The sequence below is a fragment of the Neolamprologus multifasciatus genome, chromosome 18, assembly GCF_963576455.1.
Source record: "Neolamprologus multifasciatus chromosome 18, fNeoMul1.2, whole genome shotgun sequence".
Classification (NCBI taxonomy): Eukaryota; Metazoa; Chordata; class Actinopteri; order Cichliformes; family Cichlidae; genus Neolamprologus; species Neolamprologus multifasciatus.
This window is the reverse complement of record NC_140456.1, coordinates 28,604,687-28,730,075: the sequence shown is the minus strand read 5'-3', so window position 1 is coordinate 28,730,075 and position 125,389 is coordinate 28,604,687. Positions and strand designations below refer to the sequence as shown.

The 125,389-nt window shown below is 40.8% G+C and overlaps 10 protein-coding genes and 1 pseudogene across 18 annotated transcripts in view; 7 read left to right on the top strand and 4 right to left on the bottom strand.

Moving 5' to 3' along the window:
• The window catches only part of eif2b5 (eukaryotic translation initiation factor 2B, subunit 5 epsilon), a 5,724-nt gene extending 2,971 nt beyond the window's left edge, over window positions 1-2,753 (top strand). Inside the window, exons 9-16 of the mRNA XM_085141692.1 lie at window positions 1-25; window positions 101-202; window positions 291-392; window positions 523-613; window positions 712-835; window positions 957-1,082; window positions 1,209-1,319; window positions 2,495-2,753. The exon at window positions 1-25 is cut by the window's left edge and continues 117 nt beyond it. Of these exons, the coding sequence (XP_084997818.1) occupies window positions 1-25; window positions 101-202; window positions 291-392; window positions 523-613; window positions 712-835; window positions 957-1,082; window positions 1,209-1,319; window positions 2,495-2,557 (744 nt within the window). The 3' untranslated portion in view covers window positions 2,558-2,753. The remainder of the gene's footprint in view (window positions 26-100; window positions 203-290; window positions 393-522; window positions 614-711; window positions 836-956; window positions 1,083-1,208; window positions 1,320-2,494) is intronic.
• A 212-nt stretch (window positions 2,754-2,965) lies between these two features.
• On the bottom strand, window positions 2,966-5,418 carry mul3 (mitochondrial E3 ubiquitin protein ligase 3). Of its 2 annotated transcripts, none has more exons than XM_085141693.1 (5): window positions 5,299-5,418; window positions 4,753-4,877; window positions 4,590-4,677; window positions 4,382-4,502; window positions 2,966-4,304 (listed from the first exon to the last, which is right to left on the bottom strand). In XM_085141693.1, the coding sequence occupies exons 2-5, from the start codon at window positions 4,867-4,869 to the stop codon at window positions 3,812-3,814; spliced, it is 819 nt and encodes a 272-aa protein (XP_084997819.1). In that variant the 5' UTR covers window positions 4,870-4,877; window positions 5,299-5,418; the 3' UTR covers window positions 2,966-3,811. The 2 variants fall into 2 exon arrangements, with proteins under 2 accessions (XP_084997819.1, XP_084997820.1); XM_085141694.1 differs by lacking the exon at window positions 5,299-5,418 and adding an exon at window positions 5,048-5,273.
• A 14,072-nt stretch (window positions 5,419-19,490) lies between these two features.
• On the top strand, window positions 19,491-41,226 carry LOC146498298 (vasoactive intestinal polypeptide receptor-like). The gene is made up of 13 exons (XM_085141906.1): window positions 19,491-19,723; window positions 21,014-21,107; window positions 22,041-22,154; window positions 31,058-31,164; window positions 31,240-31,337; window positions 32,433-32,559; window positions 37,645-37,798; window positions 38,917-38,977; window positions 39,432-39,498; window positions 39,580-39,671; window positions 39,893-40,022; window positions 40,573-40,614; window positions 40,731-41,226. The coding sequence occupies exons 1-13, from the start codon at window positions 19,664-19,666 to the stop codon at window positions 40,920-40,922; spliced, it is 1,338 nt and encodes a 445-aa protein (XP_084998032.1). The 5' UTR covers window positions 19,491-19,663; the 3' UTR covers window positions 40,923-41,226.
• Window positions 41,227-43,156: 1,930 nt separating this feature from the next.
• Window positions 43,157-48,240, bottom strand: LOC146498297 (kelch-like protein 40a). The gene is made up of 6 exons (XM_085141895.1): window positions 46,949-48,240; window positions 46,641-46,801; window positions 46,257-46,364; window positions 45,647-45,832; window positions 45,245-45,394; window positions 43,157-43,607 (listed from the first exon to the last, which is right to left on the bottom strand). Exons 1-6 carry the CDS (start codon window positions 48,068-48,070, stop codon window positions 43,496-43,498), a joined length of 1,839 nt encoding a protein of 612 aa, XP_084998021.1. The 5' UTR covers window positions 48,071-48,240; the 3' UTR covers window positions 43,157-43,495.
• Window positions 48,241-49,718: 1,478 nt separating this feature from the next.
• On the bottom strand, window positions 49,719-60,520 carry hhatla (hedgehog acyltransferase like, a). 2 transcript variants are annotated; one of them, XM_085141899.1, is made up of 13 exons: window positions 60,072-60,520; window positions 58,964-59,091; window positions 57,567-57,634; window positions 57,355-57,468; window positions 56,904-56,924; window positions 56,469-56,663; window positions 55,417-55,626; window positions 54,824-54,995; window positions 54,372-54,516; window positions 54,235-54,270; window positions 53,942-54,143; window positions 52,929-53,070; window positions 49,719-52,659 (listed from the first exon to the last, which is right to left on the bottom strand). In XM_085141899.1, the coding sequence occupies exons 2-13, from the start codon at window positions 59,067-59,069 to the stop codon at window positions 52,517-52,519; spliced, it is 1,554 nt and encodes a 517-aa protein (XP_084998025.1). In that variant the 5' UTR covers window positions 59,070-59,091; window positions 60,072-60,520; the 3' UTR covers window positions 49,719-52,516. The 2 variants fall into 2 exon arrangements, with proteins under 2 accessions (XP_084998025.1, XP_084998026.1); XM_085141900.1 differs by lacking the exon at window positions 56,904-56,924 and having other exon boundaries at window positions 60,072-60,514.
• A 437-nt stretch (window positions 60,521-60,957) lies between these two features.
• On the top strand, window positions 60,958-73,415 carry ctdsplb (CTD (carboxy-terminal domain, RNA polymerase II, polypeptide A) small phosphatase-like b). Of its 4 annotated transcripts, XM_085141911.1 has the most exons (9): window positions 60,958-61,882; window positions 67,727-67,884; window positions 68,097-68,129; window positions 69,793-69,894; window positions 70,529-70,585; window positions 71,043-71,135; window positions 71,639-71,824; window positions 73,069-73,190; window positions 73,274-73,415. In XM_085141911.1, the coding sequence occupies exons 1-9, from the start codon at window positions 61,807-61,809 to the stop codon at window positions 73,302-73,304; spliced, it is 858 nt and encodes a 285-aa protein (XP_084998037.1). In that variant the 5' UTR covers window positions 60,958-61,806; the 3' UTR covers window positions 73,305-73,415. The 4 variants fall into 4 exon arrangements, with proteins under 4 accessions (XP_084998037.1, XP_084998039.1, XP_084998038.1 ...); XM_085141913.1 differs by lacking the exon at window positions 68,097-68,129 and having other exon boundaries at window positions 60,960-61,882; XM_085141912.1 differs by having other exon boundaries at window positions 60,962-61,882; window positions 73,069-73,415.
• Window positions 73,416-74,169: 754 nt separating this feature from the next.
• LOC146498294 (1-phosphatidylinositol 4,5-bisphosphate phosphodiesterase delta-1-like) lies at window positions 74,170-88,391 on the bottom strand. 3 transcript variants are annotated; one of them, XM_085141894.1, is made up of 15 exons: window positions 88,284-88,391; window positions 84,167-84,325; window positions 83,393-83,621; window positions 82,671-82,800; window positions 82,180-82,408; window positions 80,580-80,781; window positions 79,584-79,728; window positions 79,326-79,478; window positions 79,074-79,217; window positions 78,840-78,993; window positions 78,642-78,758; window positions 78,372-78,550; window positions 78,155-78,287; window positions 77,925-78,074; window positions 74,170-77,696 (listed from the first exon to the last, which is right to left on the bottom strand). In XM_085141894.1, the coding sequence occupies exons 1-15, from the start codon at window positions 88,315-88,317 to the stop codon at window positions 77,605-77,607; spliced, it is 2,250 nt and encodes a 749-aa protein (XP_084998020.1). In that variant the 5' UTR covers window positions 88,318-88,391; the 3' UTR covers window positions 74,170-77,604. The 3 variants fall into 3 exon arrangements, with proteins under 3 accessions (XP_084998020.1, XP_084998019.1, XP_084998017.1); XM_085141893.1 differs by lacking the exon at window positions 88,284-88,391 and adding an exon at window positions 85,989-86,128; XM_085141891.1 differs by lacking the exon at window positions 88,284-88,391 and adding an exon at window positions 84,540-84,671.
• Window positions 88,392-90,453: 2,062 nt separating this feature from the next.
• oxsr1a (oxidative stress responsive kinase 1a) lies at window positions 90,454-98,678 on the top strand. Its single transcript, XM_085141898.1, has 17 exons — window positions 90,454-90,682; window positions 91,573-91,685; window positions 92,663-92,771; window positions 93,637-93,778; window positions 94,512-94,567; window positions 94,670-94,779; window positions 94,903-95,004; window positions 95,194-95,327; window positions 95,462-95,510; window positions 95,615-95,680; window positions 95,866-95,988; window positions 96,493-96,528; window positions 96,679-96,822; window positions 97,255-97,357; window positions 97,454-97,522; window positions 98,201-98,265; window positions 98,432-98,678. Exons 1-17 carry the CDS (start codon window positions 90,613-90,615, stop codon window positions 98,504-98,506), a joined length of 1,566 nt encoding a protein of 521 aa, XP_084998024.1. The 5' UTR covers window positions 90,454-90,612; the 3' UTR covers window positions 98,507-98,678.
• A 3,537-nt stretch (window positions 98,679-102,215) lies between these two features.
• On the top strand, window positions 102,216-116,318 carry slc22a13a (solute carrier family 22 member 13a). Of its 2 annotated transcripts, XM_085141897.1 has the most exons (10): window positions 102,216-104,588; window positions 104,670-104,773; window positions 104,920-105,074; window positions 108,789-108,957; window positions 109,042-109,162; window positions 109,484-109,578; window positions 109,676-109,890; window positions 111,098-111,206; window positions 111,304-111,510; window positions 111,592-116,318. In XM_085141897.1, exons 1-10 carry the CDS (start codon window positions 104,214-104,216, stop codon window positions 111,659-111,661), a joined length of 1,620 nt encoding a protein of 539 aa, XP_084998023.1. In that variant the 5' UTR covers window positions 102,216-104,213; the 3' UTR covers window positions 111,662-116,318. The 2 variants fall into 2 exon arrangements, with proteins under 2 accessions (XP_084998023.1, XP_084998022.1); XM_085141896.1 differs by having other exon boundaries at window positions 108,789-109,162.
• LOC146498292 (uncharacterized) lies at window positions 113,881-116,318 on the top strand (annotated as a pseudogene).
• A 4,009-nt stretch (window positions 116,319-120,327) lies between these two features.
• On the top strand, window positions 120,328-121,068 carry LOC146498290 (solute carrier family 22 member 14-like). Its single transcript, XM_085140503.1, has 3 exons — window positions 120,328-120,351; window positions 120,460-120,855; window positions 120,961-121,068. Exons 1-3 carry the CDS (start codon window positions 120,328-120,330, stop codon window positions 121,066-121,068), a joined length of 528 nt encoding a protein of 175 aa, XP_084996629.1.
• Window positions 121,069-125,389: the final 4,321 nt, after the last annotated feature.

Sequence of the window (125,389 nt, the reverse complement as noted above, 5' to 3'; positions counted from 1 at the left end):
AGATCGGACAAAACCAAACAGAAAGGTGTGTATTAAGTCTGTATTAGATCCGTTTATATGTCATCAAGCTGCTTGATGTGAATGTTCTCCTGTCTCCCAGTTTTCAATCCTGCAGAAGTTGGAGCAGAAGGAAAAGGCTACATCTGGAAGGCCAGCAGTCTGGATGACACAGAGGAAGAGGAGCTGTCGCAGTGCCTCTGGGGTAGAGCACCAGTTCATCGTCATGGAACTGGCATTTCCCATGATGCTTCAGCTGAAGTCCCAGCATGCTTGTTTTCGTGTGTTCCCAGGCTTGGTGTTGAACCCAGACCCTGAGAGTGACAGTGAAGACAGCGACACTGATGACCCCGATGACCCGGTGATTCCTTCCCCTGAGATGGACGATGTCAAAGGTGAGAGGGCATGTCTCATTTAGCTAGCCTGCATGTGGAACTATAATACTGCCCCCTACTGGCCCGAAAATGACAACACAAACTGCAAAACGAATAATAATACTAATACATGTTCTTTTTCCTTATGTAGTCTTCCACATGGAGGTGCTCGGGACCCTGCAGAGAGGTTTGGAGGAGAACATCAGCTGTGACAACCTCGTACTTGAGATCAACTCTCTAAAGTAAGGGGGAACTGACTCACACCTGTGTTGCTCATCTTTGCAGTGATTGTTGCTTAGTTTGACATTTCCCACTCCCCCTTCAACCCCCCCTTTTCCAGGTATGCCTACAATATCAGTCTGAAAGAGGTGATGCAGATTTTAACCCGAGTGGTACTGGAGTACCCTTTCCAGCAGCAGGGCCCACATCTCACCCCTTCACAATACGTTACTCTGCTTCTGCCGGTGAATAAGATACAAATCTATTACTTTTAATATGACAAAACAGAAGCTCAGAAAACCCCCAAAAAACTCTTAATTATTTTCCATTTCTTTTTTTCTTCTTTTTTCTTTGTGCTGCTGTCAGCTATTGAAGAAATGGGCGCCAGTGTTTAAGAATTATGTGAAGAGAGCACAGGACCATCTAGACTGCCTGTCTGCCTTTGAGGAACACTTCCTGGAGCAGGAGAGCCACTGGGCTGCTATGGTCAAGGTCAGGAGCAATGAGCACTGATACGTGCAAAACTGCATTGTTAAAATTAATGGTTTGAATTGTTTGCTGTGTCTTTATCCAGCCTGTTAGGATGAGGATGAATATGCTGCTTTGTTTGTAACTCAGGTCCTCATGAATATGTACGAGCTGGAAATCTTGGAGGAGGAAATGATACTGCGCTGGTTCTCTCAGGGAGCCACCAGTGACAAAAGCAGACAGCTCCGCAAAAACCAAGGGGTAAGTACAGTGTGAACTACAGGAGACAGCGCAGAGCAGCAACAAAGTTTAAGCTCAGTATTCACGTTATGAACAAGTTTAGTGTAAATGTATGTATATGTAAAGAAAGGAATTACAGTACTGTGCAAATGTACAGTCGAGCTACCCCCCAATTTTTTATATTGTCTTTCCAAGAGGCCCAGACATTCCTGTAATATTTTAATTCTCCAGGCTTTCTGAAACTCTTTCAGTTTTTCTTCAGACATTGGCTGCTTTTTCACTCACTTGTAGTCCAGTCCTTGTAACTGATCTTTTTCAGAGGAATCCGTTTTGTCTGTTAAGCCACTTAACACCAACCTATGACCTGTGAAGGCATCTAACTATAAACCAGTGCTGTTTAAACATAGCAGACCAAAGAACCAATTTTAAATTTATATATATATATCCTGCAAAGATGTGACTGAGAGAACCTTTAGTTGATCCATCTACTGTTCATGAAGCCTCATAAGAAACTGTCAGTAGAAAAGTGGCTGTCAAGAAGCCACTCTTAAGGAAGTGAAACAGGGAGACAAGGCTGAGGTTTGCCAAATTACACAAGAAGTGCTCTGAAAATTATTGGTGACAGATCTTATAGACTGATGAATGCAAATTTGAAACTTTCTGGTTCACGTTGTTGACAGTATGTATGGAGGTCAAGAGAGAGGTACAACAGTGTCTGCAGCCATCTGTATTACAGTGTGGAGGCTCATTCGTGGTTTGGAGATGCATTGCTCCCAGTGGTGTTGGGGATCTTGTCAAAATTGGTACTCTCAGATTTTGATTTCTAATACAGTAGCATCTGATTGGCAACAACTTAATCTTTCACCATGATAATGATCTCAAATACACTACCAAAGCATTAAAAACACAACTGCGACAATTGTGTATCCACACCTGGATACAAAAACATGTAGTGAAACACTATCATTATGATGGACTGGCCTCCCCAGAGCCCAGATCTAACATTATTGAAGCAGTGTGGGATCATCTTGATAGAAAACAGAACAAAGGGTGCTGTATGTATGTTTGAGAAAACAGCCTATAAACTGATATATATATTCCTTCCTCATTTACTCACACCTGAGCCTGAGTATAGTTTTACATTCACGGACTCTGCAGCAGTTTCATGGTTTCTAACAACAATTTATCTCCAACAGCTGCAGAAATTCATCAAGTGGTTGGAAGAGGCTGAGGAGTCTTCAGATGAGGATGGAGAGTAATGACGAGCAGTTTAACCCTGGAGAACCCATGGGGTCAAATTTGACCCTTGTTTTACCCTTCTCCATCTAGTTACCATCTGGACCTGCTCTATGCAGCTGAAGTGGACATATTTTAATCACATTATGCCACGGCGTCTAAAGGCTGGTGTGAATGTCAATATCCAAATAAAGGACCTGTGGTCTGCTTGGAATAAAAGTTTTAACAGACAACTGTGTCATTTTTTATTTATTTAATGAAACTGATTGTTCACTTTAAAAACAGAACAGAAGGAAAGTATCCAAGAGGTAGGAGATTGTAGTATAATAAGATTTCAAGCCTCCCTGTCTCACCTGTCAACATTTGACAAAAATGAAACATTTCATTAATTCTCTGGGCAGATTCAGAGAACGCTTTTCTTTATGCGAACATGCTTCCTTCCATCTTGGCTACTCTATGCAAGGATGTAGGAGGTGCATGGAAGGATACACCTCTTTACTTTTGACCATAAGCTGTATTAAAGATACTTGAAGCCTCTTTATGGTGGAGGTGGAATGATTTCATGGTCAGCAGAGGACAGAGTTTGCATAAGGAATGCACCAACAGTAAAAGTAAAGCATAAACTGCAATCATTACAAATAACAGCTTGAATGTACAGTGTGTGTGTTAACAACCCAAGAGTAAAATTACACTTCATGAAATGTCACAAAAAACAAAACAAAAAGCAAAAAATAAAAAAAAATAAAAAAATCACAGTAGCGCACAGGTTTCAGCCTGCCTGTAACAAACCAAACCAGTCGAACTCCTCTTTAAGCATGTTTACATGCTTCTGAACTGAATCTTTATCTAATTAACTTAGAGAACACTTATTACAATTTTCATTTAGCAGATCTGAAGTATTCAGCTCAGTACGGTGGCTGAGAGGGACAAAATACTTCAAAATGCATTTTAAAATGCAGAACTATTATGAATTTGGCTTCTTTTGTTTTACTGATGTTACATTTACAGTTTTGTTTATGTGTATTAAGAAAAGTTTAATTCGCACCAGTGTTTCTAATTTTTCACCCCGATGGTCATGATTGGAAATCCCTAAGCTTGCCTTGGAACATGACAGGAAACTGCCCGTGAGCGTTGTAACTACTCAAAATATGCAAGAGAATTATGTCAGCACTGATAGTTTGTTAAAGAATCTATGAAAGAACACCAAAGGCATTGAAAAGGCTGTGACACAACTTTAGCAACCGGTAAAACCCGCACCAAACCCATCATCTTCTGCCCTAATTTGATCGTTCGTCTCGCTTATCCATCAAGCTACGAATGACACAGGCCAGAACTACAGTTCCAGTTATCCCAGTAAAGGCAGACAGCACCTTCCACATGGTGGCTGACGACCTGTGGCTGTCCAAAAAGCTATTGTGGTCAGTGGGCACTAGGATGTATTTGCGGCCACCCCTCGGGGCCTGTAGCCTCATCACCTGGCCTCGCTCCAGCACCACCTCGCCGAACCCCGTCATGGTGGTCCCCACGTGCAGCATTTCCTCCGTCTCCTCCTTCGACACCGGTTTCTCCCCACCCACGGTTTGCAGCAATGCGTTCACAAGGTCCTCCTCAGCATTTCTCATTTTGTAATAAACCCTTTTCAGAAAGCAGCCGGAGGCCTCTAAAGGGTTGTGCACCTTCACACTTGCATCAGAGATGTAGGCGTCTTGGCTGATCAGACTGAAGGGCACAGAGTTGTTGCTCTCTTTTTTAGACCCTATCCGGGAGTTCCTGTAAGAGAATGCGTTCTCAGTAGAGCAGAAGATTAATAAACAGACATTTGTGGTGTATTATTTAGTGGTATTCACCATTTCGCAGCACTGGGGTCCCAGTATTTCCAATGCTCCACTGTAACAATCTTCTGAATTACACCGTAGCATCGTGGGATGAACTGGCTGGTCAGAGGCTCCCCATCTGCCTGGACCTGACCTTAAACCAGATATGTAGGAAATCATTAGTCTTCGTGAAACTATCTCTCCAGGACTGAGCTCATTCAGTGTGTTGACATATTTCTACCTTCAACAGCAACATACTGGAGCCGTCTGTGGGGAGCGGCATTCAGCACCCTGACCAAATCTTCATCTGGTCTGAAAACAGGGATTTCCTAAAAATGGAGAAGATTGACTTGAATGATAAAGGCCAGACTGTATGTAAGGTTTACAGCAGACATGTCGCTTGCCTTTAGCGCTTTCAACTCTCTCTCCTTCTCTTTGCACAGGTGATAAAACAGGCCGGAGAAGGCAAAGCTGGACCCGATACCAATCAGAACCAGAGGGTTCACGGGAAGGTCGCTCATATCTGTAGCTGTGAGGAGAAATCACACACAGCTGAGTGGAAAGTTAACAGGATCCAGTGAACCAGTGACGAGCAGTGTCACTGTTGCACCTGGCAACCCCGACCTTAACGAAACGGGTCCAGGAAGTTATTTCCGGGTTGTAAAGTTCGTTAACACAGAAAAAATAAACAGCACGTACAGAACCACCTGTCAAAACCTCTGAAAATGTTCGGTGACTTTGGTTTTAAAACCCCTTTAAAGCCCCACTGCGAGATATCATTTTATCAGCATCTTTACTGCTACAGGATTACTCCATAGAGTTCAGTTTAGTGCTGGTTGACTGTCATGTCTCTCTCTTATGACGTCTCTGCCTTTGCAGTGTACCTATAAACATCTTGTAATGCTGCACTGTCATTACATAAAATTGCGAAAAAGTAACACAAAGCTTACCTGTTAAAACTACCAAGTAAAAGAGCCACACTTTAAAAGAAAACAGAAAACAAAAGCCGTCAGTTACTTCGTCTACACTTCCGTTTTTACCGGGTTACGTCACGTTTAATTAACCAATAGAATGTGAGCGGATTTTTTTGCAATCATGCCGTTTGACCGCTTCGTGGCAGCACGACATATGTGGTTAGTTTATTAGGCTAAAAAAAAAAAAAAACCCAAAAAACTTTAAATATAGAAAATCAAAGGATTGGTATGCTTGGTATAAACTTACCAATCAGGTAAATTTCATTTGACCAGATTCCATTAAATTTAACGTTTTTCAAACCTTCGTGGAAAATGTACATGTAATCATATTAGTTAAACTCAGCATTGCTCTTTCTGGGGTCAAAAAACCTTGCAGTGTTATAGCTGTACACAGATACATGTAACAGCTTCACCTCTGACTGAAAGGTTTATTATATAGTTTTTATTTACTTATTACTTATGCACTTTTTGAGAATTTGTACTGTTGCTTGTATGATTTATATTTTGTTCTATGTCGTTATTGTTGAGAGCTTTGAAAAAAAGAAAATCAGATGCACCTATCAAAGCTCTCCTGTGTCATTAAAACTACATTTTGCTATTCACAGTTGTACAAGTGCTCATTAACATCAGCCAAACACATAGCAGCAACCCAATGGATTTAGGTGTGCAGACATGGTTAAGATCACCTGCTGAAGTTGATACCAAGCATCAGAGTGGGGAGGAAAGGTGTTTTAAGTACTGGAAAAAGACCCTCAGTGGAGAATGGCCAGACTGCTTTGAGTTGAGAAGAAGGAAATAGTAACTCAAATAACCACTTGTAACCAACCAAGGAACAGAGGTGGGACGTAATGAATTACAAATACTTACCGGTCTTAAGTGCAGTTTTCAGGTATCTGTACTTGGGTAGTGTTTTTTCTGATTACTTGTTTCAAGTGTAATTTCAAATGTTATAATTCTATGTGCAACATAGAAATCAACAAACATCAGAAAACACATAAACTGTGTGTGGTTTGTCTCAGTGTGTTGCTAGCTGTATTTCGCAGGGAGAGAAAAGACAGAAAACTAACTTCACTCAGAGATGGAGAAAGATAAGAAAAGGGGGCAGGAGAGGAAGAGGAGAGGTTAGATTTAAAGATAAGGACTGATCAGTGGTGTTTGATTAACTGGAAAATTTAAGCTAAGCTTACATAAGTAAGGCACTAAATAAGCTCTAAGTCCTCATGTTTATAAATCAAGATTGGGTCTGTTTTTTATGTTGTGAAACCTGCTGCAAAACAAACTAAGGTAGACTGATGTGTTATCTAAAGGCTGCATGAAAATCCTCAGGAGGTTAGTGCAGTATAAACAGGTTAGTTTGCTGTACTGTGATGGGTTTAAAGTAAAGAACAGAGTTAAGTTACATGAACTGTAGCAGAGATTCATATAGATTTTAGCTGATGACGCTTAGATTCTGTCTTCATACCAACTTTATATGTTCTAAAAAAAACCAACATAAACGGTGTACTGTCACTGTAGAAGATGGAAATCAGCCAGGACAACACATGAAGCATCTGCTCACATCTGGCTGAATTAAGTTGTGTACATGCACAGAGAGCGGTAGGTCAGCTCATCAGAGCCTGTAAACTAAGAAAATCTACTGGAGCTCTCAGTAAAAATTATTGTGACATATGATTCTTTTCCCACACTGAGCCATAACAACCGATTTTAAGGTTCCCCACCTGACCTTTATTAGTCCCACACGTGGGAAATTTGTTTTGTCACAGCAGGAAGTGGACAGTGCAAAAGTTATGAAGCAAAAATTAGAATACAATAAAAATAAATACAGTACACAACTGTACAGAATAGAATAAAATAAAATACTATATACAGTAGAATAAAATAGAATAAAATATACAATAAGATAAAAATAGAATACAAATGCTATATACAACTGAGTAAAAATACAACGATGCCAGAAAAGATTATTGCACATTAGTGTTATTGCACATTTGTGGATGTGTGTGTTTGATCAGTTGGAGTCTTTGTTGTACAGTCTGACAGCAGTGGGGAGGAAAGACCTGCGAAATCTCTCCGTCCCACACTGTGGGTGCTGCAGTCTCCCACTGAAGGAGCTGTTCAGTCAGAGTCTCCTGCATGGGGTGGGAGATGTTGTCCAACAGGGATAACAGTTTAGCCGCCATTCTCCTGTCACTCACCACCTCCACTGGGTCCAGAGGGCATCCTAGAACAGAGCTGATAAAGCCCTCTTTAACCCCTGACTGTACACACTTTTCTGTTTATAGGCAAAGTCACCCTCTAAAATGATCCATCCATCTTCTTCCGCTTTATCCGGGGGCGGGTCGTGGGGGCAGCAGCCTAAGCAGAGAAGCCCAGACCTCCCTCTCCCCAGCCACCTCCTCCAGCTTATCCGGGGGAACACAAGGCGTTCCCAGGCCAGCCGAGAGATATAATCTCTCCAGCGTGTCCTGGGTCCGCCCCGTCCCGGTGGGACATGAAGACAGAATGTCTGTACTTTTACCAAGTATGAGGTATGAAGAAAAGCATCTCTGAACACACTTGTTGAACCATGAAGCCGATGAGGTACAGCAGCAGAAGACCACATCGGGCACCACTCAGGAAACGGAGGCTGCAGTTCACATGGGATTGGAAAAATGTTGCCTGATGACATTTGGATGGTAGGGTCAGAATTTCATGGGGGTGAAAAGTAAACAACACGAAAAGGCAGATCCATCCTGCTTTGAATCAGTGGTTTAGGCTGCTGGTCGTGGTGCAATGGTGTGAGAGATATTTTCTTGGCACACTTTGGGCCCCTAATTACCAAGAGAGCACACAGCCTACCTGAGTATTGTTGCTGGTCATGTTCATCTCTTTCTTACCACAGTGTTCCCATCTTCTGATAGGTAAGATAAATAGGATAACACACCATATCACATGATCTCAAGCTGGTTTCTTGAACATGACAGCGGCTCCACAGTCACTAGATCTCAATCCAATCGAGCATCTTTGGGATGTGGTGGAACAGGAGATTCAGATTATACACAGCTGATAAATCTGCAGGAATTGTGTGATTGATTCTGTCATGTAAATATGGACCAGATGTGTAATCAAGGAAAAGGAGAAAGAAGAGGGAGGTCCTTTTCCATCGGGCTGATAGAAGTTTAGAAAAAATCAAAGGGCGGTGGTAGGCAATGAGTCAAGACTAGCAAATAACATCATTTATTTACAATAAGACAATCCCAGGGGATTTTAAAAAACTAAAAACTAAACCCAGGCTACAAGTCCCACTTATATATCACATGCACAGGTGCAGGTGCAGCAGTCTTGAAAAAGATGCCCTAGCACCAACCATCACAGAAATCACTTTTTTCATCGGTTATAGCTTGCTGGGAAAGGCCTTACTGGGTCCAACTCCCTTGCCATGCAGAATACACACACAGAATAAAACATTAAAACTACCCCCCACCCCAACAAATGAGAAGAAGAAGAAGAATCCTTGTATTGTCATTATGTTTTTATGTTTGAAGCTTGTTCAATCTTTTTTCTATTAAGAATTAAGGCAGTTCTGAAGGCAAAATGCAGTTCAATCTAGTGCTAGTAAGGTGTACCTAATAAAGTGTCCAATTAGTACTGATAATAATTCTACTATATAGTGACATTAACTCAAATCTGTTGATGGATAATGAAATGCCCATAATTAGTCATGTAAAGTCAGGTTTATTTATATGACCAAATACTGATGGACACAGAGTCTGTCAGTGGGTTTTACAGACTTGCAGCAGGACTAGGAGAGGTCAAGATTATCAACAGACACGAAATAAGACAATTTTGACTTTGTGGATAACAGCTTGGACCTACTTGTTTTGGGTTCAAATCAAACATAAAGACAAAAATCCCCTTTAACTGCAAATTCAAAATGTACAACTTGTTCGCGTGCATCCCACTACTTTTACTGGATTTTTATCAGTTACATTTGCTGTAAAAGCCCTGCTGTGTTTTTTTCATGCCTTGTTCTCTGAGAAGACAGCTTGTCCTTCACACAACTTCAAATGTTTACTACTGCTTGTTGTGGTGGTGTTATACTGATTAATGCTGCCAATCTCAATGATACAGTCATGCCTGGTGATTTACAGACATGAGCCATGATGGATTTGGGAAGCTGAAACACTGTACCTCTTCTCATTACTGGTTGCATATTCATAAACGTCGTAGAAAAATGAATAAAGTTTGTGTTTGGTCACTATGTCTGTGTAAGTTCTCAGTCATCCAGAGCATGCTTATATAAGCAGGTTGGAAAGAAAAGCAACCTGACTTTTTTAAGTTTCTTGGAGACGTTTGACCTCTCATCTCAGAAGCTTCTTCAGTTCTAGGACAAAAGTCCCAGATTTTAACCCTGGTGGAAGTTGTCCCTTAATAGGGTCGTTGCCCCACTGATGATCACGTGCCTCATCACATGAGCCAAGGTGTGAAAGAGGGTGTGGGTCATTATCAGCAGAGGTTTGGGGTGAAACCTTTGTGAGACCTTGCCTCACCCTACCATGTGATCCATTGAGATCAACTGATGTAAGATATGAGTGGGCATTAAGGCGCCTGGGAAGGGATCTCAAACCTGGATTGTAAGTGGCAGAGAGTTGGTGTCGTAAGCCACTCCGTCTATTCAAAGATGGTCGTTCACAGTGAACATAGATGGCTTCTTTCTGTGTTTGTGTTGGTTAATCTGGTAGAAACAGCCCGCCCAAGCTGATCCAACCACTGTTCAGCATGGTTAAGGTCATTAACATCCTCCCCACTCCCAAATTCTGGAAGTAGTCTCTGATAAACCCCAGTCTGTGGGGGCGAGCATTTTCATCTTGAAGGATAGAGTTCAGACACAGACAGTGGAGATGTGGGATTGCTGCTAGTTGCAGAATCTCGTTTTCGATAATTCTCTGGATTTAGATTGCCTCCAATGATGACAAGCTTTGTTTGTGACAAGTCTGCACTTTATCATTGTATCCATCAGAAAAGCATTCTCCACGTCTTCTCCACACTTTCACCCTACGGTTCTAACACCATAGGCAGAATCTGGCCCATCAGGTTCCAGTGCTCATGTTGTCGACACCTGATGGGCCTATGAGACCGGAGATTGTCTGGATAGAGAGCCATATCATCCTGCAAACCTTGACTGCAAATCTATAGACAGCTGCCTAAAATTCCCAAGGGCTGACAGGGTGAGGAAACTTCTTGTGGTGACTTTTTCTTGGGATGCCCACTTTGCAGCCTGTATCTGTCACCCCCTGTTGGCCTTCAGTTTAAAGAAGGCTCTAGGCCAGGTTTCCAATTTCTGTCCTCGAGAGCTACTGTCTGGCAGCTTTCAGATGCATCCTTGTTCCAACAAACCTGTATCAAATGAATGGCTTCTTACCAGGCCTTTACCAAACTTGATGGCACACTGAAGAGATAATTCAGCCATTTGATTCAGCTGTGTTCGAGTTGGGCTGTTGCTAAAAGCTGCAGCGCAGTAGCTCTCAAGGACTGGAGTTGGAGACCCCTGCTCTAGGCTCTATCCAGATCAGTTAAATGTGGCACCCACTGTCCACTATAGCAGGGTCCATTTTCACAGATGCTGCTAATCAGCAGTGTTGGGAAGGTTACTTTTAAAATGTATTCCATTACAGAATACAGAATACATGCCCCAAAATGTATTCTGTAACGTATTCCGTTAAGTTACTCAATGAGAGTAACGTATTCTGAATACTTTGGATTACTTAATATATTATCATGCTGTTTACAACTACATGAATGTACTATTGCTGTGATTTATTACTGTTACTGAAGGTCCGCGGCTCCGAACCGTAGTAAAGGGACCTCTGACTAATACGTTGGGTTCTGTGTCGGGCTCGTAGCCGAAAACTAGCTTTACTTTGTTGTCTGGGTCAACTTTGCTAGCGAGAGACAGAGAGAGGCGTTGAAAGGCTGCTCCAACGGAACTTATTGTTTTTGGAGGAAAACACGAACACGGTGTACAGTCGAGTCTTAATAGCTTACTTACAACTGGGCTCGTCAGGCACTCTTCTTGGCTGCAGTGGTTATTATTATATTTACATGCTTCCAGCTCCCATTTTTGCTCGATGACAGCTCGTACTTTTCCTTTTTCTCCCTCCCTTGCTCACAGACACATAACGGGTATGCCAGTCCATTCTCCCTGCAGCACGGACTACACTGCCTATGATGCTACATTCTTTAGAGCTATACCTGTAGCATTCTGCCTGTTAACTTAGCACAACAAAAACAAAAAGGCTTCTCTCACCCAGGAAACACAGAGAGAGAGCATCACCACGTAACCATGGCAACCGTAACGCTGCCACCTGGAACAACAGAACGTAGCTGTCAAACAAAAACCCAAACAGGCCTGACCCGCGACAACATGAAACACGGAAGTACCGCCGTGTAATCCATTTATTTAAACAAAGTAACTGTATTCTAAATACCACCTTTTTAAACGGTAACTGTAACGGACTACAGTTGCTCATATTTTGTATTTTAAATACGTAACGGCGGTACATGTATTCCGTTACTCCCCAACACTGCTAATCAGACACCTGAAGGTCAGCACCTGGGGTACCAGAACCAGAAGTGAGACAGTAGAATAAGCTGTTTGGCATTAGCACTGAAAATATGTCAAGTTTTTCATGGGCACAAACCATATATTCAACTCTGCTGCTCAACTCAAATGCATTTTCCTTACAAATCTGCAACAATTTAAGAGGAAATAAACAGGCTTTGCAGTGGTATAAGATTTATTGCCAAGAAGCGTTGTTACAACAAAGAAAGAATCAACCAAACAAACACAAGTTTCCTTACTGCTGTGCTAAGTTTATTAACTGTCTATTCTGTGTTCTGGGTGGGAAAAGTCACTCTTGTTCTCTCTTGGTCATGTTCTTTTCTAACCTGTCAATGATCTCAGATTTATCTTGTGTTTCCTGGAGAGGGCCAGGTCACCTGTCTGCAGCAGATAAGCCTCTGACTGTGCTTCATTCACACTCCGATCCACAAATGAATTATCAGCCAAAGAGCCAGCTTCCTTTTTCTCCACTTTTGCATAATGCTAATTACAACACTACATCCTCTTTTGGTAAACAACATTTGTCTCTGAATACACACCTGTTTTAAATGCACACTCATACTTTCTCATGCCATTTGTTTCTCACATTCCTGCATTGTGACCAGACTATTTGTCGGTTAATGAAAAGAGAACTGAAAATGTGTCTCGTCGAGACAGAAGTATTTTCTCTGCATTCAGTTTCACAGACATAGAGAGAGGGAGAGAGCAGTGCAGAAAAAGCTAGAGGAAAGAGAGCAAGGAGAGGCGAGAGATGACATACAGCAGAAGAATTTCTTCATTTAAAGCTTCTTTTGTATCTTTATTTGTGTACTTAATACTCATCCTGATTCAGGTGTTGCTTCCTCTTCAGTATTTCTGTCCTTGACTGCCCACTGAAAGCAGAAAAATGGTATTCGTCTCGCAGTAGTGACGTCAATTTTCACATTGTTGGAACACCAATCAAACAGATGTAGTGGCACCGCCGCACCGCTCTCATGGCAGCAGTGGGCACAGATAACTGATTAAGTTACGAAACTGGATGAAAACTGTGAGCCTGAACTGCTTTGGCTCTGTGGGAATGAAGACGTTTAAAAAAAGGAATGGTGCAGTCCAGTCAAAATAAAAAGTCAGACATAATCTCGCCTTTGGCTAATGATTAGTTGCAGTTCTTATTTAAAGAGCAGAAAGTATTCCAGAATTCTGCTATCTTACTTTCATATCACTAAATCCTCTAATATTTGTTTTAAAGTTGCACACACCCTTTGGCTTTTCCTTTCACTGGAAAGTGAGAACTGGTAGAAGACACACTGTTTCATGGCAGCCGGTGTGGTTGTTTATTTCCTGCTGTTACTATTTATAATATTTCTGCTTAAAATAACCAGAAATTATGTGATATCAGTTTTGTAGTGATAAAAATTCCCAGTCATGCAAGAGCTCTGCAAAGCTGTTGTATGTCTTGGTGATGCTTTCAGTTGCATGCTGATGTCAGTGTTGCTCACAATGCCCTTGTTAGGCCTTCAGCTGGATTTTTGATGGATGTAGCTTTGAAACTTTCAGAATTCATTAGTCAAAACAAGATTATTACAGACTTCTCAATGAGCACAGTGGCCTCTATCATCTGTTAATGGAGGAAGTTAGGAGTCACCAGGTCTCTTCCTAGAGCTGGCCGTCGAGCCAATCTGAGTGATTGGAGAGAAGGACCTTCGTCAGGGAAGTGACCAAGAACTTGATGGTCTCTCTGACAGAGCTTCAGCATTGTTCTCTGGACAGAGGAACACCTTCCAGAAGGTCGACCAAGGACGACCATGGTACAGTGGCCAGACAGAAGTCACCGCTCAGTAAAAGGCACATAACAGTCTACCTGAGGTTGTCAAAAGGCACCTGAAGGACTCTCAAACCATGAGAAACAAAATAACCGGTCTAATAAAACAAAGATCAAACTCTTTGACCTTAATGAAAACAAATCTGAAGCAATGTGTAAAAAACTGTCCTTCGTTTTTTACACATTGCTTCAGTGGCTTGTACAGACACTTTTAGCAGAAATAACATGACTCTCACATCATGATGAAGGAAATTTGGCCCACTTCTCGGCTTCAGTTTGCAGAATTTTACAGGATTTGATTTATACACAGCTCTCCAAGCATTTTAGTCAGATTGAGGTCTGGTCTTTGACTATAGCCATTGCAACACCTTGATTGTTTTCTCTTTCAGCCAGTCTCTTGTAGACTTGCTGCTGTGCTTGAGATCTTTGTCATGTTTCATGATCCAATTTCAGCCAAGCTTTAGCTCTTGTGCAGATGTCCTCACATTTGACTCTAGAATACTTGAGTTGATGAGTTGATGGTCAGCTCAAGAACTGCAAGGTTCCCTCAAGGTCAATCATCACCTTTCCACCACTGTGCTATCTTTTTAGAGAGATGAGACTTTGTCCTGGCAACCATCCCAAACAAGCCACACTCTTTCAGTCTTTTTGTAATTGTGCTGTCATGAAATTTAACATTTAAGCTGCTAACTGAGGCCTAGAGTGTGGGGCGATCGTGGCTTGGATTGGGATTGGGAGTTCGCCTTGTAATCGGAAGGTTGCCGGTTTGAGCCTCGGCTTGGACAGTCTCAGTCGTTGTGTCCTTGGGCAAGACACTTTCACACACCAGTGTGTGAATGGGGGATGACTGAATGTGTAAAGCGCTTTGAGGTCCTTAGGGACTAGTAAAACACTATACAAATACAGGACATTTACCATTTAGAGAGTCTGAGATGGAGCTCTTGGGTTTTTTGACATTTTTCTGACTTTGGTGTGAATTTGCTGTGAGGTTCTTGGGTAGATTAACAGCTGTCTGTTTTCACATGTGAATACTCTGTTCACTGTAGAATTAGAGACTTTAGATTGTTTGGAAGTGGCTTTATAATCCTTCCGAGGTTGCTTCTCTGGGATTATTGCTAACGTTTTTCTTCCTTGGCACTGTGTTAACATACACCTGAATGCTCCCGATCAACTAATTGCCAAAACTTCTTTCATAGAGGTGCTCACACTTTCTGATGATTAATTAATAAAGTTCCTTCATACTGCACTCATAAACAGATTTACATTGCTTTTAGTTTCCCTGCTGCCAATCATAATTTCAACCTAATGACTCTGGTGTATCTTTATAATTACCATCACTGACTGTGTTAAAAATTCAAGGCGTTAACTGACAGCTTAAGTCTGTATTAAATGAACCTCACAGGCTGCTTGTGAGGAGTTATGTTTCAGCTTGTGTGTTAAAGCCAGCAGTTTACATAGCAATTATCTGCAGTAAGCAACTCCCATTTTAATTTGGAGCAGTTGTTGCTTTCATGGCAGCAAATGAGGATTCTGATTGTCATCATATTTCACCCTGACATCACGTTTAGGTTTTGCACAAGATGCTGTTGGACTGCTTGATAGCACAAACCTGTACGATGTCTCTTATTTTACTGTGAGCCAACAAAAAGAAACAGAGAATCGGGGCTTATGACAAAAGGTGCTTTTAATTTGCAAGACAATAGCAACGAAAGACGACTGCTGTCAGCATGTTTAGGAAAGTGGCAAAATGACTGCTCTAATGAAACCACTTGTCACTACGATGAGAGAGGTATTAATAATTCATCACATTTCTGACAAATGAGCTATCTGAAAAGCTTTCTGTTTAGCAACATGACTGTACACGTAGCCCAAACCTGATAAACACCAAAGGTTCAAAATCAAAAAAGCTTTCTATCGTCTCTAAAATTCCACAGGCCTTACCTATCAGAACTCAAAAGCCCCAAAATGTTGCTTTTCTTCCAGAGGAAGGTTATTCTGGCATCAATCAAAGCTTTCATAAGCCTTTGTGAGTCACCTCCTGATAGTAAAACCAGACAAGTAAAGGACACACTAAAAAACACAGTAAAGCATGTGGTGCCACTGGAAGAGTCTGCACATTTAAAGTAAGGCCTTGGTCTGGGTTTTAATACCAGCAGTGAGTATTCTTCGTGTTTTCAGTCTGCACCGTTTATCTGCAATCCTTTGAGGACATTCAATACAACATGCTGTAATCACATTCACATGCATATGAGCTCTATTCTTTGACTGTTTACTGAATCTTATATAGGAACAGTGTGCCGGCTATGACAGGCTTCATTTCCAGGAACTAACAAAATAATTTTTATGTGTGTAAATAAAGAGGTCATGTGAATTTCTTTATGCTCTTCTGTTTGTTTTTTTAAGAAAACATGCATGGATGGTTCTAAAATGACCTATGATAAAGCGGTGACAGTGCAGAATTGCCCCTTCCACTCACCCCATGGGACAAGCTTCAGATGTGACGTCCTAATGCAGTGAAACTAGTGACCCATTCTATGACTGTGTCACAGTGTTGTTAGTCACCTTAATGACAATAATTTTACTATTCATTTTTGATGGACTATCAGTTACTATCCTTTACTTTCTCAAAACTACCACAACCAAACTCAATCGAGTTAATGGAAGATGCTGGTCGTGGTTGGAAACCTGCTTTCAAACATGACAACAAAGTATGGAGGCTAATTTTTGTCTTCATGCTGGGAATAATTAATGGTCATTAATAATTAATTAAGTTACTGCAACCATGCAACATGGGTAATTGCATGCAGCTCTCTTACTTTACTAAAGTCAGAGGAAACACTTTGAAAGCTACAAGCATGCAATGCTATTTTAATTGGTGTTAAGTTTGGTCAGAGTTAGATTACAGGCTGGTGAGTCTTGTTTATTGGTCCTTACAGATCCTTTTGTGGAAATGGACTTGTTCTTATATAGCGCTTTTCTACTCTGGCTTTTCTACTCTGTCTGAGCACTCAAAGCGCTTTATAGAACTAATTCATTCACCCAATCACACCCATTCACACAAGCACTTTTTTCTGACCTAAGTGCTAAGTAGTCTACCATACACATTCACACTCCGATGGATGCATCGGAGAGCAACGCGTATCTTGCCCAAGGATATTTGGCATGCAGACTGGAGCAGCCTGGGATCGAACCGACCTTCTGGTTAGTGGCTGACCTGCTCTGCCACCTGAGCTACAGCCACCCCAGCTCTGTCACTGTGCAGCTCTGTCACTGTGACTTGTGCAATGTGGAAAATGTATATGAGTTTCAAATTGCCTGGATTCACCTGCTACAGTAGTTCTACCAGTTCTTTGCCATCCCTCCAGCTGGCGATGCCCTAAAGGTCAGGTTAGTTAGTTTATGCAAAAAAAAAAAAAAAAATCATGAGAGCAGAAGGAAAACATTCTACGGAAGCGTAGAGCTGCCACCCAGGCAAAAGAAAAATACAAGTGTATCACGTTATAACGTGAAAAGTTTATTGTTCTAACAAGATACTTTTCCTGTTTGTACAATATACTATCATGTTTGTACAATATACTTTTCACGTTTGAACAACATAATATCACGTTATTACAATATAATATTTATATTGTACGAACGTGATAATTATATTGTACGAACGTGATAATTATGTATATTGTAATAACGTGATATTATGTTGTTCAAACGTGAAAGGTATATTGTACAAACATGATAGTATATTGTACAAACAGGAAAAGTATCTTGTTAGAACAATAAACTTTTCACGTTATAACGTGATACACTTGTATTTTTCTTTAGCCTGGGTGGCAGCTCTACGCTTCCGTAACATTCAGTACTATGCAAGCTGCTGTATTTTAACTTCTCCATGGATGCAGTTTCTATGCAGTAGCGGTTTTAGATACGGGCGACACGGGCAGTTGCCCGGGGCGGCATCGTGGTGGGGGGCGGCATTATGGGCATCGGTAAAAAAAAAATAAATGCTTGTACTCATGCTGCCCCGACATCATGCGAGCCCATATTGGGAATGGCACAGGCACCGATCGATTTTCTATCGCCCATGGGAGTAAGGGCGCCCTCCGTTTGCGAGGTGCGCCTGCTGCTTGCGGCACAGGGAGGAGAGGGCGGGGCGGCGGGGGATTCTCTGGCTGGCTGGAGCAGCATCTAATAACCAGCTCGCAAAATAAAACTAAATAAAAACAAACTAACAAACACGAAAACACCAGACATCATGATACAGACTTATAATTTGCACCGATGTTTTTTCGAAATTCTGTATGCAAGTGAGCGAGAGAGCCCTCGGTGCGCCTGCTTGCTGCTGAAGTCAAAGTAAACTTTATTGTCATCTCCGCTACATACAGTCCAGTATATAGAGAGACGAGACGACGAGGCTCCAGTTACAGCAGTGCAAGTAAACAAACAATAAATATTTAAGAGTAAAAAAAAAAAAAAAATACACTTTAGGACTCGGGGTAAAGGGATCAATAACAATTGAAAATGTATATTTTATATTTTGTTTATTTAAAGTCTCACACACAACCCGTTTTTAAAGTTTAAAAAAAGAGAAAAGAAGAGGAGGAGTGTAGCGACTTCCACAGTCGCTAGAGGCCGGGGACTGAGCCTGCCTATTTGCCTGTCAACTTTACGCAGTAATGCCAGAGGTGGAATTGCTTGCTTGTTTATTAAAGTGCTTGAAAAGTTTACAGAGCAATGTGATCGGCTCGCGATTCAAACTCTTAAAACATCACAGGCTCTAATGCAACAAGGGGAAACTCGTTGTGCTGCGGTCAACAAAAACTACGGCTACCCAGCCCTCCTCTCTGTCAAAAGCAAACCAGTGAATGACAGACTGACAACGCCCTCTTAATGTCACCGCTAGCACCCACGTGACTCCTGTTACACATTACCATAGCAACCAAACAAATAAAAACCCAGTGATCCTTAAAATTCAATACATTTAATTATGGCTCCTACAAGGAGGAACGAGCAAAAGATACAGGTAAGCAGATGTGTCATTGGATAATGGCAGGTCATGTATCCTAAAACATTAAGAATCAGAATACTTTCTTAATCCCTAAGGAAATTATGTGGGTTACAGTTCCTCCAAGAAGAAATGGTAAAAATAGTAACAGTAACAGACTAAACTCCAACCAATATATACAATAATATAATATTAATTAGTCAGTGTCAATTGTTGATTTGTCCTGTTCTCATTGTATGACAAAGTATGATGTCTGTTTAGTAGCCGTTTGCATACAACGTTTGCATACTATGCATACTCTCTCCCTCTTCATATATCTGTGTGTATGTGTGTATGTGTGTGTGTGTGTGTGGGGGGGGGGGGGGGGGCGCCAGAGGGGGTCTTCGCCCAGGGCGCCTAACAGGCTAGGACCGCCACTGTTTCTATGGGATCCCCACCTCTGACAAAATCTTCCTGCTAAATAATGACAGCCCCTGACTGCCCCCAATCTGTATGACGTAGTCTAAAAGACAAAACAAAAATATAAATACAAATAAATAAAGTACAAGTCTCTCTTTCTGTCATACCCCGTTTTTACGGTAGCATTGAGAGTTCAGCCACAGTTTAAAAGTACTTTTATTGTTTTCTTCATTTGAATCGACAAATACAGTAAATTTAATCTTTTTTCTTTGTAGGCGTCAACGCCCTCGCGCACTGACGTTCACAGGTGACGTTTCATTGGTTACTCGTTGGCTGTTCAAGGTAAATCCTGTGTGGGAGGGGGTGGGGGAGCAGGAGGAGGGAGACTTCAGGAGCGGAGCAGTTCACGCAGCTCAGAGCGCAAGACCGCGCAAAGTCAGCCGGTGCACTCTTGCAGTCCTGGGACGGATTATCATTGTACTGTCACCAATTTTTTTTCTTCCTAAAACTATTTTTTAATGGTTTATATATTTCACTGGATATGTTGGTGGGATTTTCAAATGGCATTTTCCTCCTGTTCTCCTGCGTGTTGCTGGAACCCGTGAGTACACTCCGCTTAAAAACTTGACTTTTTCTCATGACCTGATCTTGGGCTCGCTGTCAACAGTGCCACAGCTGCTTGCCTGATTTAGCAGCGTAAGCTTGACCACGCAGGTCACTGCGATAAGCCAGCAAACGGGTTCAGGGCTGATACGCATGCGGTCCTCCAGAGGTGTGGATGCAGGGCGCACCGCTGTGCCCCAGTGTGCAACTTAATTCCGTTTAGCATGTGTGGATGACGGGACTAATTTGGGTGTTTTTTTTAAGGGTTTATTTTCTTTCTTTCTTTTTAAACCTAAATTTATGGAACGAAGTTCAATTTCAGATAGTTCTTCGCTCCAGGTTTCTGTTTTTAGCAGCAAACAAAACGGTGGTCCTTGACTGGGATTGTTATTCAGCGACATTCATTGTCCTTTTATGACCAAGGTTAAGATGCATTACCAGGCGAAACAATGAACTTGGTTTTCCTTCAGGACACCATGGTAACGGCCCCATTTGTCTGCCTCTGCAGCCTCTCTGGTCCTCACCATGATTCTCTTCAAACTGTCTAATGTAGAGAAGCATGAATCATACTGGAATTTAGATAAAAACCCCTACAATAGAACACCTGCACATCATCATCTGTGCAAACTCACAGACTGTTGGGCTCTTTAGCACATGAGTTTGATAATAAGAACGATGATTAGGCTGATGAAAGTTTCCCCCTCTCCAACTTGCTTAAGGCTGCACTGATTGGTTAATGACAACCTGTTGTCTGGCCATCATCATGGGTGAAGTGATGCTGCAGAGCCTGCAGGTGCAAGATAAATCATAATCTAAATGAGGAAGTCATCTTCTGTATGGGAGAAAACTGGAGAAACTGGAGTCCTATGGGCTCATTTCATGGCTAACGATAGCCACAGAATACCGACTGATTAATGCGATAGAGAGGAGACTCATATATCCAAGTAAGAGCAGTAAATCTTCTGCTCCTGCAGATGGTCTGTATACGTCCCAATGGTAAATCCTCATATTTCACACCGAGTCACTTCATAATTCCCAGTACATCATGAGGAATGAGGAATATAACGGAACGGGTCATCTCACGCGTCAAAGTTAAAGATTCACTTTTTGAAGTTCATGAAAAAAATCTTTGCAACAACATTTGCTTTAAAGATTAACAATTTGTCAAATGGTGCCAAAGTTTTTTTTTGCATGCACCTGCACCCTTTCAGTGCTGCTAACACTTTTTAAAAGGCGACCACTGGCCAAAGAGAAGTACGTAAAATACATGCAAATACTCTCTTCACAGGTGTTTGCAGTGGCCACACAGATGTGCGACATGATGAATGAAATCGATAAGGAGAGGATCATATGCGAGTCTCAGATTGAAAACAGAACAACAGGTATGTCAGATGCTTCGTATGTGCTTACCACGAGCTACTTATTCTGTCTCATCTTAACTCACTAATGATACAAGTGAGCTCTGATTGAAGTGACACAGTGAACTCCAAAGACAACAAAAGCTGTCCAACCTCGTCTGGCTTTAGATTACACCTTGCATGATTGAACACTGTTTTCCACCTAATGTCAGCCCCTTGTCACATATGCAGATTCAGTTACAGAGAAAACTGATCCCGTTTTTCATTTATAAGAAATGCTATTAACAGCATTATTATTGCTATATTATTGCTATTATTGCAGCACATTATACACTGTGTACATGAAGATAATTGTGTTTCATAGAGCCTCTGTGAGTCACTGAGACACTGTTGGAGGCATTATGGGACTCTGTTTGTTTCCACGCAATGCAAAAGTAATTAAACTCTCATTATGTTCTTAATTTAAATTTGCAATAGGTTTAAATGTTGTCAGATCCTCAGGGTAATCATGCAAATGTACACTGGTAAGGAGATTTTTCATTGTGACAAACTGTTGAGCAGGTGCGCTGTGAAAGTGGCGTGAGCCGATTGTGCATCCCGGGAGGATACACACTGTGGACAGACACGGAGATCTGTTGAATTCAAATAACAGCGTGTAACGAAGGGCACAGAGCTTTTTTATTAGTCATCGTGACAGCATGTTAACTCAGGTCATCTGCTGTTATGGGCCCAGCATGGCTGTAATGCCAGCTGACCTAAACTCACACGTTTTGGCTGCCATGGGAACGCCCGTGCTCCGCCTTCACCTTAAACAGGCTGCTGTTTCCCACTTGAGGGGATTCATGTGTGAAACACTGAGCAAAATGTGAGCAAAATTAAGTTTCTCTCTATCTTTGGGCATGTGAGTTTAGGTAACATACTTGTTTTTGGTCCCTCTCCTTCTTTGTCTCTCTCTAGGTTGCAGTAGGATTTGGGACAAAATCACCTGCTGGCCCAGTGCTGATGTGGGAGAGGTGGTAACCATCCTTTGCCCCAAATTTCTCTTCTTTCACTCCGAGGATGATCGTGAACGTAAGAATCAAGCTTGCAATATACGTTGCATATAGGTGTGTGTTTTAAAGAGAGTTAGAAGAGAAAAAGCATATTAGTTAATTTTACTCTTAGAAGGTTACAGTAATAAGTTAGTATTTAGTTATTTGACTAGAAAAAGTGAAAGCACAGGGTAGAATCCATACATTTGTGGTGGAAAGTCACTGACACCTATTGGTAAATACATAGAGAAATTATAGAAGATCTTAAAATGCCCATTTTTGCAAAGGTATCAGCATCAGCACTAAATTAAAGGGCAGTTTCTTTATACTTGCTTCACCTCTCCATCAAGCTTCATGAATGAGTAATCTTGCAGACAGACAGACAACACTGAATATGCACCTCAGTGATTTCTTAAATATATGTGTGACTTAAAAAATATTTACAAGCAGAGTTAAAGCTGCTCTAAGTCATCTTTTGATATAAACAACAAATCTAATATCAAGTCATAAAAGTAAAAAATGTTACCTGTAGCAAATGAATGCACAGATTTATCATCCATTCAGTCCCCACTAGCAGAACGTAGAAACAGTCTGAGGAAATTTCCCCCAGAATTGCAGGTGACCAAAATCAAGCTCAGAGGACAGAAAATATTGGTTTTACTTTCGTCATGCAGACGGAAACAGAACTCAGTATCTGCAGAATGCAGTGGTTTGCTAACATTCGCTAACTTTGTGTATAACGTAGTAATATGACAATGATCTTTATTGCAGTGGTTGATGTTACAGGGCCACAAACCAGTTGACCATTTTTGAATTTCAAAGCCTTATGTTTTGTATTTCTGGCTGTTGTCAGGGTAGCCTCAGGCTAAAGAATAATTTGCCTTCATCTCATCCAGTTTACTCTTAATGTTCTTGATTGTAATTTAGAATCTCCAACTAAACTACCATGTTTTGGGGCTGTGGGAGGAAGCCAGAAAGTATCCTTGCAGGAACACACAGAAAGGCCCCAAGAGGCTAGTGGCTTTGAACTTTTGACCTCCTTTCTGTGAGAGAACAGTGCTTTCCACCCCACCACCGTGGCACTATTGTTGTAACCAAGGTGTGCATATGAGAATCTCAGAACACACAAATTGCCGCTCTGGAAAGCAGATGGGCTAAAGCAGGAGAAGACCCGGTGCCACTTCTGTCAGCTAAGAACAGGAAACTGAGACTACACTTTGCACAGGCTTGAAAAAAATTGGACAACAGAAGATTGGAAAAATGTTGCCTGGTCTGATAAAGCTTCGATTTTTGCTGCAGCATTCAGATGGCAGGGTCAGAAATTGGTGTAGACAACATGCAAGTCAACAGTTCAGGCTGGTGATGGTACCGTGGGATGGAGGACATTTTCTTGGCTCGTCACAAAGCTCAGCTCATTTCAAAATGGTTTCTTGAACATGACAGTGAATTCAGGAATGTTTCCAGCATCTTGTTCAGCTTGTGCCACTGACAATTAAAGCAGTTCTGAAGGGAAAAGGGGGTCCAGCCTGGTACTAGCAAGGTGTATCTAATAAAGTGGCCTGTGAATAGTCACTTAGTTGCTAAGATGCCTTAAAGTCTCTAAAAAATAACGAATCTATCTGAGAATTTTAATGTAGTTCGGCAAAAATGCCACATACAACATAATAAAAACAATTTCAGTCTTAAACAGCCTATAAATAGTACATCACATGATTACTAAGCCTCGTAATGCCATTTTTCTTTTTTATGTCTGTATCCCTGAGTCTGAGATTAACCTGAAATTAAATGCGTATTCATGGAAACATGAGTTAAGCATGGGATATTAAAATGAATCAGAGAGATGCTGGCGTGCTGCTCATCTCGATCCCTCCTTAACTTCCATTTTGTTGTTATTGTTCCAAATATCCCTGCTATTGAGCCTGTGCCAGTATCATCACGCTCCATATCTGAGACCAGAAATAGAAATTATGGAGTGTCCTAGTGGCTCATACCCATGATGCTATTTTGGCCCTACATCTTATCTTTTCTACCACCACATCTTGAATATCATAAATAATACAATAAATTCAAAACAGTAGCAGGAAACAAGATAACAACTTCCAATGTAGACGCCATACACTCATTAAAGAGCCACACTGGTTATTTGTTCTTTATTTGGTGAAAGCCTAACAGGGAAGTTGTGCTAATTATCTGTAAAGGAAAACACTTTCCTGGGAATTTTCTGGCTGAATTGCACCATGTCTGTACAGTAGTTCCTGGGAATGTACCCCTTTGAGTTTCCTCAACATCTCCATTTGTCAATAATTGCCACGTAGCGTCTCCTCAGTTAATCATGAAGTAAGAGTTGATGGAGATGTTTATTTGTAGTTGACTGGCAAAGGGGCTTTAATTTAAAATTGGAGCCTTGAGAAATGTAACAGGAACAAACAGCCATAGCTGTAAAATCCCAGGTGTGGCTCTTTATAAAGCTATGCTAATCATAAAAAAAGAAGAAGTTTGTAGTGGCTAAATTTACCACGCTTTGTGTAATATTTATTGGTGGTGACAACAAAGCTGCATGTTTGAGCTGTTTGTTTTCAAAAATAATATTTTCTTGATTTATTTGTGTTTGTAAAGTTGCGGTTGGTCCGTTAGCTCAGCTCCTGCTGCTGATAAGACAGTGAAAACACATGAATAAACCTCTCTCTTCTATATTTTGAACATAGTGGCCAAGTTGTAGCACTAAAGGAGACGCTATACACCGATCAGACATAACATTATGACCACCTGTCTAGTATTGTGTTGGTCCCCCTTATGCTGCCAAAACAACCCTGAACCATCGACGTTAGCAACCGATCCTTTAAGTCCTGTAAGTTGTGAGGTGGAGCCTCCATGGATCACACTTGTTTGTCCAGCGCATCCCAAAGATGTTAGTTTGGATTGAAATCTGGCCAAGTCAACACCTCAAACATGTTGTGCTCCTCAAACCGTTCCTGAACCATTTTTGCTTTTAGCCACAGCTATCAGGGGATACAGTTTCCATGAAAGATGGCCGCCCCTCCCTGAGCCTGGTTCTGCCGGAGGTTTCTTCCTGTTAAAGGGGAGTTTTTCCTTCCCACTGTCGCCAAAGTGCTTGCTCATAGGGGGTCATATGATTGTTGGGTTTTTCTCTGTATCTATGAAGCGCCTTGAGGCGACTTTTGTTGTGATTTGGCGCTATATAAATAAAATTGAATTGAATTGAATTGAATGAAAGGGTGCACATGGTCTCCAACAATGGTTTGATAGGTAGTACGTGTCAAAGTAACATCCACATGGATGGCAGGACCCAAAGTTTCCCAGCAGAACATTTCCCAAACCATCATACTGCGTCTGCTGGCTTGCCTTCTTCCCATAATGCATCCTGGTTCCAGGTGTTCTCCAGGTAAGTGACGCTTTCTTTTACATCCATGTGATGTAAAAGAAAGTTACTCAGTCACCTTCTTCCATTGCTCCATGGTCCAGTTGTGGTGCTCGCGTGGCCATTGTTGCCAGTTTACAGCCTATACACAACGACTGATGTCTGTGTAGTCTGACACCTTTCTATCATAACCAACATAAACTTTTTGGGCAGTCTGAGCTTCCGTAGGTCATCTGTTGTACCGGTGCCCACGTGCATCAATAACCCTTGGTCATCCATGACCCTGTCGCAGGTTCACCACAGTTTCTTCCTTGGACCACTTGTGAAAGAGACTAACCACCGCAGACCAGGAACACCTCACAAGAGCTGCACTTTTGGAGATGTTCTGACGTTCAGTCGTGTAGCCATCATAATCTGGCCCTTGTGAAACTCACTCAAATCCTTACGATTTAAGGACAAAATGTTCTCTTGCTCCCTAATATATCCCACCTACTAACAGGAGCCATGAAGAATAGATGACCAGTGTTATTCACTTTATGAATGATGATGTCAGTGCTCATAATGTTATGCATGCTCAGTCTACACCAGTAAACATAATATTTGAAAATTCAAATTTGATATCATGTTAGTACTACCCATAATATCCTGACTCCCCTGCTCCGAGTGGACTTCAGTCGTTAATTAAAGATGAATTTGGCTAATAGCCCTTCTGGATATTTTGTATAGATAGATGTATAGCTGTAATAATAATATCATAAAAGTGAATTGTTTTGGTCAACAGGATCAAATAATGAAAATCAAGACTGAACAACACATGTGAATCCACCCATGTATTACCCACTTTTATAGTGGTACATAGCCTGAGCTCTGTTCTATGTGCACTGCTTGTCTTTGGGAATGTACAGGACACTTTTCAGTACAGCATATTTTCTACGCCCACATTTAACCCCAGAGCCATTATACGGTTCTATATCCGGATAATGGCGTGCAATGTCTTGCTACCATCTCCGGGTTGAATTGTAGGTTTCCTCAAATGTTGTCCAACAGTCTGGAACAGACGTTGAGGTATGTTTGCTAATATTTGATGGGTGTGCCAAAAGTCTTACCCTGTCAGCAGCTGCAAATACTGTAAATATATATATAACCCCTGACATTTAAAAAAGATGGAGAGCAAAATAAACGAGCTGCCACAGGTGTAGCACACCTGCACTCGTACTTGTTAATGAAAACACTGCTTGTATCATGTACTGAACCTGGAAAGGAGGTCCTATAGCCGTAATCTAGCCAGTACTTGTGGATTATGCAGGGTACATTAGAACATTTTGTACCATCGAGTAAATATCAGCTACATGAACACTCAGTAAGGGGAAGAAAGGTTGTGTGGGAAGCTGTTATGTGGCCCAGATGGGAGATAGTATGATATGAGAGCGGATAGCACTCCAGGGAAAAGACGGGGCAGATGAAGAATCACTGGATCTGTGGGGTTGAAGTCAGAGGAGGCATATTTCACAGACATGTCAGGAGGTTTACAGGATCAACAGCCCCCTCTGTGCAGTGTTGTGCTGCATTGATGTGGACCATATCAATTATGCAGCAAATCACCTTATCAGCACAGGTCTCTGATGGTTAAACCTGGTCTACATTCAGGTCATGAAAGAAGGACTAATGAAGTGGTGATGAACGGTCCAGATATCTGTGCAAGAAAGCAGGAAAAAAAAACGTTTAAGTCATTCAACCACTGTGTATTTTTCCTGTTATTTAGTTGTCGAAAGCTCTTTAAGGCCTTGGCAGGTTACAGACACACGATGCATACATTCTTCTTTGTAAGCGTTTTTCACAGAATGTCATGAAGTCTAACTTAACCTCACTCCTGAGAATCGTTGCAAAAGACTGAAGGTATTGACACATCCCGGGCTATTCATTTTATAAGCCTCACACACAAAAACAAGCATTGCGAAACATGGTGCCATAGAGATTCGGGGTCATAAATTTAGTTGAGACAGAGTTGCCATTCTCATGAACTCTTTACCTAGCAGATCTAACACAAACATGCAGCCATTCATCTCTTTTAATAGTGCTCACCCTCTCTACAGGCTGAGAATGACAGAGTGCCCAGCTGTCAACAGGTTCACCTACATGCATGAATTTGACATGAAGTTGATTTATAATAATACTATGGATCAAACATTTGGATATACTTAGATAGGATAAGGCTTTGACTGTACAATACTGGCGGGAAAAGCCAAGAAGTAAAAAGAAAATAAAAATGATTATGTGGTGATGAACTTGAACACTGAAAATCCTTGCAGTCATGTTTTGGGGAATGATGAAAGCATTCTTCTGGCAATCCCTCAAACAGGCTAAATCCAGTGGTGGCATGGGCTGAAACAGCAGGGGCTTAGCTTCGCCTTTGTGTCTTGTCATGTTGTTTGAGGAAGCTAAGCCTCCGTCTTCTCTGCGTTACGCTGCTCAGGTATTTGTGAGCGAACCAAATTTTGGTGCCAAATACATTCTAAGACTTTGGCTTGTTGGTCATTTCCCAACTCGGTGCTGATTCGATAGCGGCTGCGGAGTGATACGATTGCGCCATGTGTGGAATGTCCTACATTTTGATTTCCACAGCAGCATTCAGGACGTGGATTAATTTGTCACCAGATCACGGAGCTTCTATTCTTTACTGGTAGGAAGGGAGATGAGGAAAGAAGTATGACACAATAAGAGACTGAACAAAAAGCACGGAGCAGTCAATCCATGCTTCAAGATTAGACGCTCATGAAGGGAGGGACATGAGTTTTCAGGTCTAATTAGTTCATGGATCCATTTCTAGCTTTCGTCACACTGTAAAAATCTAAATCCTCTCTGTATCATATGGCACATATTCTGCCTTTCCATTACATAAAGACGTAAATAGGACCTAAAAAGAGGCCTTTTCAATTCTTTTTGCTTTTGCTTTTCCACAAAACTTTGGAAATAGAAACTTTCTGCTGTAATCTGCCTAGCACTGAGGTCTGACCTGTACTGTACAGAGCTCCACTTATCTGTGCAGGGTCCTGCACTCAGCTAAGCAGAAGTGCAAAAGTATAGACATTCTATACTTACATAGAAGTTCAGATACTAGTGTTAAAAATACTCCAGAAAGGCTCTTAAATGTACTCAAAGTAAGAAAGTGAAAAGTAGCTCCTTGAAGAACATTTATAACACCTATTTTTGTGCAACACTATCTGAACCTTGTGCTCTATCATTGTAAAAATAAAATAATATTAGTAGATGTGAATATAAACTTTATTCCAGTCTAAATTTGAATTCCAATAAAGCTTGAATCAGGTAAGTAGAACATGAGCAGAGAAAAAGAAAGAAAATGAAAAAACAGCTCTATTTTGTGTTTCTTACATTGTAGAGGGTGACGTTGCCTCTAAACATGAAAGAGGTTAAATGGGAGGATTCAGCATGTGGGGAACCCTGAAATCAGTTGGCTCAGTGTGGGGAAAAGAATCATAAATCACAATAATTTCTATTGGGAGCTCCAGTAGATTTTCTTAGTGTAAAGGCTGTGACCAGCTGACCTGCTGCTCTTTGTGGATGTACACAACTTAATTCAACCAGATGTAAGCAGATGTTTTATGAGTTGTCTTGGCTGATTTCCATCCTCCACACTGACAGTACAGTGTGTATTCTGTCTTTTTTCTAGAAGGTATAAAATTGGTATGAAGGTGAAATTTGCTGAATGAATCTCAGCATCATCAGCTTAACTTCAGATTCATGTCTGCTACACTTTATGTAACCTAACTCTGACCATGAAACCACAGCCACTGTGCACCAGTCACACACAGTTCTTTACTTTAAACCCCTCACAGCAAACTAACCTGTTTATTCTGGCGATCGTGGCTCAAGAGTTGGGAGTTTGCCTTGTAATCGGAAGGTTGTGGGTTCGAGCCCCAGCTTGGACAGTCTCGGTCGGTGTGTCCTTGGGCAAGACACTTCACCCGTTGCCTACTGGTGATGGTCAGAGGGCCCGGTGGCGCCAGTGTCCGGCAGCCTCGCCTCTGTCAGTGCGCCCCAGGGTGGTTGTGGCTACAATGTAGCTGCCATCACCAGTGTGTGAATGTGTGGATGACCGGATATGTAAAGCGCTTTGGGGTCCTTAGGGACTAGTAAAGCGCTATATAAATACAGACCATTTACCATATTCTGCAGAGGATTTTCATGCAACCTTTAAATAACACAGCGAGTCTACGTCAGTTTGTTTAGCAGCAGGTTTCACAATATGAAAAAACATAATGTCATGTGTACAGACCAGATATCTGATTTAAAAATGTGAGAACTTACACGTAAGCTTTAAATTTCCAGTTTATCACACACCAATGATCAGTCCTTATCTTTAACCCCTCTTCTTCCTTTCCTGTTCTGTCTTTCTTATCTTTCTCCATCTCTGAGTGAAGTTAGCTCTTTCTTTTCTCTTCCTGTAAAATACACCACAGGAATACTGGACCTTTAGCAACACACTGTGAGACAAACTGCACACAAACAGTTTATGTGTTTGCTGATGTTTGTTGAGCTGATAGAAGCGTTGGATTTGAAATTACCTGAGAATTAAAAAAGATCACTTCTGTGGGGCTAGCTAGATGCTGAAGTACCGCAAACATAACTTATGGACACCTGCAGTTGTTCCAGAAAAGAAAAATAATAATAAAAAAATAAATAAAAATGCAGACCCACTCAACCCCTGACTATGGCCCACACCTTTGCCTCTTTCATCTGTTTTATATCACATCTCCTGGTGATTAATACACAAGCAGGACTGCCTTTCACGTGTTTCTGTTTAGGCTCAAATCGGTTTGATGTTTGGAGGCTCGCACTGACGAAGCTAAGCTCCATTCTCCTGTAGAGCAGGACTCTGCTGAACAGCACTTTACTCAAGATTAAAGATCTACAGACATATCTAATCTTCAGCACTTCCAATACAGTAAATCTCTGGCCTGCTGTACGCTACTCCGGACAACTACTGGACTCAGCTTTAACCCAAAAAGCCTTACTTTATCTTGCTGTAATTTCATTTACTTCATTGTTCTCGCAAGTTTGACTCTACACTTAATTTTAAAAAGTTCTATCTTTTGTTACCGCAAATCTGCAACACTGCATTTTGGTCCTGCAGTTTCTTAATTGTCAGTCTAAATGCACCTTTCACCTCTGCCCTCTGTGGGCAGAACAGACCAAAATATCCCTGCTTGACTGATGGCCACCTGGTGTTTGTGTGTACACCCTTCACATAATTAAGAAACAGATGGAAGCAAGTGCACATGGGAATTGCCTCAGCATCTCTGTGCCAGTTGGGCGGCTGAGCCCCTTCAGTCATTCATTCTGTTTCCTTTGATTATTTGGGTGTATTCCAGGGAGACATGAGTCTCAGCATGTTTTAATTCAATGCAGTGGTATGTCTGCCCTGCAGCTCTTACAACTCCCATCTCAACAAGCACTTTATTGTACTGTTAAAGGATAGCAGGAAGAGCGGCGTAAAGTAATACGAATAATTTCCAGTGTTGTTCCTCTGTCCCTTTGCTCATTAGGTAACCTGTCAAAGACCTGCACCGCAGATGGTTGGACCTCAGTCAGCATGGACTCCTACATAGCAGACTGTGGATATAATCCCAACACCACCATGGATAGCCATGAAGTGAGTGTGGCAACTGGAACTTTAAGTGAAATGTCCCATACCTGATGAACTGTGTACTGAAACGTATTGTTACAGGAGGTATTCTTCCACGCCATCAAAGTGGGATACACCATCGGTCACAGCGTGTCGCTCATCTCTCTGACAGTCGCTATCGTCATATTGTGTCTCTTCCGGTAAGGTGATCCATCGTAACACTGCTCAATGTTCCCACATAAAGACAATCAAACACCTATTAAAGCAAGAAAACCCTGTCGATCTCTCATTTCCTACCATGCTTCCTGCATTTTATTGAGGTCTTACAGTCTTTTCACACAGCAATGTAACCGGATTAAGTGGGAGAAGTCGTCCAAATGTGGGTGGGTGCAAGCAGTCACCAAGTCAAACCGTGAAGTCAGATCACTTAGATGAGCATCTGTTATTCACTGTATGCTCTGTCCTAACCTTAAGGTCACAAGGTCGTGGAGAAAAACGCATGTGAGTGATTGTTGGCGTGGATCATTAGAACAGGTTTAAGCGGCAAGTGTGTGTAGCGTCTAATAAACATCAGCTGGCTGTGCTTGCATTTCAGGCTGTTTGTGTGTCGCGGGCTAAACAGCAAGCGCTGTGTTTACTCTTTGGGTTTTTTGACATGCGATCGGGTTTGCATTCTGGAGCGGAGACGCAGGATGTTGGCAGCGCCTGCTGTTTATGTCGGGGTGCAGATGCGGCGTACATGCAGTGATACTTCATCTCAGCTCAACCGTCCTGCTGCGTTTACGCAACTCACCCCAGGTCATCGTGTCACGGGGAAGGTATTTGTTTGAAAGCAGGCAAAAGAGAGAATTTACATTAGTGACATTTTCTCAGCACCCCCTGCTTCTCTCCCCCTACACACCGATTTGTTCTTGTTTGTTTCCTTGCTCCGCATCCCTGATAAATATTATGTCCCTGAAAAGGCTACATCCAAAGTGGGAGACATGCAGAAAGAAAGCCTTTATGTCACAATTTAAATGAATTGTGACATTTAGATAGCAGCACAGCAGAGCACAGTGGTAGGAAATTACAAGGCGATAATCATGTACACTAAGTGCTTAGAATAGCTGCTGTCCTGAGCTGAAAAGCACATCTGTTCTATGCTCCTCTGAACTAAGTCAGTGAAGTTTCTAGTGCATATTCTCTTGATACACTTTTTTTCTGATGATTTCCGAGAACCATGAGGAGCTCATTCACTGTAACCAGTCGGGAGTATTTTGCCTGTTCATTTTCTGTGTATTTGTATTCTTCTTCAGGAAGCTGCAGTGCACAAGAAACTACATCCACATGCATCTGTTTGTGTCTTTCATACTGAAAGCTGTGACTGTTTTCATCAAGGACGTGGTTCTGTACGAAGTCGGCGAGACAGATTGCCAAGCATCTGTGAGTACGCCGTTCACCGTCCTTTCTCTTTGCTGCTGAAAGCTCTGCAGGATGATTTTTCTATTATTGGACTGGTTGCGCGAATTGATTTCCCTCTCTGCCTAACTGAAGTTCGGCATCGTTGCTCAGCAGCTGCTTTCCCACTCTGACTTTAATGCTTTGTCTCAAAGTTTACTCAGCGTTCTGGGTGTAGCAGTGTTTGCCGAGGCACTTCTGCTCTTAAAATGATGTTTCCCTTTTCATCTGTGCACCAGGATGTTGTGAGAGTTCCTGTTTGCCAAACATTAAGCCTGAACTTGAACATTAAGCCTGAACTACAGACAGCTTTGTCAATAAATCACATTCAGAGTGCTGTATTGACTTTATTACCACAACATGCCACAACGTCATAACTGATAAGTTAAGTATTTAGATAAGCTCCTAGATGTGGCATTGCTCCCTGTTATGTGATTGATCAAGTCACCAACGTTAGTGCTGTTTTCTTGCCACTTTATTACCAGAGAGGACTGGATCAACTCGCTGTAAATCACCCGCTTTACTATATCGCTAAGTGCTGTTGCTTTATGGCTGAGTTTAGACATTTCTCCTTCAGGGTACACCGGCTGTCCTGACCTAAACACAGCTGCTAAATATCTCACAGATTTCTAAACTCCTCAGTGAAAAAGCGAAAACAAAAGGAGTAAACTTTTGTTTACTTGGTGTAAGGCACACTACTTAGCTTGTAAAAATACAGTTGGGGTGAAAGCGGAAAACCTCGTGCAAAATAACACAGAGAGTTGCAAGAACACACATTCCTAGTTTTAATCTAACCCTGGTGTTGTGTCACCACTTCATTTATGTGGATACCAAAATAACTATAGACAGACCTGATAAAATGAAAATATGTCCTGTTTAATAATAATGTCATTTCAGGACATTATAAAAACCTGGTCTTTAGAAGGTCTTAAAATACAACCTAAGCAGAAATATAAAACATGACATATTAAATACAATTTAAACCAAAATCCAAGATGCAGTGTGTAAAAATTAACTACACCCTCACTGCTTCCAATTAAGGAAGGAATTACATGGATAGGTAGACTGTTCAATGCTCAGAGAAACTGCGAAAAATCCAAGGGCTACATTTTAAACTCAATAGACCTCAGTTAGTGTGTTAAATGTTAAAGTTCAGGACAGTATATTTAGAAAAGGACTGAACCAGGGTTCAAGTATTGTCAGGACAAAGCCTCTTTCTTTTAAAAACCAACTGTCAAGCACGGTGGAGGAAGCATTATGATTTCGGCTTTGCTTTGCAGCCACAGGACCTGTGAGTCAACCATGAACTCCTCTGTATGCCAAAGTATTCTAGACTCAGATGTGAGGCCAACAGCTGAAGCCTGGCTGAAACTGGACCAAGTAACAGGATGATGATCTGGCAAATCTACAACAGAATGGCAGAAAAAGAAAAGGTTTCAATAATTACAGTCCAGATCTCAACCTGACTGAAATGCACAGGGCAGGAAGGAAGGAGGACCCAAATGCAGGACTCACAGACGGAGGGTTAAACTTAAAGCACAGCTTTATTCCTGGGAAAAATCTTGAATACAGAAAACAAAAAGCGAAGCATAATAACTAGAGCTAACAAACTCAGGACTCAAGGAACTGGAAAACAAGAAACCTAAACTAACAATCAGGAGCTACGGAGACTAGGAACACAGAGGAAACGCACAGCACTGAGGAGGTGTGTGAAGGTTAACGACGTGACAACAAGCAGGGGAAGACTGAGGACTAAAATACACAGGAGGATCACGAGAGGATGAGGAGCAGGAAAGAAAACTAGATACACTGACATAGGACACAGACTATGAAAATAAAACAGGAAATACAAGTAGGAAGTACATAGGAAAGCATGTACTATTTACTTCCTATTTACATAGGAAGTAAATAGGAAGTACACTCAGACACATGACTGACTGGGGAACAAGAGAATAAACCCGAGGGCAGAACTAAATCTAAGAACTAGAAATCACAAACCCAGAAGAACTAGAGAGCTACAAATGCAAAACAGAAACCGAAACATGGTCATAAACCAGGATGAAACCAAAGATTACTAATCCCCATCCTCTCGTGATCCTACCAGTGTATAATGATAAAAAAATCAAAACACTGGGTCACCAACCCAGGACCCTGACAGCACTACTAGGCCCTTAAGAGAACTGTGCATAAATGAATGCCTGCAAACTTCAATGAACTGAAGCAATGTTGCACAGAAGAGTGGGCCAATAACGTCAACCCAGCAGGACAGAGAGTACCAAGCAATGTTACATTTGATAACAATGAAGAAGATGGAAAAATAATAGAACAACAGTATTGTTTGATAACACTGAAATAAAACTAAGTTGCAAACATATGCATTTAATGTGTATCAAGTGTGATTGTTTATCTTAGATAAGCGAGAATGAACCTGATGTTAGTGGAACAGAAGCTCCCTGACAGCGTTAGAGAGGCTGGTTCTGTGTAATGTTTTACACTGACTGCACTTTGTCTGTTAAATATGTTAAATATTCACATTGTTCACAACAAGAAAACAAGTCCTATTTTTTATTAGCTTGGTCCACGGGGACTAAAACTGGCCTGGCTAGTTTAAAATGTCTAGTCTGTTATGTCGTCCTCATCTTTTTAAAGGTCAATGCATTTCCTCTGGATATACCTTTAAAGTGTGAATGTTTTAGGTAAAAAATACATCTCTGCAGCCGTGTTTAACGTGATATGAACGACAAGTTAAGTAAATAATGCCATCAGAATTGAACCATATGTTGCTGCTGTACAATAAGGCAAATTCCACAGTAAAAAGGATTTATTTTAAACTTGATATCTAATACAAGCATCTTAGGGCACTTCTGCAAACAACGCTGGTTTTAGTTTTGAAACCTTGTTCATGTGTGCATACAGCAGGACAAAACTGAGACTTTTGGAAATGATGGTCCAGGCACCCACGTGTGCTTCCTGTTTATTCGTCTCAAAAGCGAATCTAACACATTATGGATCGGCTTACAAATCTTGTTGTGATGTCATCTTTCTTGTGTGGGTACTCCACTCTGCCACCTGCTCAATTATATGCTTTTAGCAATAGCTGCAATTCACAATCATTAGCTGAAAGTGCTTTATGTTGTGAGGTATAACCAATGTTCCCTCTAATTTTTCATGTGTCTGAGCAAACACACAAACCTCCTCCCTTGGACCACTGTGAGCAACATTAGACGTGTGCACTGTGGTCACGCCAGCATCGAATCCATCCAAGTTACATGGTTTATTAAAATAATCAAATTACAGCGTTTACATTTATGTTAGACTACTTTTAATTAACTGCTTTAGCCCACTTGAAATGAAAATTTTAAAAAAATGAAAATCTTGAAAACAAAACTTTCTTTTTTTCTTTTCTTTTTTTAAAATAAAGCTCTGACTTATATTATGAGTCTGTGGTCTGGGAGAGACTCCTGTAACTCTCTGTCTGCAAAATACAGTAAATAATGACAAATGTTGGGCAATTAATTATATAGTTACTTCTTCAAAAAAGTAACTGAGTTATGCAAACAAAGTTTTTGCAGCTGTTTACCTAAAAATGCAGTCAAATTTGATGCCACACAAATTATTTGTGCCACTCCAAAAAACAATTTCTGTCCACTATGAGATAAAGGAGAACAACAGCCTGATACATGCAGGCCTGACAACAGGAGATGTATCACTGCTGTAACACCTGTAACATTCAGCAGTCGCCTCATTGTTCTGACACACAACAAAACTACTGACTACACTACACACTAACTACACAAGATTTGCGCTGAACGTCTCAAATCTCTCACATCTCAAAACACTGCCGTCACTCCTAAAACTTCCCCCCTTCCTAAACAACAAAATGCCATGTTGCCATATTATTTTTTGATTGGTCGACATGGTACATTTTTCCACCAATAGGAAAGAGTGGGTTTTTTTGGTTTTGTTTTTGCTCACAGGCGTTTTCCTTATAAAACACAGTTTTTACCGTTTCTTCCCGCAGTAAATATAAACAACGATAGTATTCAGGAAGAAAACCAAACATTGCATATATTTGTTTTTATCATAACTCTGGTTTTACGTGGCCTATCAACACAATTTAAAAACTGGTATAAAGTCCACACTTTTTCCGTCAGTTGTTCCGTCTGTCCTGCTCACATCTCCAGTATAACAGTTGTCTATGTGCAGCACTTGGTGAGAGTGGGAAGGAAGAACTCCCTTTTAACAGTTAGACACCTCAAGGCTCCAGGGAGAGGCAGACATCTGAGGGTGAGGAGAAAGAAACAAGAGAAAAGAGGACCACACACAGATCTTGAACAGCAAATAAAACAAAACAAAGAACAATAAGCGACAATAAACAGAAGTTAATGACACACGACGCTGGAACTTGTTATAATGTTGTACTGTGGAAGTCACTCATTTTCAAGTTACTGTTGGTTCAAAGTGCTGAAGTTAGACTTCTGACTGGAACATATAACACAAGCATATTTTGCATATCTATTTAATTTTGTTGCTTACCAAGTTCTCGACTGCCCCAGTCCCAGTTTATTTGTCAGCCCTGGAACTCTAACCCTAAGTTGTTTGCTTAGCTCAGCTGATTAACAGCTTTAGGCCGTCTTGATAGTGAGAGTGGAATTTTAGGCTTCTTCTAGTTCTGTTTAACTCAATAACAATATTTGCCTGAAAGCATTTTCCCATTTGGCATTTTAAGTTATGGTGCAGACATTGCAGTGGGTCAGTGTGGACTATGTTAAACCTATCAGCAGTGGTTTCTCCTAATATTGGCGCAAGGAGCTTTAAACTTGGATTTCAGTTACATTTACTGCAGATTACAGATCTAAATGGTCAAATACTCTGTCAGTATAATCAGCCCAACTACAAGATAGCACGTGTATTGACCTTTAATTGTTATTTTTTGTGCCCTTGGGATTAGTTTGCTAAAAACGTCCTCAAGTAACCTTATGAATCATTTAAATGGAAATAGATTTATATATGTATCTACATTCATTTGCACATTTCTGGTAAAGCCAATAACATGTTAATGTTTTTTAGGTGGGCTGCAAGGCAGTGATGGTTTTGTTCCACTACGGGGTCATGGCCAGTTACTTCTGGCTGCTTGTGGAGGGCCTCTATCTTCATGCTTTGTTAGCTGTGTCCTTCTTCTCTGAGAGAAAGTACTTCTGGTGGTACATCCTCATTGGGTGGGGTAAGTGTTAGCTCTCATGCCAGTTATTGATGAGTAGGCTTACAGCTCAGAATCTCATTTGCAAGGGGATCGGATGTGTCCATTTGTCTGTAGTGTCAGTGCAGCCATCAGGCAACCTGAATGCGTTTATTAGTCTTTGTTACAACCACTGGATCCGTCCTGAAGCCTATTGCAGCTGGCATAAGGCAAGAGGCTGGATACTTCCTGGACTGGTGGTTGGGCCTTCACAGGGCCAAGACAGAAATCAGTCACACTTTCATACTTGCAGCCAACTTAGACTCATCAGTTACCCTAACATGCATATCATGGGACTATGGGAGGGAACTGGAGTATATATTATTTTATGTAAAAGAGGTTTAATACATGCAGCTGCTTCAGAGAAATACTGAACTTTCAATCTGCACATGAATGAGTTTTCTTTAGTTTAGCAGCAGCAGGCAGCTGGCACCCGTCCTCGTTGTTATAATTCAGTCAAAGAGTCCCGCAATGCTTTTGGAAGGCAAATAGCTTTATGTATGTATGGCAAACGTAACATATAAATAAATTAAATTCTTTGCCGAACTTAGAGATCAAACAAGTAGACCTGAACCGCTATATTTCAATTTCAACAGCAATATGGTCCCTGCTTTCATCAAAATTCATATATTCATAAAAAGGTGCTAGGTGGAACCTTTGAGGAGTTTCATCTTAATTTCAGTTAAAATCTGAAAATATTTTACCTTTTGATCCTTCAGTTGCCTTTGACGTATATATTCAACAATATTTATTTTCCCTTCACAGTGAAATAAATCTAGAAATAGGCTTGAAATGTTGTGTCTGCAAGCAGGAAAATGGAAACAAGCCTTTCCCACAGAGACCCAGGATGAATCAGTATTGGCACAGAGCACACATGAGTCGTGTTAAGAATGATAAGTATAGCTAAAAAGCAATATTGCTTCAGCTGTAAACCCACACATAACAGTGTGCTCATGCCCAAATGTGGTACAGATAAATAAATAAGTGCAAAATAATCTATAAAATAAATCACAGAGCTGATCATTTCTCTCTGAGAAACAGAGATCATTTTAATGTTGAAATAACTTAGAGGTAATTCTGTTTGTGTTGTAATTTGTCTGCAGGGGCCCCGACCATCTTTATCTCAGCGTGGGCGATGACGAAGGCTTTTTTAGATTACCCTGGGTGAGTTCATCTTCATCATGTTTTCTTGTTGATTAAAGTGAAGTTATCATTTGGGATGCACTGATTGTGAAAGTCTTAGCCAATACTGATGCAGATATTAGAATTACAGTTCTGTGCAAAAGTCTTGAGCCATGCCTTATTACTTTAGATTTTGCTTTGAAAATAAGTGCGACTTTTTGAAGCGTGCATACATACATGGAAATATAAGAAGAAACCAGAGTTTGTATCATTGTAACGATTTTCAATATTTGGTATGAACAAACTTTCATGTAATTTCTTTAAGAAGTCTTCATGAAAAGTAAAGGGACCGTCAAAGCTCCTCTTCTTTCATCCATTACAAAGATTAACAGCTGGTCTTCGGAGCATTTTCGCTGCCTCTATTTACAGTCCAGTGATGTTTTTTTATGATCTCTTATTGAGAACTTCTTGTTTGCATTTCCTTTTTTCCTGTCAGATGCTGGGAGACAATTGATGACAGCCCTTGGTGGATCATCAAAACCCCCATTTTAATCACCATACTTGTGAGTCAGTGCAGCTCTTTGTGAGTAACATTCCAATCTCAGCTTAATGCAAAATTAACCAGTCTGCTACTTTCGTGGCAGGTGAACTTTTTCCTCTTCATTTGTATCATCCGGATTTTACGCCAGAAGATGAATTGCCCAGACATTGGAAGAAAGGAGTCCAATCAATACTCGTAGGTATTCAGTGCAAAATGTCAGCATCTTGATCATAGTGCGGGCTGCAGTCATTTCTTATCAGGTGATGCTAATTTAATGAATTTTGCTGCTGTTAGGTTTTTATTTTGACTAAGCTCTTGCACAGTGACAGATACTCGACTCTGGCCTTTGTGGACGTTAACACGGCTGAACACGAGCTTTCTCTTTACTTCTTTTTCCTCCCATCTCATGTTTTTAGGAGACTGGCTAAATCAACTCTGTTGTTGATTCCTCTCTTTGGCATAAACTACATTCTTTTTGCTTTCATCCCCGATGACATTCACCCACAAGTGAGGATGGTGTTCGATCTTATTCTCGGGTCATTTCAGGTAACGTCCCTGCATTAAGTCTGCAACACTTTCCAAATGGTGCACAGAAGCAGGCAGCACTACTTATAGATGAATGTGTGGATTTTAGGCTTGAAATATTGCGTTTTAGACGGAACCGCTGCCGCAAGTGGACATCCTTTCATTTGATTGCAAAGTTTTATGAAGATAGTTTGTCAGATGGAGCAAATGAATGCTTGGTTTTGCTGACATGTTTAACTTTGTACGCTTCAATAATGAGTTTGCTCGTTTGCTGAGCATTAAATTGAATGTAAACTCTGAGAGCAAAGTGCAATGATGGAAGCTGTGCAATGGAAAGTATTCTCAATTTATAACCGTTGTAGTTCAAAGTGATATCTCCTGGGAACATTTCCCAGGGGATCTGGATGATAAACTTGCTGTCTGAGCCTGAAGTTGGTCGTCATTTTACCATCATTATTCATACGCAAGTATTTTGAGTGTTTCCCCAGCTGTGCGATCATACTTATATTTCTGTGCAACAACAGCTCTTACAGGGTGGTGTGTGTGTGTGTTTTTTCCATCTCTTCAACAGGGTTTTGTGGTTGCTGTCTTGTACTGCTTTCTAAATGGAGAGGTGAGTAAATTCTAACAAAACAAAGCTCTCTAAGATAAATTAGCTAAATCCTGTGTTTCATGCCTGCTTAACGATGCTCCTTGTGCTGTTTGTCTACCTCTCTGCTTGTCCTGCAGGTGCAGTCGGAGATTAAGCGTAAGTGGCGCAGGTGGATGCTGCAGAGGTTTCTGGGTGCTGATACTAAGTACCAGCAGCCCTCCATGGGCAGCAACGGCAACAACTTCAGCACCCAGATCACCATGATGACCAAATGCAGCCCCACAACACGCCGGACATCTGCGTGTCAGGAGCGCCTCTCGTCCATCTGATATCCAGTTAAAGTTACTGTCGCTCTTTGATTTAAATCCTTAGGCACCGAATGTGTGGCTCGCATACGCTGTTGCCACAGGATCGATATTGGTTACTGAGTATTTTTAGCGATTGCCTGTCAAAAATTGAGTGAGACTGAATTTTTCTTGCCAGAATTGAAAGGTAAAACCGCTGTAATGAGAGGCCTTTGGTCAGGGAGGTCTGCACCAACAATCTGGTTTCTGATATTTGTATGAAAGCCAATGTCATGTGGAAATATGTACAGATGGGCTCATACTGCATATTAGTGCTTTGTTGATATCTGGAACTGGAAAAGGCTACAGGCAAGTTATAAAAAGTCGGTCCTCGGTGTAACAATAATGACAGTAACGTGCAGAGAGAAAGCTCTTCTTAACCCTCATGGACACTGAAGTGAATTCAATGTCCTCTGACCAATAACACCAGAGACGAGCTGCAAGATGTTTATCAAAAGGGTGTGTGACAGAAGAGGTCTCCAACCACTAATGGCCCATGTTGCTTAAGGGAACAATGGAAGCAGCTTTATTGACTGTGTCAGGCTGCTGTGAACCGTCAGAGGATGAATCTAAAGCACAGGCAGTGCAGCGGAGGTTCCTAATGCTGCCTATGACAGTTTTATTCAGGGGATACTCTGCTGAATTACTGCCGGCTAACATTCCAGAGGAGAGACTGAACCTCCTGCTTGTGAAATTCAGTTCAGATTACAGAGGTTTTTAGTTTTTGTCTGAGTGCGCAGTCAGATAACAGATGGACCAGCTGTATTCTATTAATCCACAACTTATAAGACTGTAAATAAATACGCAGTAACAACAACTTACTTCCATTAACTGGATTGCATGGATAGTTTATTCCGCTGCATTTATTTTAAACGTATTCATCTATTTTAATTCTCTAGTGAGACAAGCAGGTCAAAGTTTTCATTAGCTGTAAAATATCTTGTTACTTACAACATGAATTGGCATGCTCACGGATCCCAGACTTTTCCCACTGGTCCCACACAATAGTCTGTATATAAAAGATGGAGGGGGCCACCGTGACATCGCCTGTGGGTTTGTGAACTCCTGTTCTAACTGTGGCTGTTGCAATGTTGGGTTTTTGAAGCTAGAAGTGACCATATTTACACAAGGATTATTAACGAATGCAAGCAAGCTTTGCTAGCAAGTTGCATTTGTAAAACGCGTGGATGCATAACACAGAGAGATGCATAAAAATGAATGTTAGGCATACAAATATAATAACAGGATATCATACACCGAAACTTCTTGGACTGTCTGTTAGAACTTTATGCAACAGCAGAGACACGGTGTAGACGTCCACTTCAGTGACTTGAATGAGCTGAGGAGAGGCCTGGCAGAGAGTTTGTTGGCACCGACCTGCCACTCAGCTGACTACGGTCCTAATAATGTATTAAAACAGAGATTAATACAATGTAAATGAGCGAGGAATTTTAGAAAAACAAAATCACCCCTTGTACATCAAAATTAGTTGAGACGTTCACGTTTCCCTCAGGTTGTAACAACATGATTACTCAGCGTTCTTCATAATCAGGTCAAAGTATTTATTTTGCCAAATTAGTTCATTTGTGGCCAAATATAGGCAACACTTATAGCTTCAGCTGTCGTTTCTGTTTAGTGCTAATTGAGAGATGTGAGACTAACATCGTAAACATTTCACCTGCTGTTACTCGGAGCACGTTTACATAAATGCTAGCACTGAGCACCGCCTGCCTGGCTTTGGAGCTCACTGACAATTTATAAAGCTAAAAGACATCACAATTGTTGGCGTCACGTTAACATTGCAACGCATTTTCTGCAGAATAGTTTTGTACGCTCACATGTTCGATTCCGTCAGAGTCATGCTGGTGCTTATTTTAGTTCCAGTTTTTGGTTTTTGTGGTGTGTGTTGTAAACTGAAACTGAGGTAAAGCTAACCTAAAAGTACCTCAGACAGGGAGCTAGTGATGTGGATAAAGAGTTGGTTTCTTGTGAGTTTTACGGTGATGCTCTTTAGTGCTCAGGTGTCAACTGGAAATAAGTGTTTACATTTGAAAGTACTTCCTTACTCGTGATATTTGCTTACTGTCAGTGTAGAGTTGACAGTGTCTCTCTTGTGTTGCCATGTAAATACGTTATTGAACAAAATGTTTAATGAAGTTGAATAAAATCATTTGCACTGTGAGGACGGCTCCAGCATTGTTCATGCACTGAAAGCAAGATAACAATCTGATATTTTATTACCATTAAAATGAAGCATTACAGACAATAAACATCAAGAAATGATATTACAAAAACATGTACAAAGGAACACTGTAGCATTTTAGAAAATACATTTTTGTGCGATGTTCTAACTCGTGTCCTGCTACAGCATGTATATGTCTCCCCCTACTGCAAAAGAGAGATAAAACTCTTTTGATGCTTATTTCATAACACTCTTTTCCATCCCCGGGCACCACGTTCACTCCTTACCCTGAAACATTCTCTGACCCTCAGCTAATCAGTGCATCCGTTTAACACAGCGCTAAAGTTACGATTCACCTCATGGCAGTTTGGTACAGTTATAACTTGGTGAGTCGCAGAGTGTTGAGACGCACTGAAAGAATAGTGGATCCCTCCGCATAGCTAATCTCACGCAGTATCCCAGTCCAGCACTTGTCTGACTCATCGTGTCTGTAGAGAAGATAAATAAGTCAGCTGAGTTCTCCTCATAGCATCTTAGGAAAGCATGCAGTAATAACAAATGCAATCTCAATATTTTTCATCTAGACTGAATGATTAGGCACAAAAGGAATTCCTGACAGCTGTGTATCAAATGAAGCTATTATTAACAGCACCGTAGACAGCAGCCATTATTATACCTCACAACAAATGTTTTGAAAAGATCCTAATCCTTCAGCTTTAGATGCAAATCTTTTTACAACATGTCAAAATTGTAGTTTAGGTCAAATGTTTTTATTTTTAACATAAATGAAGGTTACTAATTATTCAGTGATTTTCCTGCTATTCTGCTCTTATTTGATGTGCGGCCTCAGATTGTGCTTTGTTGCGGAAATCTTACCTCAAGAAATGTTTAAAAACATATAAAATGGTCCAAATATTGTAAAATTAATTTCTTTGCTATAATTTACCAAAATTCCCTGGAAAATAATCCATGAATATGGAGTAAGTTTAGATTTCTCCTACATCACTAAAATAATCATCTTCACTGTGAAGTGTTGGTTGAAAATTGCTTTCAATTCAGTTTTGTTCATTTAGCACCAAATCAAAACAGTTACTTTAAGGTGCTTTATATTATAAAGTAAAGACTCTATAATGACACAGAGAAAACCTCAACAATCAGTCGACCCCCTGTGAGCAAGCACTTGGCGACAAGTACCAGCAATTAAATGTCCTAATAAGTACAGATTATAAAAAAGATGAAAAATCTTTGAGCAAATACCAGATAAGCTGTAATTGCATAGACATGTATGCTTAAAGACATAAAGAGGTTAATTTAATGAGTTACAGTGAAAGGAAATGCTAATGGTAACATAAACTGAAATGTCCATTTTACTATTAACTGAAGTGTCTGTTAATGCTACTGAAAATACAGAAAAACAGGAGCACTGGGACCCTGTAACAGCAGCGAGCTTCTCAGACTACCATGAGAATTTAACGTAAACCTATTGTGCTCATTTACAACTCCAGAATATTATTCTTGTATTTTAACTTTGCATTGTTCAGAATTGTTGTATTTGTATAGGTCTTATTTATCCCATAGTGGACCTTGGTGTCGCCTTTCAGTTCATCCACTATGTAAAACAAGCTCCTTCGGTGTCCTTTCCCCTGTCTGACATCAGCTGCCCCTCCTAAGCAGAGGTTTTGAACAGCAGGACAGTGGGGCCTCTGTGCTTACAACCAATCAGGTTGATTGAAACTAATCAGGCTGTGCGTCTCTCGTCATCGTGCAGAGTGAAAAGGAAAAAACAAAACACCAACAATTGGATTTGAGTGTTTAGAGCAGCCCGAATCCCTAGTTTTGGCTCATAAGGATTGTTTGTACATGACTCCATTATTTATACTTTGGACATGTTTAATATAAGCCTTTGTAACAGCAGACTTTATAAACTTTAAATACAGCCTTTCACTCTGAAACTTTTACAAGGAGTCTGAATAAAACTTTACTGTTGGATAAAATTATTCAGTAAAATCCGCTCATTAAAATCCCTTCATCACCAAAATGATCATTTGTGTGTATAAAGTGATTCTCCTCCTTTTTTGTTTTTCTGTGACCTTACATTCAGTTGTTATGTCTAGTAGGCTCTCACCTCCAAATGTCAGTCATCTCTGTTGGGACGGGCTCCTCACTGGTTTCACTGGGCATCATGGCAAAGCCGCCCACAGCGTACAGGAACCCCCCCATTGAGATCAGATTAAGGGAACTGCGCTTCTGAGGGAACTCTGTGAACTCAGACCACCTGGAATAACAGGACAATAAGGACACAAACACACATGGGGACGTGATGGTGTTAAACAAGCTTCAATAATACTGAATGACACCCGTACCAGTACCACGAGTGGAGTTTTATGATCTAATGATCTCTTGTTTGTGCTCAGTGAGTCATTTCACTAATGCGAACAGATGCTTCCCTTTGTTACGAGTAGATAAAGCGGGTTATATATATGTAATAAAGCGAGTCATATATATATATAATAAAACATTGTCTCACTTGTTGCTGGCAATGTCGTAGACCTCCACAGAGCTGGTGAGGCCTGAGTCTGTGACTCCTGTTACCACAAAGATCTGGTCGTTGTGGACGGTGATACCAAACAGAGAGCGGGCTGTTTTCAGAGGGGCCAGGTCCTTCCATTCAAACTTAGTGGGATTGTAGACACACACTCTTCTCATGCACTTCCTACACACACACGTGCGCAAACACGCATGTGCAAACAAACAGACAAAATATGCTTTTTTAAATGGATTATTTGAGTTCATGCATAACTTTCGTCATATATGTTCTAATCCTGTTCATTTCTGATGTTTTTGAATTTGCAGGAGCCAGGACTGTTTATTTATTTGTTTTTTAAGTTGGTTGGTTTTTGGTCTGATCCCCATTAAAATAACAAAATGAAAAATTGTGCTCAGCCACCGCAGACTTTAAAAGTTCTGTTTTGCCAAAGTTATACACTGAGTTACAAAATCTGCAGAACACAAAATAATTAAATAATAATCAAATAAAACTATGAGACTGATGAATGAGGTTTAATAATGATTTTTCTTTTTTTACCTACCGACATTTTCATAAAAATGTGGGCTTTTAAAGCCTGTAGTGCACTTACCTGCTTTCAGACTTTCCTCCAATGATGTAAACAAGCCCTTTGTGTGATACAGTTCCATGGCCATACACCTCATAAGGCAGGGGATCAGATTCTCCCCATTTGAAAGACCTGTGTAGATGTGCAAATGAAAAAGAACATGTACCATCATGATAAAGTGAGTGACTCATGCAAACTGTGATTCTAAGAAGAAACGAGGCTTGGGAGTTGCTGTTTTGTTCCTTTTATAAGGAAAACACACATTTCCGGACTTGATGATTTTGAATTTTAAGGTCAAAGTTTAAACAAATTGTATTTACTATCGTATGCAATTATATTTTCAAGAGAGATGGTCATAATTTAGATAAGATGTGCATTTTCCATTGCACTAGAGCATATGAAACTTACTGTCTGTCATAGATCATGACTGAGCTCAGTGCGTGCTCGCCGTCCTTCAGTTCCTTTCCTCCAACAACAAAGATTGAGTTTTCAGCTTCAGTCAGGCCAAACAGACAGCGTGGGTTGGGTTGTGAAGGCATCCCTAACCAGTCTGAACTGACTGGGTCAAACTGGGGATAAAAAAAAAGTGATGTGAGAGGAATTAAATACAAAAGAATCCAGAAATCTTTTTAAAATAGCTTAAGATTTGAAAAGGAGCCATCGTCAGAGTTCAGGTTGTAAAGAGCTACAAATGGTTTTCATAAACTACACACTACCTGCAGGAAGTAGGAGCTGAATGGTTCATCTTTGTCCTCTTCATTGTAGAGAAGTCCTCCCACAACAAACACTTGGTTCTCTCTTGTCACCAGGCTGCAGTGATTCTTGGGAATTTCAGTGGATTCTGACACAACAAAGCACTCGTTTCCTGCCGGGTCATAGGCCACAGTCCCTGTGTCGCTGATCATAAGTATGAGGTCCATCTCAAACATCCCAAAACGAGGATTGTTGTTGAGTATGCCTGGCAGGTAACCGTCCTCATCATCTTCCTCATCCTCACTGCCTTCACCCCCCTTTGCCCCATCTATTGCAGGCTTCTTCGGCTTAGGGAGCCGCCCTCTGTGAGCGTCCCTGACGAGATCCAGCTCCTTCTTGATGTCCTGGCTGAAGCGGATGTACTGGTGACGCTCCACTTTTTCTTTGAAGTAATCCAAAGGCATGAGTCTGAAGCGAACACAGTGCAACAGCTCGGGCAGATCTTTGACCCGATTGGTCTCGTCATGCTTGACCCAGTCCATCAGGGATTCAAACACCTGCTCCTCCCGCTCAACATTAAGGGCGTCTGAGGTGATGATGATGGCCACCTCGCTGGGAGCTAGCTGCAGAAAGTCTTGGTCCCTGACAACAACCTGGTAGCGCTCGCAGATGAAGTCTCTCGCGGCAAGAGCAAGCTTGGGACTGTCCAGAAGCAGCCCCAGTCTGAAGATAGCCAAGCAATTCCCGAGCACCAACTTTTCTTGGAGATAGGACACACACACAGAGAAGATGGAGGGGATCTGGTACATGTTGGCGACCATGAATATATCTTGGACATTCTGTTCTGTCAGATTAATGTCAGATGTATACAAGTACCGCAGGATCATCTCCATAACCCCAGGCTCCACATTTTTGAGGACAACCTCCTTCTTCTTGCTCTCCTCCAAGTTAGACAGGAACATAGCCTTGAAGAAGGGGCTGCTAGCTGCCAGAACCAAGCGGTGGCAGGGGAACTCCTTGTCCTGGATTTTGAGGACGCAATCCACAAATCTGTCATTTTCTAAGAGGTCACACAGTCCATCCTGAAGCAGGGTCTGCTGGTACATCCGAGGTTGCTCCACTGGATCTATAGTCATGGCAGACATTTTGTTCTGTTGCCGTGTGCGGGTTGGGTTTCGTGGGCTCCCTACTTGCTCCCCACAACAGAGCGAGACTTTCAGTGCTCACAGGGTGGCTCAGTTTGCCCTGAATAGTCTCGTGTAGTTGGATGGCTTGTGGCTGCAGCTGTCTGTGGCTGTCAGCCACTACGCAAGTCAGGGGTATTTATAGACAGGACCCTCACAAAGCTGAGGCATCCAACTTGGTGGACAGGGGGACCTATCCTCTGCTGCACCACACAGACCCCCACAAACAGCTGAATGACAGGGGCTGTTAAATCCAGAAGAACAACTCATCGAGCAGCTTCGCTGGGTCTGATCACAGCGACACTTTCACACACACACGTAATCAAATATTGATTTAATTTGTGATCACACTGGCCTCACACAGAATCAGTTTATCATATTGTAAGTATATTAATAGAGGTATAGAAGTATATGAGTAGTGCCAACTCATATCATAAAACAAATATATACAGAGGGAGGAAATATCCGAAGTTTTAATATTTGTTAGTTTAAAAAATTAATATGACTCGCCTGATGAGGCTTTGATGGACTGTGGGTCAACTGCTTTGTGTTCTCTTTTTTATCGTAATACCTGTACTGTGTTTTCCTAATTCTCGCCCCTGACAGATCCCTTCCAGATCATCAGTCTGTAGTTGTTCCTTCAACTGAAATCTTCACAGTTGGTGTATAAAAACAGTGCCGAGGTTAGTTCCAGCACATTGTGATTAAAATATTTTTCAACCTGTTCCAGCCACAATTACAAAAAACAAGCAAAGGTTTTAATATTTTATACATCTGGTATAAATGAGGATTATTATTATTATCTGATATCCCACATTTTACTTATTCCATATGTATGTATGTACACATGTGCCAACATTAAGTGATTTGCAACAATGATGTATACTAAGTGACAAACAGTACTGGCATCTAGTGGTTGAAAGGGAGTCTGAAAAATGTGACCAGTGCATCACATATATGTAGAAGGTATAGAACAGGGGTGGGCAACTCCAGGCCTCGAATGTCAGTGTCCTGCGGGTTTTAGATGTGTCCTTGATCCAATACAGCTGATTCAAATGGCTAAATGACCTCCTCAACATCTCTTGAAGTTCTCCAGAGGCCTGAAAATGAACTAATCATCTGATTCAGGTGTGTTGACCCAGGGTGTGATTTAAAATCTGCAGGACACCAGCCCTCGAGGCCTGGAGTGGCCTAACCCTGGTATAGAATAAAAAGTCATGATCAGGGATGTCTAACAAAAGCCCCGGGTACCAGAATCAAGCCAGCAAAGAATACAGTCTGAAAGGCTTTGGAAAATGTGAAGGAGGATATAAACGTTTTATCTATAATTTCACAGCTTTTACAGTTTTTCTTATTGTTAAAGACCTCCCACATGACGCCCCATACCATACAAAAACAAGATTCCTGTTTTTCACCGCCTACCATACAGATATGCACTAAAACATTTGTCTAGGCAATGAAACCTAAACTTTTATGTAATATAATCCATTTCTCATGTTGAAAAACTAAGAAATACTGTCGTAAATGCACCTTTTTCCCCCACATTAATCCTTCCCTGTCATGGTCCTGAGTCTGAGGACTCGGTGTTTTGTGTTTCTTTATATTCTTCTATATTCTTGTTTATTCTGCCTTGTCTTTTGTTTAGGTTTGCTATGTGTCAGTGTGTTTGTTGCATGCCTGCCTGTGTTCCCTCTGTCTGTCCATGCTTCTCTGTGTCTGTTAGTTTCCTGTTTTATTCTGAAAGTTCATGTCTCATGTCAATGTGTTCAGTTTTACCTTTCTCCTGTCTCGTTGGCCTAATTTCTCCCAGCTGTGTCTCCCTCCTGTTGTCCATTTCCTAATTACTCCCCTGTGTATTTAAGCCCTGTGTTTCTCTGTGAACCTCCCGTGTAGTCTGCATTATTCCATGTTTCTTTGTGTCTCTCTGCTCCTCGCTCCATGTCGTATTAGTTTTCCCAGTTTAGGTTTATGTTCGGTTCTGCCCACACCTTGGTTTTGTGCACTGTAAATAAAACCCACTTGCACCTCCGCCATTGTCTGCTATTGGATCCTTTCTCACCCTCCACACGACTGCCGCCCCAGCCGTGACATTCCCAGGGAATAAACGTGTAATTGAATGATAGAAAGGGGAGTTTCACTGGTCCAAGCTCAAAGTGCGCTCGCTCGGCCCACAAGGTAAAAGAGATTTGACATGCCCGGGCCATATAAAGGTTTACACCACTATAGCATCAGCGTCTGATTTATGAACCTCAAACTCAAAACAGTTCAAAGTTTAAAATCTCACATAGCCTTATTCTTTGCCAAGCTTCTTCTTTTTTTGTCACTATACAAATAAACTAAGACGACACATTGTAGCTGCATAAAGCTTCAGCATAGCGGACGTTTTGGGTTGTCAGCAGCATTAAAAAAAAATAAAAGTTTAAGTAATTGTGTTAAATAATTCTCTGTTCTCTGTGCCAGTAAACCTCAACATGAAGCCAACAATGCTTTTTGGGTGTCACACTGTAGTGGTTACTGACGTCACAAAACTCTAAAAGATTAGAGAAGATAACCCACCTCATAATACGGCCTGGCCAAACTGGTTTCATAAAAGGGACACTCATCAGCAAATACAAGTGAATTACTTAATTTGACCCAGGCTTTTCTAAGAGGGCATGTTTTAACCATCCTGACATGTAGTGTAGCCTGTTAGCAAAGAAGTGGTTTTGTCCCACTTCTGTTGTTGATGTGTTTTTTTCTCTCCCTCTTTCTTTCTTCCCAACTTCTCTTTCTTTGTTATCTTTTCTGTTCAGTCTTGTCCGTTGTGATTATAATAACTCAAAATTAAAAATCCTGATAAAATTCTGATGAAACATAACTATCAAGTGGACCATTATAGCAAATACGGTAATGGTCCACGTGGGAAAGTAAATCTGTGTGGCATTTTTTGGCCTTAAGACAACAATTGCTACACTGTCGGACAGGCCAAAAGAAAAGTTTAGCAAACATTGGATGTTTTTAATCATCCATGCTGTAACTACAAAGGAAATAGCAGAAATTAACTTTGGACAAACTGGGCCATCTGGTGGTGATGAATGGCAGTGTCTCACAAATCAGCAGGAAAGCCTTTTTCGTCTATTCAAAGAGAATGAATTTGTTCAAATGTTTTAATGCAGACCGTCCTGAACATGGTGCATACATGTATACACAGCAATCTCACTGCAAATAGCAACCAAACAAACTCACAGCAGGAGTGTCCCTTCTGGACGAAACACGACTTTATTACAAGTCAAACATTTGAAATGAACATGTTTAATGAATACCCAAAACTGGGAAAAAGCATTGCATCGAGTTTTTTTTTTCTCTCTATCTCTGACTGCTGCACTGAAGACACACAGCAGGTTTTGTTGACAGGCAGCAAAACACTGACCCATGTCCCCTGCTGGGCTTCTGGCCTTTCAAGTGGGGGTCTTTATTATGCGAGTGAGGGCCGAGGAGAGATGGACCAAAATGCCACACCTACAGTAATCTCCTGTGGACAGTAGTAGAGTAAGGCAGTCATTCTTTGAATGGTTTCCAGTGACTTAGCTACATTCAGTACTCAGTATCACAGGAGATCTGATACATAATCAAACTAAAATACCAGTGCTTTACCCTCATATATATTTTTCTTAGTAAGAGTAAAACAATTATACTGTACATCACAATCAGCTGCAAGCTATGTGGAGGACCTCCATAGCACCTTTTTTTAATTTTCTTTATTGCACTCCATTTATGACGCCCTGATTTCAAGTTTTCTTCAAGTTTTACCCTTTTAGCTTGATTACAGATCAATAAGATTGGATCTCAACCATCTCAATGAAATAAAAAACAAAGATGGTGATAAAAAAGGAAGAAGAAATAAAAAGGAGAACAGAACCACACAGACCAAAAGTAATTCTTCCTTTACAATACTATATGTCCTTAAGTACTTTTAAACATAGTTTTAGTTAGTTTATATATATATATATATATATATATATATATATATATATATATATATATATATACACATACACATATATATATATATATTTATATATATAGATAGATAGATAGATAGAGATATATATGCATATATATATATATATGTTTTGTTTTTTTTTTAAACAATCTTTAGTCCAGATCGATACAAATACTAAATGCACTGTCGGTGGGTTTGTGCCAAAGTACGTGTTGATTATCAACAGCAAGTGCACTTGCGGATTTTTCACAGTTCGAATCATTGCCTCGCTTCCGACAAACAAAAGGAAAAACACCGGCTTGTGAACAATATAGGTGCTGAATGGCTGTTAACCAGCATGGTTCTGTTACAGCTTGCAAGGCCGAGGATAGAACCACGTGAGCGCCCATTGACCATTAAGTCTGTGAAACTGTTTCTCTGCCAGGTTATTCTGCTTTGTCTTTGCCACCATCTACTGGCTTCACTGGCTCTGGATCTTCCAGCAAGGCTTGTTGTCTCTCTCGTTCCTTCACCAGCTGCACACCACAGTAGGTCACGAGTAACACAGAGAGGGTCGACAGAGGAAAACCTAACAATATGACAAAGAAGAAGGAGGAAGGGGGGGGGTGAGAACATTAAAGCACAACTTTAAAGGAAAAACTGCAGATAATCCAGTGAACAAGCCCTGTCAGAGTTGTGTCACAGAATGTTTAATGCTATGAAGAAAACAGAAGCGATGCTGAAGTCAAATGATCTGTGGAGCATTAAGCCCCTCAAGTTTTTTCTTTTCTTGTTTTTCTGTGCTTTTGGAACTGAGAAAAACCCCTGTTTTTTATTCATACTGATGTTGTTCCCCACCTTTAAAAATCAGTCTCCTTCCCACCATTTTGGCAAACTCCAAACTGTTCAGGGAGAGAACATTGTAGAGGACGATAGCCCAGAAGTTGGCCGCATTGAACAAACCGCGGATCCTGCGTGACATGGCTTCACCCATGGCACTCTAACAGAAGACATACAACAGAGCACAATATTACAACTAACATATAAAAAAGAAAAAATGTAATTCTGCTGCCATCCTGCAGACCTGTGATATGTTTGATAGATGCTTAGTCCATCTTTAAATTTTGTCTATTATATTTTTGGGGCAAATATAGTAGATCCACTTCTTTTAATAACAGCTTTTTAAATGAATAAAAATAGTTCCACACCTCAAAATCGTATCGCTCAGCTTACTTTTGATCCTGTTGCTCTCAGGTCAGTACTGTATTATTCTTAGCCCATCAAACTAAGAAATGGATCTGTTAAGTTGATAACCACCAGTTTTATTTATTAACTGCCAGTTCACTCCCCTTTATAATGTAAGGTACAACATTAAAGAGAATTAGATAATAGCCCCTGAGGATCACTTGGCAACAGTGAGAAGGAAGAACTTCCTTTAGACAGGAAGAGAACTCTGGTAGACCCAGACTCAGGGAGCGACAGAAATCTGCCGTGACCAGTTGGGGTGTTGGGGGAAAGAGGAGAGAAACAAGAAGGGCACGGGGAAACAAGGACCAAATACACACTATTCTGTCTCAGTCCATTACGCAGCTTCCACAAAGTGTGATAGGGTGACTTAAAATCAGTGCTCATTAAATACCAAGAATAGACTATCATTGATGAAGAAGAGATTCTGTATCCAGTGACTAAATGTGATGACAAAATGTTGATAGATTCCTGTGTTTGTGTCAAGATTCTAAAGATTTTTTTTTTACCAAGTAATTAAATTTTTTCTTTAAATGTATCAAATACAAATTGTTATTCAAGGCAAGAATTTTCATCCATGCTCAAACATGCCTAGGGGCCTTAGTATTTGCCTTATCGTTTCTCACCTCTATGGTAGAAAGTGGTGGAAAGGAGAATAACTTGGCCACCCACAGCTCAAAGTTGAGACCAAAGCAGTTGAAAAAGGACCAGATATAAACCAGTTCACATGGGCCCAGCCACAGGGTGGTGACGGAAAAAGTGCAGATGGTTGCAAGAAGTTCTTTGAAGATTTGATCGTGATTTCCACCAATGTAGTCGTAAACATACCTGCACGCGACACAACGATGAGTCAAAATCATCTCGTCTATACCGCGTTCGGTTCTTTATGCCCATGAATTTAAATCATCCATGCACTCACTTGCACAGCCAGTCATTGATGCCTCTGTCAAAGTGCCTACAAAAGACACAAAGTTTCATGAATACTTGAATACACTTTGCAGAGCGAACCAAAAAACTACACTGTGGTTTCACACTGCTGATGCAAGTCGCACGTACGTCTCAGCAAAGACGTAAAGCATGGTGATACACTTGGGAGGCTGAGGAGGGTCCAGGTGATCCAGCATTGCCACGGTGTTGATGACGCCGAACATTACAGCCGCTTTCACCCAGTCATACACCAAGTTGGAATAAGCCAGTCCAGCTGTGAATCACATAAAAACAAATCTGAATCTTTCCTAATTAGAATATATCCCACAGTCTTTTCAGGCATTTATTTAAAGTCCTGCCTCTGAGAAAACCTCCAGTAGCAGATTAACTTGAAATGATGTCTCATTACAATGTTAGATTATTCATTTTTTCACAGATTTTCCTTGGAAATAGTATGATTTTAGGGAATAACAATAACAATAACAATGTTATTTCAAACCACAAAAAGTCAAATGACTGAAGCAAGAAAACTTCAGTGCAAGTGCGAAAGAAAGGAAAAAGCTTTGGATTTAATTACTCACCCAGAGACCAGTCAGAAAGCTTGGCGACCAGCTTCATGTCACTGGGTATCGTCAGAATGTAAAGGTAGTGGAAGAAGACATCCACCACGAGAATACCTCCCAGGTGCAACAAGGCCTTGATGGTGATGTTCCACATTTCCCTCTCTTTACGGATCAGCTGAGTGTTATTTGCCTGCAGAACAAAAGCTTCCACTAAACCCACATATCACATGCTGTTGTTGGAATTATATAATAATGTATACTTTATTGATCCCCGTGGGGAAATTACTCTCTCTGCATTTGAGTGAGGGCAGCCACTAAGCAGGCGCGTAGGGACACTGTGTAGGGATGGTACCTTGCTCAGGGATTCGAGCCCCTGACCTTCCGATCATGGGGCGACCACTCTACCTACTAAGCTATCCCTGCCATATTCCATAGAAACTTGAATATTTGATGATTACACCATTCAGAATAGCAGAGTTACAGATTTGTAACTATTTTTGGACCAATTAATTATTCACATTAATAAAATAGTTAATTAAAGAATAGATGTACCTACTGTTGATTAAAAAACACCAGTTTATCTTTATATTCTGTTTGATTTCAATCCTCACCTGGGCATGAAACCGGTCGAATGTCATTATCGGTCCAAAGAAGAAGAATGGGAGGTAGAAGTTGTATTTCACCAGGTCTGAAAACGTGTAGTTGCCTTCCTTCTTCTCGCAGTTCTCTAAAGCAAAACTCATACAGCGCATGATGCTGAAGCCACAACCGCCATAGAACAGGATATCTTGGAGGCTGAAGGAACCAGTTACCAAGGCTTCCTGTTGGGGGGATAAAAGTTATTCTGAGCCTCAAACACCAGTCTGCATAAGGACGACAATAACAATCTGGCAGAAGCTGTATGCTGTCAGTACTGTAATCATGTGCCCATACATTACATATTAGACCAAATACTATAATTTGTAATGTTATCTATAGTGTTTCGGGATCGTTCTCCGGTTTGGTAATGCTTATAAGATCACCTACAGCTGAAACCTTTCACAGGGGTGTGGATAAAGGGGGGCCAACAACAACTGTGTGTAGCAATGTGAACACTATGATGCTACAGGGCATTCACGTTTTCTAGTGCATGTTTAGGGAGGCTGGAGGTCTGTCTGCATTTAAATTCAACCAATTTTCAAATGGTTTTATTGGTTGTTTCTTTCTAATAAACCTCACTTATTACCAGTGGGCTTCAATAACTGCTTCTGAGTCTGAATCACCACATTTTGGAAAATCCTGGAAACACCCCTACAAACTCAGCTAAACTCCAGAAAGGTTGTAGTTCATTTTTATTTATATAGCACCAAATCACAAATGAAGTCGTCTTAAGGCGTTTTATATTGTAAGGTAAAGACCCTACAATAATACAGAGACAACCCAAACAATCAAATGACCCCTTATGAGCAAGCACTGAGAGAAAGTGGGAAGGAAAAACTCCCTTTTAACAGGAAGCAACCTCCAGCAGAACCAGGCTCAGGGACGGGCAGAAAGAATTTTCATTAGGATCATTGGGAAGAAATGTGGTGGTCGAGCACAAATGTTGTAGTATTTATTACATGCGTCGCTGGACTTTGGAAGTAGGTGAAGTTGTTAAACTTCTACTTTGCTACCATTCCCTCACCTGCCAGGAGTTAAAGGGCTCCAGCTTGATGGAGGCCAGCGTACACAAGCCTGCAGCGAAGCACATCCATTTACTTTTGAATATAGCCACGCTGTATAGTATGATGCAATGAGAAAGAACCAGAGCCAAGAAAGTCCAGCCCATCGTAACCAGGACTGCCAAACCTCCATACACCCCAAAGACCAAGGATCTGTGCTGTGGATAAGAAGGAACCAGAATTAATCAAGATATCAGGATATAGTTCAGAATTCAGGAACACACATGAAGAGTGGTGTTAGTATAATAACACTCATGAAACTGCAAAAAATAAAAAATACCTAAGGATGGGAAGATTAAATTACAGGGCAATGAAAACAAATCTACAGTCCACATATGCACAATTTAAATGAAATGCATGGCAAATGTTGTTAAAATTCTAAGATCTTTTAATGTTACCTTACATCCATTTATACCAATCTTCATTGTAAACATGAAACAAGACAGAAAACATGTTTAAAACACGATGAACTGTTTTAAATATGTCCAGATATTCACAGCAGAGACGCAACAGATGGGAACTTGGTATCAAAGAAAGCAGCTCATGCTGTGTTGAGTCAATCTGTCAGGCCTTGAGGTTCAAATAAAAGCCACAAGAAACATTTTTGTTCTGGAACAGAAAAACATCTCATTGAATAAAAATGGAATAAAACTACATTTAATTAATCACTTCAAGGCCTTCTGTTCACATCAGCAGAATGCAGCTTTGCATTTACTGTAATATCTTTCTTCACACTTGAGCACACACAAATATGTATTTCATACATATTTACAGAGAAAAGCACCATGAGCCTGCACATGTATTTATTCAAAACCCAGGAGTATGTCGTGAGCATTCACATCCGCGCACCTTTGGAGCCACCAGGGAAAATATCTTGGCAAAGATCACATGACCAACGAGAGCAAAAAGGATATGATTGCGGAATGTCGTGAACCACATCACCCATTCGAAGTCCGCAGCATCCTACAGCAAGGAAAAATGCATTAGGATCAAATAACAACCGCTCACTTAACATGGCGCTATGCAGCTGTATAGAGAATACATGAAGAAGAGGGATTTACCATTTTCCTGCCAAAATAATGCCATCCTGGTTTGACGCTTTCTTTGAAGGACTTTCTGTTTGCATTTTCTGAAAAAACGAACAAACAAAAAAAACGATAATCTCCATTTGTGCATGCTGAGGTGATTTATTAATAATGCAAAACAGCTTTAAGTAATGGCAGGACACTGTAAAGCCTCTGTGTTGGGGAATCCAGGCTTTGAGCAGCTTTGTTTTGGGCATTTTTATATGAGCTGGTTATTCCTCTGTAAGAAAACAGTCGTGCAGGTAGTCACAGCTTGAATAGCTTTGGTGTGTTCATTGGATTATTGCAAATTTAAGTGCCTGAGAGCACTTCTGGTCTATTTTATAACACCAAATATTACATAATACACTCACTGCAGAGCTTTCTATTCTGACCCTGACATCTAGTCTCATGTAGACATAATCTTGTTGCAGGAGAGTAGTTTTCTATATAACCTGAACAAAGCGCTAACACATAAATGACTTTTATGTCATGGTTTTTCCAGCCAAAGCTGGAGAAGCCTCAAAATGTAAGGGTCATTCGGGGAAAGCCTCTTACTTCTGGGAACACAGCCAAACTACTATTGCCAGTATACAGCGCTACTGTAGCGTGCAGACCTGAGTATTACAAATGACCATTTTAAGAGACAGAAACTGAAGGAGAAAAAATATCTGGACTAAAATGATGATTGACATCTAGACTGTATGACAGCACAGACGGTGACAGACAGCACCAGTCACCCGATTGCACTCAGTCCACTCAGATCAGTTTGTGAAGAGGCTGGTCGAAGCATGTCATAGTCTGAATACATGCAAACATTTGGTGTTGTTTCAGGATGAAGGGTTTGGAATTAGTTGGCTCAGTGTAACTTAGTCAGAAATATCTCCATCTGGGAAATAAGTGGACCATTTTTTCAAATTGTCTTCACATAATAAGAACACGCAGGAGTTCCTTGGGGGGAAGCAGTCTCTTTTCATCTACTAAATGAACTTTGTTCTGCCCTGTTTTAGGTTAAATGGAGCACTGTTGTAGGATGTAGGACGGTGCTTTTTGAGGCAGTTTTTAAATTGCATTGGAATTGAATTGCATTGTCACTTGGCTTTCAGTGACATTTATCAGATCATGAGTGAAAATTGTGCTCCTAAAGCTGATAGTAGGTGCATAAAAGTGTCCATTCACTCCGACTTTAGGGAATATTAGTGGATTTCAATTAACCTCTATAAATGTTAAAGCACTGTGATATTGATTTTTTTGGACTTTCTTAGTTACACCGACAGCCTGTGTGTGTGTGTGTGTGTGTGTGTGTGTGTGTGTGTGTGTGTGTGTGTGTGTGTGTGTGTGTGTGTGCACGCATGCATGCACTCCGGACATCTCTTGACATGTTGTGCACTCACCACTTGAAGCTTCAAATATCCAACTGCCTGCCCATATCAAGGCCACAGCAAGTACAGCTGTGTAGAGATACAGCTCATATCTAGGGAGGGCAGTCTTGATCCCCATGGTGAATCTGCACACTTGAAGCCTAATGGGTTGAAAAGCAATTAGCCACATAATGTTAGACCTAAGTGAAGGGAACCAGTATAAATGAACAGAAAACAAAACAAAAAAAAGGAAAACTCTAAGAGAAATGCGATAGCAGGGTTAAAAGGTTTATTTTACTGAACCAGGTTATTCTTTGGAAATTGTTACATTGTTGTTTGCTGTGACATGTCAGTATGAAAGCATGCACTTTGGCAGGTTCCTCGATAAATAAAATGCTCCGCAGGATTAACCGTACAAAACATGAGGAGAAACCCAGTACAGTTTATTTTTATGGTAGATGTCCTTGGCAGTGTTACCCTGTGAAAATCAGCCTGTGCCTATAGAAACTATACACCCACAAAAACGGGTCAGCACAGTAATAACACAAGTTCCTGGCTGGTCTGAGACAGACCGGGGTGTATTTTACTAATAAGCTTCCCGGATCGACAGCCCAGTGACTTAAATAGGACTTCAGAGCTCTGGCTCCTCGGAATCAGCACCGTCAGCTGCGCAACCCTACCTCTCCTTCCTATTATAGTACTGTCTTGCAGTTGGTTTGCTGTACAGCAGGGCAGCTGCAGTGCTATGTGATCTGAGAGGCGCTGGGGACTCACTTCACAGAATAATTAGCCCTAACTGGAATGGCCAAGAATGGCGCACTGGAGTGGGAAAACCGTTAGTTTTCAGGTGGACAGCCCGGGTTCCTGGCTGTGTTAGTGCGTGTGTTTCATGCTCATGTGGCGCACTTTGAGTTGAACTTAAAGGAGTTGGACGAACAAGTGTGGCATGCCAGTGCCAAGATGTAACCATGGCTATGCAGATCCCCCGCAAAGCGGCATGCATACAAATTGAGGCTTACTTTTTCAATGCTCTGTGCGCACAGAGTCGATAACACATCGGCTGTTTGTTCTGATTGTTCCCCCCCTGGTGGTTTCCGTCATATTTATCACTTTGCATTAATACAAGACTTGTTTTACTAACCTTATATCCGCTTTACACTGTCAGGGTGAGGGCAGCACTACAGCCAGTTCTTCAATAGACCAAAGAAATTGGGGGAAAGCAGGTGGCGGCAAAAGCAGATTTCATTTCATTCGTCTTGCGGGGGCTTTGCCGCTGCCTCTGATCACCAGCCTCTGGCAGTCAGGATGTTGCGGACCCAACGAAAGGAGGAGGAAGAGGAGGAGGAGGAGGAGGGGGGATATATTTATCCACCACTACTGCACCGCAATGAGGGGTGGCCCACACCGTGTCCATCGGATCTTACTCACAAACATGGTTTATAACGACGAAAAAAGAAAGTCAATCAGTAGCAATTAGCCTAATTGAGAGCCAATCAAAGATAGAATGGATCTGACTTGATAAATTATATGCGGATGTTAAAAGTGCAATGAAATATGATTGCACTTACTATTACAGACCCAAGTCTTTCACGTTTTCAGGTTAGATGCAACAAAGGCAGTGTTTCTACAATTTGAAAGAAATTGGGTTTTTTCTGTTTTTAAAAACAATTGTCTGTACTGTGATATCGTCGAAGACCGCCACATTATAAAACGCATTAAATGCCTAAGGAATTTGGGGAATTTTCATATATTAGTCAATGCTTTCCCGTTTCAGCACACACACATCACATCTGCGTCTTTCTATTTTTAATCACTCACAACATAAAATGTCATTTGTCAAGAAACCACCCACTCCAAATCACACTGCGACTGATGGGATTGAATGCATGCAGGCGCTGTTTCATAGTTACTAAGGCAGCATTGTTGTCATTTAGACACTAGGTGTCGCTCCCGGTTTATTAAAAATGACAAGGGTGCCTGAATACCAGGGGTTTTTGGATCGTCGTCAAGTATTTGCTCGGTTTGTTGTTTGCCTGGGAGCGGTGTTAAATCTATAGCTTAGTGTCACTATAAACGGCCCCATTAAGCATATTCTGTTTGGGAGAGTTCCCCCAAATGCTAATAGTAAAGAGCCACAGTCTGTTGCCTGCGGACAGCAGTAATTACAGCCCAAGAAAGCCGCGTCCAGCCAGCTGCATGGTTTGAGCAATGTAGTGCGGCGAGTTTGTGCTGCCTGCCTGAGAGAATCCATCACAGAAACAAACCGCCCCCTCCCACTCACGGTGCCCCCGCTTCAGATGCAACTCAAAATACATAAAGCCTCCATGTTGCACAGGGAATGTAGGGCCAGCACACATGAACCGACTGCCTAAAAGTGTCTGGTAACTTTAACGCCGAACAACCTGCGGTCGTTGCATGTTTTTTTGAACTAGAACAACCATCTGGGCTTCCAAGCATTTTCAGCGGTGCTCCAGACACGGCCTTGCATTTTGGATAATCGAAGGTTTGCGGCTAACTCGCTAACCTAAGCTACTTGCTAACTTCAGTTAGTTAGCAATTTCAGCGTCTTTTCTATTTATTTGTTTTTTATAGTCACGCACGCTCCTCGTGTTGCCCACAAACATAGTTGTTTGTAGCGATGGTAGTTTTCGGAAAGCCATAAATGACAGACATTATCTGGCTTCCATTCACCACTGTGCTAGCTGGCTGGCTACCACCGCTGCCACAACCCCTTCGCCTCGGACGCTTTCCTGGCTTCGTGGGCTAGCTGGTTACCTTCATCTTAAACAGCTAGCTAACAGTAGCTAGCAAAGGAAGCAAGCGCGCTTGTACTATTGACATTGTGGGAACTAAAACAGGAATAATCAATCGTCTAAATGGACCACATGTCCATAATAACCCAAGTTTCTAACCCCAAGGAGGAGGAAATAATATCATTTAACCAGGAAAAAGGTAAGGAAAAAGTCAATTTATGGTACATAACTAATGCTAGCTGGCTGACTACTTTTCTCTGTTGACGTTAGCTTTTATTCGCACTTGCTAGCTGTTGTAGTAGTTAAAGACCTCAGTTGCCTTTGTGTGAAAAGATGGAAACACGTCTTTTGTTGAAAAAGAAAAAAAACTCAACTACGCAACAAGTTTATCAGTGGGGCCTTGCCCGGGTAAGTTCTCCAACTAGGATAACGTTTGTTCATTGCGTTTTCAAAATGAAGAGCGCTCCAGCGCGTTTTTTCCCCTTTAACATTTACGAAAATTCACTGTCTGCGTCAAATTAAAGCACATTTTGTAAAAGTATTTGCAATAATACATCTGGAAAGTACACTTCTCTTTATGCGTTTGGACTATATAACTGGACCATATGATCTGACAGCTCTGACAGTTGATTCATGTATGGATCGAGTTCTCGGTGGTTTGGATTGAGGTTAGCAAGAAGTTCCTAAGGACGAAGCTAATACGCGGACTAAAGAGAACCGTGCTGCTGGTGTTGTGTATCGATTCAGTTTTACTTCATGCACGTAGTAAAGCTATCTGTGCAGCTTATGGGAAACTTATTCGGTTTGTCTGAGATGCAAACAGTGAAACTGTTTTATCCGCGCTTATTGTTTCTCGTGAAGTTTGTGTTATGCAGTGAAATTAACCTCCAGTTTTAGGTCTTTTCCTATATGTATCACTTCTAAACAATATTCTCTTCTCTGTAATAGATGGGTTTGGTTTTTTTTAAGTGCTTCTTCAACGTGAATGACTCCTCCACAAGCCCATAGCTCCTAATATCCAGTGATTCTCATTCCTGGCGCCCTTTGACACTTTACCTATGCACCGGGTCATCCTGGTGCATAGGGTGTGTATCAATATCACATCTCAAACTTCTCTTCTCAGACCATCAGTAATGTGAGAACTTGAGTCTTTGAAGCACAACAATGCATTTGCCTGTAAGCTATAAAAGTGACCCAGAGTAACTGCTGTGGATTCTGTGTCACTTGAATATACGTGGGTGTCTTGGGAGGTTATTCTTGCATGTGTGCTGGAGTTTAACACTTAAGGTGGAGTTATATGGCAATTAAACTAATCATATGCCACTACGGTGATATAACAGTGTTAAGACAGCTTGCTAGTTCGGTAAGCATATACCATGTTTAGCAAGCCTGTTACAGATAGTTGGTCTGCTTCTGAAGACATGCACTTTACTGCACCCAGGTAGTATTTTAGTATGATTTCAGTGTGTTTGCCAACAGAGGCGGTCGAGTACAAGCATTCACTCTGCTAGAATTCATTGTTTGCGTGTTGGGTTGCTGCATGAAATGACATAAGACTAGGTGCGAGAGTGTGCGTGTAACAAGACACAGTTGAGTTACAGGATGAAATAGAGCAGTGACGTGGATGCTCGCTTCTCACAACAAATAATATAATCAGTATAAAGATTGTATAAGTCTTTGTCCTTTCTCCCCTTTGTTCTTAATCTGGAAAAATGGCAATTCAATTTCAGAATCTGCCAAAAAAAATGTCAGGGTGCAGGTGGGTCTTCACAAGATACAGGTGGGGCAAAACAGATGGCAGGACAGAAGGACTGTGCATATAAATTACAACAAACATGTGGTAACAGCACTTGTTTTTTGTTTTTTATTTCAGTCTCTCTTCTTTTTTCTTTCCTAATTAGCAGCCAGTTTTGTGAATAGAATTTAGAGATTTATTTTGCCAAATAAAACTGTCCACATTTGGCACTTGGTGGAAGTTTATAATTACATAATTTAAAGTCTATAAATATTTAACAGCATTATTTCTATACACATTTTCTGATGTAAATACAAAGTCAGATTGTCATCTGTCTATTGGAGATCACCTAACATGTAGCCCATGCGGCCATCTGTCTTAAAGGAATTAAATAGGTAGTCTTCCAATAGCCTGAACAGGCGCCAAACTGTCTGGGCAAAAACTGACCACCTTTGCTCTTAATGTTCCTCTGCTGGCTGTCTTACAACATGTGCCTGCCTCTCACACTGGTTTGGCTCCCAAGCAGCAGCAGCAGCCTATATATAGACCTACAGTCTTGCTGGGAAGGGCACTAACCCCAGAGCCTAGTGTAACTACTTGTAAGATGAAAGTGATCATTTTCTGTGTTGTCACAGACATACTTTGAAAGGGGGAAAAAAACAAAACAGCTCTTCATTTCCAAACAGAGGCCATCAGAGCAGTGATTTCTGTGGGTCTTTTTCTTGAATTTGGAGAGTCTTGTTGATTTCAACAATTTAAACTTGCCACTCTGCTGAGATTGTTGTAATGAGATCTTATTAATACGTCTGTGAGATGGATGGAGTGTTACACATGATCCATTTACTGTTATGATAAATTCCTTGCTAATAGTGTTGGAAGATTGATTCATATGGGGTGACCTTGACTGAGCCCTCTTCTAGCCTCTTCTGCTATTAAGTTCTGGGGTTTCCTGTCTATATTTGTTTAACCTCATGAACACATTGAATTTAAATAAAAAGAAGGAAGCACTAAATAAATTCAAATATGCTACAGATTTAGCTTTAATTAAGTCCTCGATTAGCAAAATAGGATATAAATATTTCCCAAGCATTAAACTTGTCAAGATTAATATTAATATTTTAGAAAAGCACCAAAATATATGTATCTATTGGAAATTACTTATATTTTGTACTATGTATTCAACTTTTAATAAGTTTTTGTTTTTCTGTGGTTCAAAATTTAGTGGAAAAATTGCAGGAATACATTTTTTAGTTGTAGTTTAAAATACTGTCTTAATTCTTTTGGTCCCATTTAGTTCTCAGCCAGTTCCACATTTTCCAATCCATGGGACTTATAAGCCTACAAGCTTATCAGTTGCCAATGCCAGGATCTTTTTGTTTGCTTTAAAGTGGGCTGCACATTACAAAAGAGTGATAGCAAACTCATGGCAGTGGAGTATCCACATATCCTCACTTAAGCTACTAAAAGACTTCATTTAGGGAATCTACTAAAAGAAGACCCCTTTCCGCACTAAGAAAAGTTCAATAAAGGAAAAAAAAAACAACAACAACAAAAAACAGCACAGCACTGGGGTTGGCTATCACTAAAGTCTTAATGGCACTATCGGTTCTCTCATGGGTTACTGATCAGTTTTCTGCCTGGCCAAAAAACAGTTCTGCATAGGTTTTCACAGTCAATGCAACAGTTTTATTACTTGTATCTAAAAACAGTCTAAAAACACAGAAACGGAGCAGAAAAAAAGGTATCCGTGCTACTCAGTACTGAAAGAGTTGAAAGGTGTTGTTTAGAAAAACGTCTCTTGCCGTGGAAACTTGGAGATTGCACTGCTTACAGGAGGTGGTGTGGAATTGGTTAAGCTTCTCTTTGACTAATCCTTAGTCAAATCTGTAGACTGTGTCAACAGTCACAAACCCACCCAGGAGTTGGTAGATTTTGTCACATGTGCGCTGGATGGCTGACCTTTTTTTCATCACTCAGCTGAGATGCATGTATGGAAGCAAATTACCACATTAGTCAGATCGGACATTAGGCAGTCTTTAACCTGCAGCCCTCTAGTATAATGTCCATGTGATGTCACGTTGTGTCAGTGTGGGGAATAATGCAGTTAATAATTTGGAGCATTCAGTGCGTGGTGCTGTCTCCTGAATGTTGTATACATGCACCCATGCAGCTGTCTCGCTTATACCACACAGTATTTCCAGTACTCTCAATGTGTTTGAAGCGGACTACTGTTATGAAATGACAATTGTGTAAAATATCCACATGGCATTCTCCTGATTCAGTGTGATCTGATGGAAACAGTTTAGGAAACAACAAAAGAATTATCAAGTAGAATGAGAGGTCATGTCTCTTGGTCTGACCCTTACCTGAGCTTAGAGAAAAGTCAAACAACACTGGGAATATTTTTGCTCTTTCCAAAATGTGTTTGGTTTGTTTTTCTGGAATGTGTTGTGAGTAAAGGTACTTGTGCTTGTGAAGTTCACCACCTCATTAGTGAACTACAGCTCTGCTTTTATGCCAGGTGAGTGATATATTTGAGACAAAGTTGTACTTTGTGCCTGACTCAGTAGTCCTGTGAATTTGCTAAGGGTCTTTGTGCAGGAATCAGTACCACGAATGGTTGTAGTGATGAGTCACAGGGAGCTGACAACTGCCTCTCTGTCCCAGTTTTACAGAGCTGAAATGAAAACGTAAAGCCCTGTTTAAGCAAAAAAACAAAAACAAAAAACGTTTTGTGCTGCTGATTATGGCCAGATAAAAACTGAGCTCAGTGTAGCCACTTTGAGTATTTTTAACTTAAGCCTGTAAAACACAGAAAACAATGTGGGCAATGTTGATTCAGAGCAATTTGAAAACTTCTGAAGAAAACATTCTTCATTTTCAAGCTGGTAATTTTCCAAACAAATTTCTAAATGTGTTTGCTGCCTTGGTATTTCGTGGTTGTTACAATGTTGTTTTTGCTGGTTTGGGTCTCTCTGGATTGAAACATTGGGTTGTAGCAAGATATCCACATGCTTCAGCTTTCTTAGAAGACGCAATAAATCTGTTGTTGTTGTTGTTGTTGTTGTTGTTTCTTTTCCTTGTCGATGGCTGCAGATTATAGTCCACTCGTCTTGGAAGAGCTTATGGCACTGATAAGATGCAACTTAGATACCCAGTAAAATATGCCCTTGCTTGAAAGGCTGTAATTAACATTACTGGAAGACAGTGATAGAGGGAAATGACAGAGAAGCTCGGGAGTGCAGAAAGTGTTTAATGTAGCTGTGACATGCTGTTAGTCAGTTAGCTTCTGATAGCTTTACTGTAAGAGCGAGCTATTAATCCGTTGAAATGCATTATGTGCTTGCTCCATATCCTAACATGTTAAGAGATTGTTGTTGCTTTTGTGGCCTCAAGATCCTGTGATGCACAAAACTGTTTTATAATAAAGCACTAAACAGAGATGGCAAGTTGCAGAAATATTTTGCTCCGAATGTGTTTTTTGTTTTGTTTTTTTTAGACATTTACACATTTGTTTAAGGTCCGTAGTACAAAGTGGCACGATATCAAGATACCAAAAGACATGACATAATGCTATTCACTCTTCACAGTCCTCAGTTGCAAAAGCATTCTGGTGGGCTGGGCAGGGGGAATGGGTGGAGAGGAATGCAGCCTTGTATAGGCTCTGAGGGGTCTGAGGGCCTCCCACCTCCTCCTTCTCTGCTTCTCTTGTGCATGATCGGGCTGCTTCAGTCACTCACCTGCCAGTTGAAATGTTGGAGGGAATCAAGTCAAGTTTTCAAAATGGTGGTAGCCACAAAAGCAAATATGAAAAAATAAAGGAGAGAGAGAACAAAAGAGTGAAGTGGGTACACCCTCCGAGTTGTCACTATTAATAAAAGCTCAGTGTCTCATTTAGGCCACGCTTCGTGGTTCAGGAATGAGAGGCGATTTGGAATCGGAGCAGAGCATGCTCTGAACTGTCACTGAGTGTGATTGATGAGGTCACCCGGCCAGCTAAGTTATTTTCTGATCAGTGGTTCAGCCAGGGCGAGCGCACAAAACAAAACCTAATGCCATTTAATCAGACTGTAAAGGTCTCACCTATTGTTGTCATTCAGTATGGCTCACACCACTGTGGCCACTTAGGAAGATTTGTGGCTAACACATGTCCGTTTTATTAAAACAGGATCTACACCCCGGTATGCAAATATTCAGATGTAAAGGGTGCACAGTTTCATCCTGCTGCGTTTTTATCGTAGAACGTCAGTTTGCATATCCGCTTGTTCATCCTCTATTCTTCCACCCCCTTCCTGTTATTTTTGCCAGCGTCCCAGTCAAACAGCAGCCTAAAGAAGCAGAGGAGCCGAGGCATCTTCAGCACGTTTTTCTGCTGCTTCCGCAACTACAATGTGGACTCTCCAGCCACCAACACCAACGCCAGCTCCCCGCCTCCACCAGTTGAGGAGAACGGATCGCCTCCCAAGGTGAGCTGTTCCACCACTAAACTGTTGCTTGTTGTCCTGTTGAGGACTCTAGAAATATCAGTTTGCAAGTCTTTTCCATCTGTTGTAAACTGTCTGTTTTTGTGAGTAGTATTTTCTCTTTGTGCTATCTCTGTCAATGTGTCATTGTTTTTTGGGGGGTTTCTCCTTTGTTTTACTTCCTACCCCTCACCCTGTTTTTGTATGTGTTGTAGTGTGACCAGGTCGAGGTCATCCCTGTCCCTAGTGTATGTATTGCCTTTTTTTTCTTTTCCTTTGCATGCAGGGTGAGTGGGCTGGTGGCACATCCTGTCTGTGTGGGCTCCACTGCTCCTCAGAGAGCTCTAGCTCTGCTACCGTACCGCAGTTCACTCTCAGCCGATCGTAGCGCTGTCTGGCTGTGTAGAAGGTGTACGTGCACCTTTGGGTTTTAATGTCTCAGTGCTTCATCTGCATTAGTGACATTTTGTGGTTTGTATGCTCTCAGAAACACTGTAACACTAACCAGCTAACATTTTTAAGTGCAAACCTGTTTCTGTTAATTGCCTCTGGAGCTTCTACGCAAGGCATTAAACCATTTATTGTGCTACTTATCTATGCAGTTTAGTAATTTTGAGAGTGAGAATTAACATTAGCTCCTAGTCTTTCAGTTTGGCTACTCAGCTACAGACTTAAAGTAATTAATCCTGTCACTCAAGTAGGGCTGTTCGATATAACGATATATATCGGATGACGATATAAAAACGTCTATCGTTTCATTTTACGCTATCGTTTGTTTCATGGTGTCGCAAAATAAACTGTTTGCAGTAATATTTTTTCATCGTTTTGATGGTCACTGTAGTGGCTATATTAATTTCTTAAAGTTCTCTCTTTCTCTTATATTTTATATAACCACACTACGGACGGACAAGCGCCTGTTTTTATGTGTTGTGGTTAGCAACAACGACGGTAACACCATTGTGTCCGCTTGTTTATGTTCCACATAAACCTTTCACAATAAAGCTCAAGATCCTGTTGAGACTTTTCAAAATAAACTGAATCACGTGACAGAGCAGATTATTTACGGATGAGAAGTAAAAAAGAGCCGCCAGGTGCTAAAAAATAAACCTTAGACTCAAACGTTAGAACAGGCTTTTTCCCGCAGCACGCCGTGTAATAAATACTCACAAAGAAAACAGCGGCCGTTACAACCTATGTCTAAAATGTATCGTTTCATGCATCGGTTAAAACGCTCGACTCCAGCTACATGACGTGCAGCTGGAAACACTTCCTGCAAGTCGAGCTGCCCGAGATTCACATAATTTACAGAAAATGTCACATTTTTGTGATTTATATCATTATCGGGATGATAGAATTCTTATATCGGGATATGAGATTTTGGTCATATCGCACAGCCCTACACTCAAGGAAGGACTGAGATGTGATTCGGTGATCTGTGACCCATCCAAGGAAAAGTTGGTGAGAATAACCAACAGTGATTTGATATAATTTCATTCTAAAAGAGCATCCAGTCAATTCCAGCACTGAGCCATAGTTCTCACTTCACACTCTCACACTGGCATTTCCAAACTTAACACAGTTAAGTTTGATTGATCCCAGCAAAATTAGGATGGCTTAACAGCAGCAGACAGCTTTATGCATGATACAGATTTGTGAAATCTAACTTGACCTAATAAAGTTGTAAAGAGATGAAAGGGTTTTTTGTTTGTTTGTTTTGGCTTGAATTCTGTAGTGTCACTGATCTCAGTTGGTTTTTCAAAAAACTATCTCCTCTAACATGGTTTTGGCTTTTTGTTGGCTTAAACCTTACTTAATGCAAAGTGTACAGCATTCACGTTCTCTCTTTGGCTCTGCCTGTCCTTCTCTCTCATGTACTGCTCTCTGACATTATCTGACTTGTGCTCCCTATAGCCGCCAGCCAAATACCTCCTACCAGAGATGAAAATATCTGACTATGGCAAAAAGTGTGTGGTGATTGACTTGGATGAAACACTTGTCCACAGTTCATTTAAGGTAAGAAGGGGCTAAAGCTACTGTTGAAATTCTGCACAGTATGAGCACTTTTACTACCAGGTTTAACTAAAAGCCAATATTAGCTTTGCCTATATTTCTGCAAACCATTGTTTAGTTTATGTCTATACATTGTCATTATTTCCAAAGTTCCGCTAATGATACACAGGAAGTTGAAGCTGTTTGAATCCATGACATCACTGTGTACACAAAAGAACGAGATGAGCAGGTGGCAGAGGATGTGAGCGAGCGTAATATTACAGTACTGATTGTGGCTTATAATGGGTACATGATTGTAACAGGGAAATGCTGACAACCAGGCTGTGTTGGCAACCATCTCCATTCGATAAAACATATTTTTTGCACTGAAGAATACTTTCTGTGCACTTTCTTCTTCTTCTTTTTTTTAATCTTCAAGCTGTCCACTTCTGTCGTAGGTCAAATGCTCTGTCTGCTGTCTTAAATTACTACAGAGGTTAAAGGAGGGCAGTGATGATAAAGGTTGTTTTAGCAAAACATACTTTTTTTTTTGCCCTCAGAGATTAGACAGTCTGCAAATTGAGTTTGTGTTAATAGTACGACCTCTGGGGGTCAGTTGGGGTAGTACAACATAAGTAATTGTATTTTTTTCCCACAGCCTATCAGCAACGCTGATTTCATTGTCCCAGTAGAGATCGATGGTACAGTTCATCAGGTATTGTAGATTTCTTTAAAAACTAATAAATTGTATTGAAGTTTGTCTCTTTAATAGGGGGGATTCCATTTGGTTCTGATGTGAAGATCCTGAAGAAAAGGCTGTTATCCAGTTCAAGTAATCCAGGATAGGCTGTGTGTATCCTGGATGGCCTATTCATGATTACTTGCACTGGGTGGCAGCCACTGTGCGAAGGGGATGTGTGGGGCATCTAAAGTTATGTGACATGGTAAACAGTCTGATCATTTTGAATAATTCCAGAAATGAGTAACAGGAATTATTTTGTACCAATCCTGAAGTTTTCTCATATATTTTCTTATAAATGACACTGTTCACCTAAAGTGTCCTCAGTACAGATAATGTATTTGTAGTGTTTGACACTCCTGTCACACCACGGTTTGTTTTGTTGTTGTTGTTTTGTTTTGAAACCTGGTCTTAAAAGCGATCTATCTTGCAGGTGTATGTGCTGAAAAGACCACACGTGGATGAGTTTCTTCAAAAGATGGGAGAACTATTTGAATGTGTGCTCTTCACAGCCAGTCTTGCCAAGGTATGTTCAAATGTGGACATGTTTTCTGTTTTGACGTGTGTTTTGGTTACAAGCCAGTGGTACCTGTGGAACTGTGAACATTGTTAATTTTCTGCTTTCTGAATTTTACATCTCCATTATTATGCTCTGCATCTGTCACTCCGTCATGTTAGCCAGTAATGCATGGGTAAGTGTAATGAATGAGGCAAAAGAAACTGTGCTGTGGGAATGATTCCTCTCTAGAAACAGATATTCCTTAAAAGCTAGAATGCGCTTTTCTGTGTTATGGCATAGTGGCACCTTCCCTGTTAATCAAGTGCTGTTATGAGGGACACCATGCTTTGCTTCCTTTTGGAAACCTAGTGTAGCGTTTAGCTTTTGTGAGTTGTTTTTGTTTCTAGTTGAAACATGTGATCATAAAGATGTGATGTATATCATCCCAACATTCACAAGTCATATTAGTCTTATTATATTCCTTGTTTTAAAAACAGTTTGCTTCTCCTCTGTTTGTTTTGCTTGGATAGTATGCAGACCCTGTGGCAGACCTGCTAGACCAGTGGGGCGTGTTTCAAGCGCGGCTCTTCAGAGAATCCTGTGTTTTTCACCGAGGCAACTACGTCAAAGATCTCAGCCGGCTGGGGCGAGAGCTCCGCAATGTTATCATTGTTGATAATTCACCTGCTTCTTATATTTTCCATCCAGAAAATGCTGTAAGTTCCCAATCCTCCAATATATTTGTTACATTCAGCACTACATCTGTTAGACTCTGAAATTTTCTTGCCACAAAGTAGCCTTCTGTTGCATGCTGAATATGATGATGGAAAACAACAGAAGTTAGAAAGAGGAGGGGAAAAAAAGGCAGGTTCCTTCAGCTGCTCTTTGCTGCAGAAGCTGAGTTGCTCTGGGGTTCTTGAAAATATCCCAGCAGTGATCTTTTGGATTTAAATAAGCCTCATACTTGTACAGGACATAGTTTTTTCTTTTTTTTTTTTCTCTTTAGAATCTCGTGTAATTTTAGCAGTGTGCTTTGAAACGTCACCTGGCTGGAATAATCCTCTCTTTTGTCAAACATCTGCAGTTAGTATTTTGGTGTAGCCTCAGGCATTCACAGTGCCGCCTATTAAATGTCATTTGTGTCTTTGTCTGCCCAACACCTTTTGCTCTCATGCTGCTTCACATCATCACACTCGCACCTCTGGTTTTCACGGTCTCTGGTGATCCTGGCCACCAGATACATTTCACTGAGCCAGACGTGACAGTCTTAAGCCTTTAGGTTTTATTTTCTTCCCGAAGCCCTTCCATAGAGTGTGACATTATGCAAAATACCTGTATCTGAAGGTATTTTACTGCCTGTGGCATCATTTTAGGAGGATCGCCTCTGCAGCCTTTCTTAACAGCACTGTGAGTCTTTGTGTTCCTCCTGATTTCTGCAGCAGCTGTGTTTTGGACTCATGCTGAGTTGGTCACTGATTTTCCCCACCATTTTCCAGCTTTGTCTCACCATCACATTTCCTCTGGCTGTGAGGCAGGGCAGACACTAAGAAAGTTCTTGTGCTCATAGATCATTTTATAACAATGTTCATACTTTGTTTTTGTTTTGTTTTTATTATACAACTTAGTTTTGTGTTTCTGACTTGTGTGTCAGGGATTAGTTTCTGTTTTAAAGTACTTGCTTCTCGTCTTTAAAATAATTATGTTATTGAGCGGTTACATGATTTCTTTGGTTTCTTGTGGTATTTATCAATCAGGAACAGAATAATTTATTAAGAGCACTAGAATTCATTTTCTCCAGTAGTGTCTGCATTTTTATGCTGTAATTGTAGTTTTTGAGTTTAGTTTTCTAGTCTAAGATCTATTCTAACTTTTCCTGTTGATCTGATGTCATGGTTGAGCACAGTAGTCATTCAGCTCTACATCTTAAGGCTAACTTTCAGTGGTTTGTGCCTCTCCTCAGGTCCCAGTTCAGTCCTGGTTTGACGATATGAATGACACAGAACTCCTGGACCTGCTGCCTTTCTTTGAGGGACTCAGCAAAGAAGAAGAGGTTTACGGAGTCCTGCAGAATCTAAGGAGCAGGTAGCAGGACAGCCCACACTACCGCCTGTGCCCACCAGTCTCCTGTATTGATCTCTCTTCCCTTCTACGACCTTATCTCTCAGACTCGGGCAGATCCTCCCAAACGCCCCCTAAGGGGACGCCTTGGAGTCTCACTGTGGAAAACATCATAACCCTGTCTCTGATCTCATCTCCTGGCGACCGGCTGCCTTCTGAGTGCCATCAGAAAAACAAAAACATTCAAAATCCCAGGAGCACTGTGTCTCACAAAAATAATAAAAACCACACCAGAAAGTATGTAGAGTGTCCTAAGCTGATAATATCGGGGACAAAATACTAAGAGGAACGAACTTTAATCTTTATTTTCAAATCAACCAAGTATTACTATTTGGTGAAGTGCTTATTTTAAACGCAAAGAAAAAAAAAAACGACAACAAAAACAACTTTTTGTCTGAGATTTCTTTTGTGGTACCACACAAAAGTCTGAAAAGATTTTGTCCTCATATTGTTGCTATGCAGGCAATTTCTGGTAGTAGAAAGGACTGTGATTCTCTTTTCATACTTAATGAAGTGCCTTGTGTGACTGTTGTTTATATGGGGAGATATTTTCTACATGGCATATTTCCAGAGTACTCTGGTCTTTTCACATACAGATATGCTTTAAAGTGGACACACAAATATCTTTATATGAAAGTTTGAATTCACTATTTTGTTTTTTTTGGTCATCAAACGCTGGGCAGTTGTCTCATAGTGTTCTTCTGTTTTCCCAGTAAGCTTGTGCCATTATATAGATGTGACTTTGTTTCTTTCAGCTTTCATTATAAGTAGAAATGGTTGATTTTGTTTTAGGAAACGGAGGATGTATGCAGTTGCGACATTCACGCCCCACCTGCAGCAAGTCCAGTAGTTCTTTGCGCTTAATTTCATCCGAAAGCTCGGCTAAAAATGTGCCATTTCCTTGTCTTTTTTTTTTTTATTTAATAATTTGCCAAATAAGGAACTTTTCTTTCTTTTCTTTTTTTTTTTAAACAGGCTTCATATCCATACCAGGGTTGAGCTACAACTGTTAGTCTATTAGTTGTAAGAATAACATGATAGGTTTTATTATTTTGACAAATAGATGTCAAATTTGTTTGTTTTAATATTACAAGATCAGATGGCTAGCTTTTAATCACTTTTTTAAAAAAAACCTCTTGTGTGTGTGCATGCACACAAGTGGTGCAGCTTCACCCTTAGAGGGCAGAACTTCCTCTGAAATTGTACACATTTGCAAAGGTGTTATTTAGTTTTTTAAACTGGTCCAGGATCTTACAGCAAATTGGTCGAGTGCCATGTTTTCAGTTTTTCCATGTCATCAGTGTCTTTACAGAATAGAGTTGAGTGTCAGAGTCTGGACAGTGTTTAAATCACACCATTCCCCTGATGTACAGTGGTGGCCTGCCCTTGTCCAGCCCTCGTAATTTAAAAAAAAAAAAAAAATCTAATGGAAATGCCACCTGCGGCGTTTTTTCCCAGACTCCTTTTTTCTCCTTCCTTTTTTAAACTGCTCTTCACCTCAGTGCCTACATATGAGAGGAGCCCAGCAAACTGAATGCTGCAACATTAGCTTCCATGGCAATAACCGCTTTTATTTTGGAGGGGGAGGGTGGTTTGGGCACTTGGGTTAGAGCACTTGAATAAATTAACCAGTGAGGGTTTGTTAAAGTAAGACCACTCTAACATTCACTGTCCACATGAGTGGATCCAGAAACCGGACATCAATGTAATATTTAGATCTACTAGTTTGTTTTTTGGTCTGGTGACATGTAAGTGTTGCAGTGCTGAAACAACTTGAATTTTGATTGGTTTATCTCAGAAACAGTAGCCAAACATGTGGTTACCTGTGTCTCCATAGTAACAAACCCCTGTTGTGGAGCAAAAGGACGCCTTCCAAGCCTGCAGATGGGTGCTCAGTCCGGGCCCATCCAGACAGCCCCCTCCTCCAAAAACAATGTTTGGGTCCAGCTCTAAATGAAACACTACTGGGGCACTGCATCAGGACTGTGAACAACCTCATCATGGCATTAATGCCTTACTGCCTGTGGAGGCACAAAGCAATGTTTCTTCATTATTTCCAAGGTTACACCTCCATGTTTTAGCATCATCTCTCTAGTATTTTCTTATGGAGTGTGAAAAGTGATCAGCCATATATGTAGAGCATATTTGGCTCTGGTGGGTTGTGTAACAGTAAAATGGAGCATGTGAAAAGCTCTATGGTGCCATCTAGGGATTGTTTGCCTCCAACAAACCTTTACTGCTTGGTTTGTGGGTCATGGGGTTTATATTTAAGAGACACTAATAATTTCCAACTTTACGCCCCCAGTTAAAAGGCTGCTGCTCCTTCAGACATTTTCATTCTCTTCGCATAAGCATTTGTGTTGCGAGTGTGCAGCTCACGATGGTTTCAGTGCAATGTTTTTGTTTTTAAATAAGAAGCGTTTGGTCTTCTCAACCTCTCAATGATGACCTTTCTCTGAAAATGTTGTTTGTATCATTGTGATATATTTTTCTACCTACATGTTGTCAGTATTTGGGTTTGAAAAGTTGCATATTACCCATTATATCCAGCTTTTTGTTCCTATATCCTTTCAGATCGGTATTGTCCTGCTCTCTTGCCTTTGGTAAGAAAAATAAGTCAGGTCTCGTCCCACCTATCGGGACGATTGTGAGCATGTGTGCGTGTATGTTCGTTCATGTGTGCTGCCTTTCACTTTTCCTTTTGTCACTTCACTCATAATCACACATTCTTCATTTTGTATTAAGTTAACACCAAAGTTCTAAAACACTTGATTTATTTTATTTTTTTTTAAATCAATTTCCTCACTTTGTTTTGTTTTTTTTTCCTACTTTGGCAGCATGTCATTCTGAGCATCACCTTCTCCCTTTATTTTCTTTAATAAATGGCTTCATTGAAACAATTTTGTCATGTCTTTTTTTTTCTTCCTCTGTCCCCCATCACACATCTGCTGTGGTTCATGAATTAAGGCCAAAGATCCTCACTTAAGTCTGGTGTGACTGCGGTTTCCACCGTCTCTGATGTACCTCATATGGTATGTTTACTGAAAGTTGAGAGAGAATGTCACCGTTTTCTGTCTTTTACAGTCGACCTGATTTATTTTTACCGTTCCTTTCAGACATGTCACAATAAAAGCACATTTTTGGAGGATTGTTGCCTGTCTTCTGTCATCAGACTAACACCATCTGTTTCTGTTTTGTCTTAGTGAGCTGGCAGCGGTGGGTTCATGTTTTCTTATAACAAGCTGAAAAATGGCAACGGCGTGATTAACCTTTGGGCTCTGCTAACCTTGTTTAGGTACTACATGGTTAACTCTTTGTTTGGTAGTGTACGGTGGATATTTAGAGCTTTGACTAACAAAACTGCCAGTCTGGCAACAACCAAACGCTCTTGTGAAGCTGATGACGGTGGAAAGGGTAGCTGTCTGTTGGAAGAAGCCCTGCAATGCATTTTTGTACAAACTATTTTTGAGCAACTTTACATAATTAAGATGTAAAATAACTCCTAAAGGTTTTCATTCAACAGGAGCTCTCCGTTTGTGTGCATCGTTGCTGTGACTGTTTACATAGGGTGTATCCAAAGTTCACAAGGTAGTTTCCTTCTAGGGAAAGGCAGATGTGGCTCACTGCAAACTGGTTTCTAGTATTGTTTACATAAAATTAAATAGTTCATCGAGATATTTCAGCCGGAGACAGGTACATACAGGTATCATCGCTGTCACAGTCGGGAGATTGGGGAGGTTTATAAGCACTATAATGCTGCATCATTCATTGTCGCTCCACTGGATGAGGACTGTTAAGTCATGGATGAATACAGTGCTTTATGATGATTGTGTTTAACATTTTTATGTGTTCATATTGATTTACAAAAAGAGGCAAAGTCAAGATGTTACATGAGAAATAATCATAATGGATGACAAAAATTACTGATGAAAACAAAGACCATAGCTTTCACATTGGCCTGTGCTTCTCTAAAAGTCAAAACTGTCATTTGGATGAAAAGGTTAAAAAAAAGACATTGAACAGACTAAAAATAAGGGACAAAAGCAGTTTAAAAAGTTTCATCCTAATGCAAACTGAAGTTGGTATGTAGTGAGTGCTGCTTGTACAAATTAACCCAATTTGTAAAGTGAAGTGTCATATATACAGGGAGTGTTAAAGTCTAGGGAGCCCTAGAGTGTGTGCGTGTGTACCCACCTCCCAATACAACCAACATCCAGCTGCAAATCAGAATCTCTAGACTGAAGAGAGAAAAGTCGCAATTCGACTTTGACTAGAATTAAAGCAATAAGTTAATCATGAGCTAAAACTGTGAAGCCAAAACGAAAGCTAAAATTTTAAAACATGGCTGTAGAAAGGAGGTCCTAGAGTTGGAGACTTCTTATTCGGCATCCAGGACCATAATGTGTACAAAAAGTCCGGCTGAGGGGAGTAGGTCTCCGTTCTTATTGAACAGCGGCACGTGTCTGTATCCTGTGTGGGAGCACAAAGGGGCTGCGGTCAGTGATGGCACAGGACAACATGAAGTGCTCCTTGTGGAGCGGATGAATTGGGTTCTCTATGTCACACCACAGAGAAGGGACACTTCCCCATCTCTGTTTTCATACTTCATAAATGAATAACTGACTATCAGTGGTTTCACAACACTGGATTATAGTAAGAAGAAAAAAAAAAGGACTTGACAAATACAGCAAAACTCACCCATTTTCAAGCTGTTGAAGGGAAGCGTGTACTGCCCGACAAAGTCATTATCAGAACTGGAGTCATAGTCTTCGATGCTGAAGCGGACCAATGCTAGTTCCGGCACATACACGTCAAACTGGAAGTTCTCATTCCAGGAAGGGTTAAAGCCTTCAAAACAGAAAATTTTGTATTGTCTTGATTCATCGCGGACACATTAAAATAAAACAAAGGACGTGAACGTGAGGTACCGTTGTTATCAAAAGGTTCGGTCTCTCTCTCTGCGACATCAGCTGGCACTCCATAGATTTCCACTTTAACCAGCGGGTCTACTATGGAGGACTTCTTCTGGTTCACTTTGGGAAGCTGCTGGGCTGATATGACCTATTGGCAGGTGAAGAATGATCTCAATGGGACTCAAAGGAAATCAAATAACTCCAGTGTGTGTCTGCACAATGAAGACCTCACCATGACATGCAGGGTCTTGTGCTTCAGCCAGTCTCCTCGGGTCAGGGTGATGGGGTCAAACTCTGTGGCTACATCCCTCATGAAGGCTGGTTTCAGGATGTAGCCGCTTTTGCCATTAACCAGGAATCTGCCCTGGTTCATATCCATGTCTGTATAGGGAGTCTGGAAGTTTAAGGCCACTTAAAAAAAACAAAAAGAGAATAAAGTGAACACGAGCTCTTGGCCATTGCTGTATAATTATCAGTGTTTACTTCCTCTGTTAGCCATTACCAATTTGGCAGCCAGCATTCCACAGAGGCACCGGGTTGTAGTTTGAGGAGTCGGTCCTGGAGCCAGCTGGATAGATGCGACTAAACTTTTCCACATTATGGCGCACATAGGCGTTTGCTGTGGGGGGGGGAGGACACAAGATTTATTGACAGTGCTTAATCAAAGTTTGTGAGTTCCTCATGGTTTCTCTTCCTTTACCTGACTCCTCTGCCAGCTTCATGGCCTTCCCCTCCTTGAAAGATGCCATTTCATAAAAGCTCAGGTTTTTTTGGGCATCTTCGAAGCCGTGGAAGTGGACGCTCTTAAGGTAGATGACCATGTCGGACAGCTCCTTCGCTAGCGTCAGCTTTTTCTTTGAAATATTGCGCAGAATTTAAGGGTGAGTAAACATCACATGTGTGGTAATGTGCTTATTTTCATGGGCTCAACTACCTTTGTATTCTTCTCCTTTTGCATATCCTCATCATTCGACTCTTCCTCCTCCGTCACATCGGTGTCATCTGCAGCTGCCTCAGCAAAAGTGTCTTCCAGTTTGTTTAAACGTTTCCCTTTGATCAGGAACTTCCCCTTTAGCTCCTGAGGGACGGTACAAGCACACACACACACACACACAAACCATTTATCTCCTATGATCGGTTCAGACTTGACAATCCTCCTGATGAAACTAGTGAAACGGATGCTAACCTCAGGAGATGGGAAATTTTTGGGCATGCCATCACCCAGAGGAGAGGTGATGAGTGCACTGCCAAGGATGGAGCTCATGTGGCGGGCCATGACTTTCTGCTGTTCCACACTGCAGTGGTTCTCCAAGGAGAGAATCACTGGATATTGGGATGTCTGAGGAAAAGCAGGCAACCCCCCCAAAACAAACACATATATAAATACGTGTGTTGCTGGATGTTGTGTGAAGACATGCTGGATACCAACAGATGCTAAACATACCTTGAAGGCATGCTCACTGATGGCTTTGATCACATCTTTAAAGAGGATCTTGGAGGTGAGAGTGTAGCCGTGGTAGATCACGGGCTCATTATCCGATCCGTCCCAGCAGTCCAGCTCCACACAGCGGCAGCCTTTCTGCAGAGCCCTGAGAGTGTTGGAGTGAGCATTAGTGACCAAATATGCTGTTTAAACTAACAGTTCAATCAGTGAAACGCCGCAACGTGGCGAGAGATGGTTACAAGAAACTATTTAAAAATCCACGTTTAATGAATTGGTCTCAGTGATTCAAGAATTAACAGATTATATGGCACATAAACACATACTACCCTCACTGCCCGCTTAGCACAATTAACCAAGACGTTAAAGGACATCATCATTTTTAGCCTTTGACTCTAGTAGACTAACTTCGCATGACTTGCAGTTCAAAATGAGCTTTTTTTGTCTTAAATGAAACAAGCCATTTTAGTTCCCTTCCGTTTAAGGTAAATTTCTTCCCCTCACAAATGCAGGATTTGAACAGATGGGTGGGGTATTTGGAAGACCCCTTCTCTAAGACAGATATATATCAACAGATCAGAGAAATCTGATGTCTGACCTTTGTTCTCGTTATTTTAAGTGTTGGCCATGTTTAATGCTGAGCTTCCACCATTGTAATAACAACTATAGAACTAAAAAACGAGAACAAGTATGAAAGGTCCTGTTTAAAGTCAGTAAAAGCGATGGACTTCCTACTGACAAAAACAGTGCTGCTGTCTTTTCATGCCTATTTCATGTTAGTGACTGCACTGTGAGTTAATGTTTTGGGTTGTTTGTTTTGATGGTGCAGCTGAGTGCTTCCAACAGTTATTTTTTAGCTGATCTGGGGTTGAAAAATGAGATTACATCTCTGTGGTTCCTTTGCACACCGATAGGAAGATGACTAAAGATCAAGTTTGGATAAATAACTATCCAAAAACTTTCATCAAGGACAAATTACTGAATCTCAGGATGTGTTACCTAATGTACGCCTCTGTGCTGCTGGGGCCTTTGAGCTGATCCTCCATGAGGTAGGTGTTGTGAGAGGAGGAGATGAAGTAGTGGTTGAGGGGCTGGCTCATATCCTGGTACACATCCTTGTGGTCTGGATTCAGAATCATGGCATCTGGGTGATTCAGGTACATGAGGAAGCCATCTTTGGACAGCAGCTTCTTCTCCTTGGCTGAAAAGACACACACATACACACCAAATGCAGCAGATCAGGCTACAGTGCATTTAAAAAAAAAAACAACAACAACAAGAGGTCAGTAATTTATCTGTGGACAAACTCCATGAGACTCTTAATCCCAGAGACATCTTGGACAGAAAGAAGCACAATTTCAATAATAGATCTGAGGTTTTCTACATGATAAAGAAATGCTGTTGTAAAAAAAAGAAACACATTTGTCAGCAGGACTCTTAAACTGTAAGAAATAACCGTAAAATCAAAAAACAAGTTCTGGTAGCACATCGGCCAGACTGTTCTACAGTGGAGTCAAAAACCAACAAGATTTCTCTTGCTTCATTGTTTGTGGATTGGTTAATTCATTTACTGCAGCATGACTGGTTGAGGTCTTTATCATTAGGAGAAATTATACTAACAACAAAATACAGTTCACATTTTCCAAAGCCATCCACTGGGCTGGATTGGGGTCTTTACTGGGCCAATTCAGGCTCTCGGACCTTATGTTTGGCACACTTGTTTTAGGATGTTCCTGCAGGCGTGACCAGCTTGAGAAAATTATATTTCCCTTGTTAATATTTCATACTGAGGTCGAAGGTAAGGCTACCTTATTGAGAAGAATACAGACTAATCAACTGAATGAAGGTTACTTCTGCTTATATTGTGGCTACAATCCAGGTTTGACATTACATGAAACTGTTGCTTAGATGCATTTTCACACTTCCTGTTCCTAAACCAGCTTTGCAGAAGAAAACCTCTGGAAATCCAAAATCTGTACAATTACTACGTAGTAGTAGTCATGTGACCAAAATCTGAAATTTATGATTGCCATCTCACAGCATGATTGCAGCTATATCTACTGGGAATGCAGATATGAAGGTACAAAGCAGTGATACACTGACACTCATGAAAAAGACAAAACAAACCCAGATAGCAAAAATGAAATGTTTGAAATTCCAACAAAGAAGAAAAACTGGTCCTCCAGCTGTGGCGCACATACCAAGGATGACAAAGCTTTGAGAGAAGCAGAGGAACATACATCGTAGCATCTCTTTCAACAGCCACTATCCATGTTCAGTCTTTGTCCATCCAAGTTTGTGCATATTCCAAGTTTATTAAATTGGAAGCCACATGGACCTGACATGAATGAACTTACAAGATTACCAAAAGGTCGCAGTGTGTTGGAGCCTTAGACTCGGGCTGCCATAGACTGCAATTCCAGAGGAACAGAACGCAGAATAATACACAGCTGGAAACCACGAGCTTGAAAACTGGTTTTTAACCCTGGTAACCATATGCAGTTAGACCACTCACGGGATACAGCTCACTGATTTTTAAAGGACGAAAACCAGCAGAGCTGCGGTCCTGAGAAGACCTGAAAGAGGGCTGTGTACTGACCGTTTTCATCCGGCTCATACGTCTCGATGATTCTGTGCGCATCAGCCAGCGTTGCTTTCTCCCTCTGTTCTTTCAGCAGGAAATCCACCAGGTTCTGAGCGCTCATAAAGCCAGTGGTTTTGGCGTACTCCCCATAGATAACATCAATTTCTTCCCGTTGGGTCAACAGATCATAAAAGTGTTTGATCTCCTCTCCTGCCAGGGTTCCAGACTGGGACCTGTCACATTTCTGCATTGGGGGAAAGTAACACAAAGATTAGTCAACATTTTAAGTTGAAAATAATGCACTATAAAACTATTAAAAGCTGGATTTGCTATTAACAATAAAGAAAAAAATATGTGGGCTAAAATATCAAGTTGCACTGATTTCCTCTTGGAGCATTTCATTAGAGTTTCAATGGATTACTACAGCTTAGCTAGGAAGGCTCCAAGAATATGCATTAAAACAGTTTCTGCCATTAGGAAACATTAAGAAGCTCTGAGGAAACAACCTTGAAAAGCATTTCCACGTATTCATCATCCACTTCGATGTTGATCAGATGCATGAAACTCTTGACCTCTGACGGACTCAGGTTATCATCTTTGTTCTTGTCTGCTTTCCTCAAGCAGCTGAAGATCCAGCTGGAAGGTTTGTGATTTAAGGAGGAGATAAACAGGTACCTGTCACTCAGCGCTGTCCAACTGAATGTGACTTATTTACTTATACCACCTTTGCTTAGCTAAGCTCAGGATAGATTAAAGAGGACCTGGAGTGCTTTTGTCCTTTTTTCTGTCATATATACTGTTATAGTAGTGGATGAGATGCTCATATTACACATGGTCACAGTTTTAAATAATAAATCAGAATATGTGAAATAATCTCTGAGCACTCTAAACACTGAAAATTTGTTTTCCCACGGCTCTGTCGGACAGCCAAACAAGAAGAAAAAAGACAGCAACCATGGAAGGTGGCCTTAAAGGGAGCGGCGCTAAAGCGGCTTCAAACTTACACGCACCACGGCCCGGCACAAAATAAATGAGGGTTATATTAAACTATCAACAAGGCAAAGTCATTCTAGCGGAGCCAAAAGGTGAAAATAAGGTGCAGGAACATCTTATGTGATAGGTGATGACCAATGAAGTCTTAATAACAGGTTATTAACAAACAGCCACCTGTTTGAGCTCAGCTTCAGCTTGCTCACAGTACAGCTTCCACTGTCGTGTAAAAGGATACTGCTCTGTCTTCTGCTTTCGACTCAGGTTGTTTAGGTTGGAGACCACTTTCTGGAGGCTTTTAACCCACTGCTTTCCCTCCTCCTCCGAGCTGGAGATGAGGTCCAGGTTCTTGCGGCGGCTCTTGAAAACGATGGAGAAGCAGCGGTCCTCCACCTGCTCCTCCGTGTTCTTCTTCAAGCCCTCCGACTGACGGCCCATTTGCACCGCCGAGATGTCATCAAGCGAAACTGAAGACAGAACAAATTTTATTCAACATTCATTTATTTTTTTAAAAATCCACTTCCTGTCATTCAAACATGTAGCATGTGGCACACTGCTGAAAAGCAACACTTTATCTTCAAGCACACGCACAAGCCGGATGTTTGCAATTTCCCCTGCCTCCCACTGAAGTCAGTAATGAGCGGAGACGTTGGATGTACATGACTATGTGACAGCAGTTTCTGGGTGTCATCCAAGCTGAAAGTACAATAACAGTTATTTCTAACCACTCCCACTCCACAACACACTATCTCTACAAACACACCCACACCCCTATCAGGAGCAACCCAGATGTGTATGATAATACCAAGGACTTTGTGTAGCTTTGTGATCAATCCAATCCTTTTATAATCCACAAAGTTTTGGTTGTGGCGGGAGTGGAACTCCAAAAGTGTTTGGTAATGCAGAGTAATAAAAAGTGTAATGTAAAGAGACAGTGTGCGATTAGACAGATGTGTGCCAGGGGTTTGCCCGTGTCACACTTATTCTGCTGGGAAGACAGGGCAGCACTCACAGGTATCATTTTTCTTGAAGGTCTTCTTGGATTCGCGCCACATAGTCTTGCAGTCCTCCTGGAGCCTGAAGTAACGAGTCTTCTTCCAGCTTGGGGAGAGGACCTTCAGGAGGTCTCCCCCCTTCAGGAGAAACTGGAGGTCGGGATCACCCTCCAAACCTGAGGAAGAAGGGAACAGAAGACCACTTTAGAGAAACTGCAGGAAAAGTGCAAACGCTCAGAAATCACAAGCAGGCCATCATTAGAAAGTCATAAAAGTTCATGGCTTTGCAAACACACGCGCACACAAAAGGTTTTACGCTGTGACAAGAACGCAGCAGCAGTCTGACCCTGGATAACAGTTTGGTTTCGTCCGCTTGGCAGCGCAGCTTACCTAGGAGCTTTACGTTCATTTGAATCACCTTCTGGCCCCTGGCATACTGGAGTAACTCCTCAGACCTGCTTTTCTCGGGTTCTTTTCGTATGCACGACATGGTGCCGCCCGGAGCTGCCAACACTGTCTGTGTTCACAAGGCACTGTGTGGAGGAGAAGGGCGTGTACCATTCCCACTCAAAGTTCCGTCACGTCCCCTTGAGTTTACAGTCAGCTGACAGTTTGCTCGTGCAGGAACACTGCCGCGGAGAAGGAAGCGACTCCGTACTCGTCTGTTTGAATATTGCTCCTGTGTTCATTTTTCAGGATTTGATCAGCATTCCCATACTCACTGTTAACTTCAGACGTTTTAATTAGCGTAAGTTACCTGCTAGCAAATAAAAGCAGCCACAGGGCACAATTAGCGTCAAATACGCTAGTTTACAAAAGATTTGACTTTGAGCAGAGGAGTGGTGTCAAACATGCGGCTCCGGCCCTCAATCCGGCCACCGTGATGGCTTTGTAAAATGTGACAACTGCAGTGACATCATTAATGACAGGTGTTTTTCAATAATACACACTGCCTTTCATTTTATGGTGCTGTTGGAGGGTTTAAAGTACTTCCATACAATTAAAAGGAACATTTTGTTTGGTGTTGGTCAGAACCACCCGAGGCTCAAATGGGTATGTGATGCATATTTCTTGTGAAATTGCAGCGCTATTATTGCTTCTCCCTGAGGTGGTCAGTGGCTTTCTGCTAGGAAGCTGTAAATAGGCGGAGATTTTTATTTATTTATTTATTTAAAGCTGAACTAATATGAGGCTTGTAATATCAGAGTCCAAGAATATAACATCATCATTATTATTACTACAAACATAAGTTTGATACCTGCACTGGAGCCTGCCTAGTGTTGACTTCTGCATTAGTTATCTTATGGGTATGGGCTCCATCTAGTGGTGACAAGGCGGTACTGCTAAGCGCCGTGATTTAACGCCACATTACTAAACTTCTCATTTTTAAAAAGAAAATAAAACAACCAAAAAGGCCTGCGATTACAGGACAACAAGCCGTTGTCCTGTAATATTTCCTCGTCCCTAGCCTCTTTAGTTGGATGTGAAAGGCTGATTTGACTCTACAAGCAGTACGTCCACCGCCTTAGTTTGGTAACATTTCCTTGAGCCTGCAGCAAGGTGAAACCGAGCTGAATGAAAGGTGCCACACCTTTTTCAGTGTTTAAATGCACACAGTTGATTGTCTTGGAATTTTTCACTCGATTAAGTGGCAAAAAACAAATAACAATAAGAGTAAAATAAATATACAAATTAGATTTTAAATGTAAGGTATAAAAAACCCCTTTGCTGACATGTAATCTTTGCCTTAGGGGTTATCGGATTTGGAAAACAGTGGAAGTTGGCAAAATCCAAGAAAGGCACAGTATATTTTAACATTTAATCCAAAATGCATCCTACCTTTAAGTTTATTTTCGAGCCCGTTCGTTTCCATTCCGTCTTGAGTTCACTCCACTTTACGCAGCCCGATATCCCACTCACTTCATGCAGCTTCTCGTGAAAAGTTGCCGCTTCTTTCTTCCATACACACTGAACGCAAACCTTTTTTTGTTTTTGTTTTTTATAAGGAGGCTTCTGCCAAGCTTGGGTACAAGGCGAGCGAACACGGGCACACGCGTGGGTTTCTCCTTGCAGTCTGAACGGTGTCAGTGACTCCCGCGGGCTTCAACACCGGTTTGACGAGCCTGCCATTCAAGCCTCGGTGCTGATGTCACAGCAGTTTAGACCCTTAGGCGAGCTTCTGCCATCCTGCATCGATGGGACTGGTTAGCGTGACCTTGTAGCCAGCATGCAGAGCTTACGTCGTTATTAGCTGAAAGGTTTCCGCGCACCTGCAGCCAAAAATTGGGGGAAACAATCCCGCATACCTTTTCTAATTCTGTTGTATGTACACAAGACTTAAGCTACCACTCCCTGAGCCTCGGAGTCTATTCCTCACCAAAAGGTAATTCTGCATGTGAATAAACAGGGAGGGGTCGTTCATTTGAGAAGCATGCAAGCTTAGATAACCCGTGGAAATATAATCAACTTCTGCTAAAGCCCTTTGCAGTGTTTTTTTTCTCTTTTTTTATGGACACCTGTTCCTCTTTTGAAACTCCACCAAGAGGCTGAATAGCAAATTTGGCTAACTGCCACTGCGCATAGCCTAGTTTTCTTTTCTTTCTTTTCCTTTTTTTTTTTTTTTTTTTTTTTTTTTTAAACTGTGACTTTGAGCATATTCGTTGCACTGAATGGGGCAGATAAAGTTTTCGCCCTTTTCTGTTCATGCACAGCTTTCCTTTAGAGAGATAAAAGCCCTGCAATCACTGGTGTGCTGGGGCTCTTGTGGCTCTCAGCACTTCCCTTTCAGGCCTGGCTTAGACTCAACGCACTGTCAGCATTAGGATGAGTGAGCTTTCATGCACCATCACAAGGGGAGGGGATGACACCTCCAAAATCTACGCAGGGAGCGGGGGTCGGGAAAACAGGCGGTGTGGGGAGGGGAGACAAGATTAAAAATTAAATAAATAAATAACCGTGACCAGTGGCGGTCCTAGCCTGTTAGGCGCCCTGGGCGAACACCCCCTCTGGCGCCCCCCCCCCCCCCCCACACACACACACAGATATATGAAGAGGGAGCGAGTATGCATAGTATGCAAACGTTGTATGCAAACGGCTACTAAACAGACATCATACTTCGTCATACAATGAGAACAGGACAAATCAACAATTGACACCAGTGGCGGTCCTAGCCTGTTAGGCGCCCTGGGCGAACACCCCCTCTGGCACTGCTGTAACTGGAGCCTCGTCGTCTCGTCTCTCTATATACTGGACTGTATGTAGCGGAGATGACAATAAAGTTTACTTTGACTTCAGCAGCAAGCAGGCGCACCGAGGGCTCTCTCGCTCACTTGCATACAGAATTTCGAAAAAACATCGGTGCAAATTATAAGTCTGTATCATGATGTCTGGTGTTTTCGTGTTTGTTAGTTTGTTTTTATTTAGTTTTATTTTGCGAGCTGGTTATTAGATGCTGCTCCAGCCAGCCAGAGAATCCCCCGCCGCCCCGCCCTCTCCTCCCTGTGCCGCAAGCAGCAGGCGCACCTCGCAAACGGAGGGCGCCCTTACTCCCATGGGCGATAGAAAATTGATCGGTGCCTGTGCCATTCCCAATATGGGCTCGCATGATGTCGGGGCAGCATGAGTACAAGCATTTATTTTTTTTACCGATGCCCATAATGCCGCCCCCCACCACGATGCCGCCCCGGGCAACTGTCCGTGTCGCCCGTATCTAAAACCGCTACTGACCGTGACTAGATTTGCAGAGGTCCAGATTTATGGTTACTAATGACCTCCACACTGCTATTACTGTAAAAGACAAGACAGTGAATATCATTTACTTTAATATTTAACTTAAGTCATTGCATCAAAGGTGGGCGATGAAGTACCAAGTGTGAAACCAAGCAAAATGAAACTTTCCAAGAAAATCACTTTAACCAGATAATGAAAATCAACAAAAAAACAAAACCCAACGAAAACAAACGAAGCAGATATCATGAGGCTTCTTTCAGTGGTACAAGCTGTCTCTGCTTAGTGTCTGTGCTTGCAAAACAAGCAGGAACAGGCCCAGCTGTTTCCTCACATACCATTGATACCATCCATAGTTTTGCTTTTCCCCAAACACCCCCTGTGCAGTACGGTTGCTGCTTTACTCACAGACCGTGCAATGCCTGGTGTTACCAGAGGACATAGTCAGCAGCAGGAATCCAGACAGAAAACAATTTGTATGAAAGAAAGAATGACAGAACTACAGAAAGAGAAGTTTGTCTAATGTTTTACCTGCAGTGCATAGTTTAAAAGTCACCTTTATCTGTTTACAGTTCCACAGCACAGCACACCTGGTTCTCATTATCGCTGCAGTGTTTCAACATATGGATGTTATAAACTGCTAAATACCTCAAACAGGTTGTCTTTTAAACACAGTCTATGGTATTTTTGGGGTTCAGTATTGGCCATTAGATTATACAGCTACATAAGAACTGTAATTAATTTAAAGTATTTTACTTCAACTTTATTCCAAGAAGGTTTTAGACCAAAATTAATCAACATTTAACATGTAGGAGTTTACAAAGATAGCCCATTGATGTCAACTGAACAACCCTGCTTTTTGCAAATCACTTTAAATTAATGCCACCTGGCCACTCACTACATCATTATTTACTTGTGGCATTTACAAAAACATGACTGTGGAATGTCACTGAAACCCAACGCGTGATAAAGTATCTAAAATGCCTCCATCCTTTTTTTTTAATCACTTTGACTTGAGCTTGGTTGAAAACACAAGGTCAAGGAAAGGTTTGAAGGGGAATTAATAAGGACTTAGGAAAGGAGACCTCTGTAAGAGAAAATCTGACTCTGAATGTCAAAGTCTTCCCTCATTTATAAAATTCTCTTCTTCTTTGGAAACCTTCAAATGAAATTTGAAGACCAACCTATTTTCAAAGGCCTTTGGATCTCTTTGAAACCGAGTTTATTTGGTCTTAGTTATTTTGGTCTTTTATCTCATTTGATGATGTGTATATGTATACATGTATTCATGTCCTGTGTGTGTGTTTCTATATACATATATACTTGTATAGACATGTGTATATAAGAGTTTGCTTGTGTGTATACATATGGTTGTTTTGTAAAGTTTTTTTTTTTTACCTCATTTATCTTAATTTTCTTCTATTTGATTACATTGTGCCTCTGTAAATGTGCTATACAAATAAAGCTGACTTAACTTGACTTGAATGTGTGCTTTGTTTAGACTACAATATCGAGACAATGGACTACAAAATGTGCATCTTACTTCAACCCAGTGTGCTCTTACTGTGTTGTTCGATGCAGGTCAAATTAAAAACAAAGATGTAGCCAATAAAGTGGAATAAATCCTATTATTATTAATTTACTGCTAGAGAGATGAGCAAGAGGAACTCATTGTCTCCTCCCTGTTTAGGATTTCTGTGAACTGAAGTTAAAAAAAGGCATTATAATCCTAGGTTGGCAATACACAAATAGACATTCGTAAAAAGTTAATACAATAATTATCTGAATTTACATGGCTTATATAAATCATGTTTCCCTCTCCAGTTGTGTAATACTTTAACTGTGAGCTGTTATTGAAAATTCAAAATATAGCAGGTTATAGAAATGGAAACAGCACATACAGTAAACTGTTGTCATTAACAGAATGGTGCTTTTGTATAAATTATGAGATGGGATTATCTTCTCACCAAGGTTCAGTGGCATGCTAAATTCTTTTTAATTTACTTAAAGAAGATATGTAAAGTTGTTCCCCAAGTAACAGCTTAAATTTATTTGAGTCATTTGTGATGTTATTGTGTTTTGGCGGGTTTATTTAATGGCTTTTTGCTGAGTCAGTCCAGCGTTTTAGGAAAAAACATGGTCAGTTCTTTAGGAGTTATTAGCACAGTTTGGTGGAACAACTTGATACAACTTTTTAAAGTAAGAAAAAAAACACTTTTTACTGCACCGTATTTCACTGAAGTAACATAAATTACTCAAGTAACCTAAACAACGAAACAAAACACACCCTACGTTCCGCTATTTGTCGCGACTTCATCACGACAATGGGAGTGAGTCACATTCCCCTCATTAGCACCCCCTGCCGCTCATAACTGAAAACTATTCTGAATGTGCGGGTAAAATTGAATGAAAGAACTATAATATCCGTAAGCATACTAAACCCATTTTCACTTAAAATCTATCAAAGAAAACTATACCCTTTGCCTTTGTTTAACTAAACGTCCTTAAAGTTTTATAGTTTGCCCCACTCAAGATGGCGCCTTCTTCGTCCCTCCTCTCTCTTCATACGTCACGGCATTCGTCAGTCGCGCGTAAAGTTGTGTTGACAGGAGCGGCAGCAGGAGTTGTCAGCGGAGCAGTAGCAAGCTTCATCGAATGGAGTAATCACAAAGCTAACATCAAACAGGCGTCTCTTTTTAAATTCAGAAGCGCTGTTTATACCATTTAAACCACGACCATGGCAGATGACCAGTCCTCTCAGCCCTGGTCCATCGACAAGGATGACTATGAACTCAATGAGGTGATAGGTGAGAAGCTTAGCTTGCTAATGTTAGCATTGTAGCCTTCCCTGGCTTACACTGTCGTCGGCTGTCAGCTGCTATTAGCCAAGTAGCATTGTATGTCTGCAGCTAGCAGAAGTACAATTACGACCCATAGCTACACTGCAGTAACGCTAACAGCTCAGAAGTTTTCCCGTAGAAGGGCAAACTGATTAACTGTCTCTGCTAGCAGGAGACATAAAGTAAGGTTATATTCCTGCTATCCGGCACGAAGCTAAACGGCTAGCTAAAGCAGTTTAGCTTTAAGTACGTCCAGATTCGTCCGTTGTTAGAATGGGTGGTGCTCTTTTGCCCAAGGTGTGATATGGCATGTAGTGAACCAGTCATACTTTACACAAGTTCAAATAACTGGAACATGACTTTGATCAGAAGAGTTAGAGAGTTAGGGTCATTTTCACAACGCTGTTGAATTTGGCTTGATCCTGCTTCTTACAGTTAATGACTTTATTCAAGGCTTTTATTGGCATGTATTCACATGAGGTGAAACTAAATTTGCACTCAGGTCCCGGTTAAGAACATGAATAAGAACACAAAGATCAATATATGCAAAAAAAAAAAAAAACCCAAAACAAAAACAAAGATGAAGAAACATATTTACAGTGAGAATTAAGTATAACTAAAAAATGATTAAAAGTTTCCAAAAACGTGTGCACTGAATGTAGCTTTGTTATGTCCGTTACTCTTTTTTTTAAAGAGCAACAAGGACTACAGTCTACAGAGAGAGACTAGTCTCCAGTGTGAGAAACATGTCTTTACTCTGTACTTGTAAGACCCAGTACAGTGGTCATATGCTGACTGAGTATCAGAGACCGCTCCACAGTGGGATAGCTGGACTATTTTTTTATTGGTCTCTTCAGGAAGTGGAGCCACTGCAGTTGTCCAGGCAGCTTACTGCAAGCCGAGAAAGGAGAAGGTGGCCATCAAACGAATCAACCTGGAAAAGTGTCAGACTAGCATGGATGAGCTTCTGGTAAGAAACTACAGCGGAAGGTGGTGCAGAAATTCATGTTTGTGTTTTGTTGAGAATGTTTTCCATACAATCCGCACGAGAGATTGATTAAGCAGTTATCTGAGAAAAAGTTGGAAAGATGTATATAATAACATTCCTTTGAGAGGAGGAATAATAGACAAAAATAATCAGTGAAAGTTAGCTTTAGTTTAATCCAGTGAGTTCAGTACGTCATAAGTCAATACCTCACTATTGCTATTGATTTATATTTACTGAATCAATAGCAGTAGTGCAAACTCCAGTAAAAGCTGTTAGTGCCATGTAACAGGTTTGCTTGTTGGATTAATCACTTACCTTAAAGTAAGAATTCATCCAGGATCTTAAATAGACTCTCAACATTTTATCAGCTGGATCTGTCACACATTATGCATCTTAGGACCTTTGTCAACCACTTTAAAGTGTTTTAGAGCATTTATTTTGTTGAACTTAAAGACCATAATCATGAGATGTTGGAGTAAAACACCAGAGATTACATGGCTCTGCCGCAGTCTTTTCATTTTTATCCCCAGTTGATTATTTCTTCTTAAGGACCATCATAGCAGTGTATGCTGTCTGCTGTAAATATTTGATTTGATTTCACTATTATCCTACTCAGTTCTTATATAATGTCAAGCTCCTGAATCCTCTTATCTCTAAATGCTGGGTTAAAAATGTCTTTGCTTGGTGGTTTTGTAATAATGTTGAAGCTGAAGTTTTCAGGTTTTGCTTTTTTTAATAGGGGAGATTTTGTCTTTGAGGAAGAGCACACATTAAGCTATTGCATTTCCATCTCACTTGAGCCAGCTCTCATTAAATATTCAAAAAGATCAAATCCTGTGACTGAGATCGAGTTTGTCTTTTTAAGTTTAACTTAAAGATTCAGTTTGTGCTTGGCTTGATAGGCCACAGTTGATGCTTCCTGGGTGACCTTTTATCCCACATTTTTCTTCTGTGTGCAGAAAGAGATTCAGGCTATGAGCCAGTGCCACCATCCAAACATTGTGTCTTATTATACCTCCTTTGTGGTGAAGGATGAGCTGTGGCTGGTGATGAAGCTGCTCAGTGGTGGTAAGTGTTGTTACACTGATGAAACCTGTTCCTAATTTGACCTGCTCTTGGCTAACCTGTCTTCTTGTATTACTAATAAGCTCAAGTTTGAACTTAGAATGAATATTGAGATTAACTTCCCACAAAACCAGTTCTTGAGATTTATTTTATGGGCTTCTTTAATTTCACGATCATTTCTGTGAGAACACACTTATGTGATATATCCACTACTGATTTTACTGATTTAACACTCTGTTTAAACCTTAATGTGTTCTGCATCTTTTCTGCAGAACACATGCTCCATCATTTAGCATAGAGAGGGAGATTGTAGCAATGTTATACCACACTGTGTTGATAGTAATGATGAGTAAGTCTGTGTGCAGACCGGCTGTCAGTCTTATTTTGTTCATATTTTTGCTAAAATATGTGCTTCTGTGTGGAGTCTAAATCCAGCTTTAACCGACTGATTGATGGTTTACCCATCGAGGTTACGCCCTCTTTTGTACAAGTTCATAATTTCATATTGCACTATGTTGTCAGGGAATTTACTGTCTACAGTTTTTGCCACTGTTGTCTTTTGCATATGTAAATGTTTGCACATCTATTCCACCAAGTGGCAACAAATTTGCCACTACTTTATTCCACTGGTGGTTGTGCATGTTGCTGCTGTACTCTGCAGGGTTCTGGCAGGTTGTATTTTGTTTAGTTTGGGAACAGGGCACAGCTGCGGGGTTTGTTTACAGTATAAGCCTCGGTTGAATTCCACTTGATGTTCTTTTAACCAACTGCCATCTTGGAAACTCTCTCCATGTGCTGCGAGCATGTCTTGTGACAAGCCTCTGCCTGTCTTTCCCTCTTCCTCGCTCGCTCACTCGCTCTTTCGCAGGCTCGGTGCTGGACATCATCAAGCACATCATCTCACGCGGCGAGCATAAGACCGGTGTGTTGGATGAGGCCTGCATTGCCACCATTCTGAAAGAAGTCTTGGAGGGGCTCGAGTACCTCCACAAAAACGGGCAGATTCATCGGTAGGTTGTGATTACTGTACACAGTGTTTGCACTCTCTGTAGCTCACATGTCCCATCGTCCACTGCCATCTCAACTCAGTCAGGCTCTGGGCCTTTCATCTCTGCATATGAGTGTGCGGTTTGAACTAGACTTCACTCCTTCAATATTTAATACAGTGAAGCTGCATAATTGAGGAGGTTTGTTTTACATAAAAGTTCCTCCCAGGAACACTGTGGACCACCAGTGAAAAGAAAGGCCTCTGTATCCTGGTTGTGTGACAACTGTACTTGTTGTAAATTAACAGTCCCACTCACACAAAAAATAATGTCAAAGGAGCATTTCCAGCAATCTATTATGTATTTAATTAGATAAATCTAATAATAATAATCATGAGAGATTAGATTTTCTGATATTTTAAGAGTGAATGATTATTCAGTCATTAATGATTTCATCATTAATGTGACTAAACCGTATGTGAGTACACAAAATAATGGGAGCGGCGAGGCTGGGCTCAGGGTGACCCATTCAAGTTGTTTGCGCATATTTCCACTGGGTGTAAAGCACACAAACAGAAAACAGGTGGATTAAAATGAACCTGATCAAAGGTGAAGCTTTATCGTGTTTCTGTGGAATAGTAAAATATTCAGTGTTGTTCATTTCTGGAGCCGAGCCACATCTGTGTCGGAGCACAGCCACCATTTGTGGCCTTCTAATTGTAGTCTGTGGTTTAATCCTCCTTTGCTTCATGCACAGTGATCTAAAGGCTGGAAATATTCTTCTCGGGGATGATGGCTCTGTGCAGATAGCTGGTAAAGTGTTTCTGCTTTGTCTGCATTTACTGTGGTTTGTGGCACTTGAGGCAGTTTTTCATCATCTCCTATTTGTTGTGTTTCATGCACTCAAAACACCAGACTTTGGTGTGAGTGCCTTTCTAGCAACAGGTGGAGACATGACGAGGAACAAGGTTCGGAAGACGTTTGTGGGGACGCCGTGCTGGATGGCCCCAGAAGTCATGGAGCAGGTATAAGCCTCGCTTGCTTTATCCCTTTTCTTTCCCTCTCCAGTTTCTCTGCAGTGCTTCAAGCTTGGATATAAAAGGACAACTCGAGCGCTTTGTTCACTCAGCTCTGTTTTCAATCTGCAGGTCCGTGGCTATGACTTCAAAGCTGACATCTGGAGTTTTGGGATAACTGCTATTGAACTGGCCACTGGGGCAGCACCATATCACAAATACCCACCGATGAAGGTAAATATGTGCAGAGTTTAAAGTGATCCAAACAGCTTCTTTGTTCCACGGTAAAAAGCTCAAAGCTCAGACCATTTATAGCGTGGAGAGGTTTGATTCTGTGTAAACTGCATTTAACGTCACCATTGTAAGGATATCTTCACTTTTTAGTCTGTTCACCAGCTCAGATTGATCTCTGTCTGTCTGTAGGTGTTGATGCTGACCTTGCAAAACGACCCTCCCTGCCTGGAGACGGGTATTACAGATAAGGAAATGGTGAAGAAGTACGGAAAATCGTTCAGGAAGATGCTGTGTCTGTGTTTACAGAAAGATCCTGAAAAAAGGTTACTCTGCAAAACTTTTTTTTTTTTTTTTGAGCAAACTTCCAGACCCCATTTGTGCTATTTTTTTCTGCTTATTAGATTCCAGTGTTGCTGAACAAATATAATGAAAAGCCTTGTGTTTCTTTCCTATTTAGGCCAACTGCTGCAGAGTTGCTGAAGCACAAATTCTTCACAAAAGCCAAGGTGAGCCATGCATCACTGATATAAAAATAAGCTGAAAATATTGCTGTAGGTTTCAAAGAGAGTATTTATAGATCCTGTAAGAAATGGTTGCCTTTGTGTTCCAGAACAATGAGTTCCTACATGAGAAGCTCCTGTATAAGGGTCCAACAATAACAGAGCGATCTAAAAAGGTACATAATTTACTCAAGCACTGAATCCACGCTCACTAGTATTTCTGTGCATTGCTCTCAAGACAAGGTGTGCTGTCTCGTCCAGGGCGTGTCCCAGTTTTCCTAACGCTCTGCCTAATGATTGCTGGGAAATTCCTAGAGAGGACGAATGAGTCACTGTTGCTTCTCTTCACTGCGCTGTGTAGGTGCGTCGTGTGCCTGGCTCAAGCGGCCGTCTCCACAAAACGGAGGATGGTGGCTGGGAGTGGAGCGATGACGAGCTGGATGAGGAGAGCGAGGAGGGCAAAGCTGCTGTAGCAGCTCTGCGGGTAAGGCCCTGCATGCCTGCACCATCTGATAGTCCAGGTTATTTTATACGGCTGCTATTTCTCAGTGCACAGCGTCCTTTGGCCAGCAGATGGTGCTGCTTTACTGTTAGTTTGAGCATATGTTTAGCCAAGCAGGAATGTAGTACTAGTGAGCTCCTCTGCTTACTTAATTCATGTTGAGATTAGAGCTCAGAAACTCCAGATTTCAGAACTTTATTCGACCTAAGAATAGCGGGGTTTTCTTAGTCCATAGTGTTCCAACTTTCAGCAAGTAAAGATGCAATTATTGTGTAGAACTGTAGTTTGTGTTGTTTTTTTTTTAAATCTAATTACTGATTCAGATTTTTACCCCCCAAAATGACAAATGAAAAAAAAAATAATAATAAAAGGAGTTGGAATTATAATTGGCATATCACAATTCATGCTAAATGGCATGTGTCCATGGGGCATTTTTGGAGAATTGCATGTGTTTAATCCTGATAATCTGTCATGTCCATTCTGCAGTCACCAAGAGTGAAGGACGGGCCCCAGAATATGGAGGTAAGTCCTCTCGTAGTGGACATGACCTGCAAATCTTGATTTATTGTAACGGTTTTATAGAGCAATCTGCATGACTGTCTTATTTGTCTCATTTGATTTGCATTTATGTAAAATTGACTACTGATTAATTTTGAAATTGGTGTTTCGTAGCTTTTCCCACCAGCAGATGGCTCCAGTGCACATCTGCAGCCACCTGGCGTGGCACATGAGAGATCTGCAGATGCAGGTGCAACAGGAGAAGCACCACAGGCTCCCGTTCAGACAGCGAGCCCTTCACACGGGCCTGCTGTTCAGGTAACAGTTACCTAAAAAGTTACACACAGAGTTTTTGGGAAATGACAAATGAATTTTTGGTGGCGTATTTGTGGGGAAGGCATCCACAACAGTACTCGTTCATGAAGTAATTACACTTAAATTCTCAAGAATAAGTTCCCTGTTAGAAGCATAGGTTGTTTTGTTTCCCCCAACTCACCCCTGCTGTTTTTGATATTTTCACTGGTATCTTGTTTTGTGACCGTAAATCCCATTTTGTTTGGCATTACATGCGTTTTAAAGATACGTGGTGGAGTTTTCTCCAGACCAAATGCATTTTAAGCACAGTTTTGGATGGGGAATTGTAGTCCCCCTGCTGTGCGAGTGATGTGGACACCCAAGCTTGTGAATGCGATAACTCGAGAACAAAGACGTGTTCCCAAACGTAAGTCCTTTACTATTTTCCTTCGATAGGATCCAGCTGCCTCATCCAACGTTCCCATCAGTCTCGTCCTGAGATTGAGGAATTCCAAGAAGGAGCTCAATGACATCAGATTTGAGTTCATGCCTGGCAGAGGTAGAAATATTCACAAAGCTATTTCTTCTCTCTCATGCTCTTCCACTCTAGTCTCTGAACTCTGTTTGTGGTTTATCTTTTCACTCGTGTCCTCAGACTCTGCTGATGGAGTTTCTCAGGAGTTGGTCTCAGCTGGTCTGGTTGATGGAAGGGACTTAGTCATTGGTGAGTACGACAGAGAGCCCTGCATGTTGTGATATTATTGCTATTGCTAAGATAATATGTCAATATTTCTGATTGTTTTGTATTCAATTCTTTCAATTCTTTCTTTAAACATGGTATCAAGTCTTGCAATTAACTGAAAGCGTTTTAATGCTCATCAGTATTGTAAAGCTTCTTGCAGCCTCAGTGTTGAGTTCTCAGGTTAGGTTTAGTGCATCCCAGCAGCTGGATGCAAAGTTCACAGTGCAGAATGCAAATCTGTTGAGTTTTTTCATATTGTTCCAGATCGGTTGCTCACATCCTTTTGGGTCTTTTCAATAAAATCAGCATTTAGGAAACAATCTAACTACTTCCATTAATCACAAACGACGTTAACATTTGTAGGGTGTTTGTCTTTATGCTCGTCATCGTTGTCATCTTCTCACAACTTCATAGGCTTCTATTACACATCCAAATTAAATTGTGAAAGCTGGTTCCGGCGACCCACGTGTGTTTCCTTCGATGCAGCAGAATGATCTGTATGATGTGTTTGCTGTTCCTTTGCACACATGGGTAAAGGACATTAGCCACATCCTTAAGGAAAATCTGAGCTGAGCAATAAATCAGAATTGAGCACTGAGGTCTGCAGTGTGAATGTAGCCTTAGTCTGCTCACAGCTTTCTAACTTTCCTGTCTTTACAGTTGCTGCCAATTTGCAAAAGATTGTTGACGATCCACACAGTAACAAAAATGTGACCTTTAAACTGGTGAGCACACAAACTGAGTTATTTATGAAGTAATGCTGTGACTTTCTGGTACAGATATGTCGCATATTCATTGATTATCACAGTTTGTATGTATGGGATCAGTATTTCTTCTCAAATATTTAGTAACAACAGTTAGTGATTTTTTTTTTTCTTTTTCTTTTTCCAGGCGTCTGGAGTGGAAGAGTCTGAAATTCCCGATGATATTAAACTCATTGGATTTGCGCAGCTCAGTATCAGTTAAGTCCAACCAGAGGCAGATACAAAGGACAGAAATAAATGGTATGGCACAGCTGCATTGTAGTCAATTCCAAAAACCACTTCTGCCAAAGGGAGGAGGAGGAGGAAATGATGAAGAGAAGGAGGCATAAGCCTGGTAGGAGTGTAACACTACTGCAGCATGCACGAGGACCACATTGAGGGGGTTCAGTTCATCACAGGAGTCACTCTTGAAAAGTTTACAGTGCGCTTATACGAGGGGGAAGAGATGCAATCAGATATCAGTTCCTATTTTCTTTCGGTTTCCATTCTTTGTCTTCATACACAAGCACAATCCAAGCCGTCTCCTGCCAGTACTGGAAACGATTGCCTTTTATTGTTTTATAAAAAAAAAGCAAACAATTAACTGTGCCACAAAACTCTGAAGTGTCGTGCCACCTTTGTGTGGCACTTTATGATACATTGAAATTAAAAAGCAAGTTCAGCCTTAGTTACTTTAGACCTTACCAGTGTAACTGGTGGTAGTTTGTGTACTCTGTGTATTTCACATGTACGCCTAAGAAAACCCCCGTAATATCGATACAGATATGTCGTAGCATAGGTTTTTTGTTTTTTATGAAAGTCCATAAATTTTGATGAACTTTTACCTATTATGTCAAAAAGGATCCAGCCCGAGGCAGTGTGATCAGTTCTCTCCTCCGCAGCATCTGTGGTGGTTTTGTCAAAACATAACCAAGGATTTTAAGCTCTAACTGCACTGCTTAAATCAACTGTAGCCCCTCTGTCCCACACCAACACTCACAGTGCCACACTCGGTCAGTTGGCATTTATCCCAAGGTATTAAAGACACATTATTTTCACAGGTTGAGGGAATGCCTGATATTCTTGTACTATGCAATAGCTGTTTTCTTTTCACGGTATGTGGTCACTGGTTACTAATCATTTAATTTCTGTTGGATACATTTTCTTTCTTTTTTTTGTACCTCATAAGGAGTTCATAACGAGTCAACCAGCCAAACTAACATCGCTAAGAGCCCATTGTAAGATTTAACATTCATATCCACAGACACGGGTAATGACTGCTTCTTTTTTTTTTTTTTAATTCCCCTTTAAGTTGTCATCGAATCTCACAATAGCTGATTTAACAGCTCTTACAAGTCCCAGATGCTGGAGTGCTGATGAACTTCTGTAATGGTGTGCATACTCGTATGAAGCTTAGAAGGGGAAGACAGCTAGCCATGCAGATAGCTATTGGCTTATTTGCCTCCACCCCAGTACAGTGGAGATGAATGGGATTCTGCTTTCAAGCACTGATTGATGGCATTGCTGCTTCATCAGTGGCTGGCATGAAATTTACTACATGTATATACTTATATATTCTGTACACACTCGTGGTCCTCAAAGTTTTTATTTTCTTGGTCAAATGTTTTGGCATCAACTCGATTGGCACGAGAGTTTACAAAGCAGCTGCTTGGCATTCTTGTTTTGTCACTAAATTTGGCACAGGTATTAAGGACTCCTTGTCCGCTTTGCTCCCGGTCTTTTCCTCTTGTTTCACTATCTGGTCCAAATTTCAGTTTGTCTGGTACTTAATGTTTTAACACGAACACTCATCACAAACACACTGAGAAGATGAGCATGGTTGATACACTTGTTAAAAACATGTTAGAATGTGCGGTGAAGGTGTCACCATAATACTGGTAATGACGATGTTAAAAATGTTTTAATAATACACACTTGTGATGTAAATAATTGCAGCTTTGCTCAGTTATTTTGCAGATTCTTTCTACTTCCCTACACTCGTATTTTGAGTCTTACTCATTTGCCAAAACACAATAAATCAATGACAGCATTATCTTGGTTTGTTTTTGTTTTGTTTTTTCCCCCCACAAATTTCTTTAAAGCCTTTTAAACCTTTTAAAAATCATTGGAAGCTTTTGTCGTCACTGGGCAGGTTGTTTCAGTACTGTAGTGTCTTTGCTTTATGAACACCAAGTCACTCATCACTCCCAGTGTAGCTCTGTGGTGGTTTTGTACCATGTGCAGAGGGCTGACACAGCTCTTAGTTCAAGGACTGATGTAAATGGTGTATGTTAACATGTTGTAACTGTACATATGATGGCAACTCCACGCACTGTTGCACAAACATGAGGTTTGTATGTAATGATGTCGTTGCATTGACTGTTGAAGTGTACATGTCAGATTAAAGGAACATATTACTTGTAAATATTGATTAAAGGCAAACAGATTGAGACTCATCATGTTCAGCACGCAGAATTCAGTTTGTTTTGTAGTGTTTTCCACTGTTGGCCTTTGCCGGAGCATCACTAATCATGTGTGGATTATTCAGTTGGTTCATATGTTAACATGCAGATTTTTTTTAATTACATTGGGCTTGAAGTCACACTCTGCTTTGATGTCATGATATGTAGTGTTTCCTCACGGAAGCCAGTTACAGGCTGATTGATAATTTTAACTAGATGATGAGTGGCACAGGTTACCCTACCCTCTGTGTGTGTGTGATTTGGTCATTAAATGGTTGCTTATCAAAGACTTTCTAAACATCTTCCTTATCGTTTACTTTTAAAAAGTCATTCTGCCTCTTATGAGGGCGCTCAGTGATTAGTATTATTTTTAATCAATTGATTGGCAAGTATGTATGAACTTTGTTTTACAGATCAGTACCTATATTTTTTAAAAAAATATACGCTTAATCATAAAATGTGTATATCCACCCATGCTTAGTTTGAAGAGTATTTGTGATGAGAGCAATGGTGATTTACCAGTTTGATACATTGTCAGTAAATTTCAGCACATGCAAGCTGATTGTTTTTTTGTTTTTTTAATTTTAGTTGTTGAATAAAGTTACATGATGGTATTCAATGAGTGTTGATGCTTTTATTTAAAGTGTCCTGTCTTTTAGTAGCACTGGGTTTTCATGCAGTCACACCCACCAAAATAGAACTGTTAACAATGAGTGGGGGGAGGGGACGAGTTCCTACACCCCTGTTTCACACACCAATTTAGACATTGCCATATTATGTTTCATATAATGTAATGACTGAAACAACACTAATAGAAATGATTAAATAAACAGATAAACACATGAACAAGAGCCTATAGAGAATTTATAGAGCATGTCTTGTATAAGCAAAATGAGATTGGCACAATGGTGCCGTCAGACACCTAATTCTGATTGGAAAAGCTCCCAGCATTTTTTATTTATTTTATTTATTTTTAAGTAAAATGAAATTTTCTTTCTTTCCAGCTTTTTTTTTGTTTTGTTTTCTTCAATTCTTTAAATGTGAAAGCTGGTCTCTTTCAAACGCTTACTCTTTTTGGTTACATGAAGTTTTGTATTGTAGTTTTCATTTTATCCAGTCAGATCCAGAGTCACTGCAGCACAGGCTGGATCCTGAGTGCGGGTCGTAACCCGACCACAGAGGAGCAGCTCGATGTGAGGATGGGACCTTCAGCAGGTGTTCTATCGTTTTCATATTTTATTATCTCTTTGGTGCATTTCCTTCATGCAGCAGCTTGTCACAGTTCAAAACCTTTAGACACGATAAATAGAAATGAAACAAAAATATTAAACACTGCTAAATTAAAAAAAATGTAGAAAGTAATTATTAGGTGATCCACATTCATATAAAAAATTAATAACAAAACAATGAATTTAGTGTGTTTTTCTGATTCCCATGTTTTAATCATATAAAGAGACCATTAGTGATAATAATGATAATTATTATTATCATTACATATTTGTCACAGGAGTATGATCGAAAACAAAAAAAAACAAACTCGTTAAAATGCTGTTTTGTTGTTGTTGTTGTTGTTTTTAGGTGTTTTTGTCGTTTCTAACTTGGAACTAGAAAAATCTGAACACTTAAGAGTTTCATAAATGATTCTTTGAGTAATTGTTTCCTGACTGCAGGTGTTTCTAGAAACTGGTCTCATGAAGAAACGAATAAACATCATACATTACCCAGAGAAACTACAATCAGTACCAGTGTGCTGCTGTCCTGAGGTAGCAGCCATTTCCTAATAGTAAAGAATGAGTGTTGGTAGATAAGTGGCTCAGAGGGATGCCAAAGACAGATAAATGTGTTCAGTTATCCCAACTTTTCTTTATCAGTTAATTTCTTTATGCAAAAGTGTGATACCCAAAGCAAGTGTAGAACAAATGTTCCTTTAAAAACCATCAACAATGTCTGCATTTAATGAGTTTTCTGAAAATATTTTCAGTTTTAGAAATGTGAGTTGTTTCCTCCAGGAGCCCTTTGACAGCTTCTTATCAGGTGGTAAACAAGCCAGTAATACTTTGAATGGGCTGTCACTGCTATATTTACCATGGAAGTTACACATTTACATGTGGACTGATGTAGTCTGCTGAGTTTTATAATCAGCAGTTATCTCTGTGTTTTAAATGCGCAGTTAGATGCATTTTTTTTTCCTGTGGAAGAGCTAGCTAACAGCCAACGTTATCCTTTCTATAAAGGAAGTGTGTCCTAGATTCTTCCCAGGGTTTGGAACAATGGCTGAAGTTTGATTTATTTGAACTGATCCATCTGTGTGTTCCTCAAACAGCACTTCAAAGGAAGTGTGATCTGTTGTATAGATTAGTGCCCCTAAAAATGTTTGCATTTAATTGCCAACAACAGTGCAAGGTCCTCCTTTTTGTACATGTCATACCTTTTTAAATAGTTTTAGATTTAAAAAGATTGATTTTTTACAGGTTCACATAAAAATGGCAGGTTTTTGATTTACCGTACGTATATGTATCCTTCAATAAAAACCAGACAGTCACATATATATACTGTAGTCATGCATGCATTGATCTGTTATCTATATAACTGGTCTTTTATCTTTTACGTCTGTGTTGTGTGCCTTGGTATACCTTGACCCATGTTTAGACTGGATCTGTTTCTGTATCTTTAGCTTCGTCTGTTGTTTTCTACATCAAATTAGAAGGAAGGACAGTCAAAAGAGATGGAGATGAGACTGAAAAAGACAAAAAATGCATTTTAAAAAGAAGAAAGGGAAGTATATAGAAACTTTTATTGCTCAATGTGATCTTTTGAATGTTTCTGCAGACCACGACATGATAAGACCATTTTATTATCGAGTGTACAATAACTTTTACAGCATCTCCACCTTACATAACACATCTGCTTGTTTTTTATGTAAGAGCACTGGGTCAGATTTTATAAGAAGGAATATTATAAAACTTAGCGGATGATCTATTAAGCCATCTACAAGGTGTCTTACTGTAAGTTATATACTGCACTGTCACTTATGTTTCTAACATTGTAGGGTCTTTCCCTACAACATACAGCACCTTGAAGCGACTACTGTTGTGAATTGGCTCTATATAAATAAATTTGAATGGAATTGAATTGGATTGTTGGAAATAGCAAATTAAACTGAATTAAGGCGTCGTGATTGGGTCTGTTATTGAAATTTGCCACATTGCCAAAGCTCTTGTAATTGCTGGTTTTTGGTGACCACACTCAGAGGTAACTAATTAAATCAAATGAAATGAACAAAAGGCTCATGTCAGGTTAACCTATCATCTCGATCAGTGAGAGGAGTTTTCTCTATAAAATGAAATGTCTGGTGAAATGCTGTCTCATCCTTCCTGAAATACACGATCCAGGGTTTAAACATTAATAGGCACCGTTTAAAGGTCGTCGTCGGCCAGCATCTCTAAAGTGAAAGAAGGCGCCCTGATAATGGCTGATTTCGGGGAGATTCTGCGGAGTATCGGGGAGTTTGGGTTATTTCAGAAGATCACCCTTTTTGCTCTCAGCTTCCCTAATGTTATTCTGCCTTTCCACTTTGCCAGTGTACTTTTTATCCAGTCAGATCCAGACAGATGCTGCAACACAGACTGGATACTCAATGCTGCTCCTAACCTGACCACAGAGGAGCAGCTTAACCTGACCGTGCCTCAGGAAGACGATGGGACCTTCAGCAGATGTCGGATGTTCGTCCCAGTGGACTGGGACATCGGTGCCATCAGGGAGTACGGGCTCAATGAGACTACAAGGTGCCAGAGTGGATGGGTGTATGGGAACATGCTGTATGAAGCCACCATAGTCACTGATGTAGGTCTTGGTCTTTTATAATGTAAATAATGTGAACGTTTATGAATGAATGTCAGTAATATGGGTTATTTTTCTCCCCAGTTTGATCTAGTCTGTGACCGGGCTAGTTTGTTGGAGACAGCACAAACTGTCCTAATGGCTGGCATCCTTGTTGGCTGTCTCTTATTTGGACCTTTTGCAGAATCGTAAGTGAATACTTGTAGTGTTAACATTTGGATTTTTTTGTTTTTTGTTTTTGTTTTGTTTGCTTTGTTTGGTTTGGTTTTTTTTAGTTTAATATTTAATTTGTCCAGAGAAGACAAAGTGACTTAAGGGATCTTATCTGTTCCAGGTTTGGTCGAAAAAGAGCATGTCAAATCCCAGCTGTTGTAATGGTGATATTTACTGTCACAACTGGATTATCTCCTAACTTCTACTTTTATCTGGCATCCCAGTTCATGGCGGGAGTTTGCTATGGGGGATATCGACTTAATGGCGTTATCCTGGGTAAAGTATTATCCCTTTCTTATCGTACTTTGTGTCAAACAGGTATATAAGTCTGAATTTATATTGAAACTCACAGACTTATATCTTAGCTGTTGTTTGATAGCAATACATGTTTAAGAAAAAAAAATTATAATGCTTATATTCAGAATGAAAAGATTATGTCATAACAGGTAGTTGAGAAGCTCCCCGGTTGCAAAGCACCAGCTTTGGAAGCAATTTGAGTTGGTAATTGTCTTAAATATGTCTAAATTAAACGTTGTTATCAGTGCATATTATAAAAGTAGTATATGATAGCAGATAAAAAACATTTTTCCTCGCTAAAAATTGAAACAGAAAATTAGTTGACTTCTCATTAATTTTGGGGAGGTCTTCATTGTTACTGCGCACGGTGAAAGTTGATCTTGAAAGAAAAGAAAAGAAACCATATTGAGTAATAGATCATATCAAAGGGCATAGGGAGAGTTGTACACCACTCTTTTTATTTTTTCAATATAGCACCCAACAACGTCACATTGATGCTTGTTTAGAAAAATCCCATACTGCAGGAATTTGTATTAAAATCTCACGTTTTTACAGCCTGTAGAAACCATATGTTTCAGTCAGTTCTTCTCCATTAATACTGATAAAGATAATAAAATACACCATTTTAGTATGTAATGCTTCAAGGTCATAGGTCAAAGGTCAGGGTCATACACATTGGGAAAAAGCTGATCATCTCCAAACTTTCAAGTAATATATTAGTCATTGGGGGACATAAGTGCAGTCAACATTTCTCTTGTGCAATAATTGAATGGTTTTTATTGTTTAAAAAAATGTATCACTGACTTTATATTCATTAATTTATTAGACTTCCCTCTTTTTAAACTGTACTGATGTTTTTTATACATCTTTATGTGAGCTTGCAACGTAATTTCGTTCTGCATTGCATCTTTGAGGTAGTGCTAAATGACAACAGGTAAATCTTGAATCTTGATAAGTACTTTTTTTTAGCCCTTTAAAACATTTTTTTCCAATACAACATTACATGACTTTTACTTTTACTTATATATAAGTAAAAGTAAAAGTCACTTATGAACATGAACATGAACATAACACACATGAGATGGGAGACTATTTACAATATATATATATATATATATATATATGTGTGTGTGTGTGTGTGTGTGTGTGTGTGTATATATGTATATATATATATATATATATATATATATATATATATATATATATATATATATATATATACACAGTGGGGCAAAAAAGTATTTAGTTAGCCACCGATTGTGCAAGTTCCCCCACTTAAAATGATGACAGAGGTCAGTAATTTGCACCAGAGGTACACTTCAACTGTGAGAGACAGAATGTGAAAAAAAAATCCATGAATTCACATGGTAGGATTTGTAAAGAATTTATTCGTAAATCAGGGTGGAAAATAAGTATTTGGTCACCTCAAACAAGGAAAATCCCTGGCTCTCACAGACCTGTAACATCTTCTGTAAGAAGCTTTTCTGTCCCCCACTCGTTACCTGTATGAATGGCACCTGTTTGACCTCATCATCTGTATAAAAGACACCTGTCCACAGCCTCAACCAGTCAGACTCCAAACTCCGCCATGGCCAAGACCAAAGAGCTTTTCGAAGGACACCAGGAAAAGAATTGTAGACCTGCACCAGACTGGGAAGAGTGAATCTACAATAGGCAAGCAGCTTGGTGTGAAAAAATCAACTGTGGGAGCAATCATCAGAAAATGGAAGACATACAAGACCACTGATAATCTCCCTCGATCTGGGGCTCCACGCAAGATCTCATCCTGTGGGGTCAAAATGATCATGAGAATGGTGAGCAAAGATCCCAGAACCACACGGGGGGACCTGGTGAATGACCTGCAGAGAGCTGGGACCAAAGTAACAAAGGTCACCATCAGTAACACACTACAACGGCAGGGAATCAAATCCCGCAGTGCCAGACGTGTTCCGCTGCTGAAGCCAGTGCATGTCCAGGCCCGTCTGAAGTTTGCCAGAGAGCACATGGATGATACAGCAGAGGATTGGGAGAATGTCATGTGGTCAGATGAAACCAAAGTAGAACTTTTTGGTATAAACTCAACTCGTCGTGTTTGGAGGAAGAAGAATACTGAGTTGCATCCCAAGAACACCATACCTACTGTGAAGCATGGGGGTGGAAACATCATGCTATGGGGCTGTTTTTCTGCCAAGGGGACAGGACGACTGATCCGTGTTAAGGACAGAATGAATGGGGCCAAGTATCGTGAGATTTTGAGCCAAAACCTCCTTCCATCAGTGAGAACTTTGAAGATGAAACGAGGCTGGGTCTTCCAACATGACAATGATCCAAAACACACCGCCCGGGCAACAAAGGAGTGGCTCCGTAAGAAGCATTTGAAAGTCCTGGAGTGGCCTAGCCAGTCTCCAGACCTCAACCCCATAGAAAATCTGTGGCGGGAGTTGAAAGTCTGTGTTGCTCGGCGACAGCCCCAAAACATCACTGCTCTTGAGAAGATCTGCATGGAGAAATGGGCCAAAATACCAGCTACTGTGTGTGCAAACCTGGTAAAGACCTATAGTAAACGTTTGACCTCTGTTATTGCCAACAAAGGTTATGTTACAAAGTATTGAGTTGTATTTTTGTTATTGACCAAATACTTATTTTCCACCCTGATTTACGAATAAATTCTTTACAAATCCTACCATGTGAATTCATGGATTTTTTTTTCACATTCTGTCTCTCACAGTTGAAGTGTACCTCTGGTGCAAATTACTGACCTCTGTCATCATTTTAAGTGGGGGAACTTGCACAATCGGTGGCTGACTAAATACTTTTTTGCCCCACTGTATATATATGCAGATTGGACACGGCTGGGGAACACAGCTGAACAAAATCTGACTGACAAGACAGGGGAAGCAAAACTGAACATAACACACATGAGATGGGAGACTATCATAATAAAACAGGAAGTGAGACCTAGACACACAGTTAGATTCAGACTAAGACGTGAACTTGACATTAGGACTGGAGATGAACAGACATGACAGACTGGGGAGACAAAGGCAAAGGAAGAGAGAAAACATAAGGAACATAAGGCTACAATTGTATAACTACACATTACAGGGAACACAGCCAGCTATGGAGACAGAACACATAGAAACCAGACAGACCAGACAGGAAGGATAGCAAAACAAAGGGCAAACAAGAACAGAACTATAAATAACAAACTGAGAGGCATTGGAAAATAATTACAACCTAATTATCTTATACTTTTAAAGAAATAAATACATCTATAAGAAAACTCAAAAACAGGGTCAAAGACTAAGTACCATGACAACTGCAGTAGATTTCCATCTCACCAATGCTAACATCAGCATAAAACATCAAAGTTTTAGTATAGCCCTTAACCTTCGGATGGAGTAGTGTTGTTTATTATCTATTGCATTTAAACATCAAGCAAATGATTGTAAGGCTTACACAATCAGCTGTATGTTTCTTATGTGGTCCTTTTTTATCGGTTTGAAAGTTGTTTTCTGATTTGAGTTCTGTAGTACTGGTAATAATTTGTTATTCATTCTTTTTTCAATTAATGATTTTTTAAAACATTATTTGACAGCATTTTACCTTTTGTCTGCATTCAGGGCTCTGTAATTCCTGTCAACATTGTCTTTTGACCTTTTTTAAAAAAAATAAAATAAAAAAATGTTATAGCCACTGAATGGATCGGGGTGTCCAATCGTTCATGGGGGGCATGTGTGACTCAGCTATGTGGTGCGGTTGGACAGTGCATCCTCGCTGGAATGATCTACTTTGTACGAAACTGGAGACTGGCTCAGCTGATCACGGCAGCTCTACTTGCATTGGTTGCTATTTACATATGGTGTGCATTAACTCTCTCTATTACGCCATCCCTTATGAATGGTACATTTGAATTTATTAAGTGCCACTGGCCTGTTTTGGACAGGTTTATCCCGGAGTCAGCCAGGTGGTTGCTGGGCTCTGGAAGGACAACGGAGGCTAAACAGCTAATCAAAAAAGCTGCAGCCATCAACAAGCGCACGGTTCCAAACTATCTGCTGGACCAGGTACCCTTCACAACATTCACTTCCCTTTGTATCGAGGCTTGAAAGGAATATTACATGCAGCAATAATAAAAGCTGCTATGTAATAAAATATTAGCAGTACAATGAGCAAATGATGGGTAATGATGGACTCTAATAAAGTAAGCCTACTAGAACCACAAGGACACCGTGTCAACTTCTGAGGCCAAAGTTGCATTAGAAGGATAATAATTTAATGGACTGTGATGCAGTAAGTCAGACTTACATTTGTAAGGCTGTAGGATTAAATGATTGCTAACATGAGCAATGTTAGCATGATGTTGTGCTCACCCCTGTGCATTACAGATTATTGTGAAAGACCCTGAGAAAAAGGGAGGCATAAAAACTCTTATCCAATCAGCTGTGCTTAGGAAATATTTCTTTACCATAACATTGGCATGGTAAGTTATATTTTACACCTATCTGCTCTACTGAGCCTTTAAGTGTAAGATCAAGTTGTGCAATTTGTATTTGAAATCCATCTCTGTCTTTCCCCAGGTTCTCGCTGAATGTTGCCTACTACTGCCTTTCATTCAATGTGGGAAAATTTGGCTTGAACATCTTCGTGACGCAGGCAATATTTGGCCTGTCTGAAATACCAGCTCATATTCTGAGCATCTGGCTGCTGGAAGCAGTGGGAAGAAAACCATCTCTCATGGCAACACTTCTAATTGGAGGATTGTTGTGTCTCTTAATGCTAGCGGTTCCTCAAGGTAGAGCTCCTCAGATGTATTCACTCAGGACTGTTATTTTGTTGGTTTGTTTGGTCTGTCCCGAACGCTCAGATCCGCTGGTTGTTGTGTTAGCTGCTTACAAAGCACCTGTGTTGCCAAAAAGGAAGTTGCAGGTTGCTCTCTGGTGGACAGTCTATGTCAATATTGTCAATATTGTCAATATTGTCAAATGTCAATATTCCCCGCAAATACCTCTAAACCAGCGGTCCCCAACCTTTTTTGCGCCACGGACCGGTTTATGCCCGACAATATTTTCACGGACCGGCCTTTAAGGTGTCGCGGATAAATACAACAAAATAAAACTAGTACCGGTACCGAAAAAAATAAGATTTATTCATAACACACGTGAAAAGATCCAGGAAAACCGAGTTAACGATAAAAACGATAACAAAATAACGCTGAAAACCGATAAAAACCTTGAAAACTATACATTTCACAGCTGAGCCTCTACTCTCGCGGCCCGGTACCAAACGACTCACGGACTGGTACCGGTCCGAGGCCCGGGAGTTGGGGACCGCTGGACTAAACCACAACATGGCAGAAGGGTGTTTCTTGTGTCTCTTCTTTACTTGTTTAATTTTCACTCACTGGCTGTTATAAATGCTGATATCTATAAATGGGCTCATAGCTAATAATGCTGGCCCATCAATACATGGTCCAAGCTATATGTATTTGTTTATTTGTTTTCCTCTGATAGTGTCTGTTTTTAGATGGCAGTGCCATTCAGTCATCTAACGATACTAAACACTAAAGGGCTTCTAACTGTCATGACAAAATACAGGTGTAACTTTGCAAGTAACAAAAGTCATCTGTTAAACCATAAGTGGGTCTCTGTGGTAAAGCCTAAACTAAAATATGCTGAGGGGGGTGAAACTCCTGCAGCAACACACAGACCTGATAAAATGGAAATAATGAAGCAGCTATCATGAGCTCCATCCTGAAATCTTTGGAAGATCATTGAGTGCAAACTTACAGCTGTGGAAACCCAATACAGTTACAAAACTGTGAAAGAGATGGGGGACAAGTGAATTTCTAAGTCACAGATTCCAAGAAATGGGCCTGGACCCTTTTTGCTGATTTACCCTGTGGGTTCTTAAATTTCTCTAAAATGATTATGTGAATGATGAAGGAAATATGAATTAGCTGCTTCTGAAAGCAGTAAACTTAATCTGTCAGTCTGTTTCAGGTTATGCTGTTGCTGTTACTGCGTTAGCAACCTGTGGACGTTTTCTCACTAACTGGGCAAGCTCCGTATGCAATGTGTATGTTCAGGAGCTGTTTCCAACATCTTTTCGGTGAGCTGAGTCTCTCTCTCTCTCCATGCCATTGCAGCCATAATGTTATTGTGGCTCTCAAACTCTGTAGTCCTTAAAATATACATTCTTGTTCCAGACAAACAGCTTCGGGTTTGGGCTCTATTGTGTATCGAACTGGTGGTCTGATATCTCCACCAATCAACATGTTGGCCGTCTACCACTGGTCCATACCAATCATAGTCTACAGCAGCCTTACACTCATCAGTGGAGCTCTTGCCTCCTTGCTTCCTGAGACCAGAAGAAAAGAGCTTCCAGACTCAACCGATGAAGCTGAAGCCAATGGGTAATTAAGCTGCAAGTGAGGTGGCAAAATCGTCGAACAATTTCTATAGTTTTAACCTCTCTGTTTTCCTTTTCCCTGCAGGACGAAGACTATGGAGAGGAACCAAAGTGGATCAAACTTACCTCCACAAAGCAAATCAACTAAGCTGTAATCTGAATATTCCAGTTGCTTCCTGTTTTGTTGCAGAACACAACAAACACACAAGCTGGCAGACACTTGATTGAAAACTTGATTTTAAAAGGGTAAAGTTTTAGTCTCTCTTGATAGTGTTACTGTTTTTCTCATATATCTTAGCAGCAATAACGTGAAGTAATCATTTTCTGTATGGTTTTATTATGTATGCCCACTCTTCTTGACATCATTGCTTCATAGGCCAGAACAGCATTTCTGTCAAGTTCAAGTTTAAACTTTGACTTGATTGTGAGACCCAACTTTAGACAAGGTTTTGCTGTCAGACAGACGGCCTCACATTTGACTCTAGAATATTTTAGTATAGAAGAGACTCAAGGCAAGTTCCTACAAATTTGCAAATCAAGCCCAAATCATCACCCCTCCACCAACGTGGGTGAAAACTGGTATGAGATTTTTGTGCTGATATGCTGTGTTTGATTTTCACAAAACATGGTGCTGAGCATTACGGTCAAACATCTCCACTTTGGTCCCATCTGTCCAAAGGACATTGTTTTAGAAGCTTTGTGGTTTGTTCAGATGTCCTATGTTTTTACTTAATTATTAATTGAATAAGCAATTAAGCAATAACTTTATATCTTCTACTTTAGACTGAATTGTTTATTTCATTCTCAAATGCTTTTATGTTGAACAGTAACAAGTTGATTAAATAAAGAGACAAAGAGATATACAAATAAATGTATATTCATTCAAACTTTTCAGAGTGATGTCTGAGGTTAATTCTGAATAGTAATGAGCAGTGATTGGGTCATTGGTGCAAGCTGTTATCAAAAGATACAGTGGGTAAAATAAGTATTGAACATGCCACAATTTTTTAAGTAAACATATTTCTTAAGGTGCCATTGACATGACATTCTCACCAGATGTTGGTAAGACCCATCCAATCCACACAAGTAAAGAAATCAAACCATAGATATCCATAAACTAAGTTATGTTTAATAATGAGAAATCACACGGGAAAAAAGTATTGAACACACAAAGAAAGGGAGATAGGAAAAGGCATGACACCAGCTGAAATCTATTAGAAATTAGAAAGTAAACCTGCCACTTAGTGCACATTTTTATCAGCTGGTTCAGTCCCAAATGATATAAAAAGGTGTCTCATTACCAAGATGTCTTGTCTCTTGATGCGTAAAACCAATAAGCTCCCTCGAGATATTTGCAACCTTATTGCTGCAAAATATACTGATGTCAAAGGTTACAGAAGAATTTGTACTGTTGGAGCCATAATCCTGAAGTGGAAAGAACATTATTTCACCATAAAGGCTTTGTGGAGCCTTAACCGACCTCACCTGGGAGGGTGCCCCAGTGGACAAAGTAGTGCCAGGTGGCATTTGCGCAGGGGAAGGAGGGTCTCTGTGGGGAACCCAGATGCCTAACTTATCCCTCTTTTTTTATTCTTCAGACTGATGCCCCAAACACAGGGCTGGGGGGCGTTTTGTTCCAGTGGTGTACATCAGCATGAAACCTGTCAGAGCCGGGGGGCATGTACAGCACTGTAGAGAAGGAAGGCCTGGCCATCCACTGTCAGTCAACTATCTTTGTTATTACCTCTTGCCCTTTCATCCTCTTTTCGGATCATGCCTTGCTGCAATGGCTCAACCGCATGGATGCTAACGCTGGGATCACGTGGTGGTATCTGGCTCACCAGCACTTTAAGTTCAAAGTGGTCCAGGTGATCACAGGGTGGGGTTGGGATAGACTAGGCCGGTAGTTTGTAAGAGATTACAGGATGACCCCAACCTCAGCAACAAGACCACTCTCAGCACTGACCAAGTTTGTTTGCTCTTGGAACTGTGTTCATTCCACATATTTCACATACAAGGGTGAGTACTACAGGCAGAAAGATGGGTGTGCCATGGGTTTCCCAGTTTCATCCATTGTGGCCAACACTTACATGGAAAAAGTGGAAAAGAGGGCTGGTGTACCTGGTGTACCAATAACTTGGAACACTAAGTTATTGGTTCAGGTATTCGTTTGGCTCTCGGCGAAGGCAGTCGCACTTTTCTCCTCTCCTTCCCCTTGTCAAAGGAGCTTGCAAAGAAAAGTGTCTGGACTTCATTAAGTTACCTTCCCCTTATCTTCCCTGCTTAGCCTCTTGTGTCCTTGTCTTGTCTCGTGTGTATTACTTTCCCTGGAACTCTCTCTCACAGTCTGTTCTCTAAAACCTAAAAGAGAATTATGGATTTGATCAACTGGTCTCTGAATGCTATTGACACCCTTTTCTCAACGAGAAGTCTGGGCTTGGGAGAGCCCGAGTGCCCTGGAGGGACTTTCCCTGCCGGATACATGATGGACGGGTGGCAGACATAGAGGATCGTGTGCCTGGCGGGACTGTCGATCGAGGACGCTGAAGATATCTACCTATTCGGAACCATGATAACAGGGTTCTTGCTGATCGGAGCTGGCTTGGCCCTGGCTTATCAGAGAATTAAGAAAGCGGAACCGGCTGTTCAAACCCCCCCAAGGCTGCCCGCTGGGATTGAAACGATGGGACAAGGCGCGACTTCTCAGAATGGGCTCACTGAGTGCAGCACGGTTAGAGCTTGGAGGAGCTTACGGCTGCAGTGAATACTCAGAACAACACCTCTGAGCGCATATTGGGTTACATCAAGGAAAAGTCCGCTCAGAATAACACCTCTGAGCGAAAGTTGGATTACATCGTGGAACAGCTCACTGCAGTCGTGAGTTCTCAGAATCGGCTCTCTGAGCACAAGAATGACAACACCACAGAGCGCAAATTTGATAACATCATGGAGAAGTTCGCGGTTCTCCAACGGGAGATTGAGAGACCAGTGTCAGAGTGTTAAAGAACAGCTTTGAAATTCTCATGAGCTGCTCGCATAAAAGAAAAATCAACAACATCAACAACATCAACACCATAATGCGGATACCCCCTCTGCGCCAGCTGTGGGCTCAAGGCTGGAGCTGAACAAAAACTCCCTGATAACGACTGTGTTTTGACTGTTATTCCCACTCTATGCAAGGCCACCTGGGTTGGCTGGTAGACTGTTTACTTAGCCTGATAGGGCGAAGGACACTGTCTCAGCTGAACTATGGACACGCACACATACATTTACACTGATAAGCACTCACACATCCCCCCTCCCCTTCCAATGCCTTCGATGCTTGTTGCCTCCTGGGAACACGAGGCGGGTCTGGGCCTGCGCTGGAGAGTCGGGACAGTGGCAGGATGGCTGCTGTGTTGCCTGGGATTACTCCTCATCCCCTACCCAACCCTGTTGCTGGTCACGTGCTCTATAATGTTGTACTGTGGACATTTATGTGCTTTCTGTGCAGAGGAGTTTTTTTGTTTCCTGTTCTCATGCTGTCCTCCTATAGCCCAGCATGAGTAGAGGTCTCTTCTTTTCCTCTTGTACTTTCCCATTGTAGTGTACATTTCAGTGTTTTTTCTGTAATGCAACCGTTCTCTGACTTGTATCCCCATGTGATGTCTGTGTTGTGTGTGTATGGTTGGGGGGCGGGTTCATTCCACTGCAGGGCAACCTGCCACTGCATGTGGCGAATAAAATTTGAACTTGAACTTGAACTTGACATCTGGGTTAAAAATCAAATCTCAGGATGTGCCACAAGTAAATAATCAGTGGACAAACGCATCAAGTTCACCAGGGAGGATATGAAAAATGACAGGCTATCCCAGGGGTCGGCAACCTGCGGCTCTTTAGTCCTTATAGTGCGGCTCCGCGTGGTTTGGGAAAATAAATTAGAAGTAATTAGCTGAAGTGTATTTTATTTATGTTAGTTATTTTTTTAAACTTGTAGTTCTAAATTGAACTATGTGAACTATGTTAAAAACAAACACTGCTCACGCCTCACAGATGACAGCTTACAGTCCTGAGTAAAGATGAAAGTAGCCCCGATTTGCAGACGCTGTGCGCAGAAGTTCAGGAGCAGAAGTCCCATTGTAAACATATTAAGGCAGACCCGACGATGTTTGCATGAACAAGCTTTTCAGCATCTCTTTATTGACCACTTTTCACACATGGTTGCTGTACGCATACAGCCGGCTGTAGCTTTTCAGCTCACAGCCCGACAACACAACAGCATAGAGAGCACAGACGTTAAGGCGGCGAGGCGTGATTGCGGGTGCCGCTCAGGTGCGTCCGCCTCCCCTGCAGCAGTGCTGCAGACCGCACCCGACCACACACATTAACCAGGTAAAATACATATTTAGGCAGTATTTTTCATATTTTAGCAGCATAGTGCTTTTTTTCCAATTATTTTTTTAAAAGTCAGGTCAAGGCTCCAAAAGTATGTCAATGTCAAAAAGTATTTGCGGCTCCCAGTGTTTTCTTCCAGTGTTTTCTTTTGCGTGGAAACCGGGTCCAAGTGGCTCTTTGGGTCTTAAAGGTTGCTGACCCCTGGGCTACCCCGTCAGTAATGGGGGACATTTAAAGTTGATGTGTACCGATGCATACGGATCAGTATTTAAGGTTTGACTCTTATCATCCACTGGAGCATAAACCGGGTGTCATCAGGATGCTACAACACAGAGCGAACACCATCCGCACAGATACAGCGGCCAGCAAAGCCGAAAAACATCATATCAATAAGACCCTGAGTAAATGTGGTTATCCCAGCTGGGCATTTGTCAAAGCTGGGAAAGCTCATAGAGAATGCTCCAAGTGATCCAGGAGAGAGGACAACTGCTGCCTAAGCAAAAATCTCTAGTGATCCCCTGTGTCAGGAGTATTAGAACAGCTGAGACACATTTTCTCTAAACACCAGGTCTCTGTGGCTTTCAAACCCCAAAATGTGCTGCTTCAAAAGTTGGTCCACCCACAAAAAGAGTAACATAGTGTACGCTGTTAAGTGCCAGGAGGATTGCCAGGATTTATACATCGGAGAAACCAAACAACCTCTGGCGAAGCGGATGGCACAACACAGAAGAGCTACCTCGTCAGGCCAGGACTCTGCAGTCTATTTACACCTACTGATTTGAGTGGGGAGTCAAGGAAGCCATTTATTTCAAAAGGGAAAGACCATTTCTGAATCAAGGAGGGGGCCTAAGGGCACATGTTTCATCATCCTACAATGCTGTGATTGCAGCTATTCTCCAGGTCTCTCTGTAAATGGTACTCCTGGTCATTGATCAATGGTCATGACAATTTGCATATTAATGATTATGGGGGCACTGTTAGTCAGTGGTGCTAGTGTCACTCATTATGCAAATATTATATAGGAAAAATGGCAGATTAGCTTGGGTAAAAGACCAAAGGTTGAGGCACACAACGATGTGTGCCGCTGGTAAAGTTTCTGGGCTGCCCTTCCTCATAACAGCCATCCCTCAAGATTTTCTCCATTTAAAGCAATGGATTATCAGGGATTGTAACATCCAGTCATTTTACTGAATGAAAAAAAAAATTCTAGCACAACTATAACCCATATTCATAAAAATACTTTTAGTAATGATACTTTACTGGCCCAGGTGCCCCTTCTAACATAAGGCTGGATGGAAAGGAAGTGTCTGGATTTCATTAAGTTTAATGACGATGCTTCACCTCTCATCCAGGAGGCTTCTTCAGTTCAAAAACAAAATCAAGAGGTTTGTTCTCCTATGTTAATGTCAGAGGTCTGAGGAGAATGGTCAAACTGCTTTGAGCTTAGGGATGCACCGATACCACTTTTTTGGAAATGAGTACGAGTACGAGTACTTGCATTTCAGTACTCGCCGATACCGAGTACTTAATAAAAACATGATTTAAATTTACAGGTAACAGCTTTAGTCCTATAATTTAACAAAAACAAACAAACAAGGGACTGGTTTGGAATTAAGAACATTTATTTAAAATGAAAAGCATGTTGTATGCAACATATTACAGAATAAATTATTATGAAAAAAAAATTTAAACAGTGACAGTGCAACTCAAGTATTGTTTTCAGTTTATTGTAAACTCTGCCGCTTTGGACAACACAAGGGGCATTAATAAACATCTTTGCTATTTAGTGCACAATATTTGAATAAACTAACAAGTGCGTCGTAGCTGCTCACTTTTTTAGTTAGTTCCTCAAAGGGGGCGAGGATGGCAACAGTCGTCTCCATAAGAGCCCATTGGTGAGCGGTGATATGGTCAGGGAGTTCATGCTTGGACACGCTCAGCACTCGCTTTTGCTCAATGAGGGACAGGAGCATGTAATATGTGCTGTTCCAGCGCGTCTGTACGTCCCGCTGCAGTCTCTTTATTGGCTGGTTGAGCTGTCCCTGAATGTCCTCGAGGCGGGAGTAGGCTAAGGCGGAATGTTTAAAATGCCCAACTATTTTCCGTCCCACTGCTTTAGCATCAGCTATGCTCCTCTGTGCTAATAAGCATGGGTAAATAAGCGTGGGTAAACTCTTTGTACTCGTTGTCGTGTTGGGATTTTGGTGCTTGATTAAATTACTTGTGTTAAATGCGCTACCTTTTGAGCCTCCTCTGGACAAGTTCGCTGAGCACAATTTACAGTCCGCCTTTGTTTTCGCGTCTTCGTTCACTTTGAAATAGTTCCACAGGGCTGACTGAGCGGCATGTAAGGGGTTAATCACAGGCGCCAAGTGCCCGCCCCCCGGCCCCGGCTGCAGCTCTGAGCTGCAGCCGGGGCCGGGGGGCGGGCACTCGGGGCCTGGGGGTGGGCACTTGGCGCCTGTGATTAACCCCTTACATGCCGCTCAAACATAGACAGGTCTCAGACCGTGGTATCGGTATCGGGGGACTTTTAACGAGTACGAGTACTTTAGAAAGTGTGAAATCGAGGCCGATACCCGATACCGGTATTGGTATCGGTGCATCCCTGAGCTGGTAGGAAGCGAACAATAACTGGAATATCCATTTATTACAAACAAGGTAGAAGAGCATCTCTGAATGCATAACTCATTACATCTTAAAGAAGATCACACAGTACAGTACAGAGTACAATTTGAATAGAAAATGACTGGAAAATGTTGTCTACATTATTGAGACATGCAGACATTCAGATAATAGGATCAGAATTTAATGTAAACAACATTAAGGCATGGATCCATCCTGCCATGTGTAATAAGCTCAGGCTGGTGATATAATGTGTGGAGGATATACAATGTACAATGTGTACCACATAAAATCTATAGACTTCAAGTCAGTGTTGATTTTACACACTCTCCAGCCACTTTAACTTTAGGAACAAGTTACTAGTACCAGGTTGGAGCATCTTGCCTTCAAACACTTATTATAAATATATACTTATTACTTATCATTAATTCTTGATGGCATTGATTCAACAAGGAAACATTCCTCTGATATATATGACCACATATATATCAGTTTTGTGACATGGCACATTATCTTGCTGGAAGCAGCTATCGGAAACTGGGTACACTATGGCCATAAAGGGATGGACCAACATCTATGCAGAATATATAGTCACTTAGTGCTCCTCTCTTCACCATTCTAATTCGTGATTTGAACTTTAGCAGCCCGTCTTTGCCATGTTGTTGCCATGTGATTGGCTGATTTGACATTTGTGTTACAATTAGCTGGGTAGGTGTACTTACTCTACACGTAGAAGACTGCAAATAGATAGACAGTCTTCTGAATCTGTTAACTGGGTATAATTCTGTCAATTCTTGGGAGTAATAGCCATACATAGTATTGAAAACTACAATTTGAATATGGCCATTACATATTTAAATGTAGGTTTTGCAAATGTATGTGACAGCTGCAGTGGTGCAGTGTACAACTTGAGTAAACCTTAAGTGTGCTGACACGGCATAAAGCGAACAATCCTTTAGTTTCACCTTAGTTACAGTTTTATTCACTGACCTCTTCAGTGTTCACACATACGTTATAAACTGTATGATCATTCCTGATTACAAGCAAACGCTCTTTATTACATTACCCAACAACACCTCTTCAAAATTACATTCTGAACCAGAGCATTACTCTTTCTCTCCTTTTTTGGGTCAGCTTTTTTACTGGAGTGAGGAGAAAGAGCAGAGCTTCCCCAGATTAAAGACCCAGTGAATGCTTAAGCCTTTATTTACTGTATAATTTTTGCTTTCCTTCACTGTTTTACTGTGTTCTCAGTCTTTTGCAGCTAGTACAGTGTCTCCTATAACACACACAAAGTAATTGTGATACATGTTATACATTAATTATGTCACGCAGTCATCATATATTTTTTTATTGAGTTTATTACCTTTAAAGATGCACTTTGGGATTCATTCCCTTGATCACACTGCACTAAATTCTCATTACAGACACAATGAGAATTAGATTTCCTAAAATAAAACTAGAAAATGCACATTAGGCTCTGAACACATATAAGAAGTAAAGGAGAAAAAGCATATTTTCACCTCTAATTAGGTATGTTGACAGAGGTCAGCTTCAGTGTTCTGGATTGATTTAAGCAGAAAAGTCTGACTCTTGCGGTTCAAACTGCTGGTTTGAGAGAAACTTAGGTCTGTTAACTTAAAAAATGTAAATAAACTGCAAATGAGGGCACCACTTTATCACTCCGCTCTGTTCAGTGCTTACTACTAACTCAGAGATGCTTTAGCCTGATGATTTTAGCTTTAAAGCAGCAGATTTAAAATCAGAAATTGTGTTTATGTGTGTGTGTAATGACTTTTGAAAGAGCCCTGAATGTGCTGACATGACAGCAGTTCAGTATGTTCAGGTAAGAAAAATTTAAATAATGAGCTCCGTGTGCTAAAAAGATAATATAGCTGGGTTAAACATTAACCGCCACTGTATGAGTCTGCGCTGCAGCTCTTTTGTTTTTCAGACCTTCACCATCAAGCTCAAAATGACAGACTTTGGAGAGATTCTAAGGAACATTGGGGAATTTGGATTATTCCAGAAGATCACTCTAATTGCACTTTGCTTTCCAAACTTTGTTCAGACTTTTCTGTTTGCCAGTTTTGTTTTCATCCAATCAGATCCAGACAGACACTGCAACACAGACTGGATCCTCAGTGCTGCTCCTAACCTGGCCTCAAAGGAGCAGCTCAACCTGACCGTGCCTCGGGAGGAGGATGGGACCTTCAGCAAGTGTGAGATGTTTGTCCCAGTGAGCTGGGACATTGATACTATCAGAGAGTACGGACTCAATGAGACCACAGGGTGCCAGGATGGATGGGTGTATGGGAACATGCTCTACAAAGCCACCATAGTCACTGATGTAAGTGAAATTCATTGTTCAGTAGATTTCTCACCTCTATGAAACATTACATTATTTTTTTTATTATTGTTATTATTATTATTAGTATATTTATTTTTTTCACAGTTTGATCTAGTGTGTGGCCAGGCCAGCCTGGTGGAAGTGATTCAAGCAATGTTCATGGCTGGAGTTCTTGTTGGTTCCCTCGTATTTGGACCTTTTGCTGAATCATAAGTGTACTCCTTGCAGTAGTTCATTGTTCCTTTTGCACCGAAATACAGAAATATGGTAACTTTTTACAGAAAGGCAAGCGAATACAGTCCCTCCACTCCAATACACACACATATGAAAACATCTTCCTCCATTATTTTGCAACTTCACAAGCTCAGTCGTATCAGATTAAAAGATATTGTTTGCACTAACAGTCTACACTGTACATAAACATCTTCATCTTTCTGCACTCCTTCCTGGCTGAAAAATTGTAAAATATTAATACTTCTACAGTTAAATAAATATTTGCTATATTACCAAAAATAATTTACTATTAGCTGAAAAAGATGAGTGGCTGAGAAATGTTTCAAACCATTCCTTTAGGAAAAGAAGCAAATCTTGAAAATACCTCAGTACACATAAAGCTTTATTACTGTATAATTGTGCATAAAATATTACAAGTCAAAATAATTATTCATATTTATTCTGCAGAAAACTGCATTAAATGGATGAGTTTACAAACACAGGCCTTTTCAAAAAAGTATATTAAAATTTCCACGCTCTGTATTCTCTACATCACATGTGTTGGTCACGTTCGCAAACAGAAACCCACCAGTTAGATTGATAAAGCACTGAAGCTCATTTGCTTGTAACGCTTACTGTGTTTCTATACAAAGTGTAAATTGCAATTGACCTCAAAGCAGTAACAGCAGAGCCAGCAGCAGCTTGCCTCGCATGCTGTCAGACCAGCTGTTTATCCACATTGCACTCGTGCATAGCACCAGAAAAAAGGGAGGAGCCTTTCACCTTACCAAGCTGAGGTCATTGTTAATGGAAGCCAGACGCAGCTGTAAAGCAGAGAGAGCCACAGTTTCTATGAGCAGTAAACAAGCAGAGCTTTCAGTGACAATAGGCAACTGCAGCCACAAGATGGCAGTAATTTAAATGATGGATGCAAACAGTTGAGGAGCTTTATGACAAGCACTGTCATAAAGCTCCTCAACTGTTTGCATCCATCATGTCTGAGATGAAAGGAGAGTGACTGCTTTATTTTGGTACATTTTATTTATGTCTATTTTTAGGACAAGCAGAGCTTGCCTTGCTTGTCCTGACAGTACATCACTGCTTTAATATAATTTTACACTGAATGAATAACTTTTGTCTGTTAACACATTCACAAAACAAATGTCTCTTTTAATTTGTTAGGTTTGATACCTTAGCAACAGCTAATCAAATAAATATTTTCACTAACTTCAAAAATAAATACTAATTTTGAGTCATATGCTTTGATTTGCGAATCTAATAAACCTATATTTCTTCCCAATGGAACACAGAAAATATATTAAATTAATGCTATTTTAAGGAAAATATTTGCTCATTTTGCATTTGACTGCAACAACACATTTGAAAAACGTATTTTCGGCATTGCACAAAGATATCTCCAGATTCTCTGAATCTTACATTCTGACAATGAGCTGACAATTACCAAATAAATATTATAATGTTTCTATAACATGAATGTTCCACAATTGTGTTGGATTAGACTTAGAATGGAATCTAGTATGTGTATTTCATAAATTAATAAATAATTTAAGTATGTTCTCTATTGTCTTATGTTAATACTTTAATGCAGTTCGTTAAAATGCCGCTTCCCTGCATATATATCAAAACTGCAAATACAATCATATAAATAAGTTTGAGGGTACTCTGTGCAGTTCTGTGTGTGCCCGATGATTCAGCAGCCTGCAGAACCATCTTGAGGAGATAACTTGAAGAAACGTCTGTGTAGGTTTTCAGCCATCCAGTGTTAGGATGCCTGGGTCGTTGACCCAGGGTTTTTGAGTTTATTATATTATTTATAATTTCTAGCCTTTGGGTTTTCGTTAGAGTTATGTCTTATGGTTTGTCTCTGTATAATCCTTAGTTGCTGTCTCCCCTGTCTGCTATATCCCCATGTCCAGTCAGTGTCTGTGTCTGCCCTGGTCCCACATCTCTGTTCCCTCTGTTGTAGTGCCTGCATGTGAGTCTGTGTCTTTTGTTCAGTCTGTGTTATGTGTTTCCTGTTTTACTTTGAAGGTCTCTGTCTTATCTCAGTGTGTTCAGTTTACGCTTCCTTGTCTCGTCAGTTCTGATTTGCCCCAGCTGTGTTTCCCTCCTGTTGTCCATTCCCTGATTGCTCCCTCTATGTATTTAAGCCCTGTGTTTCAGTTTGTCATTGTCGTGATCTACCGTTTATTTAGCTGTGTGTTTTTTCAGTCCTCCGGTGTAAGTTTATTTTGATATTTCCAGTTATGTTATATTTGAGTTTAACATTAAAGCGGTTTTGAGTTTAAGTTTTGCCTCCGAGTGTCTGCACCTTGGGTCCTATTCCTGTCTGCACACAGCCGTTTCCTAACATCCAGCTCATAGTAACATAGTAATCATAGTGACCTTTATCTTAGTGACCTATTTATTTTTATTGTGGCTGGGTTTAAAGTGCACTGAGATGTCGTGCTTATAGAAGATTCTCAAGAAGTGCACATCCCAGTGTCCTTCAGACCCATGCACACACTCAGACAAAAACTGGTTCATCCCAAGGACAAAACTCCCAGACACAAACTAAACAACGTAGTGTTAGGCAAGGAGTGCAGCAAGGACTGCTCAGACCTCTACACAGGAAAAACCACAGAGCCACTTCACAAACCCATGGCACAACATAGAAGAGCCACCTCTACTGGACGAGACTGAGATGTACATCTGCATCTAAAGCAGTGGTCCCCAACCCCCGGGCCTCGGACCGGTACCGGTCCGTGAGTCGTTTGGTACCGGGCCGCGAGAGTTGAGACTCAGGTGTGAAATGTATAGTTTTCAGGGTTTTTATCGGTTTTCAGCGTTATTTTGTTATCGTTTTTATCTTTAACTCGGTCTTCCTGGGTCTTTTCACGTGTGTTATGAATAAATTTTCTTTTTTTCGGTACCGGTACTAGTTTTATTTTGTTGTATTTATCTGTGACACCTTAAAGGCCGGTCCGTGAAAATATTGTCGGGCATAAACCGGTCCGTGGCGCAAAAACGGTTGGGGACCACTGATCTAAAGGACCAAGACACATGGTTTGAACGAGGAGTGAATGAAGCCATCTATGTCCACTGTGAATGACCATCTTTGAACAGAGGGGGTGGCTTACTGCACCAATTCTCTGCTACCTACAATCCAGTTTTGAGATCCCTTTCCAGGTGCCTTAATGCCCACTCAAATCTTGCGTCAGTTGATCTCAATAGGTCACATGATAGGATGAGGCAAGGTCTCACATGGTTTCATAATGACACCACACTCTATTTTTTACACCTTATTTGATGAGGCACGTGATCAATAATGGGTCAACGATCCTCTTAATTGACAACTCCCACTAAGGCCTAAAATCTGGGACTCTCCACCATTCGCTCTTAGAACTGAAGAAGAGAGGTCAAACATCAGGTTGAGGTCTGGACTGGGCCATTGCAGCATCTTGATTCTTTTCTTTTTCAGTCATTCTGTTGTAGATTTGCTTCTGTGCTTGGGATCATTGTTGTGTTGCATGACTCTATTTAAGCCAAGCTTTAGCTGTTGGACAGCTGTTGCCCTCCCATTTGACTCAAGAATGCTTTGGTATAGAGAAAGGTTCATGGTTGTATCAACAATTGGCCAAATGCTGTGGCTACAAAACAATCATCGTCACTCCTCCACCGCTGTGCTTGACAGTTCGTATGAGGCGTTTGTGCATGTGTGCTGTGTTTTTATTTTGTTTTGTTTTTTGTTTTTTGTTTTTTTTTTTGTTTTTTTTTGGGGGGGGGGGTAGACAGTAGACAGGATAGAAGGGGAAAGAGAGAAGGGGAAAAGGGGAAGACATGCAGCAAGGTCACCCTCGAAGGTCACCCTCAAACCCAGGCTGTTGTATTTTTAGCCATAAGACAACCAGTGTGCTAAACTGCCTCCTGTTTCAAAGGTCTTGTAGTTTTATTCAAATGTAACTTTGCAAATATAAGAAGCTTATCTCTTAGCTCTGGTTCCCTACCATAGTGGTTTTATTTCTTCATTCAGCTGCCCCTGTCAAGCAGTTTAAGTAATTTAATGTTGTGTTCTGTGTGTTTTATGTGTAATTTATTAGTTTGTTTTTATATGTTGCATGTTTGTGTTGTTTGCATGCTTTTATTCTAGTCACTCATGACCCTCTCCAATTAAAGGAATGTCTTGTACCTCTATAGGCCAGTAAAAAACTCGAGATGTGGCCAGTACAGGGAGAGACTCCAACATGACTGCACAGAGTCCCATAAAAAACAATTTTTACATGATTTCATTACTGTTATCTCTGTAATGATGCTACATTAA

What these genes read in the sequence shown, in the direction of transcription:
- mul3 (XM_085141693.1), bottom strand. Translation starts at nt 4,869, where the DNA reads ATGAGCGACCTTCCCGTGAACCCTCTGGTTCTGATTGGTATCGGGTCC. An exon ending in CCAGTATGTTGCTGTTGAAG is followed by an intron (nt 4,503 to 4,589) that starts GTAGAAATATGT and finishes ATCTGGTTTAAG; the next exon opens with GTCAGGTCCAGGCAGATGGG. An exon ending in GACCCCAGTGCTGCGAAATG is followed by an intron (nt 4,305 to 4,381) that starts GTGAATACCACT and finishes ATTCTCTTACAG; the next exon opens with GAACTCCCGGATAGGGTCTA.
- LOC146498298 (XM_085141906.1), top strand. Translation starts at nt 19,664, where the DNA reads ATGTTGGTGGGATTTTCAAATGGCATTTTCCTCCTGTTCTCCTGCGTG. An exon ending in CCACCATGGATAGCCATGAA is followed by an intron (nt 31,165 to 31,239) that starts GTGAGTGTGGCA and finishes GTATTGTTACAG; the next exon opens with GAGGTATTCTTCCACGCCAT. An exon ending in AGACAGATTGCCAAGCATCT is followed by an intron (nt 32,560 to 37,644) that starts GTGAGTACGCCG and finishes AATGTTTTTTAG; the next exon opens with GTGGGCTGCAAGGCAGTGAT.
- LOC146498297 (XM_085141895.1), bottom strand. Translation starts at nt 48,070, where the DNA reads ATGTCTGCCATGACTATAGATCCAGTGGAGCAACCTCGGATGTACCAG. An exon ending in GTCATGATCTATGACAGACA is followed by an intron (nt 46,365 to 46,640) that starts GTAAGTTTCATA and finishes ACATCTACACAG; the next exon opens with GTCTTTCAAATGGGGAGAAT. An exon ending in TACGACATTGCCAGCAACAA is followed by an intron (nt 45,395 to 45,646) that starts GTGAGACAATGT and finishes CTGTTATTCCAG; the next exon opens with GTGGTCTGAGTTCACAGAGT.
- hhatla (XM_085141899.1), bottom strand. Translation starts at nt 59,069, where the DNA reads ATGGGGATCAAGACTGCCCTCCCTAGATATGAGCTGTATCTCTACACA. An exon ending in GATATTTGAAGCTTCAAGTG is followed by an intron (nt 57,635 to 58,963) that starts GTGAGTGCACAA and finishes TCGTTTTTTCAG; the next exon opens with AAAATGCAAACAGAAAGTCC. An exon ending in TCGACCGGTTTCATGCCCAG is followed by an intron (nt 54,996 to 55,416) that starts GTGAGGATTGAA and finishes TTTGTTCTGCAG; the next exon opens with GCAAATAACACTCAGCTGAT.
- ctdsplb (XM_085141911.1), top strand. Translation starts at nt 61,807, where the DNA reads ATGGACCACATGTCCATAATAACCCAAGTTTCTAACCCCAAGGAGGAG. An exon ending in AGAACGGATCGCCTCCCAAG is followed by an intron (nt 67,885 to 68,096) that starts GTGAGCTGTTCC and finishes TATGTGTTGTAG; the next exon opens with TGTGACCAGGTCGAGGTCAT. An exon ending in AGGTCATCCCTGTCCCTAGT is followed by an intron (nt 68,130 to 69,792) that starts GTATGTATTGCC and finishes TGCTCCCTATAG; the next exon opens with CCGCCAGCCAAATACCTCCT.
- LOC146498294 (XM_085141891.1), bottom strand. Translation starts at nt 84,639, where the DNA reads ATGTCGTGCATACGAAAAGAACCCGAGAAAAGCAGGTCTGAGGAGTTA. An exon ending in GAAGCTGGCAGAGGAGTCAG is followed by an intron (nt 78,759 to 78,839) that starts GTAAAGGAAGAG and finishes CCCCCCCCACAG; the next exon opens with CAAACGCCTATGTGCGCCAT. An exon ending in ACAAGACCCTGCATGTCATG is followed by an intron (nt 78,288 to 78,371) that starts GTGAGGTCTTCA and finishes ACCTGCCAATAG; the next exon opens with GTCATATCAGCCCAGCAGCT.
- oxsr1a (XM_085141898.1), top strand. Translation starts at nt 90,613, where the DNA reads ATGGCAGATGACCAGTCCTCTCAGCCCTGGTCCATCGACAAGGATGAC. An exon ending in CAGAAAGATCCTGAAAAAAG is followed by an intron (nt 95,328 to 95,461) that starts GTTACTCTGCAA and finishes TTTCCTATTTAG; the next exon opens with GCCAACTGCTGCAGAGTTGC. An exon ending in TGAGTTCATGCCTGGCAGAG is followed by an intron (nt 97,358 to 97,453) that starts GTAGAAATATTC and finishes TCGTGTCCTCAG; the next exon opens with ACTCTGCTGATGGAGTTTCT.
- slc22a13a (XM_085141896.1), top strand. Translation starts at nt 104,214, where the DNA reads ATGGCTGATTTCGGGGAGATTCTGCGGAGTATCGGGGAGTTTGGGTTA. An exon ending in AAGCCACCATAGTCACTGAT is followed by an intron (nt 104,589 to 104,669) that starts GTAGGTCTTGGT and finishes TTTTCTCCCCAG; the next exon opens with TTTGATCTAGTCTGTGACCG. An exon ending in ACTTAATGGCGTTATCCTGG is followed by an intron (nt 105,075 to 108,788) that starts GTAAAGTATTAT and finishes AAAATGTTATAG; the next exon opens with CCACTGAATGGATCGGGGTG.
- LOC146498290 (XM_085140503.1), top strand. Translation starts at nt 120,328, where the DNA reads ATGACAGCAGTTCAGTATGTTCAG. An exon ending in CAGCAGTTCAGTATGTTCAG is followed by an intron (nt 120,352 to 120,459) that starts GTAAGAAAAATT and finishes TTTGTTTTTCAG; the next exon opens with ACCTTCACCATCAAGCTCAA. An exon ending in AAGCCACCATAGTCACTGAT is followed by an intron (nt 120,856 to 120,960) that starts GTAAGTGAAATT and finishes TTTTTTTCACAG; the next exon opens with TTTGATCTAGTGTGTGGCCA.